Below are 131,005 nucleotides of genomic sequence, written 5' to 3'. Positions count from 1 at the left end.
ATCCTTGTTTTGCAGAGATCATGTCGATGGGAGACTTCGATTATAAGGCATGGCATGTTGCGCACAAGTAAGTCAGCTAGGGTAGCTTCCACGATGGTCTCTTCGACTACCAACAAGTAGAGGATTAGCACGACTTGTAAGCCCTAAGAAAAATAAAATATTTAGAAAAGTGGTGGACATGGATGTCATAAATTAAAATTAGAAAAGATAAGCTATGCAAAAGTGAAGTGTAGCATAGATGGTTATAACTCTTTGTTATGGGTTAAAGGTAATGTGTTTGATGCTTGTGCACATAATAAATTATTTATTTATTTTTTAATTTGTTTTATGTGAACTTATGGTGTAAGTTATTATTTGTAATATTTGTTGTGTGTGTCTATGATAAGCTAATTGTGATGGTTTGTTTAATTTGGTGCGTTTGTTTAGAACTTGGGAGTTATGTGTTTGAGTCTTGGCTAGAGAAAAAAAGTATTCTTTTTTTCCTCTTGGTAGAAGGGATCAGAATATATTCATTATATCTAGTCACACAAAAGGAATAAAAGAAAATTAAGGCAAAAAAGGAAAGATTAAAATGAAATATTTAATTAGGGATCAATCATAATTAGAATATATTTTATTTTGATTTAATAGAATTTTACATAGGCATGGGGATATATTAGGAATTCAAGTGTGAGTCTAAGTTCCACATTAGATACAAATGAGAAAGTATAGCTCTATATAAAGATGAAAGACTCATTAACTCATTGTCTTAAGGTTTTGGGTAGAGAGTGGTGTCAATCCCTTATATGGTTGGGCTCAGATCTCATTGGTGTTTGTATTTCTCTGGTTAACCTCCTCCTCGATAGACCCAACAGTGGTATCAGAGCTGATGGTTTGTCTTGGTGACCGACTCAGACAAGTATAATGATCCATATACCGAAAGGTTACTCGTGGTTGTGGTTGGTTGAGAATGCAGTTCCACTTAAGGGAAGTGTACCTATGTGGAAGAGACTCACTCTTGAGGGAGAGATTGTTGGGAATCTAAGTGTTAGTTTAAGTCTCATAACACTCTAAAATTAGGTTAAACATGTCTCCTATTTAATATAGGTTTTTGTGCTGCTTGCTCTTTGAGTCTCACACTGGCCGAATCGGCTTTCACAAGAACCATGTCGAAATTACGGATTGTGCTCTACTCAAGAGTTGCACGAGCCTTCCTCCTATTGGTTTTCTTGGGGTGTTGGAGCCCTGCTCCTTCCTTTATGCTTACAGTGATTTGACCATGAAAGAGTAATACAATTAGACATAACCTCATATGGTGACCATGAAAGTGTAAAGATAGGAAAAGCTTTTCTGAGTCCCACGTTGGACACTAAATGTTCTTATTGAGATCCAGAGCGTAATCCTTTGGACATGTGGTAAGATTTGAAAAACTTTGATCCATACTCTTGAGTACTAGAATATCGGATAAAATCAATCTACAAAAGACTCTTTAACGCTCAACTCAAGTTTGAATCTTATGAGTAAGAGTATAAATAAGTGTGTATTTCTTAGAGCTGTCAAAATGGGTCATAACCCGTGGGCCAACCCGGCTCACCACGAGTTTGAGCCGGGTTGAGTTTGAAAAAATTGTATTTTTTTTATGCGGGTCAGATTTCAACCCGACTCATTTAAACTCGACTCATGCAGGTTGAACCCGTGGTGGGTCGGGTTGGCCCACCAACCCACCTACCTAATTTTATTTTATTAAAATTTAATTTTAATTTTATAAAAAATATTTATTATTTTGTGTTTGCTTGAAAAAATTATTTAAGTTCTTTATTTTCAAAATTAATTAAACACTGATGTTGGGAGTGAAATTTGTTTAGATTTAAATTATAAAAAGTTTGTAATTTTTTATTTAAAAAATTTGTAATTAAATGAGCTAGTGAGCCAACCCGTTTACCCACCCACACATGGTGGGTCAGACTGAGTTCAAATTTTTCTGGCTCGCTAATAAATGAGTCGGGTTGGGTTGACTCACTAAGTGACCAACCCGTGGTGGACAGGGTTGGGTGGCCCGTTTTGATAGCTCTAGTATTTCTTTAAAAATATCTCACACACACATATATATATATATATATATATATATATATATATATATATGCATATATATATATATATTTATAAAATTTCTGGATTTTAGAGTTTATATAATAAAACTAGTAATGTAATAATATCTAAAAATATAATAATAATAATGTAGCACTTTTTAGTAAATAATAGCAAAAATATGATAATATAATAATAATCAAATGTCATAATTATAATTAATATTTGTACCGTATAAACCGCTCAATCAACGTATGTCCAAAGTATTTCCAAAGTGAGCAATCAGTTAATCCTATGAAACCTCCACGATAACTAGATTGATCGGTTACCAACCTCATAGGTGATGAAACAATCACTTTACGTATTAAGGATACCACAACCTAACATAATTAACAAAGTAAAACATACTTATGGCACATTGAACCGTAATTTGGTCAACCTTAACCAAAAGCTCACTCCAAAATCTATAGATATAGAGATAAGGTAAAAAAGTAAGTAATTACATTTATTAAACATTTAAGATTTAATTGTGATAACCTATCAGAATTGAAAATGAACTTGAATATCGAAATACCTTTAGTAGGTACCTACCGCTCGACTTGGACTTTAAAAGAGCACAAAAGAGTTAAAACGCAATAAGAAAACGACATTAAAAAAAGTAAAATAATAAAATGTGAAGAAATAACTTTCGACCTCACTACTTAAAACAATAATTCAACTCCATTATCTGAAACAATATGTAAATAATTCTTTAAAATATTTTAAATTATTTCAATAAATTTTCTTGTAATTCACTAGTGCAAAAAAGACCTTTAACGTCACCCTTTAGACGTCTGACCCTCGAATATCCAACGTAAAAAATGACCAGTGACATTTTTCCTAAACAACACAACTATTTAGACGTCGGCTACGGAGGGGCCTGACGTCTAAATACTGATATACGTCGGCTCCCCCAAATGGACGCCAAAACTAAACGAAAAAGTTAAACAAAAATAATTTTTTATTCTATTTAGACGTCTGTTATGGGGGAACCGACTTCTAAAGCACTTTAGACGTCTGTTATTGGGGGAACCAACGTCTAAATACACAACCCAGAAATTTAAAAAGTCACTTTTTGACTCCATTTAGACGTCTGATCCCGCCACTCCGACTTCTAAAGCACTTTAGACATCTGTTGTTGGGAGGACCATTTAAATGCGGAGCCAAGAATTTAAAAAGTCAATTTTTGACTCCATTTAGACATTTGTTATGGGGAAACCGACTTCTAAAGCCCTTTAGACGTCTGTTATGGGGGAACCGACTTCTAAATGTCAGCATTAAAACATTGCGAACGCGAGACATCCGTTACGCGCACTCATTGTTCATCATCTTCGTCGCGTTTTCTCTCTACGGGTTACGCTTTTCAGGTTATTTTCTCACTTTTGTACCGTTTAAAATTAATTTTACTCCGATTACATCACTCTTTGATGTCTTATCTTTCATTTAAACCGATTAAAATGCATTTTCGTTGGGTTTTGGTGTAGTTATTCTCATGTCCTTGAGCGGCGTTCTTCGAAGGAGATTTCTTGCATTCTGCACTCCTCAAATTCCCTTGACTACGTTTTTAAAACCATCCAATAAAAAGAATGTACAATACATTCTCTTCAACTAAAATATAAAAAACTCGAATCACCATGAGTCATGAGCAACCTCAAAGACGTCTGACCTGTATGGATCAAACGTCTATATAGACGTCTAACCTATATATGTCCGACGTCTATAGAGACGCCTGACTTAAAGGGTCTGACATCTCATTAACGTCACTCATATAGACGTCAGACAGAGATCAGACGTTAAAAGTCCAAAACAACAGACATCTAAAGTTCTTTCTGCATTATTGATTGCTCCCAAAAGTAGTATCGGGGTTCAAGGAATAAACTGAGAACTGGACTTCTAAGACAAATGAACTCAAATTACTTTATCATAGTGTATAGTTTTATGTCATTCTTAATATAATAGTCACCGAAACGCATTTAAACTTAATTTCGTAAATTGGAAGAAAAAATTATTACAAAAACTTATTGCCAGGTATTTTAGATTTTGGAGCAGGAAGTCATAGTGGGATTTTTGTCAAACATATGATGTTATAGTAGAAAAACGTCTTTCAAAACTAAGGTTGTGTTCACTTGAGCAGAAAGAACTGTTCATGCGTGTTTAAGGGCGATGAAATGCGAAGAAATGCATGTTCACTTTAGCCGAAATGCGAGGAACGAAATGCGCGGATTTGCGGGATTGGGGAATTTTTCATCACCCGCTAAAGTACAGAGATTTGAAGGGATTTACCATCTAATGTCTAATTTACCCTTGCACATTGTATAATTCCAACCCTTAAAGCTGACATAATAATCAATTTTAAGATGATGGTTGAAGATGAAGACAACTTCAAAGCTAAAGAAGAGGAAGAACAGTGGAGGTGTATTCGGTTACCTTCCACCCATATTTGGTACCAGGAGTGTGAATAATTTTTGAAGACCTGTATTCGGTTCCAGTGGGTGATATTCGGTTCACATACTTCTCAACGAGCTTCGTATTCGGTTGCATGCGCGATCTGGAGCAAAGACGAAGGAGAAAAGTGGTTCCCCTACAAGTAGTCCAAAACAGAAAGAGAAAAGAGAAGGGTATCTCGCTTTCTGCCCCGCGACCTCCTTGGAACGGAGAAGGAGAGAAATAGCTCATTGGCGGCGCGACAAAAAGACCCCAACGGTGGGTTTGTCCATGAGAAAAAAGAGATTGCACGAACCAAAGAGAAAGGGAAAAAATTTTCCTCGTGCGCGCTGCAAGACTCCTAATGTTGGAGTTCTTAGTTGGAGAAGAAGAAAGGTGCTACCCTAACTGCCTTTTCGTGTGAGACAAAGAGAAAAGGAGTGAAGAAGCTTCACCAAGCAGCCCAAAGTTCGGCCTGCGAGAGGATAAAGGCCTAAACAAAAATTCGAAAAATATTGACTCAGGATAAAGGCCTAAACACACCATTTTCCTTTATGAGTTAAACAAAAACTCAACAAAACAGTCTGTTTTTCGAAAGGTCATGTGGAAGAAAGGAGAAGCTTTCTTATGCAGTATTATTCTTCTTCTATTGTAATGGATTATTATAATGATATATTAAATTGTCTCTTAAATTTAAATTCTAATATATAAAAATTTAACATCATTTAATATCATCTTAAAAACTAATTAAGATTTTGTCTTCTAATTTAATCTTTAAATAAATAAAAACCAATTTGATAATATTAAATAGACTCTTAAATTTAAATTTTAATTATTAAATAATTAATGTTAATTTTTTATTCTTTATAAATATTTTTACAATTAAATATAACATTAACAATTATCATTTTATATTACTTTAATAATTAGGGATATTTTGGTAATCTTCAATTTTTAGCTATTTAACAATTTTTTTTATCTATTACATCAATCAAATTCTCCACTAATTTTCACAAACTTTATCTCTAAATACACTCTCAGTTTTCTCCAAATTCATTCAAGTAAACACAAAAAAATTTATCCTCAAATCTCCTTAAATCCCCTTAAATCCATTCAATCACTCTTTCTCAAATCATCTCTCCCAATCACCCTCAAGTGAAACACAGCATAAATGATTGGTGAATCAATGGCAACCTGGGCAATGTGGCTTATGTTGTTTGGTTTGATTCCGACCCAGTTACTGTCCCTACTTATCCTCGATGACAAGCTTGGATTGCATCATTGGAACTCCTGTAAAGCGAAACGCTTCTCCTTATCATATACTAGTTATCTCAAAAAAATATTCAATTTTATGATTATAATAATTAAATTACATGAATCATACATATTTAAACAAATATCTCAGTGACTGGCACTTATTCATTTATATTCACCGAAGAAAAAGAAATAAGTAAATGAAGTTACAGTTATGTCTTAGATGGAAAATAATTGTTTGGAATTAAAAGGGGAAGAATTTTAAGAGGAGGGGGTGAGGGTTCTATCCTTCAACAGGGATTCTGATGCCCTTCTCCCAGAGACCAAAGCACCATCAAACGTCGCAGAGGTCAAATAATCACCACAAACATACAAACCCGACTCAACTCTCGGGTTTTTCTTCAGATCCGTGGGTGGGCACTGATTGGGCTGGGCAAACCCGATTCGATAGGTCCTTAAATGTTTCCACTCCCTAACCAATTTGCCCCCAAACCAACCCGAAAGCTCCTCAATAACCTTACCCACAAGTTCATCGTCGGACACACCCTCAAACAACCCAATCAGTGACACTGATACCAGGGCCTTGTCGGGTGGCCCGTAAGATGGAGCCACATTCGTTGCAAAGAACATGTTGTTTACAATGCCCTTACCTGACCCGTTAAGAAATAGGACCGGGTCTTGAACCGGTATCTGATCCCGGTTCGCGGTGAAATACAAGCATACCGTGCTTCGAACCGGTTTCTTAGGAACCTGACTAACCCTTCCCGCTAATAGCTCAACTGCCGCGGGTTCTTCGACTGCGACGATGACTCCCAGCTCGCTCTTCAAAACGTCGCCATTTTGCAGTCTCACGAGAGGCGTTTTGGAGCCGACGAGGTCGACGGAAACGGCCCTGGAGTTGAGCATGATCGAACCAGTTGGCAACCTCGCTGCCAGCTGTTCCGGAATAGCTGCTATGCCTCTCGCCGGCAGGGTGTTGTCTCCGAGAGCGAGGCACTTGAAGATGAAATCGAACAGGCGCGACGTGGTTTCCAGGTTTGGATCAAAGAAGATTCCGCCGAAGAAGGGGCGGAAGAACCTTCCGATGATGGAATCGGAAAACCCTAGCTTCTTGAGTAAAGCAATTGTAGGGACTTCCTCTGCGGCGAAGATTTCTTCGTTGGATTTGGAGAGGACGCCAATTCTGGTGGATCCGATTAGTAGCTTGTCGATGGGTGATCCAATCGGATTGGTGAGGGATTTTGCGGAGTCCCAGAAGTGACGGAGAGGGTCGGCGACGGTGTGAAATCGACCATCGTAGAAAATTCGAGCTCCGGAGTAGAACTTCTGGAGATTCAGGGACTGGTAATCGAGGAGCTTTTGGGCTTCTGGATAAGCGGTGATGAAGATTTGGAAGCCGCGGTCCAGGAGGAAGCCGTCGACAATGTCGGTGCGGACGCGGCCGCCGACCGCGTCTGAAGCTTCGAGGAGGACGAAGGGGATGTTGTTGGAGTTCAGGTGAGTGGCGGCAGCAAGGCCGGCAAGGCCAGCGCCGATGACAATGACTCCGGTTTTGGGTAGTGAGGGGTTTTGCAAAGGTGAGGAAGAGGTGGGGGAAAGTTGTGCGGAGGATTGGGGATTGAATCTGAATCGTTTTGGAGGAGAAGAGAAGGAGAGGTTTGTGCAAGGGGCGGAAAATAGTGTGATAGTAGTCATTGGAGTTTGGATAAGGTTTTCGGTCAGTGATAAAAAACCTTCTTTTTTTTTTCACTAGAAGGGTTTGATTCTGGTGGATGTGGCTCTTGGATTGGTTTTGGTGGAGACGCTGATGTTGATGCCATTTCTTTACGTGGATTAATGCAATCTCTCATTAGATATTAATATTATCTGTTGAGAATTTTGAATATTATAAGAATATCAGAAGCAAGACATGTCACAATATTCTCCCCCTTGAGCTCCCTTCTCCTTCACACGAGGCAGTGTATGATTGGATGAAATCATTTTCTTGTGCACTGCTAGTAATGTGAATAAGGCGAATCCACCCTACAATGTCACTAATAGTTCAGTTGTGAACTCGTGACATTCCTCAAATTTTGACTAAATTTAGGGCTGGAAGATTATTGCAGCACCAAAGTACAAGTTAGACTGTCGCTGCTCCTATCATATACCTCATTGAAGAATAATCAAATTCCCTGTGCATATAATTCCCTATAAATATGGTAGAAGAAAGGCATTCAATCAAAAACAAAAACGTAGCGATAATGTTTTTTTTCTTCTTATCATGTCGTTATTCCGAAATGTATGCACAACTACACAGGTATTCTGGTCACCACGGTTATAGTTTCCAGTACGCCCCCACAACCATGATTTTATTTATTTAAAAAGTGGGGGAAATTATTCGAATGAAAAAGGAAGAAAAAACAGCATGGTTGAGTTAGAATAGTAAGTTCCATCAGTGAAGAGGCGTTGTTTTATGAATGGTGGGAATCAAGTCCCTTTGGTAATTGCTTCAAATACCGGCAGTCTCCTTTTAGCAGTCCGGCCATGTTTAAGACTGGAAATATAGGCATGAATTTCTTCTCTTGATGGAGCTTCATCTGAACCTGGGAGTACAACCTCAATACCATCATCCAGGGGTGACCAGTTATTGGCAGATTCGGGTGAAGTTGGTTGGGAAGTTGCGCCTTGCTGATCAGACTCCGCTCCTGCATCCTGCTGTTCAACAATGTCGGTGCTTGGGCCATGCGTGCTTGATCCTGCTCTCACAGATGATGATGTGCTTGTCTCTGCCTACATAACTCGATAAGAAACACTCAATTCCTGAATACTTGCCTTTTTGTATCTAAGCATATTGGTGTATTGCTTACCCTGGATTTGCTTTTCGGGGAGGGACGACCAGACTGAGCCTCTTCTTTTAAGTGTAACTACAACATGTTGACACCGTTAAGCTATCAAATACCAGAAGACAGGGCAATTTATTTCCTATTGACATTGAATACAAAATCATTTTACCATAGATTACATAGTACCATTTTCAATAAAATGCAATAACATAGATATATTTGCTACCCTTTGTCGTTAAACCTTTCAGAACCCCAGACCAATAGACTAATTTAGCAGATTCCTCTGACGGAAACTTAATTCCATGTCAAGTAGCATTATCCAGGTCCAAATCGTGATCCCATGTTGAAGTGTGGGTAGTTATATTTTAGTCAGAAGCTCATTCTCACCCTAATTTAGAATGGGTAACATGACCTGTTTACAATTGATAATCACCTAATTAATCATTCTCTTTTCATGTTGTCCCTGCAATTTATATTATAATTCTACACGTGGAAAACAGAGAAGGAAAGAAAGAAATCGGCGGGGAATGACAACATAATAGGAGTCAAAAATTTTAATTAAACCTTCTAGACACATTTAAAATCCCTAATATAACATCTGCCAATATGACTTAACAAAGACGTAACCAGAAGTGACAACAAAGTGGAATTCAACAGAGTTCGCCACAGCAAGACATTCCTCATCCTAGAAAGGGAACCAAAAGGGAAAGAAACCACGGGTTGCATTGAGGTTATGGTAAAGAAAACCAAGAAAAGAAAGAATAATAATACTCTTTTTGTTGAAAAAAATTCCTCTATACATGAATGTTTACAATTTCATTAAAAATAGTTGCCCAACTTTGCAAGAAATTTGCAAGGACAAAACTACGTTCTTTAAAACAAAAAATTGGTTTGGAGTTTCTTTGAATAAGCACACCTGAAATTAGAATTACTCTTCCAGTGGGCAAAGCTTTTGTCTTAATCAAGCATATAATTAGAGAATTTAAATACCCGAGAACGATAAAGAATCATATCTATATAACAGATAAATTCACAAGAACGATAGATAATTTTCTAGAGAAAGAAGAGAACAAGAAAAAAAAAAAAAAAAACCCTGCTACTAACCACAGTTTACCTTACCCTGAGTACGTCCACGTAGAGCAGACTCTTCGTCACCCTCAAACAACCCATGAAAAAAGATTTATAAAAGGTTGGAAATTAAAATTATTCCTCCTCTATTCCACTGAGACCAGCCAGAATAGTGAAAGTTTTCCCACTCGTGTTCAATAAATTACCACCAATAAATTACCACCGGACTAATGAATAATTCTAACTCTTTACTAATCTTCTTATATATAAAGAAAGTATTAAATATACATTATATTTCTAAAATATTTACTTTTTTATTTAATACAATATTAAAATGATACAATAATGAATCATGAAAAAAATTAACACACTCCCATTATTACTACATGATTTTAAGATTAAATATTTCTAAATGTTAAAGTAAATTTTACTTTTATCCTTTAAATTTAAAATTGATATTTGTATTTCATATAATTTTTAAAAATATATATTAATTAGTCCTTCAACTAAAACACTTCTATCTGTCAATAAATATAGAATAAACTTGTGATAGAATTTTGAAAATAAAAATGTAAAATCAAAATAAAGTATTCTATAATCTACGTATGGGTTAAATAATCTCTTAACAATATTTGTATAAAGCCTAAATCATACTTGTTTAAATTACAATGACTAATTTTAAATTTACGGGTGGGAAAAAGAAACATCATTCAAATTTGTGGAAGTAAAAAATAAACGTCTTACAGACATATCTTATAATCAAAATAAGTGATGAAGAAAATATACTAATCTTGCAATTCATCACTGTACAGTAATGATGCGGCCTAACCTGGCATTTGGAGGTGTAGCGGCAGCTAGCGGACTCTTCCCACGCTCTGCAAATATCTGTCTTGAACACGCTCTTGGACGCCGACGACGAAGAGGACGAACCGCGGCCGGAGGAGGATGAAGACCTTCCACTCTTTCCCCCGGACATTGGTCTCACTAGAATGTCATCCATCACGAGAACGTCGTCATCCCCAGTCGCCGCCGTTCGGTACATTGGCGGCGACATGAATGACGCGACCTCCATGTTCTCGATCGACGAAAGCGGTGACGGCGACAACCTACCGCGAGAGCCGAAGCTGCTGCTCCGCCCCGAACTATTGCCGCAATACGGAAGACCTTTCGTGGACCATGCGCTGAACGAGGGAGGGCTGAATGCCTCGCTGGCGGAAGCGACCTTCCCAGACAACGGCGATCCGGCGAACAGGTAACGCGAGAGAGGCGAACCGGCGTCGATGTTTTCGGCGTACGGTTGAAACCGTGGACTCATCGCTGACGGTTGGATATAGCGTCCTCTTCTCTCATCCGAGTCTATCTGCATCGGTGGAATGTTCTCGTTCGAAGTCCTCGGCTTCAGGACCTTCATCTTGCCGTTGCTCCATGCGCTTTCCATTGCCTACTCCTGTATTTCGATGATGAAAAACAGGAAGCTGTTACGTCGAAAATTTCTCGTTCGAGTCAGGACGTGAACAGATTTTCAAACGCGATTCTGCGTTCTTAATTCGAACGCTAGTTTCGCCTCTTACAACATTAAAACAATTGATTCCATGTTTAGTAAACATCAAAACTATCTGAAGAGTAAAATGCTTCAATCATTCGAAGAAGCGGTAGAAAAGAAAAATTTCCAGCAAAATCATTATAGAAAGATAATTAGAAATGTTGAAACTGATGGAAGAAAAGAAACGGAGAGATATTACACGCACAAATGGCGATTCAGCGCGGTTCCAGCGTCGGTTGCATAAGAGCAGAGGAAGAAGCCGACGACGACAGTGCTATTGGAGTATGTGATATATTCTCAGATAAACCTCTTATTTATACTGTGCGAAACACGATAGCAAAGAAGATGTTTATTAGCGATAGTGGCCTTCAGTTTCACTCCTTTATTTTGAAACAGACTAAAACTAGAAGTTTAAGAATACAATGATTCGATTGGAGCAAACCCACGCCAGAGCATGATGCTGTTTGTGTAGTGGACTTGGTTTAACGTCGCCACCTTACATTGAATAATGAAAGCCGTCGCACTGACGAAGCACTACAAACAATAAGAGACTAATGGCTAATAATGGCTAATAACACCCAACTATACACAAGTTATTGAACAAGCAGCAACAAAGCTTTATGCACAATTCCATCATGGAAATGGTCCCTAATCACTAAACTGAATCTACAACTTGCAGATACAACAGTTTCCCTCCCGTTTCAGATGCTGTCAAGGGCATTTTTGAGATTCCCTCCAAAATACAACATGAGATCACCGCCGTGGACCCTGCCCTCCGGCAGATTAAAGTCTAGGCCTTTCTGAGCAGTGCTGCAACCTGCGGCGGAGCTGTGACAGTTTCTGTCGTGGTCTGGCTTCTTAGCAGTCAAGAAGTTGGAATAAGATGGTGATTTCATTGAAAGCGGAACTAACACCTCCTTCGGTATGAGGTGTCTTTGTGCTGGAGTTTCCATAGAATCATTGGAGTCAGACACAACACTGACGCCTGAGGAAGAATTGTTCTCAAAACTGCTACAGGCAGTGGAAGCAGCAGCTACAAGACCGCGGAAAAGTCCAGGAGCAATCATGCCCTTGTTCATTTCCCGCTCTTGCACCAAGCTGCTGTGAGCAGCACAGAGGCCACTCTTTCCCCTTGCAAATTTCTCACACTTTCCATCTCCCCAGCTACATCGCTTTCCTCCGCCATGGGCCTTGCAAAAGTCTGTGCTCCCTTGAGCACTTTTCCCACAACCTTCAAACCTGCATCGCTTACCCCCACCATGCCTAACGCAACAGTCGGTACGGCCACGTGCACTCTTGGTGCAACCTGCAACAGCACACCTCTTCCCCACCACCATGAGCAACACAAAAGTTTGTGCCTCCATGTACACTTTTGGGGCAAATGCCACCTCCATTGAAAAGGCAGCGCTTTCCCCCACCATGTGCCTTGCACAGTGGGGTACTTCCTTCCGCACCTTTGGTACACCCTGCAAATGAGCATCGTTTCCCACCACCATGTGCCTTGCAATACATAGTGCTCCCTTGTGCACCCTTTGTACATCCTTGCAACTGACAACGGCGCCCACCCCATGAGATATGCATAACCCAGCCTGTCCTTCAGCACTCCGAGTGCAACCATCTATTCTACACCTCTTACCCCCTCCATGTCTAATGCAAAGTCCGGACTTACCTCGCGCAGCTTTTGTGCACCCACCTGGATAACCACATCGCCTACCACCACCATGCGCAATGCAATAATCTGTCTTTCCCTCGGCACTTTTAGTACATCCTAAGTGTTGGCACCTCTTCCCTCCACCATGGGCCTTACAATAAGCAGTTCGGCTCTCAGCACCTTTGTTGCATCCTGGTTTTTGACATCTCTGTCCACCACCGTGTCCAATGCAAAGTCCAGAAGCACCTCGAGCTCCCTTTGTACATCCAAAAAATCTACATCTCTTAGGATTGCTTGTTCGGGTCTCTGATGTTATCCCTGTAGCCTGTGGCCCAGATGCAGGATCAGTTGAGTAATTTACAACACTGGATGGTTCTGGGCACAATTGAGGTTTAGTTCCATTTGTTAATTGTTGCACCTGCACCGAACTTTTAGCAATATCCATTCTTGGAGCTAAAAGAAGTGACGGCATATAGCCACCTGATTTCTTTGCTGATGTAGAGCCCTCATCAACAATAGGAATCCTAGAAAAATAATTATCTGCAGACGTTTGGCTTGAGAAACATGACATGTTCACATCAGTCTCAGTTGAGCCTGAGCAGTCAAGTACACTTGATGCCTCGTTTGTTACACCAGAAAGGCCAAGTTGAAGAACTGATTCACATTCAGATGGCACGTGCAGAGGAAAAAGTTTGGCTGACCTTTTTCTTGCATTAAACTCCAAATTGCTGTAGCCATCGTCATATGCCATTGGGGTTGGGCCCAATCCCAAAACCAATCTGCAGCCATCATCAGAAGCAGTGGAAAACTTCATCCCAGTATTGCTCTCACTAGATCTATAAGTAGCCTTATTTGTTTCCCCAAAACCAATGCCACTCAAGCATAATGTAGTATCACCGAAGTTGTCATCTTTCCTGAGTTCAGCGTCATGAGGAGACAGTAAAGCGTTCATGTTCAAATCCATTATCAGATGTTGTATACTACAGCTACAGAAGGTTGAAGCAGCAGAACAGTTCACCACATACTACTACAATACTCAGTTACCTACCAGAACTTTAAGGCTAGAACAACAAATTCCAATATACAGCTTCCACCACTTACAAAACCGGATGTATCTGACCTGTCCATTTTCACTATATCCCAGACAAGTTTAATCTTTCAATAAACTCAATTTAACCATTGATATCTTATAACATCTCTTGGAAAGAAACCTTTGATAAGACAGCTTAATAGTGAAGTAAGGAGTTCTCTGGAGCTTTTCGTGCTCCCAGCGAATAAATCATTAAGCTTCATTAACCCTGACAGAAACAAAGAAATAAGTTATTAATGAATTAATTAATACTTAAAGAACAACTTATTTTTAACCACTGTGCACCCATATAAATCACCCTTCAGCGCCATGATTGAGATGGTTCATGTGATTAAAAAAAGGAAATGTCAAGTTTTCAGGTCTCGCCTTAACGTGAGCAGAACATTTATCCACAAAATACTGCAATAAAATTACGGGAAGACTACAATATATATAGGCTTATTTTACCAAGCTGACCAAAATATGTGAACCAGACATACATTACGTAACAAGTTCAAAGATTATTTATGCAGTCTTCCAAATCAACCTTGTAAAGGCAGGAAAGCCCGTCTAAGCGACACACCTGAAGTTGATTGTGAGAGGTTTTACGTAACTAACACACCAAATATACAAAACCAAGAAGATAATCGAAAATCACAAGACTTTCATCCTTCAAAAGGTATTCATCCTTGACACGTGATGTACATTAGGAATTCGAGTTGTTAGATATGATTAAAATATTGGAATTTCAGATGCATTGCTCTAGGAGTATGCATGAACCTAGAAGGTCTGAGAGTATATAGATGAATGGGACGCGTCTTGAGTTTCACTAACCTATGAACAGACGCACATTAAGAGATATGAAATTGTAATAAGCATTCTCAGCCAAAAAGATTGAAATTTTTACAGGCAAGAATAAATGAAAAAAAAAAACAGCAGTACGTACAGCAAAAAAACAGAAATCTTTGAAGAGAAAAGCAAAGGGAAGATCCGGATATAGAAGACCAAATTCATTAATTACATATAGAAAGAACCTCAAATCTATATCAAATATATATTTGCATAAAACAGAACCGAAGAGCAAAAATAAAAATAACAACCATATTGGAAGAACGAAACAATAAAGGAAACAAAGAAAGATCATAAGGAGTTCACGGACCTTCGCCAACTCTATAAGGGTAGGATCCATGCTCATTTTGTTATGTAACTCCATAGTCATAAAATCATTTCAGTAAATGAATTTGTTCACAAGTCCAGCAGAGGCCAACTTTCCAAATATACACGAGAAGGCTAAAGATGATTACTGCTGCTCCTGCATAAAATTTGAACATAACAAACAATTCAAGCGACAAGATTTGAAAGGAAAATAAGAAACTACGAATTATGTTCTAGCACAGAACTCCAACATACCAGACAATGCTACATCAATTCTAGGATTCAACTGTTCAACCAGTAAAACTTCATAATAAGATAGATATACAACCAGTTCATATCTTTGTAATATATCGCGCTCATAAAAAATATAAGCAACCAATAAGCACACGTGATGACTTCAAGAGTTGAGAGAATCGGCTACAGGAGCATATGCAGAGAAGTAGATCTACGTTAAAAAAAAAACACACCAAACTCACATTGTGTTGAATCTTAAATTAAACATAATAAAAAGAATAAGATAAATCATTAAAATTGACAAGGGGATGTGAAGAGAAAAATCAAATAACTAGAAGAATAACTAGCTACCAGCAGCATAGTCACATCTTAAAACAAGACAAAGCAAATATTAACCCGAATAGATCGAAGATTATAATATTTTCCCGAAAGTTAAGCATCAGAAATTAGAAGCAAAATACAAACAAGCACAGGGTGCGACCCCTACAACCAAATCTGGCAAATTCTGCAACCAAAAACAGGAAAGAGTGTCATCTCACATACAACGAAATCCCCCAACTCAAAAAGCATACCATAAAAAAATGAAAAACAGCAATTAAATACAGCAGCAGCAGCGGACACCAACAAGCAGAGGCAGAGATAAAAATACAAAAACCACCGAATAACTGAGCAATTCAATTACAGAAACTCGGTACTATTGAGACAGAGAAACGAAAACTGAAAACATACAGAGATGATAGAAAATTCTAGACCGAACGTAAATAAAGTTTCCAGATCTGAGAACCAGTGAAAACCCTGGAGACTCGAAAACTACCGAAGAAGAGAAGACGAAGAAAAGACAAGGAAATACCGAAACATTGACGAAAGAAAGAAGAGCAACTCAACACAAGCCAAGCCAGACAGAGAAATAGAAACTCGTTACGTAATAAAGCCCCGCTAATAAATAAAGTAGAGGCGGCTCTTTTTTTTATTATTATTAATATTATTTATTTACTATTTATTTTTTTATAAATAAAAATTTACTTGGGCGAGTAGTAGCAACAACGCAAAGCTAATAAATATCGAAGGTTATAATGACAAAATTATCCTTCTTGACAAGTGGGGGAGAACAAGCGTCACATGCTGGCGGGGCATGCATACTTTTGGTCGAAAGGGATGCAGATTAAATTCCTTTACTACCCCAGAGTCAGCGTTTTATGCGGTCCAAAGGAATGGTGGTTTCGTCTTTTCCCCTTCCACCCTAGGTTTTGTGTTTTGTCTTGGGTTAGTGGAAGCAGAAGCTGTCGTGGCACGCTCGTGTCTTCCAAAGTCGAACAAATTTTGGAGAAATAATCTCCTGCGCTAACCAGCCTTCACCACCGTATCAGTCACCGTTGATGCATCTGATGTGAAAACAAGTCAACATATGGGAGAAAAAAAAAATCATCGTTTGGGTGCGTCGCGAAGCTAGGTTAGCACCTGCTTCAGGTTAGGCAGCTAAGTAAGTTCATTGTGGAAGCATATCAAATATATTTATTTCTTATTTAATAAATTTTATAAAAAATATAGTGAATAATATGATCGTTGAGTCAATTACAAGTCGGAAAGTCAATTATCAAATTGGAAACAATTGCCAATCAGATGGTCAATTAACAAATTAGATGACAAACAATCAGTGCTGACGGTCGACTACCAAGCTAACGATAATTACCAACTCGGACGGTCAATTAATAAATCAAACGACAAACAATCAATCCAGACAATCACTACTAAGCTAACGACAATTACTAACTCAGACACTCAATTAACAAATGAGACAACAAGTCATCAATTTGGATAGTCAATTAACAAGTCGACAACAAATCAACAAATTGGATGGTTTGACTCCAGATCGGACAGTCAATCACCAAACTGGATCGTCTAAACAAGACCGAAGTAGATTAACTATAAAACCGTTTTATTAGAATCTACATGAGTTCACAAGGTGTGGTATATGTTATTGTATGGTTGTTAAATTTGTGATGTCCTATATTTTCAATGTGATGTGTTGACTTATTGATAGAGATATGTGTTTAGGATTGAATGGACGTGAGTTCAGATCTATAAGGAAATAGGTTTGATGTGAAACCTATGTTTGATTTATTTATATTTTTTATTAAGGGCAATAATGTCTTTTTCATTTTTGTAATTAAGGTGCACAAAATTAAAAATAGGGGTGTAGGAAGTAAAGGCTTGCAATTGAAATTAAATAACCTTGAAAAAATAAAAGTTTAGAATATATAGTTATGTTTTTAAAAACTGATTGAAATTTTATAGGAAGCACCATCTAAACACAGTTACTTTTAAGTTATAGGATATTTTAATTTAAAAATAAAATACGGACTTATCGAACTAGAAATAAAAGAAAGGAAGCGTAAAAGAGATGTACGTAAAAATTGAGAGAAAGGGAAAGAGAGCACCATAAGATAGAAATTTTCTTTTAGGTCTTGTTCACTTGAATGGATTTGGAAAAGAGTAATTGAAGGGATTTGAGGGGATTTGAGGGGATTTGAGAGGATTTAAAGATAAATTTTTTTGTTGTTTATTTGAGTGAATTTGAAGGTAAATGAGAGTGGATTTGGAAGTAAATTTTTTTAATCTGTCACGTCAATCAAATCTTACACTAATTCTTACAAACTTTATTTCGGTATTATATAATTGGATTTTCGCAATGATATTATAATTTTAATTTCACCCGTAATCAGGACATCCCAAAAGTCGGGATGTTACAAATTACAACATTCATTGTTTTTTGTCTAACTTGACTTGATTTTGGCATTGGAGTATCTTCTACAAGTATCATCCAAGTAGTTTGGATGCACTGAAGGTTCCTCAGATCGAATAGAACTTGAACTTGTGAGTGAACGTTTGGAAACCGAGTAGTTGGATCTAAAGACTTGATCCTACATTCGAAACATTTTGGCGCCCATTATAGGACCAAGTAATCATCCTGATAACCCTATGGTGACCATGAGGAACATGACAAACAACGTAGTTGTGGAGGAAGCGAATAACCAACCCAACCCGATTTAGATGATGAGGAATATGAAACGACAAATAGAGAAGATGCAGCACAAGTATGAGGAAGAGTTGGGGACCCGGACCTTTCGCACTGAAAACACATCTATGAGTTAGGAGCAAAGTGTTAGGAATTTTGTGCCTCCTACACCAACTAACCCGTGCAGACTAAGCAACGCAATAAGCCTTGTCAAACCACCCATGAAGGTAGCTCAAGAGCTAGCAAGGATAACTTGTCCATGGCAATTGTGAACACGGTCGAGATGCTTCCTTTCACATCGGTGATAATGAAGACGCCCTTGCCAGACATATGCATCGTGCTTATTTTTTATAAGTATGACGACTCCACTAATCCCGACAAACATCTAAGAGGTTTCATGAACCAGATAGCACTCTACACCTTGAATGACCCCATTTGGTGTAGAGCCTTCTCCATCTTGCTAAAGGAAGAAGCATTGACATAGTTTCATGAACCAGATGACACTCTACACCTCGAATGACCCCGTTTGGTATAGAGCCTTCTCCATCTTGTTAAAGGAAGCATTGTCTTGGTTCAATTCCTTACCACCCAAATTCATAAACAATTTTGTCACCATTCATTCTAAGTTTGGGGCATAGTTTGCGACTGGCTAGCCACATCACTAAAGGAAGAAGTGACTCCTAAGTTGTCTCTCAAGGATCGATTTTGGTTCCATCAAAGTATCAAACACGCAGTGGGGGTGGGGGGTGTTTAGAGCAGATTTACGAATTGAAATTAATAGAGCAAATAACGTAGATTAAAGACAGGTTGGTCACTAGTTCGATTACAATGCCATAAATCCTTTATTGACAATAATACATTCGCTCCTCTCACCTTTAATCCAACTACAATTAATCAACTAAGCGAAGATTAATCTGGTTTTAATAACAATGAATTAAGTAAATGCAATGCACATATATGATCACTTATGCGTCACCATAGATTAAGCAATTGCGGCTTTAATCAACTAATCGGAGATTAAATGAATGCAAATTAAACACTAAGCGTGAACCAATTTCAAACATTCAGAACATATTACATATGACGAAAGGGGCACTAGTACAAAAATACCATATAACGTCGTTGTTTTTTGGCCTTTCACGTCGAATTCAAGGTCGACGTCATATCAGGAGACATTAAATTGATGTCGAATTTAAAAAATTTGACGTTAATCAAATTGACATTGAATTTTGTTAATATTTGATGTTAAGCAATTTTTTTGTTTTTTTAATTAATTGTAATTCTCTTTTACAACTCTACGAGACTTGAAAGCAGAAAAACAACAAATTTCAGTTTTTGGTATTTTATAAAGCATGAACTATGAACGTGTAGTATAGTATCAACAACAAACAACAACAACAAACAACAAACAACAAACAAGTTCAATCAAACAACAACAACAACAACAACAAAAAAGTTCAACCAAATAACAACAACAAACAAGTTCAACAAAAAACAACAACAAACAAGTTCAACAAATAAGTTCTTTTAAAACGAAAACAAAAACAAAAACAAAAACAAAAACTAACCTTCAAAAGGTAGGTTCGTCAAAATAAAGTGTTTTCACCAGTGAAAGAGAAAACAGAATGCGCCTATGAAGGACAAGAACACAAAAATAATCGTTTAAAACAAACGAAAATTATACATAAAGTAGTTAATTAACATGCATTTGTATCAAATGAAAGAAAGATTACATGTTATGGTCGTCAAAATTCGTTCGAGAAAAGTTTGAGAAGAGAAGAGGGTCTCGCGCGCTAAAATAAAGTTAATTAATTTTCAATCTCCCGCTGAAATTATAAAGGGGAAACTTTTGGCTGATAAATAATATGTCGAAGCTCCTACAAAATTCGACGTATTATATCTGGTTTGAAAGAAAAAAGAAAAAAAGAATTAAAAAGGGGTTACTTTTTGGCTTCTGGTTGACAAATAATACGTCGAAACCCTTACAACGTATTACTTGTTGTTTAAAAGAAAAAAGAAAGAAGAATTAAAAAGGGTGACTCTTTTGGCTTCTGACTAACAAATATTACGTCGAACCCCTACATGATTCGACGTACTATTGGTGGTTTAAAAGAAAGAAGAAAAAGAATGACGCGCTGGTTTAAATAATTACTATCATAGAACGTCGAATTGAATAGGGTTTTGACGTTCTACAATTGCATATATTTACAAAAATGCTACCAGTCATTTTTAACGTTGGCTATTCAGCGGTTGGACGTTGAATGCGTGACGTTATACGCTGTTTTTGCACTAGTGTCACAATGATGGAGCAATAATCTCAAGGAAACAATACAATCTCCCTAGTTACCAACCTAGTAGATTCAAGCTTTCATTAAAACGAATTGAAAACAACAAAACAAATTTGAATACATCAAAGGCAAGGAAGAACGAAAATTGAACGAACTAGAAAACGAAATGCTTAAGTAAAAGAAGAGACGAGCAAGATAGTAAACGAAATTTGAATTAAACTGGAAAATGAATTCAGAAACAAATGAATGAACAAAAAGAAAGAAAAACGAAAAACCTACACCCAACAGATGTTCTTCAAAACGAGAGAGAGCCCTCTATTTCACGTCCCAGAGGTTACAAAAATGAATGTGTGGCTGCATGGGTTAAAAACCCTAGGCAGCAAGTCTGATCTAAAAATAGGCCTTTCTAAAAATTGGGCCTCAGTCTAAAATTTGGTCAAAAACTACAAAATAAAAGTCCAAAAAGTACTGATGGACAATGACATGACAAATGGTGTGGCAACTTCTCCTGAAGTCCAGAATAAAAGTCCAAAAAGTACCCTGAAAATAATAATGGAAATAATTAAGCTCAGACAATTCAAATTAATTAAAATATGAATTACTAGTTGAATTAAGCCCAAATAGAAAAACTGAGAAAATAGTGGACAATTAAGCACAATTCACTAATTAAATATGGTATAGAAAGCTAAGTGAATAGGAGAAAATAATGATTCATCAACTACCAAGTCGATGACAATTATAAACTAAGATGGTAAACTAATAGACCAGATGACAAGTCATCAACCTAAACGATTAACAAACAAGCCGACAAAAAATCAACAAACTAGACAACCAAACTACAAATTAGACAAGCAATCACCAAATTAAATGGTCTAAACAGGACCAAAGTATATTAACTCCAAAATCGTTTTACTTAATGCTAAAACACGATTAGTCATGTTTGAGTCATAATTAGGTCAACCTTAATCAAAATCTCATCACAAAATCTATAAAAAATTATTTGAGGTAATAAAGTAGGTTACACATTAATTATAACATTCATTGTTTTCTCTTTAAGTTGATTTGACTTTGACATTAAAATTTACATATATCATCCCGGATGACGCAAGACTCCTCAAACTAACCAATTGAATAATATTTGGAAATTGATTAATTGAATATGAATCTTTGACCCACCTCCAAAAACAAGTAGCATGTATTTAAAATAATAGATGAGAAGAAAAAAATTGGGGTTGATGTTTCTTTGATTTGAAAAGGTATTAACAAAGTAATAGTAAAATGTGATGGTGAGTGTTGGACGATGCTTTCTAGAAAAAATAAGTTAGTCCTTAAGATGACATCATAAAAAAGAATGAGTTTTACTAATTGGTTCCTCCACATGATTCAAATCCAAACTACCCAATTGGTTGGAGTCTGATTTTTATCTATTATCCTACAAAAATTCTTATCCCTGACCATCTTTAATAACCATATATTCAAATTTAAATTCATTACAAATATTATGATATTTTATTAATTATTTATTATACTCTATTATCTAATACATATATACCTCTTTTATTTAAAGAAGTAAAACTATTTTATTAATCTTCTCTTATATATTTACCTTACTCCTTGATGTACATTGGTATTAAATTTATATTATTCTAAAACTATATATAATAAATAGTACATTTTATTATAATTAATTAAACATAAATATTATTGAATAATAAATAATAATATGTTATTGTTTCGGTTATTGGGGCTAAGTTACCAAATTCCTTCACAACTTGTCTTCTTGTCATCCGGTCACGCTCCAAGCTCCGCTCTCTTGCTCCTTCGTCCGGGAGGAAACCTGTCAAAGATCCTCCGATGCCAAAGTCAGTATTCAAACCGTTCGGCAATTCAACAGAGCAGTAATAAATGTGCAATGAATGCAACCTATCTACCACTTACCTCTTACCTGTATTTATAGTTTTGGCCATGGGTTTGGGATTAGTGAAAAGTTAATCACGGCCCAGTTCTAGCCCAATGGCTCTAATCACTATTTACCTTAATCCTAGTCTTAATGACCCAGTTCACCTATAGATCGATCCTGTGCAACCATCCGGTTAGGTGGGTGTCGACGCTACTCTCTAGGCCGTCCAATCCGTACGGTACATAGTTGTTACTCACCCGAGTGGAAGGATGAATGGTCGAGTCGAGTAGCGAGCAGTGAGTGTTTATGCAAGCTGTCCGACAATGTTGTCAGAGGAGTAAAAAGATAGGAGAAACGCTGGTGGTTGGGTCGATACCGGCACGCTCTCTAGACCGTCTGGCTCGTATGGTACAGTTATTATTGCATAGTCTCTACTCTTTGTACACAATATTTAAAGTGAGCAAGGACTTTAACATAAAATATTTATGACTAGATTGTTACTTTAGTTTTTAATTTTTCATTAGGCTTAGTTTATTTTCTTACATCTTTTAAACTTTGCTTTACTTTAAAATTATTTTTCTATCACGTTATATATAACTCCATTAATGATTTAGATGTATTAATTATTCAAAATTAGGGTTAAATATGTTTTTAGTCTCTAAACTATCAAGCGAATTTGTTTTTAGTCCCTTTTCAAAGTAAGGTACATTTTAGTCCTCCTCCTTAAGGAAACCTTAATTTTTTGTCTTCCAAAACTAACTGTGTTAAAAACCCGCTGATATGGTTAACGTCTGGCCACGTGTGTTCACAGCTTTCCTTCCTAACTCTTGGCACGTTGGTATTTTTTAATGCAAAGTGAGAATATTGGTTTATTAGGTTGATTGGCTTTAAAGTGTGACCCTTTCTTCTTCGAAAAGTTGATTGGTAAAATGTACCTCTTTCATCCTGCAACGCACCATTCTTGTGGCTGGATTTCCACCACTGCCATCACCGGCGAGGATTTTCATCAGCACTGTTGCTCACAACCGAAATCGCCACAACGCCACTACTCCCTCGCTACATCACTGTTGGAATTATCCTCCGTCGTCATCTCACAACCTGCAATCAGGAAACAGCGAACCCCATGGTAGCCATTGACGCTGCCCAAGCACCTCTGCAAAATCGCATCTCTTACGGTTCAGATCCAGCGCGCCTTCGAAGCATAGAAAACCCCTAAATCAGGTTCATCCATAAACCTTCGACGCGCCACCAGGTGCCGCTGTCATTGGAGCACCATGAGTTTTTCTCCTTCGCCTCCATCCTCGCGTCTCAAACCCTACGAAGCAAAAACCATAACAGCACCAGGTGAAACTAGTTCACGCTGCCGTCAATATACTCACATAAGCAAATCGAAATCATGAATTCGAATTGTGAAGCAATATACTAGGAAGCCCACCATCATCGTCAAAGTCGAGGGCTAATGAAACACCCCCTCCGTGGTCGCTTAACCAAGAAGGGCGATAGACTCGTCAACCAAATCGCCAAGCGTCGTCAATCTGCTCCCATAATCTTCAAAGTTTGCTTCAAGTTTGATTGGTTTATTAGATAAACCAAAACTAAATAATTACCTTCTTCATTAAACATGCAATCACACGTTCCAAGAGTTAGGAAGGAAAGCTGTGAACACACGTGGCCAAACGTTAGCCACATCAGCTGGTTTTTAACGCTGTTAGTTTTGGAGGACCAAAAAATAAGGTTTCCTTAAGGAGGAGAACTAAAATGTACCTATTTTAAAAGAGAGACTAAAAACAAATTTGCTTGATAGTTTAGGAACTAAAAACATATATATACCTCTTTTATTTAAAGAAGTAAAACTATTTTATTAATCTTCTCTTATATATTTACCTTACTCCTTGATGTACATTGGTATTAAATTTATATTATTCTAAAACTATATATAATAAATAGTACATTTTATTATAATTAATTAAACATAAATATTATTGAATGATAAATAGTAATATGGTATTATTGCATAGTCTCTACTCTTTACTCTTTGTACATGATATTCAAAGTGAGCAAGGACTTTAACGTAAAATATTTATGACTAGATTGTTACTTTTGTTTTTAATTTTTCATTAGGCTTAGTTTATTTTCTTACATCGGTTTAAACTTTGCTTTACTTTAAAATTATTTTTCTATCACGTTATATATAACTCCATTAATGATTTAGATGTATTAATTATTCAAAATTATTACAAATAAAAAATTTCGTTTCAAAAATAATTTTAGTAGTTAGTGCTAACTTTTTACCATTATATTTTAAAAAAATCCTCCCTCCGTTTTCTCACTATCTTTTACTAGTTTTTTCAGTTATTGTTGTCCGAACCGCTAAAATATGTTAAGATTGATGTTTCGCCCCATATAAAAAGTCAAAATAGAAACAATAATAATAATAATTTAAATTAACATAGGTCAATTTTAATTCAACTACTTTGCTCCAAAGTTTAAATAAACTTACATCAAATAGATCAATAATTTTTTACATTAAATCGTTTCTCATTTAATCTAGTTATATCAGTACGATATTAATACGTATACAGATATGGTAAGTACTCTTAATTGTATAATTAATGTATAAACCACTGCAACTTGAAAGGTTCCAAAACTAGCTATATAAACATAGGTACATATTACCAAACTACTATGAAAATTACAATATCTCTCTGACTTTCAATAATTTATTCACGGTTACGTGCATCATTGTTTATTAGCGTCGTACAAACTAAAATTATAAGAATTTACAGATATTAAAATACATAAAGAGTGAATTAATTATTTTAAAAAAACACACACACACACACACACACACACATATATATATATATATATATATATATATATATATATATATATATATATATATATATATATATATATATATATATATATATATATATATAACATAAACGTATGCATATATTATTTAAATCACATTCTTAATATAAAACATATTAAAAAAGATATTGAATCTAATCACCTCAATCAAAAGTTATTAATTAAACTTCACTTGTATTTCAACACATAAATTTCGGACATATGCTTCGTCACAATATTATTATTAAAGATACACTCATCATTAATTTGAACGTGTTCATCTCGATCGAGTAACTTTATTTATTTTTAATTGAAATAAAAAATTTCACTTAAGCAACTTTATATCGTTTGAGTGATAAAATTCTATACATAAGAATTAATTTTCTTTCTTTTTTGCTCACATACTCGTCCAACACTTAAATGACTATCGCATCGCATGAGTGTTATTCAAAATGTGAGATACTATTTGCAATATCACTCAACAATTTCAAAAATTACTAATTTAATCGCTTCATACCTGTTTGAGTGACACATTATATTGCTTGAGCATTCATCATATAAATTACACATATAAATTACACTTTTTAGTATTTGATAGTGCAAAAAATTGGATTTTATAACGACTTATAGTTATAATCCATCATCATAATAAGTAAAGCAATGATACAATTGTAAATACACTAAGGCTTTCTATGTCAGTTAACTAGAATTGTCACAGTAAGAGGGTGCAATGGCCATTTTATAATAAAGAACAAGATTTTCTATGTCAGTTATAACTCAAACTGCCAAAGTTAAAGTGATAACCATTTTGTAATAAAGTACAAGATTTTCTATTCGGTTACTACAAGAATTGTCATAATAAGTGGGAGTGATGACAATTTTGTAATAAAATTCAAATTTATTATATTATTTTAAATTTAAAATGAAAATACTATGTCAGTTCTTCACTAACCGATATAATATCTTTAATTTCCTTATTCTCTCCCAGTCTTTTCCTGTTGCACTTCACACTCTTAACTCTCCTACTCTCTACACCCTTGTCTCCTCCTCGCCTCCTTATTACACTGCATTACACCTTCATCTCCTTATCACTTTAATGGTTATTGATCTTGCTCTCACTTTGACTTGGTTGCTCTCGCTCTCTCTAGGCCGCTCTCATTGGGTCGTTATTGCTCTCGTAAATCTCTCGTTTGGTAAATGGGTGATTTTTTCTTATTTAGGATTTTTTTTCATTCCTTTTATCTCTCTCTTAATCAATATTTTGTTTCCAGAATTTGCTGCCACAAATCCACCGTCATTCGCTCCAACATGTCATTAAAGCCCTTCATCTACTCCAACTCACGTGTCATTATATTGCTCGACAACGCCTCCTTCTTCATACTCTTTGACAACAATAAGGTCTAGAATCTCAACGTCCTTTATGACACCTTTATGTCCTCCTCCAAGTTCACCAAATTCCTTCACATCTATGCCTACCTTGACATGGCGGAGTCCAACCACAAATTCATCAAGGGCTTCTTCCTCCAAGCCCTCACTCAGAGAAAATACGCCTTTCTCGCACTCTTCCAAAACTACCCTCATGAGTCCTTCGTAGAGATCAAATAACATTTGAGTAAGAATAAAAAAGATGGAAATTACACTTTCTATGTCGGACATTACATAACAAACATAAAATATAGACTTTCTATGTCAGGTTTGGAACTAGCATAGAAAGTGAAAACTTTGTATATTGATTGTACTATGTTGGTTCCAAAGTTGATATAGAAATCATTTTCTAACTAACATAGAAAGTCTTAGTTGCACTAATGACACCACTGTCACTTCAACGCTTACATGTCTTACTTCACTTGTTTGTCACTCATTCTTGAGGAGAAAACTTGTCCTAGTCCCTCTCTCATTTAAGCCTCAAGTCATTGTTTAGTCATTGTTTGAGTTATAACATTCTTACTTGATCATTCATGCTAACACTTGGACAATGTTAAGTAGTGCACACAATAATGAATCACTAGTTGAGTGTAACTTGAATAATGCTTTGCTATTTAAGTGATATCAACTCTAAAAGTAATTTTTTTAAAAAAGAACACATAACCTAGCAAACATCAATACAAAACTCGTTTCTTCGTACACTTATTCTCATAAACTTACTAGTAATTACCATATTAACGTACTCAATTTATTAACAATGTGCTACAATTTTATACAATTTAACTTTATCGTAAATATAACATACTTATATATAATTATTATGTTCTCCACACATCTATACTTTAATCCACTTCTCTTATCTATATACTTCTTTATATACTTCTAAAATCCAACAAAGTTTATAGTATTATTTCAAATCCGACAAACTAATAAATGATTATTTGATGTTATAAGTATAATAGGAATCTTAAACAAAAGTAAGGAAAAAAACACTTGTAATTCATTTAAAATTTTGTTAAATGACATGAGTCCTCTATTTTTAAAATAAATATTTACCTACTTTATGTTTTTTCAATAAAATAATATCTATATATTCTTTCTTACTTTTAAATAAATATTGACATTTATGTTTTTAACAAATGAGATACTCATCTCCTTATATTATTCATCAAGTGGCATTCATTTTCTTTATTTTATTTAAATATATTAAATAAAATATATTCTTTCTTTAAAATAAATGACATGAGTCCTCTATTTTTATTATAAATATTTACCTACTTTATGTTTTTTCAATAAAATAATATCTATATATTCTTTCTTACTTTTAAATAAATATTGACATTTATGTTTTTAACAAATGAGATACTCATCTCCTTATATTATTCATCAAGTGGCATTCATTTTCTTTATTTTATTTAAATATATTATATTGACTAAAATTAAACAAAAATTCAAAATTGAGATTGGTGCTCAATTTGAGGTGTTTACAATAAAGAAGAATGATATTGATTCAGTCATGGGGTCGAGGTTATTTATTCACTAAGTCTTGAATGTTTAGTGTTCGTCTATGTTATGGTTTGTTTTGAATCTTATTCGGTTAAGTTAGGAATTTAGCCGCAGAAAATACTCTGATGTCAAAATTAGTAAAGATCCAGCAATTATAACAATTAATGTATATTAAATGTCATCACTTATCTCTTTATCTCAAAATTGTATTTACAGATTTTGGAATAAACTTTAGGCCCTGTTCTCTTGAGTGGATTTGAGGGTATTTGAGAGGATTTGAAAATAATTTTTTTTATCGTTTTTTTGAGCGAATTTGGAGGTAAATGAGAGTGAATTTGAAAATAAAATTTGTGAGAATTAGTATAGAATTGTATTGACATGACATATTAAAAAAAACTATTTTTAAATTCACTCTCATTTACCTCTCAAAAAAACGATAAAAAAAATTATCTTCAAATCCTCTCAAATCCCCTCAAATCCATTTCCTCAAATCCACTCAAAGCCTAATTATGATCCAATTAATGTTAATCATGTTTTATTGTAAGTTAATCATCATCAAGTCTATTTGTTATTAAAAATGACCTATCCAAATGTTTAGTCTCAAATATGATCATCATAATTATTCTAGTGCTATTAATGACCACATAAACCATGAATTCATAATTGACCATACAAACATATAATACAGAAATAATAGATAAAACTACAAGAAATTTCTAGATTAGGATTTAAAAAGCTAAGAAGAGTAGGGGATATGATAAAATATGGATTAATTCGGATATCCATAAATTTTCAATTTAAAATACGAATCTGATCATTATAATATGCTTTTATCCGTATTTTTTAACTATGATAACCCGAATATGATTAAAATCGACCGTGGACTGGCTTTACTTCTCGGTTTTTGGGTGCAAATATTTTACTCAGCCATGTACAAATATGAGGAAATGAAGTAAATACCTATTTTGAAACGAAATAGGATGTAGGCATCCTTTTAATAGGATTTCACGAAAATTAAGTGTAATTTTTAAAATTAAAATAATACTTGATTTTATTTATATTTATTTAACTTTAGGTAAGTCACGTTACTTATTGTATCAAGTCATGACATGGAATATTTGTACGAGTTGATTGTTTCTTGATTTCGTAAAAAAGTAAATCACATTGAACTAAAGTAACCTAATTTTGTCTTTATATTCATTTCATTTTTTTTAAGTTGAACTAACTTGAGATAACTTCCATCTCTAACTACAGAAATGTACCAAATTTCTACTTTAACAAGAATTATGTTTAGTTAAACTCGTTACATGTAAATTAAATTAAGCCCATTAAATACTAAGGTTAAAACAATGCGTTATGCAATTAATCCTAATTAAAACAACCCTTAGCAATATATATACTCAATTGCTTCGCATCAACAAACGCGCATAATGCTTGATGAAATATAAATGCTAAATTTTGATTTATAAACATTAAAAACGTTAAATTAAAAATAATTGATAATTTGAAAATGTTATACATTAGCAAATATAGGAAGATGCCAGTAGTAGATTCCTATATGTTAATATATTGTTTTATATTAATATCTATAAATTTTATATTGTCGTGGTTACATAGTTTAGGTTTCTTTTATCATTTTAAATATAATTTAATCAATTTAAATATTTATTTATTGTTTTGTATTATTCTCGTGAAGCTAAGCCAACGAGAAACCGAGCCGAGACACGCCACGTCAATAACTACGACAAATATACTAACTAAGCTTCATCGCCGGTTCGCTGCATCCAACAAGAACAGCGCCGCTACAATCATATCCATCCAACCAAAAATTGTTTGCAAAGACTCGCCACGTGGCGCTACAACGATCCTTCGAAGGGGGTTTCCTCTGAATCAACGGCCACAGCGCCTCCTAATGGAACCCTCAAATGTTTCAACGCGTTGCGGTGCACGCTGAGTCTCGAGCGTGTGGGATGCGTGTGCTTGTGCGTCTCGTAAATGCTCGGAGGCTCCACTCTCTCTGCTACGCGCCAAACCAGGGCCGCCATCGAACGGTGCAGGTGGGTCCGGTTCCGGTGTCAAAATCTAAGGCTTTGGACACGTGGCATCCATGGAGAGGCTGATGCAGGTATCAATAATTGAATGCGACACACATGGGGGCAGTCTCTAAGGAGATCATTGGTGACGCCAGAACCTCACCCGCAGACCCCACCATGAATTATTATTTATTCTTATAATAATAGATTATCGTAATTTGCACGCGATGATCCGTTGAGAGAAACGACATGAAAGTATGGTATGACGTCATGATGATGAAATATAGAGTACTTTGGTATTTGCTCGTACTTTGTCTTTGCGGGCATATCCATGTGTAACTCTGATGCGCGCGCAACAATCTATCTATCTAGATCCTCACAATAATATTCTTTAATTATATATATATATATATATATATATATATATATATATATATATATATATATATATATATATATATATATATATATATATATCACATCTTAATTTGACAAGCTATTTATCAATTTTATGCCTCTTGTAACTTCTTAATAACTGTTTGTTTGAGTTAATTATTTTATTTTATTTTTGTAAAATGTAAGCAGAAACATTTATTTTAACTATTAAATTAATAGAAAACTTTCATAAAATTATTGAAAAATGTAATTTCGTTTCGAATTCAATCAATCTTCCGTGCAAATTAGTATTCAATGTAAATTCAATTTTATTTTCTTTATTCATATTTTTCTTTAAATTTCAATATTTGTACGTGCTAGCTATTTAAATTATTTTTAAAAAATTAAGATATAACTAAATTAAACATTAAAATTAGTTTAATGGTTGTATTATCAGTATGAAAATAGGATAAATTTTCAGGTATAAATCGTGAAATTATTTAGTAATTTTTTAAATGTTTTTGTGATTTACAAAGTGTATATACATCACTCAATCAATAGGCTTCAACCAATAGGCTAAGTTATATTATGTTAATTTAGTTTTGTTAATCTAAAATGATTCGAAAACGAGATATATTTATTGGTGTAAATATTTATATATTACTAGTATATATAATCAAATTTTGATAATTTAATTATATCATAATATTTTTCAATATTATATATTTATATAATATTTGGTAAATTAGGTAAGATGTCATATTATTACTATTATTTTTGTAATTATCATATATACAGTAAATCATTATATTTTTCGATATTATTTGATATTTTCTTGATATTACTAATTTTATTGTAAGAGTCATGTGGTCAAGAAACCTTATAAATATACATAGTATTTCACAAAAAAAAAAAAACACATTCACTCATACTCATTTTCTCATACTCATTCTCTCTTACTTAAAAGATCTAAACTCTCTTGTTGTCTTGAGCACCAAAGCGTCTTTTGTAAATGAATCCTCTCTTGTGTTCCAACCCTTCAAGAGTACACATCAAGGTTCTTAAATCCACTCGGATCTTGCCACCTGTCTGAAAGTCCATGCATAGGTTTTTGGTACGAACATTTGGTGTCCTTCCTGAGTCAAACTTTGTCTCGTCCTCACTCTCCTATGGTCACCACCCTACAATCAACCCTAACTATCTCACGAAATGGAGTCCAACCTGGTGGCGACCATTCAGAATCAAATGCAAATGCTAATCCAATAAAACGAGGAGCAACGTAAATGCTACAACTCCAAGCTTGAAGCCTTGTGTGCCAACATCAAGTTGACCTCCTGACATTAAACTAGAAGATGAGGGAGAATGATAAGTCTCATCCTCGTCCTCGACAAAGGACCCCTTCACCAGTACTATAGACATACACTCATCGACCTGTAGGAAGTCCTAAAATGAGGCATCACAAAAATGATTGGACCTCTACACGTTAGGAAAACCTTTAGGAAGGAGGTCCATGTAACTCCTGGTAGAGCGCAACCCGCCATCTCAACAAGATTCCCATAAGATTTGTGACTGATCAGATTGACATAAACCCCAAGGAAATCAGAGCAAGTTAACCCGACACAAAGTTAGGGAGACTTGTGGCCAATCCTGCCACTCAAAGCGAGATCACGATAAGTGAAAAGATCACAACCCCTGCCAGGATGAAGAGTCAGCAAAGTCTCAAAATTCTGCTGGACATCCTGATAGGCAAGTAAATCGTTAGAAGGACGAGGTAAATCGGGAAGAACGTTAAGCTTCCTAGGTACACCCTCATAATTTCTGAGAGAGGACCAACTTCTCATGTCCATCTAACATTGAGAACTTCCATCCTTTCACAACGGAAGCATCTCGGGCCAACATCTCAAAGAGGATTCTCATAAACATCCACAAGTACAACAAAACAATTGACCCGATTGCTTATCTGATTTATGTCAGTATTCACACCTAGAATACAATAATTTTTTGTAGGTTGTTTTCTACCATCGTAGACAGATTGTCTATGGACTAGTACTATATGTTGCCCTCGTACCCGGTGGACTATATTGACGTATTAAGCGCCATGTTCAAAGTTCGTTTTGTAGATTGCAAAATGGATAAGCATCCAATTTAAGTGAAATTTAAGATAATTTTGGCACTTATCTTGTTTTTATTTTGTTTAGGCTTTGCTTAGTTTGTTTTGTAGTTCTTTATATTAACAGAAAGTCATAATGGAAAAATAAAAAAAGGATGAAATTCAAGCAATTTTGGACAAAACTGACATTGATGCCGCTGAGCAATAAAGTTGAGGCCTAAACCACACAAGCAAACTCATTGCAACGGGAAACCTCAAGCACTAAAGCTAAGACTAAGACTTGAAGACTCCTTTTGAAAAAATTTATCTCAAGGGTTGAAGCATCAAAACATGAGGCTTAGGCCACAAGAGCAAATCCTTATGAGGAGGAAAGCTTTGGAAGTATTTGGAATGTAACTTTTATGGCTTGAGCCCAAAATGTTGAGCTTAAGTCTTAAGAAAGACGATTTGGAAAGATCTGGAATAAAACTTCGACAACTCAAGTTCCAATGTTTGAGTTGAGTACCACCCTGGATAGTTTATAAATACATACCTCATGTCCTCTTTTTAGGTATTGAGTGAAGGATGAAATATGTAGTAGTATAGTAGGAATGAGTTTGTGAGGCTCGAGAGAGATGCTTTTATTTTAAATCTTATGTCTAGGGGTGGGCAAATAGAACTGAACTGCACTGTACTACTAAAATTTGTACTGAACTAAAAACTAATTTGTATAAACTGAGCTGTAAAACAGTTCAGACAACTGAACTGAACTGTTTTTTGTTTTATCAAACTGGACTGAACTGAACTATACTAAATTGTATTAAACTACAATATAAACTAAACTGAACTACTAACTATACTAATTTTAAACTGAATTGTACTAATTTTAAACTGAATTGTACTAGTTTTTAAACTGAATAGTATAACAATACATGTTCTTTTTAATTGAAATTTATTTTAATATTTATTTTATTTTATTCATAAGTGTCTTACAAATTAACTTTTTAATTATTTGATATTATTATTTTCTATTTTATTTATATTTCTTTTATTATTATATGTGTATGGAAATTATTTTATTATTTATTTATTTTTTTTATTTTTTTATTTTTTTATTTTTTATTTTTTTATTTATATTTATTTTGTCATGAATATTATTTTACTTTTATATTTATTTTTTAAATTTTTTATTTATATTTTTTTGTTTTATAAGTGTATATAATTTATTTTATCTTTTTATCTACTTATTTTATTTTAAAATAATTTTTTATTTATCTTTATTTTGTTCCTCGTAAAATTGTTTTATTAATCAATTATTTATTATTTATATTTTATTATGTAAAAATTAAACAAATATTTATTAATTATTATAATATAATAAAAGATGATGCTAGAAAAATTACTCTTTGATAAACGTTTGTTAATTTTTTTGTCATTTGATATTTCTATAATATTAATTATTTTTGCTACATTACTATTTTTTTATGATATTTCATTATATATTCATTTAATAAAATTTAACGTTAAAAAATATATTTTATTTTTAGTATGTAAAATACTATCATTTAAAAATAATAATATTGATATTTATTTTAAAGTAAGTTGATTTTTAAAATAAATAGTTATTTTAGTGTGTGTGCTTACACACATTTTAATATCATTAAAAGTTTTTTTAACATATTTTTACATATTTAATAATATGTTAAAGAATATAATATATTTAAAGTATCATTTTTTTATATAGTCTTTTTTTTATGATTTATATTACTTAATCATTTAATAAAATTAAATTTAAAAAAATATATTTTACTTTTATTACTTAAAATAATATTATTTAAAAAGTAATATATATTTATTGATGAAAAAATATAAAAATTTGTGATAAAAAATTGTCTTAAAAAATTCATTATTAATTTTTTATTTGAACGGTTTCTTTTATTAATATTTTATTATTAAATAATGTTTTCTTAGCAAGACGGAGCAATTGAATGGGAACTAGAGAAAGAAAAGAGTAGATACAGTTTTCACAGTTAACTGAACCGAAACTGTTATAAGTTCAGTTTTTAAAAACTAAACCATAAAATAGTATACTGAACTTTTAGTAAAAGTGGATCAGTTTTTTTAAGTATAATATAGTATAGTTAACTATAGTACAATACAGATCAGTTATTTTTGCCCAGCCCTACTTATGTCTAAATGTTATTGGGATTGTATTGAAATATTCTAACTCTCTATTGGCCCTATTTTTGGAGGCTTTGTGGTGGATATTAATTATGTTTATGACTTTGATTGTTATTAGTGGAGGTGAAATTATTGTTGTGGGCATCTATGTTGATGGTGTTTGCGGGATTTAAAGGAGAAGTTATTTTTGTGGTAAGGCTAGTGTGCGCATTGATGTATGAATTTAGTAAGGGGTATCTTGATACTCTAATAACCATTCACACTCATATAGAGTAGAATGAGTTATATGGTGATAGTTATAGGAGATCTTTGTCTATGGGCTTGTTTGGTTTAAGACGTGGAAGGGATTAACCTTGTGTGTTATTGAGTGATAATCCCTTGGCTATGGATCTATAAAGTAGTAGAGATCACCACAAGGGCACACTTCCAATGAATTATGATGTCAAGGACATGTACCCAAATAATTGAGTTTAGTGTAAAATATTTTGTATAAAATATTTTATGTGCATATATACTCATTATATTTTATCAATTCTTAGTTTGTATTTGATATGATTTATTTGGTTTAAGATACTCATTATATACTCATTATTTTGGACTTAGCCTATATTTCTTCTATTTATAATAGAAGAAATATGGGTTAAGCCCAAAATACAAATAAGAAATAATAACAAACTAACTAAAGATAAAAGATAAAGAAAAGATAAAGATAATATATCTAACACTTCTCCTCAAGCTAGTGCATATGTACCAAGTTTGTTACTAATATAATCCATAAAGACTTAGTGAAAATATCTGCTTCTACACTCGAGTGACACCAAATTGTTAATGATTTGCTAAGACAACATAGAAGACGAAATATCAACCCATAAGACTCTCCTGAGCAACAAATCTGGGAGGTTGGTCAATATAAATCTCTTCTTGCAAATCATACATTGTTAAAATCCAGTAGATAAAGATGTCATTGTTGAAGAGTCAGCATGGCTATAAATAAACTAGAAAAAGTCATCTTTGGCACAGGAGAAAAAACATATATGGACATATTAAATGCAATTGTGAGAAAAGAGAAGTCAAAAGAAACAATAACGGAAGAAGTCAAATATGAACATGAGAGAAACCTTAAAAATCCAAGATTCTCCAATCAAGGCACCTGAAAAAGGAAAAAAGAAATCTCGATGCTTCGAATAACTACCTAAGAGGAGACGAGACATACGACCATGCACGACAAACTTGAAAGAGAAAAAAGAGCGACATCAATGCTCTGAACCGTTGCTTGAAAGAAGTCTGGACACGTCACCACACATAGTAGAAAAGGGAGCACATCCACAACCTCGAAAGGCGTTGAGAGTGCGTAGGAGCTTGGATGAAAGTGTCGTTGACGGCACAGTGGTGTCGTCAACAACGGTAGATGGCAACGCCGCTGATAGTGATAGATGGCGTCGTCGCCGATAATCGTGGGTGTAGTGGCACAAGCAAAAACATATTTTTCTTCAAAAGAACCTTAGGCTTTGATACCATGTTGAATATAGTGAAAATTATGTATAAGATTAATCTCCATTGTGTTGAATATAAACATAAGATTTTGTATTTATAATAGAAGAAATATGGACTAAGCCCAAAATACAAATAGGAAATAATAACAAACGAACTAATGATAAAATATAAAGAGATAAAGATAATATATCTAATAATTTTCATTAAGTCCCCGTGAACGTCTTATTGAAACTCATCTGACTAGGTGCTTTAACTTAAACTATCTATTTTTTTTTTGTGCAAAATTCTTTATATGCTAGAATTATGAGAGCTATTCTTGATATTGAACATTCTTATGAGGCTGATTTTACATGTGTTTGTTTGGAAAGATATTATGTATTATTATGTAATTTTTTTTTGGTTTTCAAATTGTTTCTTGCTATCTTAAATGTAGATGGAAAAAATGTTTAAAGATATGTAAAAGAATGAAGTTTAAATGTTTTCATATTTGTAAAGAGAAAAAACATTATATTGTATGTTTAAGTTGACTTAAAATTTATTATAAATGGTATACCATCTGGAATTATTGCTTTTGATTATTTTTTTATGATAAATATAAATTTCTTATATTTATAATTGTTTAACTTCTTTTAAGAAAGTTTACTATGTATCTTTTGTGCATATATTTATGTTTATTTTATTATTATTATTCCTTTCTAATAATATTTTTATGTGATGATAAGTTAAATAATGTTTGAGTCTAAGTGAAATGTCATATAGAAAAAACAAATTAAATAGTGTGATTAATTGGTGTAATGTAGTGATGCTAAATAAAGTAATAGAAAATTGGAAAAGAATCATGTTAGGTTAACTGTCAGCAAATGATCTGAATACGTTAGTTTGCCTTTTGGCGTCAACCAAAAGCAAGCCTTTGTTCTTATATTATTTACCCAACTTTTTGGGTTCTACTAAAACTAGACAACACTAAATTTATTTTTAAAAGTCTCATTGTCCCTTCGAATATCAAACGAGCCATTATTTTTCACAAATTCATTCCAGGAAAACTTTGTCACATTATTAGATCACAAAATTTAGAAAAATATATTTTGATACACAATACTATTTTCTTTTTTACTTTCTTCTTTCTTAAGAAATATAAAAATTCATTCTTTTATTATTATTTTCCTGTCAAATAAATGTTAAAATATGTCATATTATAGTTACTCTTAAATTTAATCACAACCAAACAAATCATTTTCTTATACTACATTTATCAAATTATACACCTTCTCTTCGTTATCATTTTATTACAAATAAATCAAAAAAGTTAATACTTTCTTTAACATTTTTAATTTTAATATTTATTTTCAACCTGTCTAATTATTTTATTTGTTTCCGTCTCATTAAAAAGAAGCGTGAAATAGTTGGATAACAAAAAAATATCAAGTTTTTGAATAGTTTAATCAAACTTTATTTAGTTAAAACATTTTAATTGTCATATTCTTATTTTCTTTGTATTATTTTTAACAACAAATATTTCAAAAGGAAAGTAATTTTCTTGCCAATAAATAATAGCAAAGTAGAAGTAGTTTAATGAATGATTGCACGCAATGATATCATTGCCACCAAAATTTGATTGAAAAATTTATTTTTAATACACATATTAGACAAAAACAAGTTGGTGATATTAGACTATGATTGATTGTAATTAAAGAAGGTGAAGTAGCTAGGTTTGATGTTATTATTTTATTAGCATTACTATAGGAAGCTCCACCTTGTGGTGGAGGTTTGTGCAATTTCTAGGTCTTCCAACTAACAACATTGATTAATCATATTTTACTAATATTAACAAGGAAATCCAATAACTAATTATTAGTGTGAAACATATTTTATATAACTACACTTATTTGTCACTATCTTCGAAAAAAAAAGGAAGTTCTAGGATTGATTTTAATTGTTTTCTTTTTCTTCATTAACAAGCTTTTTTTTTCTCCTATAATTTTTTTTAAAAGTTGAAGTGTTTCATTACATCACCAAAGTATCGTGAAATTTATTAATAAGTTTAAGCTTAATTTAATCATGGATAACAATTTTTTTAAGTATGTACTTAAGATTTGTGACCATGTATATGTAAAAGATTTTGATAAAAATGCACACCACTTCATTAATTTCTACTTTTTGAACAAAAATTCTGATCAAGATTGGTCCTCATGATAAAATAATACTTATATTATGTTAATATATATATATATATATATATATATATATATATATATATATATTCCTATTTATTATTTTATTATAACCCAAAAAAATCTTGATTAAAATATCTTATTAAATGCAAATAAAAGGCTTGATCCATTTTAAAATTAGGCTTAATAAGCTCTAATTTTTTGTCAACTTTGTTCGAAATGATTCTAATTTTTTTAAAATGTTCAATGTAGTTTTAAAGATCGTAATTTCTATTTAATTTAGTCCTTTCTGCAAACATCGTTTAAATCGTTAACGGTCAAATATCTAGTTGTGCAATCAGTGAATGACATGTCATTTAATTGCCGGCATGGACACTTTAAGGCATAGTGAAATAAATTTTTTTTATTTTTGGAAGTGATTTTCAGAAGAGCCCATGTGTCTCCACCACCTCCTTCTGAACCTAGATTCTACAACGCAACACTGCTGCAGCAGATCTCGCTGCCCACTGAACACCCTTTCATCCCAAAAAATGGTCCGATTGAGATAAAGGACTCTTCCAAGACCATCATCTTCTCTTATTCTAATTCCTTCATCTCCTCCCTCACCGGCGACACCAACACCAAACTGCCCTCTTCCTCGTCGCCTGTGACTGCAACACCTTTTCAGATCACGAATCTCTCTCAGGTCTCCTTCTCTGGAAAGCTTCCTATTTCTTCGTCTTCGTTGAAGAGGAAGTGCAACTTTGATAATTTGGGTTCTGCCAAGTGTGGCAGTTCATCTAGCTGATGCCATTGCTCAAAGAAGAGGTAGATATATGTACACTCTGACTTATTTTTATCCTAAAAATTAGTTTGAAAAAAGAAATTGTTTGGGAAGAAGATTGCTTAACATCCAACGCCACTATGACCTTCACAGAAGAAAAGTAAAAACCCTATAATTTGAGAATCCACTCTCATAAAAGTATGAGTTTCATTAAATAAATGACATGTCATTCAGAATCCACCTCGTATCCACGTCACCAGTTAAATGATATGTCATTCACTGATTACACAGCTGAATATTTGGTCATTAACGATTTAAACAGTGTTTGCAAAAAGAATTAAATTGAACAAAAATTACAATCTTTAGGACTACATTGAACATTTAAAAAAATTAGAATTATTTCGAACAAAACTGACAAAAATGGGACCTAGTATTAAGCCTTAAAATTACTACTCAAAAATTGGTTAGTCAAACTTTATAAATAAGAAACAACTCGCTAATATATCCCAATAATACCATTTTCTTAATTTCACTTAAATAAGGATATTGCAATATAATTAAAATATAATATTGGACAAAAAGTAATATAACTTATTAATTTCAATAAAATTTAATTTTCTATGCATAACAAATTTATACTAACATACTATAAATGTACGAATTTCGGGTGAAAAAATAAAATCTTTTTCTGTAAATATGTTTATAATTTCACCATATTGTCTTGGAATTTTTTTAAAAAAAAATTTCAGTTTTTTTTTTGGTTTCCTGCGAATTTTCTTACAATTAAAATATTTAAAATATATATGAAATAAAAACATTAAAAATCGTGGAAATTATGTATAATTAAAATTTATACTTTATAATTTACAATTTTTTTGTCATTCTTTAATGGGAAGCAGACTCAAGATTAATCCCGTTTAAAACATTAAGCGATATATTACATAGAAATAAATCTAGATATAATTCATCCAAACGTATGAGTTTAAATTAAAAAAAGTGAGATTTTTATGTAAAAAATGAAATCAATTTTGATTCTTGCAAGAAGAAAACAAAGAAGCTTTATATATATATATATATATATATATATATATATATATATATATATATATATATATATATATATATATATATATATATATTATTCTAAGTGTTAGGAATGTGTTAAGGAGGGTCCATGGCAATAAAGGAATTGTGGTGGGTTAGGTCATAATTAGGTAGTTTATCCGGCGTTTTCTCCCTGCACCCCATATTAACATAAAAAAAAATTTATAATATCCTCTTCGTCATATTATGATACTTCTGTCACTCCTGTAAAATAAATGTTCTGAAACATATTTAATTTGTTCCAGTTTCATAAATTTTGTTCTAAAAATCATGTTTCAGAAAAAAGTTTACTCTAAAAATTCGTTTCGAAAAATTCATTTTAGAAAATATCATACGCATTTTGAAAAGTTTATTCCAAAAACTTCATTTTATAAAACTCGTTCTAAAATATAAAACTTATTCCAAAAATCCTATTTCAGAAACAATATTCTAAAACATTCAGAAAATTTATTCCAAAACAGAACAAGTAATCTGAGATAACCTTTAGGAAGGATAAAATTGCTATTTTAAAAATAAGGAAGATATTGGAAGATATTTCATAAAATAAAATCTGCTTAATCTATCATAAAATAATATTGTACCTAAATAAACGGAAAATCATAACTACTTATCCCTATTTTATCTCTATCAAATCAAACTAAATATTACTATATCCAGAAACTAATAAAATAATATTTAAACAAAATTATTAATAAAACCCTAAAATTTAAGTTTATCCGAACAAACTCTCCCATAAACTTAAATTCTTTCTTCCTTAGTTCGACTTTCCATGTGCATCATCCTACTCCGGGTTTGTTTCTTTCAATCAAATTTGAGTTCTTCTTTTTCCTTATTGCCCTCCTATCTTTTACCTTGGTTGACCTCTTTAATGCTTTGACTGACTTTGTTATGTTTAACTTCTCAATAACCTTAACCAACTCATTCCTGACCTTAGGCGATTTCTCAACCATCTCTGCCGACTTCTTCATCGGTTCTTCTCAACATCTTCATCTTCCTCTTCGTCTGGTTTAAGAACACTAGATACTTCAAGAGTCACCTTCTTCAGCTCCTCAAGCTCAACCCTCTATTTATTCATAATTTCATTAGCTTCCTCTAGAAGTCTCCCTATCTGCTTAATCTCTTCATCCTTTTGTTTAAGTTCTTTCTCCAGGTTTTTCTTCTCCACAATTGTTGCATCCTTTACTAAGATCACTTCATCCATTGTTGGGATTGGGCTCTCCATTTCCATTGCATCCGAGCTCTTTGCCATCAACATGATTCCACATTCTTCTTCAACATCTTCAGTAACGAGATTCATCTCCCCCTTTATCTCGGTCTTGCAATACTTTGCAATATGACCAAACTTGCGACAGTTGTAGCATTTTGTTGACCTACACTCGTTTGCATAGTGGCCGTACTTAAAACACTTCACTCTTGACTGATCTCCTCGACCTTTTCCTTGTCCTCGGTCATGCCAATTCTGCTGACCGGTTTAATCTTCATTATCATTACCTCGGCCACGTCCACCTCGTCCTCTGTCACCAGGACCTCGGCTTTGAGTAATTCGAGATTTATTCTAGTCAAACTGTACCTGTAGTAATTGATTGTTGGGTTCCCTCTTTTTCTTTTTCTTCCTCAATTCGTGGGCTTTTAATGACCCAGCTAACTCCTCCACAGTAAGAGTTGACAAATCCTTTGTCTGTTCAATAGTGACTACGATACTTTCAAAATCATCCGTCAAATTTCTCAAGATCTTTTCCGCAACCCGATTAGGAGGAACCTCTTCTCCATTCATTTTGAGTTGGTTGGTCATCTTCTGCACTCGAGCTATAAAATCGGCAACTCCCTCATTTTCATCCATCTCCATATGTTCAAACTCTCTTTTAAGAGCTTGTACTCGAACTTGCATCACGCGAGTATCTCCTTTGTATGCCACCTTCAGAATTTCCCATGCTTCTTTTGTTGACTTTGCATTAGCTATTTTCTCGAATCCAGATTCATCCACTACATTATACAGAAAGTACAAAGCCGATCTGTCTTTCACTCGTGTCTTTTTCAATGCAGTAATCTGGTTCACTGTCTGATGCTCATCATCCGCGGGTTCAATGTACCCGTCCTCCACTATGTCCCATACATCTTGGGATCCAAGAAGAACCTTCATCTGCAAAAACCAATTGTCGTAATTGGTATTTTCCGACAATTGTGGCACACTCATCCCATTGAATACCTTTGTCATCTCTCACAAAAAAAAATCAAGCACTCACTTTTTCTCTCACGATGTTTGAATCTCTCCTCTCTCTTTTTCTCTCTCGGTACTCAAAGCATAAAGCTCTGATACCACTGTTGTGAAAATCTCACGATACACACACTCAAATAGTTTACTGAAATTGAGTCTTATTATTTATTATAATTGAAGGGCTTTAAATAGCCATAATACTTACAATATTACGAGGAATAAAAATAAAATATTAACTATCTTAAAAATAAAATCTGCTTAATCTATCATAAAATAATATTGTACCTAGATAAACCGAAAATCATAACTACTTATCCCTATTTTATCTCTATCAAATCAAACTAAATATTACTATACCCAGAAACTAATAAAATAATATTTAAACAAAATTATTAATAAAACCCTAAAATTTAAGTTTATCCCAACAATACTTAGAAGAGATACTGAATCTCATAACACTACTTAATACACTAGTCCTTCAAAAGTCGGGTTTGTAGTTATTAATTAATGTATGTTTGTGCTTGATGAACCTTGGTATGCTGTTTGATATAATTGTATGGTATGTAATTATATTCAAGTTTTTAAAATATTATCTTTTTATTTGTTCGTATGTTGGTTTTATAATTGAATGAGCTTTATTAGATATGTGTATGTATAATTGTTTTTGTTTGAAATTTAGGGATAATTGGGTTATTTGGTATCAAGATTTTACTTTGAATAGAAGTAAGAGTATCAATTAAAGCCAAATTGAATAAGCTAAAATACTTATTGTTTTGGTTTTTCATGTGGTGGTGTTGAGCGAAGACACTAGTATATAAAATCAAAATCAAAGAGCTCTAGAAACTAGGGTGCCTGGCGCTATGTTTGAACCATTAGGGGCTCACTTCATAGTGAGCTTCAAAGGTCCTTAGTGTCGGGTGCTACTTAGTTTATACTAAACACTTATCTTCCATTGAGCTCCAAGGGTCTTTGGCACCATTGAGTTCCTTCATGTTTCATCATAAGCTCCTTTCTACAGTGTGTTTTCTTTTATGTTTTGTTGTTTTCATGTGATTTTACTACCTGTCTTGGTATACTTATTTAAAATGAAGATGTATATGATCGAAATGATAAGGTAGTTATTCATAAAGAAGGAATTCTATCATGTTTTGTTTCATTGTGGGGGTGTATTGATGATGAATGTAGAGGTGAGATTATCTTGATTCTAGTAGTAATTTGAGTCAAATAGATGGCAATGACAAGTTGTGAGAGTCGAAGAAGGTTTGTATCTAGAGTGTTGCAATAGTAACACTTAGAAGAGATACTGAATTTATTCTATCATGCTTAGTGGATTGGGAAAGCTGCGCGTACACATTATAGTTATAGCTCTTGTGATGTAGAAGTGCTAGAACATATGCATGTGTCAAATCTCATAACACTACTCAATACATTAGTCCTTTAAAAGTTGGGTTTGTAGTTATTAATTATGTATGTGCTTGATAAACCTTGGTGGTATGTTTGATGGCATGATTGTATGGTATCTATTATATTCAAATTTTAGAATATTATATTTTTATTTAAAACTTATAATTTTTAAATCATCTCTAACTTATCCTTTTTATTTTTGTGTGTTGGTGTTATTTACTTGTAATGACTGTAAATTTCATGAGAATAAATTATAACGTAGGATATCAAAAGGAGTAGCGTTGAGTCTTTAAAGGTTGTTAAAGCTTTAAAGGTTGTTAAAGCTCGAAACAAGTTTAAGATTTTCATATCTATACTAAATGATATTAAGTACGAGTCATTTATATTAGTTTTTTTTAATGTTTAAGTTTTTGTTACTAAAAGAAGATTGTATTTAATATTATGATTTATACTCTGTGAATTATAATTTAATATAATCATGTAAATTTCACTAATTGTATAATTTGGAATGTTATTTTTAGATGTTACACTTTATATCACTAATAATATTTAGTAACAAATTTTACATATTAATTTTAGTAATATTCTTTTATTAGAAACACAACATTTTTAAAATGTTCCTGAATCTTTACAATAACATGTTTCAATAAATAAATAACATTATAAGAATGCTGTTAACTAATTTTTTCAATAGAAAACAACATTTTATAAGTGTTACTAAATTTTCTTAATATTATTTTAATGTTATAAAAATATTACTAATATAAATATTTTGTAATATTTACCAAATATTACTACCTTATGTACTTTAAAATAAAATATTTTGTAATAAATTACATAAATATCATTTTGTTTAATGGACCATAATTGTGTCTAATAATTTTGATTTCCACCATAACCTAAACTAAAAATATAGAAAATAAAACTTTTCAAAGAATATGCATACATTTTGACAAGATAGTTGTTTAATATGTATAAGAAAACTAATAAGTAAAAGTAAAAGACTATCTTATAAACTAATGAAAAGCTTCCTACCAAGGAAGATATGTATGTGAAACTTCTTTAGTATTGATTTCAAGCATAAAGTATGTAAACTTTGAAAGTTATTGCATAAGTTGAATCTTGGTTTTTAAAATTGGATAATGCTTTGAAACATTCTGGATTTATACAATCTCCTCCCATCATTCATTCTATACCATACAACGTAAAAACTTGCATCTTGTGTGTTTGAATGCATCGTTGATCTTGTGATTTTGGAGAACCACAGTGCTGCCATAAAAGCTTTCAAGATATATTTGAATGCAGGTTTTCATATGTAAATCTAGGAGAGCTAAAATATTTTGTTGTGTTAAAGCTGATATATGTTGTATATCATACTTGAACAGTGGAATCGAGGTGATCCATGAGGCTGGCAAATTAAGGAGGAGAAACTCATTTTATGTGATTTACAAGAACATCAAGAAATGGAATCCATGTTTCTTCCTAGTGATTGAAGATCTTCTGAAAGATGGTTTAACTTAAATAGTGTAAAGATATTGTCATACTGACAAACATCACAGTGCCTTAAAAGCATTTCAAATTTTTATATTTGAACGAGAAGAAATAAGAGAATTTGCTACAATTACCTCAACTTATTTCTTGTCCCCTTTAATTTTTTTTCCAAAAATCAGGGAGGAAAAAAAGAAAGGATTGAGTGCTGAATATTTGAAGGTTTGTTTCAAATCATCACACTCAAAGGATGCTTCAAATTTCCCACATGAAGCATATGCTGTCCTAAGGCAACTTTTCTGTTGCCAAGTTCATCAACTATACTCAAATCTTTACAAACATCTACTTTGAACCTAATCAGTGCTTCTGATTTTCCCATCAAGTGAACTTTCTCAAAACCCAGCAAGTGTTTCTGAGGTGCATTGTGCACTGCAGGGGGAGTAGAGAACAAAAACACTGTATGACCACTGCTCAGATTCCCCTTGTTCTTCACCCTAAGGTTAATATCAATGAACAAGTCCTGACAAAATTCACCATCAACATCAAGTGACTTGCATTCTGAGGAACGGCACACATGATCCTCAGCTAGGGGAACAGACACCATCTGAGGGACTTTAACTAACTTATGCACAATACTGGAGTAGCTTAATCCATCTCCAAATGAGAAAACAGTTTCCCCTTTATAGAATCTGTATGTTCTACCAGGGTAACCTGTGGCAGGATCTGGCCTCATGTTCATGTTGGTCATTGGCACTTTCTCTACATATGATTGTGGATACCATGTCATAGGTAGTCTACCACCTGAATCAGACAACCATAAGCATCCATGAGTTTCAAACTTCTGCCATCATTGAAATGAAAAGTGTGTGCTATGAGAAGAGATTGTAGGGATGAAACACTACAACTCTTTTGGATAAATTTGTCTAGCCAACTTAAAAGGAAAAATACATAAGAAAATGAAGTGTATTAAGCATCTCTAATAGCTAAAGAGTGTAACCAAGGGATAAGTTTATCCAAAGTGGCCTTTTTGAGTGACTTACTTGGATTATGAAACCCAAAGATCACATCAGCTATGGCAGCTCCACCAGCTTCTCCAGGGTAGCCAACCCACATGATGCTTGTGATTTTGTCATTGGTTTTGGCAAAGGACACATCCATGCCTCCTCCAGACATTATGACAAGAATCACAGGTCCCTTGGATGCCTTTGCCACTTCAGTAACCAGAAGTTGCTGCTGTCCTGGAAGAAGAATGCTGGTTCTGTCTAAACTTTCTGCCTCTATTTGTAAACTTGCACCAGCTACAATTACTGTGGCATCTGCAGAGGCTGCAATCTTTTTGGCATCATCTAGTACTGGATTCGGGCACCGCGCATCAAGACACCCAGCAGCATAGCTTGTAGGAACTAAAGCTGTTAGGCCTTGCAAGGGTGATGTATACTTGCATGGGATGCCTGCAAAATTTTAGGCACTTGTTAACTGTGATCTTAAGCTGAAAGGGAAGATAGCAAGTCTTCAACTTCTGACATCAAACAATGTGAAGAGAGTAAAGTTTAGTCTGAAAAAGTATTATGGAACACCAATCATTTAATAACATCAATTTAGTTTCAATAAACTTTAACTTAGACTATTTTCAACTAAAAAACTGTTATTCAAGAACCAAAGTGATGTAATAACAATCTTTCCAAAACCAAAGTGCGTTTCAACTAATTTAAGTCAGTGAGGTGGATGAGCATTTGTTCTTTTCCAAAACTCTTCCAGCTTACTTTTTTTCCATCTATGAGACTTGAATGTGGATAAGTATAATACTTGATAAATGACTAAATTTGGCCTGTTTCCCATGTTTATATGATCATGGGTGAGTGGCATGCATGTTGCACAAGCAAATTATAAGAGGTAGAAATTTTGATACCTTCATAGTTTCCAATCATGACCCGAGTAGCATTAGCATTGGGTCCAATAACTGCCAATGATTTAATGGCTTTGGCATTGAGAGGCAATGATCCTGGATTGTTTTTAAGCAACACAATCCCTTGCCTTGCAGCTTCACGGGCAAGTTCCCGGTTTGCTGGAGTGCAGACATCTTTTGGACCTAGATTTCCATAAGGTTGCTTGCTTGGATTACCATCAAAGAATCCAAGACGCATCAATGTGGCAAAGTTGTTGGAGACAGCGTTATTAATGGATGCTTCATCTATAAGCCCTTGCTTTACAGCACCTTCTGTATATTGGCCAAGATATCTTCCACAGTTCAAGTCCAACCCTGTTAATCAAAATTTGTATATAGCAGAGATAAGTAAAAGTATTTCTTATGTAAATTGAAAGAAGACACTCAAGAATTTCAACGTCTAGTAAAAAACAATGACATGATATTTCAAAGATATGTGATTATGTAGCCTTTTTACCAGCCAGAATGGATTTGGCTGCTGCTTCTTCAGGTGTCTTGGTGTAATGCTGATCTTTGTAAAGCACTTCTACCGAGTCACAGTCAGAAACTATATATCTGCATGGGCCATTATATTCGTATCATTCTCAACACAACAACAACGATGGTAAATAAACATCATTATACACTCCCTCTGGCTCATTTTTGTTGGTGGTTTAAGGTGAAGTACACATCACAAGAAAGCAAAATGATTATACCATTTCCATGATAAAGTAAAATGATCAAACCAAAATATGTTAAAGAATCACACTCATTTACAATGATACATCTACTGTACATTTATCTCTTTGGGTACTATTGGAAAATTTAATAAATACTCTGTCAATGTTCAAAGTGAGAAATAATTTGAGAATATAAGTATTTCAGAAATGAAAACAAAATGGAAGGAAGAGGGTAAGATACTAAGATTTAGAAAGACTGAAAAGTACCCATTTAGTTTCCATTCGCCCCGGATAACACCCTTAAGGAGGTCAGGGTCTGCACAAGTTGGCTTTCCATTAACCTTATTGTAGGAACACATCACACTGGCCACATTGCCATCAATCACACAGCTCTTGAATGGTGGTTGGAATGTGTCCTCCAAATCTTGCTTTGTCACCTAAAAAATCAACAAGCAAGACACAAAAAAGCATGAAAATGATTCTGTGCATTCCCACCAATCCACCCTTAAGAACTTGTGCATGAGTTTTAGATCAATGGTAGATTATCATTACCACAGCATTGAAGGTGTAACGCTGAATTCCTTTCCAGTTATCAACATCATAGGCTGTATAATGTTTGCAACAAGCAGCAACCTTGAGCCTGTTGGGGTCCCCACCATCAGTTTGTTGAAGACCTTTGACATACCCTGCTGCATATTTGCTTGTGAGCACAGGGTCTTCCCCTGGTGTTTCCAGGCCTCTTCCCCATCTTGGATCTCTGAATATGTTTATGTTTGGTGACCAATATGTCAAACCAGCCAACCCTACATTGTTCATTGCTCTGGCTTCGGTTGAAACCACCTGCAATCAAATAGCCATTTACTTCATACTTGAGAGCCTTTTTTGTACTACAGTGCTTCATATTTTCAAACATCATCAACTCTACATTTTTAGTTCAACTTTAAAGTACCATCTGAAATTGAGTGCGTGTTTCATTTTAAAACTTTGTCACCGATAATCACTTTAAATAAAGAACTCTCTTTTATATAAATTCGTTTCAGAACCTCATAATTCTGCAGATTCCCTCTAAGAACTCACCTGCATTTTGGTTTGATTTTATTATTATTCAGTCACAAAAACTTGTATCCTAATTATTTCCAGCCAGAAGCATTAAACAACAACGCCCTCAACTATCCCACCTTCTGTTCTTAGCCAAAAATCAATAGTTTCAACCTCATTGTGTAAGAGAATAAAAGGGTTACTACAAGGCTAATTTTGTTTTTTCTGTTGAGAGAAAGATGTAATTCTTTAAAGTGCTTTTGGTAAAATCCAATTTAATAGGAGAATACAACAAAAAATTTAATGAAAATCACATGACTTTTGTCCTTATTTGTTTTCTAAAATGATTTTGGACATTGAAAATGCTGTTTGACACTTAGTGAAAAAGATAAAAATAAGTAAACATGGTAAGTGGTACGATGTAAGCAGAAAACAGAGATAAAGAGAAGTGAAGGTTGTGCTAATTAAGTGTTTGAAAACATTGGATGTTACTTTTCTATTGTGCCTTCATTGAATCAATATCAAACTGCATTGTGAATGCAATGGCGAAATATTCAAATAGAATCAACAAGCATCGATGTACACGTTTACTAGAATCATCAAACCTGTAATATAAAAATTCCAACCAAACACTCTGAGAGAGAAAGAAAGAACTACTGACTCAAACCTCAAACAAACAGCATTTGCGAAACAGTGAAGAAGGGAAAGCTACAAGAGAAAAAAGTAGCAAGAGAAGCCTCACCCTTCCGATGGTTTCAAACAAGGAAGTGTTGAAAGAAGCTGCTGTGAGAATAGGCATGGGAAAACTGGTTGCACCAGGAATCACGTTGGAGAAGCGCGTCCCTGGACCAACGTTGGACACTCCATGAAGTGCTTCTGACCACCATTCATACTTGGGAATCCCAAGCCTACTCACATCCACTGCAGCATTCACCAGGTTCCCTATTTTCTCTTGCAATGTCAACCTCCCCACAAGGTCTGCCACCCTCTCTTTCACCCCCACAGACTTGTCACAGAACGCATAAGCCCCCAAAGCAGGGTTCTTCTCAACATCACAAGCAAAGATAGCAGATGTCTGCCCCCAAACACCACCGCAACTCAACAACAACAACAACGTTTTCACAAAGAAACACAGCAAAACAAATACTTTGTTTCCAGCACAGGCCATTGTTGTGGTCTTGAAGAAAGAGGGTGTCTTACTTTAACAATCTTTGTTGCTATGAATGAATGTGGTTGGATATAGTATTGTGTTGTGTCTAGTATACTAGCATATCATATACATGAATCATTCATGCATGCTATTATAAAAATGTTGTTGTATTTTAGTGGCCCGTGATGTGGAAGAAGGAGTGACCTATTAAATGGGGTTGCTTTTTGGCAGAGACAAAAACAATGAACCAAGGAATCTCCTCAGCAAGACATGGAGCTGAAACCAGTCCGTGAAAAACCTTTTTCTACCTTTCAGAGGTAGCGGGTGTTCTTTGTTTGGAAGCTCCACTTGCATCCTACATATAACATGGGAAATCCCACCGAATCTCCACACAGTATTCCTCAGTTTAATCTTAACAAAACCAAACACAGATAAGGGATTAGAGCAAATAACTCTTTGTAAAAGTTAAGGATGAAAAGTTAACACACTTTTTGTGGCAAGAAACTGTCATTTATTTATGGCTGTCCATCTTCTTTGAATATACAAAATTATTATGAACAATAAATTTCTCCATTTCATTGTTTAATGTAACAGAGTACTTTATAGTTCAAATGAAAATGATTGGTTAAATTAAATCACTGATCTGGAGTGATCTTATACCAGTTGATCCTGATGGAGATAGTAGCACCTTACTTTATAGTATGTTTGGATAAAAAAGGAATTTTGAGAGTTTTTGAATTGATTAAAGAACTCTATACTCTTGTATCTCTATCACTTGATGGCTGTCATTCATGTAATTGATACAAACAAGTATAATAATAATAATAAATAACTTGTATTTTAGACTTTAGCATATTAAAATTATGTTTTCATTTCATATTTATATTTTAAGTGGCACTCATATAGGGCTTGTTTGCTTCAAGTTGAGGTAATCAGGTCAACTTTTTTATTACTTATCATAATGTTTTAATATAATTAATTATTTTTATATAATTATTATATTATTAAAATTTTATTAATATTTATATTTCTATTGCAATACAATAAATAAGTAAAAAGAAATAAAGAAAAGTAACTAATTTAAATTTTCTATAGCGGGATTACTTATTTTAATTTATTTGATTCTGCATATTAAATTATTTTAGTTTGTCATTCTCAAATATACTCTTTTTCTACTAAATTTTATAATACTTTTTATTGCAAATTGAAATTCATTTTTGCTCTTTTTAAAAATTATCTTCTTATACCAAATTATTTTACAAAATTATAAAACTAACGGAAATCAAATAATGGTCAAAATTACTTCAGCACAGACTTATACTTACTGGAACTATATTGTTTAATGAAAAACTGGTAACATATATTTTAATATTTTGAAAAATCAATTATATTTTATGTTTAATATAAGCTTATTTACTATTGTTTTAAATATACTAATTTAAAAAAAAAATTATTTAATCCTCAAAACATAAACCTTAATTTTGAAGAAGAAGAAAAAAACATCAAAGGAAAAAAGATCATATGTTCACATGTTGATGTTTTGTGGGAATGTAATTTGCTTTCCTTTTATCGAAACTTGGAACAGTACGTGAGCAGTGTTAGTTGAAATGGTGTTTCACGTGAGGAACTATGACGACTAATAAAATAATGTTATGATTTAAATTTGATCTCAGCAACATTAACATATTTCTTTTTTGAAAATCTGTATATAATTAGTCAAAATCTCTATTATATTCTCTCAGAAACTCAATCTGTGACATAATACATGAAAGGCTGAGCCAAGTTGGCAAAAGTGTCTATTGGAAACAGCTTCTCTCTGTGTCACCCAACTGTGATGAAAAAAAATGAATCTTGTGATTTTCTGCAGCTCATGAGCTATCACACATCCCAATTCCAACCACCCATAATTCTTTACCTTTTTATTCAAATTACAGGATTTAAGGTTGTCATTCTCGACTATTCAAATTGCACAAAATAGAAAAAAAAAACTATAATAATAAGTCAAAATGATATCATTTTTAATATGAAAAATAATTATTAAAATTATGATGAAATATAGGAGTTTTATTTTATTTTATATTTTCTTTGTGGTGGGGAATGGAAGATTGATAACTATCTCTCTCCAAGACAAAGGAACATTGATAGATACACTGAAATTATAAGTTTTATTTATTTTTCTCTCTTACAAATGATTTTAGAACGAACAACACTTCCTATGCATTGATGATTATAACTTAACTTTTTATTAGTACATGACTTTCCTTACTATTCTTTTCTCACTTTATGCTGTGTGTCACTAATGGATCTATTACATAAAAAAAATATAGAAGAAAATATGAAGCAATAATAAATAACATTATCTCAAGGGACAATGGACAAACCTCAAAAAGCATATATATAAAGTACTTGTATTATATGACCTATAATGTATGAGCATAAATAAACTTCACACGTGACACTTTTGTTTTTTTCCTTTTATTTCTTTGGTAACAGGCTGTCTTCAATTTTTTGTTCAACAATGTCTACTTCTCAAAGTGTACATTAATCTCATTTTGATTTGGATTCAACTCTAAAACATCTTCAACTTCAAAAGAGTTATTGAATTAAGAGTGACTAAAGTGTTTCTTTTTAATTTAGTTCTTCTTCGGCTATACTTCACAGTATTATAATTAAAAGTACTCACACTATGATTGAAAAAAAGACAACCCTTTTGACAAGGTTACAAAATTGTTCACACGTGGATTAATTTCCATTTGAATGTGAACTTCAAAAAGAGACACATTTTATCCTAATTTTATTTACATTTTTTTGGTTTCTAAACTTTGATTTATGTCATTCTAGTTTTACTTTTTTTAAATTTTAATTACTAATAGTGTTTATAACTTTTAATCATTCAAACTTAGAGTTTTCCTACAAAAATTTCATATTAGGTATGATAAGTTGAATTATACAAACCAACAAATGACATGTATACAATATAAAATATTCAAATACAAATTGTAAAATGTAACACTTTTACTTTATTTTATTTTATTTTTATATTTTTGCTTTAGATTTATAGGAAGAAATTATATATAAATATGGGGAGTAAAGACCAAATATAAATAATTAAATTAGAACTAAATTGTCTATAAATTAGAGTAAGTATAGTAGACACTCAATTAAACAATATCTATTTAGTGGTGTGAGCATATTGAATAATCCCGCTATTGTCTCAAATTGGTTCTTTTTTTCACAAAACATAAGGCTAATCATTTGATATTTTATTTTAGAAAATGAAAAATAAGAAAAATGAGAAGAGGAATAGAGTGAAAAGGTAGTTGTTTGGAATATGACATAAATTGAAGGAGAGAAATAAATAAAAAAAATATTAGAGAAAATAAAAAATTATATGTAACTTTTTAATTCAATGAAAAAAAATATCTTTAGTTTTTACATGGTCTAGTACACCTTCTAAAAACTCTTCAAATTTTTTTAACAAAAACTTCTTATTCTTCAAATCAAGATATTCAAGAACCACGTCTTTTCAAGATTAAGAGGAGATGTGCTTATAAAAGACATTCTCACAAGTTACTCGGGTGTGTCAGATATCAGTTAATAGTGTAATAATGAACTTAAACTACTATTTAGAGAGTAATTATGTGTTTGTGGGCCCTGACCTATATGGGCATGGGTGAGCCCAGTGGCTCATTTACCACGCCATTTGTTTAATCCATATTCTGTTAAGTTACAAAGTAATATGTCATTAGCTTTGCTAGTCCAAAAGGTAGTCAAATAGAGTGACTTATGGCTGGGTAGTGGTGGTCATACAGGCCAACTTATGGCTGAGTAGAAGTAGTCAAACATTGTCTTTACAGGGCTAGCTTGTGATCGGGTAGAAGCAGCCAAACAAACCGACTTGTGATTGGGTAGAAGAAGTTAGACATTGTTCTTATAGGGTTGGCTTCTGGTCGGGTAGAAATAGTTAAACAAGTCGGCTTATAGCCGAGTAGAAGCAGTCATACATTATTCTTTCAAGGTCGGCTTGTGTCCAAGTAGATAACCATTAGCTTCGACAAGCGACACATGATACTAGTATGAGGCACGCAGTCCTTGACAACCGACACCTAGTTATTAGCAGACAACATTCAGTCTTGGTTGGCAACACATTGCCTTAGCAAGTAAAACATGACACTCTTAATAAGTAGACCAACTTGTGGCTGGGTAGAAGAAGTCAGACATTGTTATTATAAGGTTGGCTTATGATCGGGTAGAAGCAGTTAGACAAGTCAGCTTATAGCCGAATAGAAGCAGACATACATTGTTCTTTCAAGGTCGGCTTGTGCTCAGGTAGATCACCATTAGTTTCGACAAGGACACATGATACTAGTAGGAGTCATGTAGTCCTCGACAATCGACACCTAGCTATCAATAGAAGATATCCAGTCTTGGTTGTCAACACATTGTCCTTAGCAAGTAGAACATGACACTCAATGGGCAACACATAACCTTTGGCAGGTAGTACTTGGCCTTCGACATGCGGCACTTGACCCTTAGTAGGCAACACTTAACCTTTGACAGGTAACACTCGACCCTCAGCAGACAATCCTTAATATCGACAAGTAGCACTTGATCCTCGACATGCGACACATAAGATATGCTTTGCGTTAAGTTATCTTAAAAAGAGATCAATGTTGATAAGATCGAAGGATACCGACACCTGTACAATATATTTTTTATAATATTTTATATTTAATTTTTGTGAAACTAATGTTCTTACGTAAATAAGTGTATAATCGATTATATATATCACAATTGATTATTCTTATGGAAAACAAAAAGTGAAAGAATATATAAATAAAAATGACATATTTGAGAAATCATCTTCTCTGGTAAAATTTCTCACCATTTTTCTATTTAAGTGAAAAGGATAATTTAAAGGGTTGAATTTTTCACAAATTTTTCTTTTGTCGTAGGAGAGACAATGTACCCTTCCCTTTCTTAACAATTTAGTGGAAATATAAAATTATTTTTCTTCCTCTCCAAAGTGATCAAACGAGGAAAGTTAAACAATTATTTGGATTTATATTGTTTGATGACTTTAATTTTTATACATGGAAAACATCAATTATTACACTACCAATCAAATTAATCATAAATTAATGACATAATTTTTTAAAGATAAATTTTTTCAAAATAAACTTTTCATCATTGTTAATTTTAATTAACTAAAAATATATAAAAAAAATTTTGATCATATTTTAACATAGAGAAAAACTTAGGTATTATATATATATATATAGGTTTGCTAACTTTTAATTGATATATTTTAGCAATGTGTACAGTTTTAGTAGACAAAAATACCCTCCTATATTATGGGGGTATTTGAATAATTTTCATTCTCAAAACTAAAAAAAAGAAACAAATAAGAAACCCACAAACCCTTACTGACTTCTGTCATTCCTCTCAACCCTCTCTTTCATCTCTCTCACTGTAACATTTTCTCTGTTATCCCTATTGTAGCTCCAACTGAAAAAAATAAGAAACATTCGCCTAATCTTAATCCACCTTCCTCACTTATTCAATTTGTTTTTCTATCAACTCCATACTCTCTCTCACCCACACAATTCCAATTGAAGTGAAATCTTTCGGATAAATCAATGCAATTAGGAGGATTCCATGAAAGGACATCAATTCAAATCCTGGATTTTCGAATTAAGAGAGATATTGAGAGAAATCAAGAATTATCGCTATTTCTTAGATTCATGAATAAGTTTGGGCAACAATATCATAAAAAATACTTAAAAAAAACTAAAATAGTAGCAATTTGAAACGAAATATAGTTCCAGATCGATGTATTCTTTTTGTACTATCTTTTCTGTACTGTATTCCATTAAATAGGAACGAAATCTTTCATCATTTTTTGAATTCTTCTTTTTTTACCTTAGTTGTTTTTATCTTTTTCTTAGATTCGAATCCGAAAAAAGTTATAAGTTAATTAAAAGCAACTCACGCCACCATAATTTGTTGTTCTTGCTATATTCGTTCATTTGTTTTCCACTTTAATAATAAAATAATTTTGATTATTTTGTTATTAAAGTGGAAACAAATGAACAAACATAGTAAAAGTAAAAAATTGCGGTGTCGCGAGTTGTTTTGTGTGGGTAAGAGAGAGTATGGAGATGAGAGAGAAACAAATTGGATAAGGGAGGAAGGTGAATTAGGGTTAGGCAAATATTTAAGATTTTTTTTAGTTTTGGCTATAGGGATAACAGAGAAAAGGTTGGAGTGAGAGAGATGAAAGAAAAAAGATTGAGAGGAATGAGGGAGGTGAGTAAGGATTTGAGGGTTTCTTTTTTATTTTTTTTTTAGTTTTGAGAATGAAAATTATTCAAATACCCTTGACCTTAAAACTTAGAATCGATAATATATAAGGGTATTTTTGTCTACTAAAACCTGATACACATTACTAAAATGTACTAACTAAAAAAAGAACATACGCAAGTTAACAAATCCCATATATATATATATATATATATATATATATATATATATATATATATTATTTTCCTTTAATTAAGCTAATTAGAAATTATTTTTTTATGATTAAGCTAATTATTTTTCTAGAATTAGGTAATTGAGTTTCTAATTTCTTGTGTAATGATGTTGTGCATAATTAGATTCTTATTTTAGGTCATATGGTTTGTGTATTTATATATTTTTAATGAATAAGAAGATGTACATTCAAACTATTATATGTTTTTACGGATGACAAATAAATCTGTTTTGGTGGGTAGTGCAAGAACCTGTCTTTGTTTTTGATAGAGAATCAATCTATTGACTAAGTACAAGTATGAGTATATGAGGATGAGATGTGTATATACATATCTGTCTTGTTCATGTCCCTATACTTATATATATATATATATATATATATATATATATATATATATATATATATATATATATATATATATATATATATATAAAAGTATAACATAGTTTCTATTTTTTTTCTTGTTATTGTTTAGTTTGTCATGAAATTAATTCATATCTCCAAGATACTTTTCTTCTTAAGACAATCTTTATGTAATTATGTTCAAATACTGCATGTATATTAAATATTTGTTCTATTTCATATTTGAATATTTCTGCTTTTTTAAATACTTTTTTATTGTGTATTTTTTTTCACATGAGAATGTTTAACTCTCAATTTAAGTGTTCAAGAAAATAAAATTTTCATTTACAAAGTAATATAAAAAACTTATTTTCTTTATTTTCTTATTATTAATTTTTGTTTCATTAGAAGAACTTTTTGTTTAGGTAAAACAACTTTTTTTATCTCTTAAGGACTAGGTTGATATTTGAAAAGTTTTATTAGATCTCTAATGTAGTTTTTATCTTACCATATCATTAATTATTGGTTTGTTTTTCTTTATGCGATTTTCTTCAATGGTCTATCAAATTGTTTCTAAGACACATTTGATATTTTTATTTGTTGTTTATTTTTATGATGTAAAATACTATTTTGATATTTTTTATATAATTATTTTTATTTTCTAACTCGTTATGTAATTTTATCACTATAATTATATAAATAAATTTTATTAATATAATATAATAATTTAATGTAATTGTCATAACTCGTTTTTATCACTATTCAAAACATAATGAAGTTTGAAGTATCTATGTTAGAATTCAATAATTATTATTTTAATTTTTTTTGTGCAATTTTGATTAAGTAATGTATTATAATTTTTAGTGCATAAGAAATAGATTTCATAAGAATTTAAAATTAAAGTAAAGAGACATTTAAAATGTTTTTTAATTTGAATATTTGTTTACGTTTTATATTTTTAAAAGATATTTTTAAATTATATCAGCTAGGTTTCATTTACGTTTTCAAATTTAATAAACATTTTTATTCTTATAAAATTTTATTTGGTACTCTAATGTGAAATTATACCAGTATAATTGTTTTCTAAACGTTTGATATTAAAGAAACATGAATACTTTATTTTTTATATTAAATATTTGATAATATTACTTTTCATTTGCCGTTTTTTATTATTTTATAAAAATTAATTAATTGATATTGAAATAGTAAGAAAACATATATGAGTACGAGTATATACCCATTATCCGGTGTGATAGGGATGACACAAAAATTTGATACTTCTTGGGTTTGAGTATGGGGAATTGGATAATATTTTTCTTTAGGGATGAGTGTGAGATAGTGAAACTCGTCTCATCTTGTATTCTTCCCTATGTGTTCTTACATGGCATCAAGAGTCTCTCTTTGATCCAAACCTCACATCTTTGCGTTTGATGTCATATTCTTCCTCCCAATCATCATCGTGCCTTTCATCTCTACCAACAACCTACTTTTGCATCCCCACTTCCCTTTCTTCTTCAACTTGCATGTTGCCCTTCCTTTTTTAATAATTGTGAGTCACCATTGACGTTGCCCCTTTGTTCCAACATGCACCTATGCCCCATCATTGAAGCCATGAATTAAACCAACTCTAACCTTGACTCCTCACTAGTCACCATGGTTCATCCTCCAAAATCCTCCAAAGGTAAACCTAAATTTTACCCAACATTCATGGTCACTAATATACAAAATAACGTCTCTTTTATGTTGGACATAGAGAAGGACCAATATGCTATATGGGCTGAACTTTTTGAAACTCATGCTCGGGTTACCAGAGTTCTTCATCATCCCTTAACTTGGGAAGGAATGTCCAACTCCAATCAATGCTGATTGATAGCCCTTTGGCAAGTGTACCAAAATCGTCTCAAGTAATAAAGTGAATAAGTAAAAATATTGTCTTCCAAGGAAATTTGAGTCACGTTATCTAATCAGATTTGTTTATCAAGATCAATTTAGTGATAAAAGTTGATTTGATATTTGGAAAATTACATGAAAATAACGAACGTAAAATTTAAGATTGTAAATTTAAATGAAAGTTTAATTGGAATTGGATTCATAACTCACATTACAGTAACAATCTGAACCATATATATATATATATATATATATATATATATATATTCTATATTCAAGCATTCACATCAATGTATCTTGATTTAATTTCTTAAATCAACAAGTTCTAAAGATATCTATTAAATAATTAATTCCTTAAGTAATTCAACATATACTTTGCATTAAAATCTGATGTTAAGAATGACCATAAGATCATAAACTATTCCTAGCATCGTTACTTTTGGTTGCTTTTCTTACATCAAGTTCAAATATACTTCCCAGTACAAAAGAACGTTTAAATCAAATCATACTTCAGTATAACCATGAGTAAGTCAAGAAAAGCACATAAATACAGATATATATTGAACATGAGAATTACATTAATGAAGAGTCATTACAACAAATTCCAATGACTAAGAAATCTAGTCACTCCTAGTCATCTAGAACATACTCTCTTGCGTAAAATGATGTCTGGAAGCCTTGAAGTCGTCTCCTAATGTTTCTTCAGTATTTTTTTGTGTTGTGTTCTATTAGAAGATGACTCTTTCTTTCTGTCTCGACTTTAAACACCAACTTCATTTAATTCATTCGCTCAGCGCATAGTGATGGTGCATTGAGCGAGAAGTCTTCTTTTGGCTGAGCGATTGATGACACGCGCTTAGCGAAATAGGACTGACAACACTCCAAATAATGGAGATTTTCCTGTACAATTGTTTACACAACTTTCTACTTCCTATTACAACGTTTCGATGAGGAAGCACATGAATAATTACAACTTTGAGCTCATTTATAAGTATGAAAACAAATATTTTTCACACTTATCACTAATCACGAAAATGGATGACTCTTGATTCCATTATCCTTTTATGAATCTACTTTACCCTTTCTTTTGATCTCTTTGCCACTGTCATGGAGAAAATCTCCATGATTATGGATACTTGGAATTGTTTAACTGCCATTGTTTAGGACAACCAAAATTCTCATGTTGTTAATCTTAAGCAAGATTTTCCTTTCACTCACATGGATGACTTTTCGAATGTTTTTGCATACCGTTAACGAGTCAAACAAACATCTTATCTGTTGGCGAATGTTGGTGCTTCTTTCAATAGGCATCATTTGGTACTACAAGTAGTCTAGTTTTTCTGAGCTAGGAATTGCAAAAAGGGCCAAGTCCAACGGTTTAGCGCACCAACCTAGCCACAAAAGGCATACTAAGACAACATTTTCAATCTAGGAGTCCAAACCAACCCAACTTGCCAAGCTTGACAGGGCAATCTCGCGAGTCAAGGGCAATCCCACTAACCTGGCTTCATTAAAAAAAATGAATCAACGCCACTACACTTTATATTAACACAATTTGACAACCTGACTATGGGCTGATATAGCTCGACCAAGGTTTGATGCAGCTTGACCAAGGTCTGATGTAGCTTAACCAAGGTTTGATACAACTCGCCTAAGGTCTAATATAGTTCGATCAAGATTTAAGACTGCTTGAACGACAAACCTTTTTAACCCATAATTAGCCCAACAACACGTTATAGCCTGTTTCATGTAGACAACAACAAATGTCTATATGTTTCCCTATTATATTAGACTTTTGATGACAAAATAAAAAACAAGTAGTCTAGCCCACCAAACCTATATCTTACTACATTGATTAAACTTATTTTTTCTTATTTTTTTAATCTTGAGTTAGTTAATTGTATTTTATTGTGGTCTGCTTTAGGATCATGAAACTTTTAGAACTCCGTAATCCTAATTGAGGTTTTAACCCCTTTCATATTTCTTCTTAAACAACAAAACATATTTAAAATGCTCAAACGTTTCAGGAAAAAAAATATAGCTTTATCTTCATTTTCAAGTTTTGTTTTAACATTCTGAATATCATTTGAAATTGAATAAAGTGTCTTAGTTTCTCCATCATCATTCTTGAATTTGGAAGATTGGAGAAAATATAGAATCCGTTTGTAAGATAATGATAGTGCATTGTGTTTGTAGTATACATTAAAGGAAATAGTTGATCACGGGCGCAATTCATGTGTATAATTGTGAAGGCTTGTGAATATGGTGTCAGTCATAGTTGGCATTCAACAATAGAAAGGTTTCTTGAGTTCATTCAATTTCAAGTTTCTTCCTCTTTCTTCACTTCAATCATTAATTGCTTCTTCCTTTTTACTCAAAATCACTTATTTACAATTTATTGCAATATTTGATCTGATGTGAACGTTGTCATTCTTACTCGTTGTCCTCCTTACTTATATCTACATTATATTTAAATATTACTATAACTATCAAATAACTTTTTTTAAAAGTGTAATTTTTAATCATGTATATGAAAAATATGTTATTATACATGATACACTTTATGTTAATGATTTCCACGTCTAACATAACTTTTTCTTTTGTGTTTACTAAATTTGCCAATAGCTCAATTTCTGATTATATGTGAATATTTGATGGGAAATTTCACCGTTTCTCAAACTTCCGTTGCGTTCGCAAGTTGTCGTTGCCCCACATCGATTATGAAGCTGGCTGATACCGTGCACATGTCAAAAAGCGAAAATCATTTCCCTTTTTCTTTTTTGGCTATATAAGACAAGGAGGTATGGAAAATAAACAAGAAATTTTGCTATGTGGTGAAGATACATTCCAAATAAAAAGATAGACAAGATAGGTAATTAATCGTAATAATAATTTAATTTTTTATAAAATAAATGAATAAAAATCACTGGATCCATACCTAAGTAAATTTTAAGTTAAGTTGGTGCAAAATCAAATTTAGTTGAAAATAGCAAAGTCCACACACATTATGGTTAAACAAACGAACCCATTGGATTTCAAGAGTCCTATTTTTATGTCATTTGCTTCCTGCACCCCATAATTACTACATGCATCTTAATGTTAATAACGTTAATAGCTAAAAGGACTTATATACTCTCTTTTGTTGCACCACGTCATGTTGCTATTATAGCTAAAGGAGATTAATCAGCAATGACAAATAATGATATTTCAATTAAGCCCCTTGAGAAAAAGTGAGGAAAAATGTAAAAGAGGATGCACTATAAAAAGTTAAAGTTGTTGGGTTACAATTGATGAAGACAGCTAAGTCCCACCATCATTTCATTAATCAAAAACTAATATTTCCTATGATTTTTGGGATGTTAATGCTACATAACCCAATCAATCAAATAATTGAAAGAGATAAAGTAGGCTGGTAGGCCAAAATCAAAATAAAGTGAATAACTTTTGTAAAATAAATGAATTAAAAGAAAAATGATTTTATTTATTTATTGATTTTTTTTTTGTTTTTAATATAATTTTTTAATTATTTCTTCTTCTTCTTCTTATAATAATAAAATAAAAATGTTCCATAATGAATTATAATCACAAAAAGAAAATTTTAATAGTTTTATTTTAGTGATATATAGATTATAAAACTTTTATAATTAATCCTAGGATTGTTTCCAAATACTTTCATTTTATTAAAGAATTAAAATAATCGATTGTGTTAATAGTCCACCATTCTCCCACATTTCTTCTTTGTTTTGTAACCAAGTTTTCTACATTTTCGTTTTCCTTTCATATTAAAATTCTTTAATTTTTCACATTTTCTTCCCTTTCATACTAAACAACCCTTTAAAAGCAAGTAATAACAACAAATGACTTCCTTGAAAGATTCAAATCATTGTAGTTAATCTTCCCATGCATCATGTTTCACGCAATATTCGGAATGAAAGCACATAAAATGAGAAGTTCAAAGAGGAATTATGTAGGTTTAGGGTGAATACATAAAATTGTAATAAATCACAATAGGGACGGAAAATAAAATAAGCTATGCCTCCTAAAACAATTTATAGTTCTACTTGCCTCAATAAAATTCTTCGAAAATATTTAAAAAAGAAAAATAAATAGTCTTTTTTTAAATTAGTATACTTGCAAATAAAAAAATTAATATAAAACAATTTCTTAATATTAGTTAATTTTAATTAATAAGAAACTTTTTTTATTATTTATAAATGTTTATTAAAAAAAAAGGCTATTTGAGATGTAAGTTTAAAGATAACAAAAATTAAGATAATAAGGAAATAGATTTTATAGTACTTCAATCTTTATTTAAGTAGTAAAAACTATCCCTAACTTAACTATAATTGTCATCTTCTATTTATTTAGTTAAGTGTGAAAGAGTAATATTAATAATTTGACTTGTTCTTTTGGAAAAGGAGAATGAGTTGTAAATATCCATGAAATGATGAATAACCAAGGGATAACAATAACATGTAACTCCTTGAGAGCAAGGCTCTAAAGCATACCAAATTTCTAGGACTGGTGACATATTTCATCAAAGAGTTGTCAATCTTTTCAAAGGATTGATCAATAGTATGTAGCTCAAAGCGCTTAAGAGACCATGCTTCTTACTCCAAAATGCATTCTATAAGTTCCTCAATGTAGCTAGGCTAGGATGTATTTTCCTTGTTATCATAAACAGATTTTAGTAGAAGAGAAAAAAGTTCTATTTCTGAAGAGTTCTACGTTGAACATAGTCTAATAAATTGAATGGAAATTACTGATTTAAATTTAGATCCATTTTAATTATTACGCAAACCTTTGTTTTTAAATCTATCAAATCTTATCATTGCAAACTCAAATAGGTCACCAGTCACTTGTTTATCCAACCAAATTCTTGTAAATACGACGATCTTGTTGTATTACCATTAAACCAATGCACTTCTTGAAAAGGTTAGATCCGTACTGGATTGTGGACATATGTGTACGAATCCGAACATACTCTAAATTTGGGTATATCAGAGGAGGGTAGGTAAAATTTCTTCCTCTCTCTATTTTTTTTTTTTAAATTTTGTTACTGTTAATGTAGTTAGCAAACTTATATTATGGAACAATCCCGAAAAGTGATCCCCAAACAAGAAGAAATAAGGAAAATAAAACAACATAATTAGTCAAGAGATTAAACAATTATTAAGCCAAAGAAAAGCAAAAAGCTAAACTTGGAAAAATGAAAAAGCAAGACTTGGGGCTGAGTACGTGTATGAATGATAAGAAGTTAAAGTATGCAGATGGTGGTGGGGACAATCGTCGGTTAATTATTATTGTTTCTATGTTGTGATAGGTACTGCTCTAAGTTGACTGGTAATGCAATGAAGATCTTATGGTCAATGAGATCTATCTGCTTATGAACTTGAAGAGGAATATTCATATTCATGCGCATGTGCATGTGCATGTACATGATTGAAGAGGATGAGTAACAAGGAGCGAGTTCCATCTTTAATATGCTTCTATATTCTGTTTTGGACATTTTTGGTTCATCACATGGTGCTCAGGGTTTCTGGAAATGCAGAAGGTGACGTTTTGTACTTACTTGGTGCTTCAATTGATTGTTTTTGTTTGTTTTCTTGTTTCTGTTCTTTTATGAGTTGTTGACTTTTCAGCTCTGTTGGTTTGGCTCATATGTTTGAATGAGTTAAAACTAGACATGGAGTTAGTATTAGGCTTTTGTTCATTACTCGGCATAACAGAGTATGCAATATAATAACACAAACTATGAAATTAAATAGAACTCAAAATTTAGAGGATAAATTGAAACCTACTTAGAGGACAAAAAATACTGACTTTTTCCTTTTAAATTTTGCATGGTGTGTTGGTGCATAGCTCGGGCTTTTTGAAGGTTGTAAACTGAAAATGTTTCGGTGTTATGCTTGGGGAGTTATTGATGAACATGGGCTTCATTTTTTTACTTTCTGTATTTCGCACAATTTCATTGAAAGCAGCACAATACCTGTTTGATTTTTTACTCCTGTCAATTTAATATATTCAGTACATTTGTAATGGCACTCAAATATTACTTCTATGACAGGTGATGCCCTTACAGTATTCAAGAACAAAGTGATAGATCCTACTGGTGCTCTTAGTAATTGGAATCCTAATATTTTAACTCCTTGCACATGGTTTCATGTTGTTTGCAACGGTGAAAATAGCGTAATCCGTTTGTAAGATATCTGCTATTTTTACTTGTGCCTTTATGAAAGATTTTGCATAAAGTGAAAAATGTTGTTTGGCCAGGGATCTTGGAAATGCAGAACTTTCCGGTCAACTTGTTCCAGAGCTTGGCCAGCTCCCAAATTTGGCATATCTGTAAGTTATGCCTCCTTTGCTGAACAGATTTTGCATGACACTACTTTTTTTATTGACATTTCATCAGCTATTTCTTGTAATTCTTGAATGTTGGTTGAAACTAGTATTATTAGGCAAGGTTATTCTAAAAGTAAATGCTGTAACTGTCTCTCAGAAAACTACCTGTAGTGCCATTTTCTGTTATTCACTGAACTCGTTACTCTGCCAAAATCTAATTATTTTCCTTTTACATGACAGGGAACTTCATAACAATAATATAACTGGGGAGATCCCAAATGTGCTTGGAAATTTGACAAACTTGCTGAGTTTGGATCTTTACTCGAACAACATTACTGGCCAAATTCCAGAAGAATTAGGCAATCTTAAAAAACTACAATCCCTGTATGACCTGTTTTCCTTTTCTCATATCTTAATCAGCAAAACTTATTCAATTGAATTTCATTTTTGTTTCTTCTTTTTTAGCATTCATAAAATGGTGGCACATTATGCATCCACAATACCATTTCAGTTCCACATATCTTGTATTATGCTTTGAGCTATTGCCCCAAGAGAAGTATCATCCTACTTAATCACATGAAATACATGCTTGTATAACATTATGGCACACGCCCACTGCACTTGCTACTTAATCATTGTTTTTGTTCAATAGTTTATTATCTGCTAACCAAATGGCTCTACTCCCTGAACTAGGCGCCTCAACAAAAACAGCTTGTCAGGAAAGATTCCTATGGGTTTGACCAATATTAGTACACTGATGGTTCTGTGAGTTTAACTATATGTCTGGATACATTGCTATGTTAGTGTTGTGTTATTTTGTCTAAAACCTGACACCATGATCATTGTTGAATCTAGTGACTTATCGTACAACAACTTAACAGGGACTGTCCCAGCCAATGGTTCATTTTCACGTTTTACTCCCATCAGGTTGGTACAAATAAGAATTTTGTTCTGATGAGCTCATTGGGAGAACCAAGCACCAACACTTGCCAATAGCCATATGTTATAAAATCAGAAAAACATAAAAGGTTGTAAAACTAGAGAGAAAAAACAAAAAACAGAAAAGAGAGTTTTTCTTGTGATGATATAGTATGGAAGAAGGTAGACAGAGAGTCTTCTACAATATTTTGAGTGTAATAGCTTATATGTTACAAAAGGTTCTCTCTAATTAATAAGAGAAATGTAAATCTGCATAAAATTAAATATTACCACTCATTCTTACCTAACCACTAATTATACAATCAGCTTTCCCACAAAACAATATTTATAAGTAATATCAACCTGTGAGATAAGTTAACAAACAGGAAAAAATAAGATGTTAGAGTATCTAGGAAAGTATCATTTTCTTCGTCATAATACTGTTCGAGTGGCATTATAAATCTTACATCACAATTTATTAACCCGTCAGTCCGTTTTTACAGTTTTAGCAATAATACTTACTTGGTGCAAGCCATTCCAATTTCACCACCCGCCACACAGAAACAAAATCCTTCAGGTTTGTTATTATTTACTTTATTGTTGGTAATGAATTTAAATTTTCAAAGAATATAGCTCTTAAAGTACTAGGCTTTAGATTATTGTCTTACAAGTAAAAAGTTAAAAGCAAATAAACTTTGCTTTAAAATTGTAATACTGGAGCAGCAATCAAACTCTACACGACTTGGCCAACTAGAATTTGGTCCATGTAATTTAAACCACTAATATAATCAAAAACTCATAAAAGGTGTCATCCAACTGCAAATTAATTCTGTCTGAAAGGTTCAGTTTTGGCGGCATTTACATTTGTTTCTTTTACAAGCTGGATTCACTCCGTTATATATTCCATATACTAGCAACATTTCCTTCGCCCTTAGAAATGGAGGTATTGATAATAATGGATGGGTTGCACGGTTTTTTTCCAAATGCTTGTTATGCAATTTTGCATGATTTCCGTGACTGAACTTTTTTATACAAATTTTAAATTTACAGAAAAGGACAGGTTGATTGCTATGAACAATGATCTTTGGCGATGTGGATACCTAAATAAGAACATCTTCTGCATGCTTAAATGTATAGTTTCTTAAGGTGAATGTGTGACCTAATTCTGAGTCAACAAGGGAGAAGACTACAGTTTTTAGGGACGTATATCCTAGAAAAAAGAAAAGAGGGGGAAGGGGAATAGTTTCTTTGACTTGGTGATGCATGTTGTTAGCATTCTGTTGGGAGAAAAGGGAAATACTTAGTGATAGAGGAGGGTGGAATGAGAGGAGAGGATGAGAGAGGAGTTTCCAATTTTGTACTTAGTTCCTTTTGTTTGAAGAACACCACTATATTTTTCAGTCATTTGGGATTCTACTTATGCTTTTCTGTCTGGTATCTTAACATTATGTGACCCTTTGTCAAATACAAGGGAGTAAATAATAATGTAAAGCTTTTTTTTTTTTTTTTTTCTATTCCATTAATGCAAAGCAAAGTTTTGGAATTGAAATAAAGTTTTCCGTTTAATTCTGTTAATCCTTGTAGGTAATAGTTTCAGATCTATTGGAGTCATTGCTGGAGGAGTTGCTGTAGGCGCTGCACTGTTGTTTGCAGCTCCAGTAATTGCATTTGTTTACTGCAAAAGAAGGAAGCCACCAGATTATTTCTTTGACGTTGCAGGTTGGTGGATTAGCACGAAAAGATGGTATACACACTGATTTATTTATGATAATCACATCTAATTTTTGTGTCTTCCACCGGCAGCTGAGGAGGACCCTGAAGTTAACTTTGGTCAACTTAAAAGGTTTTCACTGCATGAACTGCTAGTTGCAACAGATGGTTTTAATAACAAAAACATTATTGGTAAAGGTGGATTTGGCAAGGTTTATAAAGGACGCTTAACAAGTGGTGATCTAGTTGCAGTAAAAAGACTTAACCAAGAACGTATCCGGAGTGAGGAGAAACAATTTCAAACAGAAGTGGAAATGATCAGCTTGGCTGTGCATCGAAATTTGCTTCGCCTGATTGGTTTTTGTATGACAACTACTGAAAGATTGCTTGTGTATCCTTTCATGGTTAATGGAAGTGTAGATTCATGTTTACGAGGTACCTCTATTAGGCTACTCTGTCGAGGAAGATTAATGTGATATGCTGCTTTTATTGCTAATTTACCTCAACTTGTTTCTCTAGTAAAACACCTTTCATCTTACATGTCCTTTTCGGGTAGTTATGCAAGCCTTAATTTGTTTCTGTTACTTTTTGTAAAATAAAAATTGTGTATGTCAGACATGTGTTATATCTAGCAGGAGCACATTCACACAACAGTTTAGATGAGTTTTTTAAATTTGATCCTTTGTCAGTACCTTTTTTTCTTTTCACAAAATTATCCAATTTTGTTTGACCACATCATTTGATGCGGTTGAAAGAGAATACAAATAAACTCTGCAGCTAAATAGTGCAAAAGCAATTGAAATTTCTTGTAGTTAAATTTCAGTAGGCTTTTTTTTTTCCTTCAAATAGTAATGTTTTATGTATGTTGATTTTATTTTGTAGATCGACCAGAATCACAACCACCACTTCAATGGCCAGTTCGGAAGCGTATTGCTCTGGGAGCAGCTAAGGGGCTTGCATATCTGCATGATCATTGTGACCCGAAGATTATTCATCGTGATATCAAAGCTGCTAATATATTATTGGATGAGGACTTTGAAGCGGTTGTTGGAGATTTTGGTTTAGCAAAGCTTATGGATTACAGAAATACTCATGTTACTACTGCTGTACGTGGGACACTTGGCCATATACCACCAGAGTATCTTTCAACTGGAAAGTCTTCAGAGAAGACTGATGTTTTTGGATATGGCGTGATGCTTCTTGAGATAATAACTGGACAGAGGGCTTTCAATTTAGCCCGACTTGCCATTAGTGATGAGGTTATGTTGCTCGAATGGGTAGGTATTATTATGTTCACTTAAGACATGCTATTAGTACTAGATCAATTAGCAGCCACATGTATTTTTCTAAGTGTTGAAGATTTCACATCCATCAGATAAGACAGATATATAATATAGAAGTGCAAACTTACAAACCGATTTCGTAAGATTTAGTTAACCTTAAAAGTCATATTGTTGAAGGAAATATTTTGGCACTAAACAGTTAATTCCTAGTTGTTGTTTTAATTGTTGCCATACATTTCTACTTGAAGTTTAGAAACCTCTTTTGTTCCCTATTCTATTTTTGTGTTTTCATATAACTAACTACCCTTTGGAAATACCATACAAAATTGAGTTGGTTGTTATTTCTGTCCTAGATTCTAGAATCTCATCTTTCTGGTTATTGTGTAGTTTATTGTTGTTGCATGAAGTATGTGCTGATGTTAGCACCAATGACCAATGGATTCTATTGGCAAATACATGACATTATTTTAATCCCAGGTGAAAGCACTTCTGAAGGAGCAGAAGTTAGAGACACTGGTGGATGAAGATTTACAGGGAGATTATGATGGGGGGGAACTAGAGAAGTTAATTCAAATAGCTTTGCTGTGCACACAAAGTTCCCCTTTGGATAGACCAAAGATGTCTGAGGTGGTGAGAATGCTAGAAGGGCAAGGTTTGGAAGAAAAGTGGGACCAATGGGGGAAGAAAGAGGATATGATCCAAAAAAATTACAACCCCTTCAATCTCTACGTTGGTTACGACTCAATTTCAAATATTCCACCAGATGAACTGTCTGGTCCTAGATGATCTTTGAAGAAACAAATAGTTACTCAAAGCTCCAAAATGCTGGCTTAGTGCACCGTATATAATTATTGTGCAATGCAGTGGTGAATTGTAGTTCGTGTCTAAATATTCCTTAGCTTTGATCATTGTTACTTCACTGCATGTTCACTGAGCGTTCCTCCTACATTTTGAAAAGGTTCTTCACCTGACATTAGTCATTGTGGGTTGTAGAATATAGTCATGCTTGTTGTTTACTCCGAGCAAGTTAGTGCAAATAGTTTGTTTGTAAGTATTGTGGAGGGAGAATAATCACTATAGAAGAAGGAAGACAAAGAGTCTACTACAATATTCTAAGTACAGTAGCTTAAATGTTATAAAAGGTTTCTTTCTAATAATATGAGATGTAAACTTACATAAAGTTAAATGCTACCACTAATTCTCATCTAATCACTAATCATACACCTAACTTTCCCCCAAAACAATATTTATAATTTATCATACAGCTAACATTCGTAGATAACATCCTATTACCCTTACTACAAATAGAGTTACCAGATAAAATCCTTCAAAAATCACTCCTACTTAATGGTGCCAACATTTCCTATAAATATAATTCCTAGGTAATTAATTTTTTCTACCGTACTATCCACTTACATACAAATATACATTTGTAGTTAATATTTGTACATAAAATTGATTTTCCCTATACATTTTAATCGTACGTAATTAAATCAACATTAGCAGTCTCTTTTAGTTACATTATTGTTACTTATATTTTTTAAAATCATTAATTATTATTTAATATTTAAAATTTAATTACTAAATATTATTTAAAAATTTAAAGTTGACTAATATTTTTTTTTAAATTTAATTTTAGAATTCTATCCATTCAAATAAATAATTTTAAATAAAATTTTGCATTACATTATTTAAACAAGAAATTCAAATTTAAGATACTTCAATTACTCTATACAAATATGTTATTAAAAAATAAAAAAAATAATTATAAGTAATTCAAATATACCTATTTCAAATTTTTAGAATTATTGAATTAGGGAGAGTGTCTTCTAATTTAAAATTAAAATTCATCAAAAAATATATTTTTACTCTCCACTCTTGGGCCATATAGGTTGCATTGAAAGGATAATTTCACCTCATCAACCTAAAAAGTAGAAGTCAAAATAATAATAATAATAATAATAATAATAATTATAATGCTAATTAATAATAATAATAATAATAATAATAATAATAATTATAATAATAATAATAATTATAATAATAATAATACAGTAAGAGACTGAAAGTCAAAGTAAATTAGCTTATAAGTGTATAAGCAATAGCTTACATTGACTCCATGTATGACAACAGATAAGTAAACCCAGACAAACAAAATGTCGCAATTAATTATGCAGAAACATCTTCGTATGCACAGGGCATTGTCGTCGTGGGGACCGTCCTAAGTCTCCAAGGGCGCGTTTTTGACCCTTTCCTCATACTTCTCTATTCAAACTTCTAACACATGCAAATTCTTCTAAAGGTTGGATTTTTATAATTATTATAATATACAAGTAAGATTTAAAACTTGCCTTTGAAATCAATGACCAATAAACCTACTTCCTAATACTATATGAAACTTACTTTCTCATCACAATTTTCTTGAAATCAAGAATAGAAACAAGTGACAGAAGAATAACAAAATGAAGAAATATCTGGGCCAGAAAATGCAACATTCATAGACTTGCCTCTCCTGTCTTTTCTCCATATCCCAATTTAGTGTTGGTGTAACTGAGTTGACTGAGATTTCTTTTGGTCAATTTGCTTATGGGCTTGAAGGGTATAACGGATATCACCTAGTCCTTGAGAGGGGCTCTGTATGAGGGATATTCAAGTGCATGTGCATGAGTGAAGAGAAGGGGCAACATGAAGCAAGTGATTTCATCTTTCAGGTGTTTGTTTCTTCTTTGTGCATTTTTAGTGCTTGACTTCATGGTCAAGGTTTCTGGCAACCAAGAAGGTGGGTTTTTACTTTTTTCTTTTTTACTGTTTCTGTTCTTGTTGTTGCCTTTCAGCTTTATTGTTTCTGGCTCATATATTAGATTGAGTAATAGAAATGGAGGAGTTAGCATGCAATGTGAAAACAACAATTAGGGGAATAAACTGAAACATAGTTAAGGACGAAATAGAAAGCAATCTTTATTTTGGAGGAGAAATTTCGGTCTTAAATATTTGTATAGTGTGTTGGTGCTCTATATGACTAAAATGTTCTTGAGGAACTTGGACTTATCTCTTTACTTCCTGTATTTCTCAAAATTTCTTTAGAAACACCTGTTTGATTTTTCTACTCCTGTTTATTTAATATATGAAGTGTGTTTAATTGAACTTGAATATTACTTCTATGACAGGTGATGCCCTGTCTGCATTGAGGGGCAATATGAATGATCCCAATAATGTTCTTCAAAGTTGGGATTCTACCCTTGTCAATCCTTGCACATGGTTTCATGTTACATGCAATAATGACAATAGCGTGATCCGTGTGTAAGATATTTATGTTATTTTTACTTGTAGTTTTGTGAAATTTATCATAGGTCCTAAAATTATTTGGTTCGTAACAGAGTGCTCATACAGTGAAAAACCACTTTTCTTTTGTTGGGTAGTGATCTTGGAAATGCAAATCTTTCGGGTGAGCTTGTTGCACAGCTTGGTCAACTCCCAAATTTGCAATACTTGTAAGTTAAGAAAGGGATACGATATTGATGGCTGAATCAGATGTGATTAAGCAAGATTATTCTAAAAGTCAATATGATAACTATCATTCAGAAAATTCCTGACGATCTTTATATACTTGTTACATTATGTTAATGATATGTTTTGAAATGAAAGAAGTGGGTGCAACTATGAAAATTTTTGGTTTTAAGACTCACAGAGGCAGTCAAGCATGAAGATTATTCTTATCACAAAAGTAATATGCTGAAAATTTTCTTGAAAGTTGAAATGTTTCTACACTTTTTCCTGCACATTTTTAGCTTCAGACCTTTCCCACAAATGACGGAAGTGAATTATGTATGATATTCCTTATACTAGAGTAGTCGACAACCTTAAGTATGTTATAGAATTTACTAAACCTAATTTAGCTTCTGTTACATGGAGTAAACATACATAAGATTAGAGATAGAGCTAATAATAAAAACTTGGTGTGCACTGATTCAGATTATGGTGTTCATCTTGATTAAAGGTCTCTTTCTTGGATATCTTTATTGTTTGTAGCTGTGCTATCAGTTAGAAAGCAATACATCAATCAATTGCTGTATTATCTATAGCTAAAGTAGAACATCTTTCATCTATAGATGATGTAAAAGGTTACTATTTGACTTCAAGATTTGGTTAGTCAACTTGGACTAACACAAGATGTTCTTGTTATTTGCGGTAGTCAAAATGCCTATTCACTTAACTTAGAATACTCATTATCCCAAGACCAAATACATTGACGTAAAAGATCTATTTGAGATTTAGTTGTTGTTGGTAATGTTGTGGTGCAAACATTTGTTCGATAATGCAGCGGATATATTTACTAAGCATGTCTTGAATGCCAATTTTCAATGTTTATTGGAGTTGGTTAGTCTTTACTTCACTTGACATGGTAATGAGCAAGTAGACAAATTGGAGTGAGGGTGGGAGTTCAAATTCTTCTACTCTTTAATGCCATTGATATTAACGGTTATGATTTGATTTCCATTTAAACCATAATGTATATGAATATCTTTTAGTTATTCACAGGATCTTTCTCTGCCCAAATCTGAATATCTTTCTTTTGACAGGGAACTTTATAGTAATAATATAACTGGGAAAATCCCAATTGAGCTTGGGGGTTTGACAAACTTGGTGAGCTTGGATCTTTACTCGAACAAAATTACTGGTCAAATTCCAGTCGAATTAGCCAACCTTAAAAAACTACGTTTCCTGTATGAAATTCTTTCCTTGATCTCATATCTTTAATCTGCAGAGCTTATGTAGATCAGTTTCAATGCTGTTTCTTCTTTTTTAGCATTCATAAGATTTATATTCCTACATATTCCTCAATCACATTTGAGTTCCAACAAATCTTCTTGCTACAGAGAAGAATGACTCTGCACAATCACATGACATAGATGCTTATACAAGTTACAAACAAGCTATTACGTGACATAAGCACACACTCACTACACTTTCTACTTAATGATTGTTTTTGTTGTCTTGTTTTGTTACTCTTCTGTTATTAGTTTATTATCTTGAAAACTAAATGGCTCTGCTCCCTGAATCAGGCGTCTCAACAATAACAGCTTGTCAGGAAAAATTCCTATGCCTCTGACCAATGTCGATAAACTGCAAGTGCTGTGAGTTTTACTCCTATGTCTTGATACATTGCAATCCTATTTTGTGTAACCTGACACATGATTATTGAATCTAGTGATTTATCGAACAACAACTTAACAGGAGATGTCCCAACCAATGGTTCTTTTTCATATTTTACTCCCATCAGGTTGGTACAATTTAACTTTGTTTCCATAAGCACACTGAAAGAATCACACTACAACGGTTAGCCAACAGCCAGTTTGGTTCAGTAGAATCCTATCATTTTTTATGCAACACATTACTATTACTATTACCATTAGTTTACTATATTTATATATACTAATAATATTATCTGGGATGAGATATCAAAATTTTATTCACCTATTTCTTTGTCATTACAGTTTTAGGAGTAACCCCCTATTGAATAATATAGACACTCAATCTCCACCAGCTGCTGCACCACCAGCAAATTCTTCAGGTTTGTTTGTATCTGTTTTCTGCTTGGTAATGAATTTAATTTTTTAAAGAATAACCTGACATAAAAATATAAGGTGAAAAAATATAACTCTTAAAAATGCCCTCTGAATTATTTTGGTGGTATTCACTTACGTTTCTTTAACATGATGCATCCATTCCATTCCAACTTCAAATATTTCCATCACCCTTTTTACAATTGAAAGGTAGGTCCGTGGTATTTTCACAAATGCTTATTCTGTAAATGATTTTTGGCTTCGAATCTTTTTAATCTGACAAGTTCTAAGCCAACTATATAAGGGATGGACATCACTCTTTACCCAAAACCTTAAGACAATGGGTTAATGGGTTTTTTACCTTTATATACTGCTCTCCTTTCTCATATCTATCCAATATGGAACTTGGACTCACACTTGGATTCCCAACACTTTGATGGTGTAAATACCGTAAACATAACCTCTGCATGCTTAAGGTACATGTGCTGATGATCTTATCGCTGAATCAGAAGAGGCAGAAGCCTGAAGTGCGGAGGGTGTACTCTAGATAGAAGAAAAGTTGGGTTAATAATAATGTTGAACTTTTTCCTGTGCTATTGAACGGGAAGAAAAGTTTTTGAACTGAGTAGTAGTTTCCCATTTAATCCTGTTAATCCATGTAGGTAAGAATAACCGTGTTATTGGAATCATTGCTGGAGCAGTTGCTGTGGGTGCTGCACTGTTGTTTGCAGCTCCTGTGATTACATTTGTTTATTGTAAAAGAAGGAAACCACATGACTTTTTCTCTGATGTTGCAGGTTCGTTGATTAAAAGTTACTTAGTGATCAAAGCTGCATGTGATAGCCATAAATGACTGATTTTTTTTTTTTGTCCTTCACTGGCAGCTGAGGAGGATCCTGAAGTTCATCTTGGTCAGCTTAGAAGGTTTTCATTGCGCGAACTGCAAGTTGCAACAGATAGCTTTAACAACAAAAACATTCTTGGTAGAGGTGGATTTGGCAAGGTTTATAAAGGACGCTTAACAAATGGAGATCTTGTAGCAGTAAAAAGACTTAAAGAGGAACGAACCCAGGGTGGGGAGATGCAATTTCAAACGGAAGTGGAAATGATCAGCATGGCTGTGCATCGAAATCTGCTTCGCCTGCATGGTTTTTGCATGACAACTACTGAACGTTTGCTTGTGTACCCTTTCATGGTTAATGGAAGTGTAGCTTCATGTTTACGAGGTATCCTTACCAGTCTACTTTATCAGAGAGGATTAATGTGATATGAAAAGAACCTTTTCATTTACCCAAATCTGTTTCTCAAGTTCAAAAAGAAAAAACCCAGTATTTTTTGGTTGCTATGCAAACTTTTTCACTTCAAATCTTTTGCAATATTTCTTACTTATTCTTTGTGAAATAAAAATTATGTATGTCTGATATGTTATATCAGAAGCTTACGTTTGATCCTAACTGAATTTTGTTCACACATTCATCCAATTTTGCTTGACTACATCATTTAATCTTGGTCAAAATAGAGAATCCAAATCATCTCTTTTGCTAAATAGCAGAAAATCTGCTAGAATTTCTTGTTAAATTTCTATATGCTTTCAAATTAAAAATGCTTTTATGCATATATATTGTATTTATGTAGATCGTCCGGAAGCACAACCACCACTTGAATGGTCAAAACGGAAGGGTATTGCTCTAGGAGCTGCAAGGGGCCTTGCTTATTTGCATGATCATTGTGATCCAAAGATTATTCATCGTGATGTGAAAGCTGCAAATATATTGTTGGATGAGGACTTTGAAGCAGTTGTTGGAGATTTTGGTTTAGCAAAGCTAATGAATTACAAAGATACTCATGTTACTACTGCGGTACGTGGTACTATTGGCCACATTGCTCCTGAGTACCTCTCAACTGGAAAGTCTTCAGAGAAGACTGATGTTTTTGGATATGGTGTGATGCTTCTTGAACTAATAACTGGACAGAGGGCTTTTGATTTAGCACGTCTTGCCAATGATGATGATGTCATGTTGCTCGATTGGGTAGGTATTATGTTTGCAAAAAACTATGGTATTAGTACTTCTTGTTCCACTGTCAGTCATGTGTTTTTTTTTTCCAAAAAATTTATTAGTTGAAGGTGAACTAATAGAAGGAAATATATCTGCACTAAATATTCTTGTTTCAGCACAGGATGAGGAGTTCTCGTTTATTCTTCTATATATTGGTTGAAATTTTGAAACCTCTCTTTGTGCTTCTTCTGGTTTTTGTGTTGTTGTAAAACTACCTTTGCTTTGAAACAAAATAAAGAATTGTTATGTATTCCTTTTTCTGTTTCAATTTCTAGAACCTCATCTTCCTCGTTGCTGTTTAGTTTGTGGTTGTTGCATTAGCTATGCACTGGAGTTAACACCAATCGTTAATGGTTTTTGTTGGAAAATGACATTATTTTTTTATCTCAGGTAAAAGGACTATTGAAAGAAAAGAGGTTGAAGACACTGGTGGATGCAGATTTGGATGGAAAATATGAGGAGGAGGAAGTAGAAGAGTTGATCCAAGTGGCCTTGCTATGCACACAAAGCTCCTCTTTCGAAAGACCAAAGATGTCTGAGGTGGTGAGAATGCTAGAGGGTGAAGGTTTGGCAGAAAAATGGGAAAAATGGTGGCAAAAAGAGGATATAATCCAACAAAATTTTGACCCCTCCAGTCTCCACCATGCTTACTGGCCATTATTAAACTCATCCTCAAATATTCCCCCAGATGAACTGTCAGGACCTAGATGATTCTTGGATACAGAGAAACTTGTAAACAATGAAAGAAGCTTACATCAAAGGAAGAGACAAAGCAGCAAAATGTTGGCTAAATGCACCAAATAATTATTGTATCATCCAGTGGTGAAGAGTGCATAAGAAGCCCTTTGATGGTATTAGAATAAACTAAAAATAAGCTTAGAATAGACTTTATTAAAAGGTTGCTTTTTTAGTTATACCTATTTGTAGCAGGGTCTAGGTTGTTTTCTACTATTCTCTCTCTCATTGTGTCTCACTTTATTCTACAGATTTTTTAACAAGCTCTCTAAATATACTTTTTTCATGAGTAAATAAGTCATTTAATATAATAATTCAAATGCTTCTTATTATAAATACCAATTTATTTTTTTCCCTTTTTTTTCCTTAAAATTCCTCATCTTATAACCTTAATGGATATAAAGTTGTTTCTAACTGGTGAAATTTCTCTCTCCTTCGATAAACTTCAAATTGGTTTTCGTTCTTGCTTTTCCCTTCAATTGTATTTACAGAGTTATTAAATTACTCGGTAACGTGTATTTGTTTTCGTTAAAAAAGGTGAATAGTAAAAACCTAGTCCAATAGATAACAATAAATGAAACTATCAACCACATTAACCGCTAGCATAAGGGGTGTGTTCATTTTGTAGTGTTTGTTTGAATGATGTTCTTGCTCCGTGTAGTTCTAAGTTTTTGTTTTATTGGTTACACATCTTATGAATCATCTGTAAAGGAAATCATTTACAACTTTGAAATTTCACCCAACCTACTGGCTTGTAAGCAATCATGCCAACAGAGATACACTCAGAAATTATAACCACAAGAGGACTGTAAACTACACCTACCCAAAAAAAGATTCAAATTTTAAGGGATTGACAGTTGACTAGTTCAGCAGATCTACCACTCCTAGTTGCAAGAACCTTCCAAAATTCTCCTTGACTTTGTGCAGAAGATTCAGCATCTTCAGTGATTGAGTTATCTGGTGAAGAGATTATTGATTGGGAGAAAGCTGACTCAGCATGTTCATGTTGCATGTCAGCCTGCAACACTGTAATATTGTGATTAGCATCTTTAGTAATTATATGAAGTTTTCCAAGTAAACCAGCCAAGAGATAAGGAGATTCTGAATCGGTGAAATCATGAATAGGAACATCTACTGCTGCAACTTTCCAAGTATCATCTTCATAATCATATACCTTGATCTTTGCACTGTCAAGAGAATTTGAAGGATCGAGTGCGTATAGATCATCATTGACAGTAACACTCAATTTTGTTCCAGCTTGCCTTGCAGGCCAGCCTTCACCCATGCCGATTGGCATTTCAAGCCATGAATTTATATTTGGATCATATACTTCACCCCCAACATCAACAAAAAATGGCCAGCAATACAAACTCTGAGGCACAAATAACCTTCCCCTGTATGAAGCCATTCCTGTGGCAATAGGCTTGAGTAAGTCAGCCAAAAATGCAGTTGGCAACACTTGAGCTCTAGCAAAAGGCATGCTAGGTAATTGGGACCACATGCCTGTATGAGGGTCATACATTTCTGCAGATTGTAGAGGGCTTAGTCCACCACGACCCCTTGTAACCCCACCAACGACATAGAGCTTATTATTTAATATACCTGTCTTGGAATAGGCTCTACCAACTGACATTGAACTAGCCTCGGCCCAGGAGTTTTTAATGGGATCATACTGCCAAACAGATTTCATTGCTGAAGCTCTTGAAAATCCTCCTAATGCATAGATGCAACCATCAACGGCTCCTATTGAGCAACCACAAAATGGCATCCAGTCCAGGGCATCTCTCCTCCCCAGCCAGCTCATAATGACATCAACAATTCTAATACTTGAACCCATCATGCTCCACATCCGAAGGGGAAAGGAAATTAAACCTTTCTTTGTTTCATCTTCAAACCCTACTTTAGGCATTGGTGGCAACCTTTGCCATCTTCTAGAAAGAGGGTCCAAGGCATACCATAAAAGCTTATCATCCTTCACTTTTGTCAAAATGTAGAGCCACTCCTCCATAGTTCCAAGGCCTTTTCTCACACTAAATAGCTCAGAGCTCACAAGGGTTGCCTTCCAAGCACGGCAAACTAACTTCAGATTCAAATAATAAATTCGAGGAACTCTAGCTAGTATCTGTATTGTTATCTCATCAGGAAGGAGAGGAATCAGTCTTTCATTATCCTCACAAGAGTTTGATGACAACCTCCGTCTCTTGCACGATTCACCTTGCAAAACCTCATAGGAGTAATTCCATCTAGTCTTGGAATTGTTCAGATTCAGTATATTTCCCATTAAAACCACTTCAAATTCAAACCAAAACCAAGCAAGCAAACCAAACTTGCAAGATTAATCTGTTTCACACAATCATCATCATAAATAATCTGTCAGTACATGCCAAGAAAATGCGTTGATGAATTGAAATAATTGCTTTATCTCAATGAGCATAAGCATTTTACCCAAGCACTTCCATAGGTAATCAATCAAAAGGCAAAGAGAACACTAGAAGATGCATGCATAAGTTCTGAATATATAAGAAATTATAGAGAATGTCTAAACTATATTATTTGTCTATCCTTTATAAGTTCTAAATATATAAGATGCATGCCAAAGTTCGGAATAAATAAGAGATTATAGAGTTACACAAATAAAGATGAGTATTAACATGCTTTTAAACTTAACAAGCCGTCGTGTTTGTTGTGTGCAGGATATAAAAGACTAAGATTTTCGGAAAGAAAAGGAACTATATTGGCTGTTTGTATTTACTCAAGAAAATCAAGGACTAAAGTCTCCATACTTAATCCAATGAAGACAACTGGCAAGGGCTTCAGAGAAAGTGTAAACAGGGGTCCGTTTGAACATACTTTCCCATAACACTTCTAGAAGAGAAAAATAAGAAAAAATAAATGATTTTCTGCATGAGCTAAAATTAACTTCTGTACAAATTAATCTATAGAAATTTCCTCATAAAACTTCTCTAAATTTTTATTTTTAACTTATGCATAAGCTAATTGTAACTAATGAAGAAGCTCATCTTTTTCTTCTCATTTTTCATTGGAAGACGAGCTCATTACAAAAGTTGTCCAAACGGACACTAAATCCAATAATATAAATAAAGAGGAACCATTGTATTATTCACTTGGGGCCAACATGATATCAATATCAATTGGACAGAAACTATATCTATTGCCTTGAATCCCCCACTACAAGAGAACTTCACTGAAGAAGTGGAACTAAAACACGTAGAGAAAGACACCTCCTCTTCTTCATGCCACAAGCCAACCCTCACAACACCCAAGTGATTGCTCACCCCCCATCTCCTCACTTATATTCATTTCCCTGTCAATGAAGACCCTTTGTGCTTGAAGGCTTTCCATGGCTGTTTTCTACTGCTTGAAGGTCCTTTGTGCCTCCCCTACCAACTTAAAAACTGTTCTTTGAGAGTTGGATTAGATGCTTGGCAATTGCCCCAAAATTCTTGAATAAAAGCATTGTAGTAACCAAATTAATCCAGAAGTCTCCTTAAATTTCTGATATCATAACTACTCCACCAAGCATCGATACCACTCTGTCTGGGACTTACCTTATAATACCTATGTCCCTTCTATAGCACCACCCATAAGAGTTGACATTTCAGCGACTTTCACTCTGACACTTCACTCAACTTCCTCTTTGGTCAGACCCTCCCCAAAGGTAGCCCTTTTCAGGACACCAACATCCAAAATCTGATACCAATTGATAACCACCCAAACATTTGGGAAGCTCATCATCAAAAGCTAGCTATTACTGGAGGAGAACCAAACATATAAATACTCCACCGAGCATCCCACACTACTAGATGTAGGACTTGAGCACCTCATAATACGCAAGTACCAATCAAACTTGTTCTGTTAATTCTTATGGCACTAATCTCATGCGGGTATGACTGGTTACTCTCAAAGCAGTTGGTTCCCCCTTTTGATATTGTTCTCAGTATATGTCCTAGAATTTTGTTCACCTCCCACTTAACATGGATTTGTTGAGAAAAAGCCCAATTTTCTATGTCAAACTCCATGTCGTATGACCCAAGTTTTGTGATCTTCCACCTTCCACACTAACACCATGAATGCAATCAACACTCTTGCACCCATCATTTTAACTTCCTCTTTCTACCCATTAATAAACACCCTTCTCGCGTTTGACATCTTGCTCACAAGGATTCTTTGATGAATATAACAAATTTTTCAAACAAAACTTGTCAAATAGTCAACCAATTCATCACGGCCACCATTGGTTCCTCCATTGTAACCGATTTAAAGCCCCCCTTTCAAACATGCCACCGTTGTGTCAACCTTCCTCCATTGTAACCAAATTTAAAGCCCTCCCTTCCAAACATGCCCCCATTATGTCAACCTTCATTGCATCTAACAAGTAAATTATTTCAAATTAACACCCTATTCATACCTCAACTCACTTCACTTGATCCTACCTTCTTTGTTTTCCTCGATCACCAAGCCCTAGCCCCATGTTTTAACTATCCTCAATGTTCTCTTCTCCTTCCATTTCCCCTCTTCAACTTCTAAGCATAGTTTCTACTCAATTTGTCATTTTCCTCATCGTCCCCTCCATTTGCCAACCAATAGCTTCTCGAACTAATTGGTTGCATCCCATCTAGTCAACACTGATGTTCAACACTCTTGAGTCTCTCTCCATTTGTGTCTGTTAAGAAGTGGACATTAAGTCTAACCCAACCCCACAAAACCAGCTTGTAAGATTAGGTTTGCACCCACTTATATATTATAAATTGACCTTATCTCTAGTCGATGTGGGACTTCCAACACCCCCCCTTATGCCGAGGTATAGACATCATCTCGAGCATGAGACTAGACATTAATGGGTGGTCCGACAACAACCTGATAGCGGGCGGAACAACATGCCCAACAAACAACAAATATCGCTAGGATAGGCTCTAACCATAACTCTAATACCATGTTAAGAAGTGGACTTTAAATCTAACTCAATCCCACAAAACCAACTTGTAAGGTGAGGTTTGCACTCACTTATATATTATAAATTGACCTTATCTCTAGTCGATGTGGGACTTTCAACAGTGTCATCAACATAAAGAGACCCTTGAGATAAGTGTTGTTAAACTTGAGATTCTACCTAGAATTGAGAGGGTGGTGAAAACTTCTAACTTGGAGTTTGTGATTTGTACAGTAAGACCATTCCCAAAATGAATATATATATATATATATATGTGTGTGTGTGTGTGTGTGTGTGTGTGAATAAAACATACCAGAGAAAAGAAAACAACCTCTAAAGAAACTTAAACTGAAAAAACTACAAGTCCTAAGATCTAAATGACAAAACAAAAAGCTCAATAAGTTCATAAGTCAGATACAAAGTAGGGTGCAGAGATGCAGGGTGAGAGGAGGCAGGAGTTATTCACAGTTTGCGCTTTGTAGAGCCAAAGAAGGGGAGGTAGCGGCAGCGCAGGTTACAGCACAGAACGGAAGCTATGCAGGGTAGAGGTGGGGTGGTCAAGGTTGGAAGCAGCAAAAAGAACTGAGGGTTGCAGAGCTGAGACACAGAGGAGATGGAGTCGTATAGGAGAAAAGGGAATTAGCGTTTTTTAAAACCAAGTCAAAGAAGATTACCCGAAAGTACGAGAGACTCGTCAGCAAAGGGACAACTTAACTTGTAAGAGCTTACAATCCAGCAATTTAATTCATGATATAAACAACAATGTCCTGAATCAGGAGCTAGAATACCGAGCGTATAGGAACGGTTTTTTAAAGAATTGATGAAGAAAACTCAGGATAAGCTCTGGTTACAAGAGAATTCCACTACTGATGTGTAACTGAGAAACAAAAGAAATGTAATCATAGGAGGAAACCTTCTATACTCTATGGCGTGAGCCACCCCACACTACCCCAGTGATTATCAACCTTCCCTGGCAAGAAAGCTCAAGAACATCCCGCCCAAAGAAAGAAAACGATGAAGATAGAAACACATAATTTACAATAACAAGAAAGTGAAGTGAATATATTCCTAGCAAGTTATCAGCAATGCCATTCTATTTCAAAAACAAAAACCGCCAAACAGCGTGTAATTTTAAAATCAAAGGCTCAAATTAAAAACATACATTCAGACAAATTCAACATACAAAGAACACCAACATTGTACCAGAAATAGGAACTCCATTAAGTCCACAGCAGAAATTGATGTTACAGATTAAATCATAGACATAAAAGGGAAAATTAAGAAAGAGAAAAGGAAAGAAGCACTCACATCACACCACACAGAAACCACAGAAAAACAACCATTTTTGTGCACAAGAATTTACACACCAAGACACAAGACATTCACCCTCCATAAGAGAAATAAGAACTGAAACAACTCACGGACATGAATGCAATGCCCACATTTATACCCTTAAAAACAAAATGCATATATTTTAAAAACGGACCCAGAAGTCAATTGAATAACCCACATGGAACCACTTAAACTGATGATAAAATTCTTAATTTTATTAAGCCCAAGTTCGGGGTTGCAGAATGTACACACCTTCCAAACTACCAGGCATAGCTCTGACACGTACTGGCTCACAGAGACAGATACTTGTTTAATCAAGCAATCATTCATTGTTACATTAAAATAAAGGGGCCCAAACTGTACGGTTATAATCTAAATTCAGCACTCCAGAGGTAAATAATTGAAGAAAGTAAAACAAGTAAAGTTAAAGGATAGCAAACGCAGTATCATTGGATAAACATAACCACAAAATTTCCCCAACCCCAAAAAAAGGAAACCCAAGCCCTGATGCAATAATACCAGAAATTGATCCCCACAAGCAATCGCAGCAATAATACCCACTGTTGATGCATCATCAACACCAGAAATCGGTTCCACGAAATTTCCTAACTGATTCTGCAAAAGATTAACGAAGCAAAAGAAGAAGAAAACGAAGAGTTAGCTATGAAAGTAACACGCCAAAAACCAAGGGCAAAAATTACTATATAAAATAATAATCACAACATAAGAAAAGGATGCTGATTAAACTTCAATGGATTACACCACTTCATAAATTATTATGGCTATTTAATAATTAATTAACTAGCGAAAACATATTGTATGTCCTCGTTTTTATATGTAAAAATATATATTATAACTTAAAAAATATATAAATAATTATATAGAGATACGAAATATAAGAGTTATAGAGTTATTTTAAATTGGAGAATTATATAGTTATTTTTTATTAAAGAAATGAAATGGTTATGTATTTTATTAAATAGTAAAATTATTTTAAATTAACAAAAAATGTGTAGGTTTCTTATTAAAATAATAATTTTATTTATGAATAACTTTTATAAGTAATTTCTATGGAAAATAATTTAAAGATTCGTAGTCATTAAATTTATTGTTATTATTATTATTATTAAAATAATAAAAAAGTAAAATAAAATTTGATTATGAAATGTGAATAGAGTGTGTCAACGTGAAAATAAATAAAAAATTTAAATGAGTTAGATTAGAGTCTTAGACTCGTGTGTGTGTATATATATATATATATTTTTGTCCAGAATTTTAAATAGGTTTATTTTTATTTTTCGGCGTCTCAATTGAATTCTTGTTTTTGTAAAATTGAAGCAATTAGAGAATTGCTGTCAAATTGGACAAACGACTGTTTAGGTTTGGGTTACGTGGCATAGTTAGTGTATTGTTTTAAATGACGTGGGTTTATAAATGATTGTGACGTGTATTTTGTAATTTCTAAATTAAAAATTGAGAGCAAATTGGGAAAAAGAAATTAAAGCCTTTCTCTACAATTGAGGAATGTGAAATTAGGGTTATTGAGAGGAAAAAAACCAGTGATTTTGTTGAATTGTGAAATTAGGGTTCATGGTTGAAAAACACTGGATTTCAAAAGGAATCACCAAACACTATGTAAAATAGATTTCTTTGCCCTCTGTCAATAGTATCTTCCCATTTCTCTCAATTTCTCTCTTCAAATTTTCATCTGTAAATCGCAGCTTTTAATTGGTAATGGTTTTTACTTTGTTCTCTTTGGTTTTTGAAATTTTCTTTTCACTTTCCCATTAATTTCTCACTTTGCCCTTTTTTATGTTTGCTTCTGTGAATAGATTTTTTCTGTAAAGAGATTTCTTCTTATACGTTGTGTCGTGGGTTTAGTGCTTCACTTGTTCGTAGTTGTATCGTAGATTTCAATGTCGGCTTTCACGGTGTCCACAAACCCAGGGGCGTGTCAGAGGTTGGTGCTCGCTGTCGAGAGAAAAACCACCACCAACATAGAGCTCCTTGCCAACGACATCGCCGCCTCCTCCGCAGTCGCGACTTCCCACGAAGGTGCCATGGGCGCTGGGCACGACCTTAGCCACCACGAACCCTAATACGAAGCTCCATGGGCGTCGGGCACTCGTTTTTGTTCAATTTGATATTGGTGTTTGTTGTTTGATGTGGTTGGATGTGCAGCCACTATGATTGGAACTCGATTCTTGAAAGTGTGGTGAGTGGTGTGCCCTTGGTGGCTTGGCCACTCTTCACTGAGCAGAAGATGAATGTCGTTTTTGTCAGTGAAGGCATGAAAGTGGCAGTGAGAGTGGCAATTGGTGAGAATGGGTGTGGAAAGAGGAGAAATTGCGAGGGTTGTGAAGATGGTGATGGAAGGTGATGAAGGGAAGGAGTTACTTCACCGAATGAAGCATCTGAAGGCAGTCGCTGCCACAGCTCTGAGGGACGGTGGCTCTTCATCAACCCAAAATTCTGAATTGGCACTTCTTTTTCAATTGCAGGACTGCACTAAATTTTATTTGTATTGTCCACTTTGCCCTTAATTAAATTTGATTTCCCCTCTTTACACTCTAATTTTTAATATAAAATACACTTTACACAAGTTTTTGTTTTTAATGACACGTCATTTAAAACAATATCCTCAGCATGTCACGTAATGCCATTTTAAACGTCGTTTATCTAATTTGAGGGAAGACCTCTAATGACTTAAATTTTACAAAAACAAGAATCCAATTGAGAAGCTGACAAAAAAGAAGACCTATTTGAGATTCTAAACAAAAATAGAGACCTACCAAAACATTAAACCTATATATTATGATTTGAAGAACCGAATCAGCTTGAATTTTTAAAATCAAAGTCTAGAATTCAAATTAAATCGATCAGATTTTCATTTTTTAATCTAGACTAAATCAAGTGGTAAAAAAAATATTATAAATCAATTATGCGAACCAATTCAAAATTTTCCTTTTAAATTCGTCAAGTTATTAGACTAATTTGGACTCCCACACCTTTGTAAGAAAACAAGTATATTTTGTATAATTTACTTTGTAAAAAATTGAAATTATGTTGTTGTATGTAAAATAATAGTCTAAGTTGAAGTAAAGATAAAATATTTACAAGATACAAAGGTTTGGGGTAAAATATAAAGTTTATTCTTTATTTTCCATAATCATAATATAATTCTTAGAATGGTATAGTTCATGCGTTTATACACAGAAAAAGCAAGGTATCGTGCCATTTCACAACATGGTCTCAAGCACCGTGAAAGCCATCTTCATTTAAACGGTTAACTTTCATGACTTTTCTTTATCTCTTAAACTTAAAAGTTAGGTTGATTTTATATGTAATAAAGATTCAATTTTTTTCAATTTATTTTTTATTTAATATAGTCTTTTATCTTATACCAACGTTAATATTCTCTTTAAGCATTCAATAGTCTCATCGATCATGAGTCTTTTAAGATAGTTTAAATATTTCTTTATTATTTCATCTGAGATGCTTTTTAAGAACAAAATAGTAAGAAGTCATATCTTTCCAAGAAAATAATATCTAAGATGTATGATGATATGTAGGGATGGAAAAAATCCACGGTCCCGCGGATAAAATCTGACACGGATAATTGGTACCTACAAATATTTATTATCTTCGGGTTATGAGTAGCGGATATTTTAATACAAGCTTATAAATGAGTCGGGTACGGGTATTATACTATCAATCTATGGATATTCGTTACTCGAAAAAATAAAAAGAATAATTTAATTTAATTTTTTAAAAAAATAATTTATATTTTATTAGATTAAATTTAATTAAAATTAAAATTAAATTTATATTTTATTTTATTTATATTAAATTTTATATATTATTTTGTAATTTTATTTAAAAATGTATAAAATATATATTTTTTAATATTTGCGGGCTTTAAAATATCCCGGATTTTTTTGATATGGATACTCGCACGGGTAGCGGGTAGGTTGCGGGTGGAATTTTCATTTACAGATAGGAATTATCCATACCCGACCCAACCCGTTGTCATCCCTAGTGATAGTGTTGTCAAAATGAATTGTAACCTGCGAGCCAACCCGGCTCACCGTGGGTTTGAGCCGGGTTGGGTTTGAAAAAAAATGTAATTTTTTATGTGGGCTAGTTTTCAACCTAGCTCACTTAGAACCTGGCTCACCGGGTTGAACCCGTGGTGAGCTGATAACAGTTGAAAAGCTGTTATTTTATACTTAAAATTGACTTCAATTACAACCTTTGTGACTTAGAAATTAGCTTGAACTCATGATTTTGTTGAATTATTGGAAATAACAAAGTTGGACAGGTTTTATGCTTGATTTCCTTGTTTTTACAGGTTTTTAGATGAAATTGATGAAAGAAGTGAAAAGGGATAAAGATGGAATCAAAAAAGGACACAAAAAGTCCAAAAGAAGAGAAACCGCAAATTACCGATGAGCGACACTCGCAAATTACCGCTGAGCGGCACCCACAAAGAACCGTTGGCACCGCTGAGGGGAAAAATGGCGCTGAGGGGAAGAATTGACACACGCTACCACAGCTGAGCGACACTTTTATGGGCTTAGGCCTAATTTTCTGTATTTTTTAGAATAGTATATAAGCTTTAGGACGTCCTAGGGTTTGTATCTTTGGCTGTGACGAAGCAGAAACACACTTTCCACCCCTTGGGGGTAGAATTGGAGATGGTGACGGCTCTCCTCTTCTCTTTCTCGGGTTTTTCTATCTCTTCCATTCTTTCATTCCATTGTTCATCTAGTTCTTCCATGATTATGGAAAACTAAACTTATTTTGTTGTTGGGAAATTAATGTAAATCCTTAGAAACTCTTTTGTATGGAATTTGTTCTTCAAGATCATTTTTATGATACATGCTTTCTTTCATTAATAGTTAGGGTTTTTCCTCTTTGCTCAAAGCATGCATTGTTTAACTCATTCGATGTCATGATTATTGGTTTTGTCGATATGGACACATACGAGGAAATCTACACCTGAGGAATCTCTCGCAAAAGTATATTACCAACCTAGACATAGGAGTACGATAGTTGGTTGCCTTTAAGCTTCTGTGCTTCATAATTAATTATTATGAATGCTATATGAACTCATAATTAAGGATAGACTTTCTTCGCCGAGACATCGAGTTTAAAGTAATTTAGAAAGTGGCATTAACATTAATGAAAAGAATGATGAATTCCTAAATACAAGAGAGTGGATATGATGAAATTGATAAACCCCAACAACATATTCATCCATATATTTCAATTCACGTGTTTTGTTTCTTCTTGCCCATTGATCATCACATGCATACGTATTTACTTTTCAGTCTTTTGCATTTGAAACTTACAACAATTTGTTCACAAGTCTTAATTAATCAATAAATCACATAATTGTCTAGGCCATGAGTCTTTTGGGAGAATGATACTTGGTCTTACCAGGTTTATTACTTGATAAGATTAGGTTACACTTGCCAAGGGTCAACAAGTTTGACTCCGTTTTCGGGGATTGAAGATTTGTTGATCAAGTTTTTGGCGCCGTTGCCGGGGACTCGTGGTTTAACTAGTGTATTTGTGTGATTTTTGATTATTTTTGACTTGTTGTGAATTTTGTTTTCTATTCTTATTGTGTTTTTATTTTCGGTTTTTTATTGTGTTTTTATTTTGTTTTATTTTTTTTTTTTTTTTTTTATTTTTTTTTGTGCTTTTATTTTTCGGTTATTATTTTATTTTATTTTCTGTTTTTATTTTTCGGTTTTTATTTTCTATCTTCTTATCTTTTCAATCATATCTTTTGATTATTTCTTTTTCTATTTTTATTTTCTGTTTTTATTTTTCAGTTTTTATTTCCTATCTTCTTATCTTTACAATTATATCTTTTGATTATTTCTTCTCTTTGCTATCCTTTTGTGCTAACAAAATTTTTCTAGGGTTTTGTTTCCTTGTGTATGCAGGGTAATATTCAGACTAGAAGAAAAAAGATTTCTGAACCTCTTCTTGAAGGCCTGGACGAAAATAGAAGGAGGAGGAGAATTCGAAATTCACGAGAACCTTCTCCTGAGACACTCTTACAACCTTCACCACCAAGGTCTTACCATAGCATTGAAAATATGACAGAGGAGAATAATGGTAGACGAACTCTTGCAAATTACACCACTTTTGTTGGCCCTCAACATTTTAACAGTACAGCAAGGCCGATGGTCAACGCTACAAACATGGAGGTGAAACCAACATTAATACAATTGGCAAAAAACAATCAGTTTAATGGGCTATCACATGAAAGCCCGTATGAACATCTCACCACCTTCAATGAAATCTGTAACACCGTGAAGATAAATGGAGTGCCAGATGAAGCAATCAAGCTTAGTTTGTTTCCTTTCTCATTGGGAGACAATGCTAAGCTATGATTAAATTCTTTTCCAGAAGGTAGTTTTACAGAATGGGAAGTTATGGTTGCAAAGTTTTTGAACAAATACTTCCCACAATCTAAAGTTAACAAAGGGAAGCAAGAGATCTCTTCTTTCAGACAAGGCATGGAGGAGACATTAGGTCAAGCATGAGACAGGTACAAAAGCTTTTTGAGAAAGACTCTCATGCACAGTTTTGATGAAGCAACAGTAGTTCTACTTTTCCTTGGAGGTCTTGGTCACAAACCAAGTTGATGTTAGATGCCTCAGCTGGAGGTAATATTAAATGTAAGACTCCAGAGGAAGCAACAGAATTGATAGAGAACATGGTTGCTAATGACAATGAAATGCATAGTGAAAGATGAGCCTCTGTTCAACCGAAAGGGGTTCTACAATTACAGTCAAATGATGCCTTGCTTACTCAAAATAAGATTATAACTCAACAGTTGGAGAATCTAACAAAGACACTTGCTCAATTACCGAAGGAATTAAAAACTGTTGCTCAAGTTCAACAACAGATGTGTGAACTATGTGGTGGTGACCATATTAATGGTCAATGTGCTTTTCCAGGGGAGGCCCAAGAAGATGTAAATTTCATGAACAATCAATTTCCATACCGCCAAGGTAATTTCAACCAAGGATGAAAATCTCACCCAAGCATGGGTCAAGGTCAGGGACAATCTGGACAAGCTGGGCAATCAGGACAATTTAATAAGCCATAACAACAACCGTCATTATGGCAACATATGTCTACACTCACTGAAAAACATACAAAGTTGGAAGAAGCTCTTAACCAGTTTATGCAGGTAACCATCTCCAATCATAACAGCACTCAAGCAACCCTTAGAAGCTTGGAGATGCAAATCGGACAGTTAACTAAGAAGTTGGAAGAAAGGCCTGATCAGAGTTTTGGGGATAATACTGAGGTTAACCCTAGAGAAGAGTGTAAAGTTTTAGTGAGTGTAGATGTTGAAAAAGTTGAGTTAGAGAGAGTAAAGGAAAAAGAAGAGAGAGTGGAGAAAAAAGAGGTGGTTGAGAGAGAAGAGAGAAACAAAATTTGTGTGAAGATTGAGAAAGTGAGTAGAAAAAGAAAAAAAAAAAGAGTAAGAGAAAAGAAAATTTGTGTGAATCTTAAGAAAGTTAGAGAAAAGAAAAAGAGGATGAGAGAAAAAAAGAAAGAATCATATGAAAAATCCCGTCCTCATTCAAAGAAGTATCATAGGAAAGAGAAGAAATTTAAGTGCTTCATGGAAATCTTCAAGAAATTGGAGAATAAAGTTCCTATGATTGAGACATTGCAACAGGTTCCTGGTTTGATCAAATTTCTGAAGAAGTTTAGTAGAAAGAAGATGGAACTTGAGCTTTATTGGGTCAAGCTAATGACATTAAAAGAGCGCTTTTCTGGGAGGCACCCCAGTAATTTAAGAACATTATTTTAATTTTTGATATTGGTTGTAATTTTTGGACATTACTTTTATGATTGAAACTTTTTGGGTTAGCATCTTCTGATAGATGCTAGGTGGTTAAGTATCTACTGAAGGATACAAGGTTTATTACAGGCTGATGAGGAGTTGAGATAACATTTACTGATGGATGATATCCAGTGTTTTAAATTTGTGAACTTATTTACTTTTGTTTTTAGAATAGGATTGATGTACTCAATTTGAAACTTTCTCTATTGTGATGGTTTGCTTGTGACTATTGTGTGATAAGTAATGCTTGATGTGTTTTGATCTTGATTGATGTTGAGAATGTGCACATTATATGCTTATACAGAGGTTTGCTACGATTGAATCATTTGCTTGTTTGCATCATATGATCAAGGCCATTTATTGGAAACCCTTTTTGTTAGCCAAATGCATGAATTTAGCCCAATTAAAGAGAACACAATGTGTTCTATCCTTTGAACCCTTAGCCATGAACATAACTTTTGAGTGAAACACTTTATCTAGTGAGGATAGATTCCATGAACACATTAAGGACTGCCCCCACAGATCACCACCAGCTCCATCCCAGAATTACTCCAGGCTAAGCACGCTTAACCATGGAGTTCTTATGAGTTAGGCTACCGGAAAGCAAATGCATTTGGTGATATGAGTAGTCAAATCAATTCCTTTAAGCTATCCTTCAACTGTATAGTCCCATACCTACACAGTCTCCAGATTCCTCTCATTCCGGTGTATGTTCAATTCATCCATGTGTCCCTTCCACTCGAAGCCTGCCAGGAGCCGCTCCTTGTCTGTGCCCCCTGCACCATGCCTCTTGCACCGGCGTCACTCCCCGCCCTCGTCTCAGTGCCCGGGTGTCACACTTGGGCCTAATTTTCTGTATTTTTTAGAATAGTATATAAGCTTTATGACGTCCTAGGGTTTGTATCTTTGGCTGGGACGAAGCAGAAACACACTTTTCACCCCTTGGGGTTAGAATTGGAGATGGTGACGACTCTCTTCTTCTCTTTCTCGGGTTTTTCTATCTCTTCCATTCTTTCATTTCATTGTTCATCTAGTTCTTCCATGATGATGGAGAACTAAACTTATTTTGTTGTTGGGGAATCAATGTAAATCCTTAGAAACTCTCTTGCATGGAATTTGTTCTTCAAGATCATTTTTATGATACATGCTTTCTTTCATTAATAGTTAAGGTTTTTCCTCTTTGCTCAAAGCATGCATTGTTTAACTCATTCGATGTAATGATTATTGGTTTTGTCGGTATAGACACATACGGGGAAATCTAGATCTGGGGAAGCTCTCCCAAAAGTATATTACCAACCTAGACATAGGAGTATGATAGTTGGTTGCCTTTAAGTTTCTATGCTTCAGAATTAATTATTAGGGATGCTAGGAATTGTATGAACTCATAATTAAGGATAAGCTTTCTTTGTCGAGACATCGGGTTTAAAGTAATTTAGAAAGTGGCATTAACATTAATGAAAATAATGATTAATTCCTAAATACAAGATAGTGGATAGGATGAAATTGATAAACCCCAACAACATATTCATCCATATATTTCAATTCACGTCTTTTGTTTCTTCTTGCCCATTGATTATCACATGCATATATATTTACTTTTAAGTCTTTTGCATTTGAAACTTACAACAATTTGTTCACAAGTCTTAATTAATCAATAAATCACATAATTGTCTAGGCCGTGAGTTCTTTGGGAGAACGATACTTGGTCTTAGCAGATTTATTACTTGATACGATTCGTTACACTTGTTAAGGGTTAACAAGTTTTTGACTCCGTTTTCGGGGATTGAAGATTTGTTCATCATGAGCCAGGTTGGCTCACCAACCCACCTAATTTAATTTAATTATGGCTTAATAGGTTATTTCGTCCCTAAGTTAAGAGCTGAATTTCTGTTTAGTACCCAGTTTTAAAAATGCATCTATTGAGTGCCAAAGTTGTAAAAATTGTATAAATGAAGTCCCCTCCGTTAAATTGGCTTAAACGGAGTTAACTCCGCGCTGACGTGGCTGTATTTTTTTTCTCTGTCCTATGCTTTTTCTGCCATATTTTTCTCTCTCTTCCTCCCATCTTTTAATAATCGTAAGGCATCTTTTAATGTTTTGAGTGTGTCAGTTTCTTATTCCACTCAGGTTTTATTAGTGATGTGTTTCCTTCTGTATTACTGATGTATTTCCTTCTATTTTAGTGTTGACACATCAAATATATCATAATTTGAACTAAATTTTGCAAAGTGAATTTACAACAACAGGGGAATCCTTAATAGTTTTGAATGTTTATACATTCAATAGTGATGCTAAAACTAAACCAAGCAAATTACAGTTCCAATGAACATGGACATGGCCTTCTTAAAAAAAATCAATTATTTCGCTTACAATGTCATCCGTGATTGAATCTCCTATCTCCATGCATATCTCCAAATTTAAGATTTGGAAGCTTTTCCACTCTTCTGATATCACACAGAACTCTGCATGCAGCAGGTGCGTGGTCTTTTTAGCTTCTCTGTATTGTTTGTCCAACACGTTAAAATGCTCATGTATGATACTCTGAAACCCCTCAGCTTCTACAACTGCTTTGCTTGACACACTTTTACCTTCATTGTCCGAAACACACCAAGCATTGTCCGAATTTTCAGTCAACTTCACCAAATCCAGAACCAAAAGAGAAATTACCCCCTTTGTAAGAATCAAAACCAGCAACCAAAGAAACCACCTTAACAGTCTCCTCCTGTAAGAAACAAATCGTGGCATTCCATCGCGGTGGCCGCCACCACCACCAACCCTGAAAGCGACGGGCTCTCCCCGGAGTCGCAGTTCTCGGTGGCAACTAAACCTCTGTGAAGCTCCTCCAGCTTGTTACGAATGAGCTCTCATTTTCCCGCGAAGACAAGAATCGAGTGTGACAGAGAAAGCACGGCAAGGATGTGCTCCGCCGCTCGCCGTAGACCAGAAGCTCCGGCGAATTCCTCTTCATCACCCATCTTTGTTAATCCTCAGTGGCTATTAAGAAACCTCATTTCCAGGAGGAATATTCCGATGAAACACGTTACAAGTTCGGACTCCAAGTAACCAACGATCTTGTGATATCAAACCAAAGAGAAAGAAAGAAAGAGAATTTCACTGTGACATTGTGACACTAGGAGAAAGAGGGTTTATCGAGAAGAAGAAGAATACGAGAAGAATGAGAGTGGTGATTAGGATTATTGAAAGTGAAGAAGCTTTTGGTTTTGGTTTCAATCTCAACCAAAAGGAAAACCCTTAGCGAGCAGTGGTTGGTACCTGTGTCTGGGGTTTCTGAAATAAAGCACTAGAAGGAGAAGAAGTGAGACAAGAAAAGGCAGCAGCAGCAGGAAGAGAGAGAAAAATATGGCAGAAAAAGCATAAGAGAAAGAAAAAAAATACAGCCACGTCAGCGCGGAGTTAACTCCGTTTAAGCCAATTTAACGGAGGGGACTTCATTTATACAATTTTTACAACTTTAACACTCAATAGATGCATTTTTAAAACTGGGTACTAAGCGGAAATTCAGTTGTTAACTTAGGGACAAAATAACCTATTAAGCCTTTAATTATTTATTATTTTGTGTTTCAATATCATTAGTTAGCATTTTTTTTATTATATTGTAGATGGTGATAAAGAAGAAAATGTTTCAAAAAAGAAAAATATTATAGATTTATCTATTCAAGACTCTAATATTATAAATGGACAAGTGATACAAAAGTTATCAATATTAAAAACATATTTTTTCGCTTTTTATACATGTTTTGGGATTATGCTTGGATTGTATGATACTTTTATTTTTTTATTTTGAATTGTCTTTAGAGTTTAACCAAGGTTGTCAAACTCGAGAGTTTACGTAAACTCGTGAGAATTCAGTAAACTCGACTCGTAAACTCGTAAGAGTTTACTTTGCATGAAAAAAAATATAAATAACATCTTAATTCAAATAAAATAACAAAATTATATAAATTCAAACACATAAGTTCATAGAAATATTGTAAAACATAAATTGAAATATCTAATCCTCTAATAATGGCATCATCATCTCCATCATCATCCTCATCTAACTCTTCCTCTGATGAATGTTGTGCATCCTCATTATCCCCAAATGTTATGTTATCCAGATCAAGAGCATCTGGAGCAGGATCTGTTGTTGCTCCATCAACTGGACATTTTCACCATCATTTTCACCTTCAACTTGCTCAATCTCAACAACATCATTTGTCTCTTCAGTTATCCATTCATCATCTGATTCAATGTCATCAAATGGAAGAGCTACAATTTTTCGAATTTGTCTACTTTTCAACTTGGAGTTATACATCACAAATTAAATCATTCATCTTTTTTTGATGCAAACGATTCCTTCTCTTTGTATGAACCTAAAATGAAATATAATATTTTTAGTGAAGATATAAACACAAGAAAGAAATTTATAAATTAAAAATAATTTAAATTACCATTTCAAATGAGCTCCAATTACGCTCACATCTAGAAGAACTACAAGTCAAGCTTATAATTCGAATAACAAATCTCTTCAACTCTAGAGTTCCATCACCAAACATTTCCCATCATTCCCTAGTATTTAACTCTTTCCTACACTTATTTGCATCTTCCATTCCAGAAAGTCCTCTAGCATAATGAAATTCAACAATTTGTAAATTAATTTTTTTTCTTTCTGCCATATCTGGTATCAATCTTCTCATTCAAACATACAATCCTTCTTTCACCTCTCCACCATCTTCACATCTAAAGTTAGGTTCATAGTGGAAATGAGGTTCAAATAATAGGCAGCTGCATGCAAAGGCCTATGAAGTTGATTATCCCGTCGAGCATCAATTATTCTCCAAACCTCTTCATAACTACATCAATTATGCTATATCAGAAATAATTTCACACATAAGTAATTAAACATTGAATGAGTAAAAGTTTAAAAATTTACCTCTTTTTGATATTGTTAAAGTTAGACCTAATCTTCTCCTTTGCACAATCCATTTCTTCATAAATGAAACCCATTGCAGGTTTTACATCTAAGTCCATTAATCTTAAGACATCCATAAGAGGGGCAACAACTTTCAAGCATGTGGAGACATTCTTCCAAAACCGGCTATTTAATACCACATGTTCTACTTTGCTCCCCTCTTATGAAGTTCCAAACTTGTTTATCTTCCATTCCTCAGAGCTAGACATGGTCAACAGTGATGTCTTCAATTGATGAAGACAAGCAAGAGTTAAATAAGTTGTGGCAAATCTAGTCACACCCGGTCTTATCAAGTCTCTACCTTTAGTGAACTTTTTCAACAAGGAAATCAACATTAATCTCCCATAAATGTAAGTTGTATTCTTTCTTCCCTTCTTTATGGTCAATTCATGGACCTTCAAATTCTTTTCAAAATCTTCAAATACCAAATCAATGCAATGGGCTGCACATGGAGTCCAATACAATTTTTCCCTTTTTTGCATCAACAACTCTCCGGCTACCTTGAAATTTGCAGCATTATCAGTGACAACTTGAACAACATTTTCTTGTCCAACAAACTCGACAACATCATCCAACATTTTGAAAACTTTATCAGTTGTTTTTTAAATGTCTGAAGTGTCAAGTGAATAAAGAAAAATCGTCCCTTTAGGACTTTTCACCAAGAAGTTGCAAATAGAACGTCTTTTTCTATCTGACCAACCATCAGACATAATTGTACATCCAGTTCTCTTCCACTCCTCCTTATATTCCTCAAGATTTGCATCTGTTTTCTTCACAGCTTGTTTCAAGAGCTTCTATCTAATATCATGATAAAATGGTGGTTTGTATCCAACTCCATACTTACCAATCATTTCACACATCTTTGCAAATGCTGGATTTCTAATTACATTAAAAGGAATGACACTGGTGTAAAAGAATTCAGCCACTTGAGTATCAACTTCTTCTTTGTATCCTTTTTTCATCTTTTGATTTATAGTTGCTTGGACTCCCCCCTTGCTAGTAGTAGTAACTTTTTCTTTTCCTTTAAAACCGAATACCTTGTGTCCTTCTTCAAGACTATCACTGTCTTCCTCATCTTCACCAATATTTATCTTTCTCTTCTTTGATGAAGCCTTCTTAGCTTCTACAAATATTTTTATCATCAAATTTTTTATTTTATCTGAAACAGAAGCTCAAGGTTCAGAATCTTTCCTAGTTCCATCAAGATGATGCTTAAATCTAAATATGCCTCCACTTACAATCTTTTAGCAATAGTTGCATTTTACTTTTCTTCCATTACCATTAACATCAAATCCATGTTTCCATCCAATATCAGATCGATTTCCTGGAGCATTTTTACTTCTACTTTTAACGGATAAAGATGCACTTGGATTAGTTTCCATTGAATTTGATGTATTTCCAACCATGGTGCTTTAAATTTTTTCACTAAAAGAATATGACAGAAACAGACTCAGAAAGACATGACATGATACTTTAAATTTTTTCATTAAAAAATATGGCAGAAATATTGCAATCCAAAAGAAGTACAACGCATTTTGAAGTCTACCAAGCTCCCTTTGCTATTACATCTCTTAATTCCATCACCTATTTTGTTATGATCATTTATCTCTTTCCTTACATTTTCTTATTCTTAGTTCTCCATTCTCTAATATCTTCTTTTAATCTTTTGAACTTTTTGTTAGAATAACTTTCAAGATTTAAAATTGTTCTTGTTAGGCCAAGATGTACCCAAAAGCACACATGTCCACCTTGTCCTTTCACTTTTCAAGTCTAGATGTCCTCTTCTGATATGCATGGATGTCCTCAGTGGGGGAGTCTATAGAAATACTCTAACATTCAAGTCAATAGTTTAAAATTAAGAAGAATATAGTAATAAATTATTCTAGTAACATACCTCGTGATTAGTGACTATATAGTCCTGCATGAATCTTGTTTGTTGGGCCTAGGGTTCAAAGGCTTACCAATTTGTAGGCTTTCCTAATTTTCTTAATCATCCTTAATCTATATTTACTTAGTTATGATCTACCTTGTGTTACCAAAAGAAGAAGATGGATATTTTTCTTCAATATAGAGTTTTGATGATGATGATTCATAGAGAAGTGTTGAAGATTTAAAGAATAATTGGATTTAAAAGATACAATGAAGACTTAAGAATTTAGTTGTTGAAGTCTTGTAATTTATGTATTATATTTAAATTAGTAGATCAAGAGTCAATAGGCAGATTCCAAGCAGCAGAGCCCTTAAGGAAAGTTCTTTTTCATATAAACCTCTAAAATAATCGATTATAAATATTAATAATCGATTATCATAATTAATTTTAGATTTTCAAAAAAGTCTCTAGAATAATTAATTATCATTTTGATAATAGATTATCATTGAAAGAAAATAATTGTTGAAATAATTTTTGGAATAATCGATTATCACTTATGATAATCGATTATAAGTGGCAACTACAAATAGACTCTTCAATTTTATGACCAGAAAACGGTTGAAAAACCGTTATTTTTATACTTAATTTTGATATTAAAGACAACCTTTATGACTTAGAAACTAGCTTGAAATCATGTTTTTGCTTAAGTTTTGGAAATAAGAGAGTTGGATGGGTTTTATGCTTGGTTTTCCTTGTTTTGGCAGGAATTAAGATGAATTAGATGAAAGAAGTTGAAGTAGTAAGGAGCTGGACTCAGGAAAGGAAGTAAAAGTGCATAAAAGAAGAGTCGCATTCACCGCTGAGCGCCACTTTTACCGCTGAGCGGCAGTCTGAAGTTTCGTAGTCACCGCTGAGGGCTAAAACTGCAGCTGAGCGTCAATTTGAAGAGCCACACTTACCGCTGAGCGCCAAAAGTGCCGCTGAGCGCCATTTAATTGGGCTTGGGCCTATTTTCTGTAATTTTTAATAAACTATATAAGGGTTTATTGACCTAGGGTTGGTTTCTTTGGACATAAAGAGGCGAAATTCCACTCTTTTCACCCTTTGGAGGCGGATTTTGGATGCTAAAGCTCCGATCTTCAACTTTTAGAGTTCTATCTTTCATTCTTTCATTGTTTTTTATCTAGTTTCACCATGTCTATGGTGAACTAAACCTCCATTGTTGTTGGGGAACCGATGTAATCCTTTGAAACTCTCATGTATTGAATTGATTCTTGATTTTATATGCTTTACTTCATTAATTGTTAGGGTTTTTCCTCTTTACTCTATGTATGCTTTGTGTAACTCATTCAATTGCATGATCATTGATGTTATCTATATAGACACATATAGGTAAATCTAGAACTGGGAAATTCTCCCGGAAGCAATATTACCTAAACATAGGAATAAGAGGATCGATTGCCTTTAAGCTTATGTGTGAATGTAATGCATGAATAATTGCTAGGGAGACAAGACATTGTAAACTAGTGATTAGGAGTAGGCTTTCTTCACCGAGAGATCGGGTTTAAGGTAAATTAGAAAGTGGCATTAGTATTAATGAAGAAAGATGAATTCATGAATACATGAGAGTGGATAGGATAAATCGGAAACCCCAACAACATAATCATTCATATTTTACATCAATCACTTTTGCATCTTTCAATCTAATTGATCAAAACTTACATTCATGTTTATTTTCCGTAATTCAAACACAATGATTTTGTTTACAAGTCTAATTTAATCAAGAAATCACATAACTGTTTAGGCCGTGAGTCCTTTGGGAAACGATACTTGGTCTTACCATTTTATTATTACTTGATACGATTTGGTACACTAGCCGATTGTTAACATGACCTAATTTTCAAATTAATGGTCTATATATAGTTTACCTAAACTTAATTTTAAAAGAACTTTTCACTCACAAATTTAAAAGTTGTGTGCTTGAGAAACTCTCAGTGTTTGTGAAAGGAGGCTTTGGAAAACCTAGTGTGGGTAGAGCGAGAACTTTCACTAACTGTGTCTATGTGATTGAGTGTTGCTGTTGTTGCTAGGAAAGTTGTTCATCCTTTGAGTCAAAGGAAGTGTTGTTCATCTCTGTCTTCGAGAGAGGTGCTTTCTAACCTTAACTCAATTATCTCTTATTGTAACTTGTGGTTATTTCTTAGTGATTAGTTAATTTCTCTTCCTTTTGTTCATTGTGCTTCTTTGTTTCTTTGTTTCCTACGCGCAATAACCTTTCTCATTTTCTAGCATGTAATTATATTGTTGTTAGTCCCAACTCTCCTTTTAGTCATCGTAGTGCGTTTTTGTTCTAGTATATAGGCAATGACTTCCTTCCAAGGGTCGTTGACATTTAATTTCCTTTTTGTTACATGAGTTGTAAGCAATGGTTAATGAATCATAAATCACATTATTTATTTCCTTCTTATAATTTTTTATTATATATATATATATATATATATTTTATGAGATTTTAGCTTTATTTAATGAAAAATAAGATAATTGAAAATATAATTTATTTTAGACACTTACACATGTGGAATAGTGGGAATCACTTTTCATTGTTCGTTAGTTCCTTTTTTCTTTATTCATGTCCGTACGATTATTTTCACGTGTTTGATCAAACGACCATCACTTGACCAATCGAACGGTCAACATCTCATCATATTAACACCAACATTAATTATTTTAGAATAAGAGTAAAACAGAACTACCAGCAATTATGCTATAACTAGGTCATTGTTGATCCATCGAGTTAAGAGATTACCAACCGAAGGTACTCCGATGTCAAATCAATAAAGATTCGACTACTCAAGTATTAATGGTGTATTAAATGCAATCAACTATCTCCTTACCTCTTACCTATATTTATAGATTTTAGAATAAGTTTTTGATTAGTCATGACCTAATCACAGTCCAATTAGTAATAATCACATTTTTTCTTAAGTTAATCAAAATTAATGCTAATTTTTCTTTAAGTTGACCATTTGGTTTATTTTCTTATTGGTCATGAAGATAACTCGTGTATGGAATAGAAAACGCAGTTCATGATCAAACCATCATACGATACATTATTAAAATTAAAATGAAAAACTAATTTGTGTCTACTAAAAAAAATCAAGGGTTAAATATGTTTTTTGTCCCTAAACTATCAAGGGAATTTGTTTTTAGTCCCTCTTTCAAACTAAGCTACATTTTGATGTTTCTCCTTAAGCAAACCATAATTTTTCGTCCTCCAAAACTAACGGCGTTAAAAATAAGCTAAGGTGGCTAACGGTGGTGTGCCACGTCATTTCTTTTTTCTGACACCAGTTAATCTTTCTCATCTTCTCTCCCTCCCTCTCCCTCTCCCTCTGACTCTACCACAGCCACCTCAAACACCTTCGGCCCCACCTCCGACCGAAGGTGTTCGAGGTGGCGTCGGAGGTAGCTGTGGTAGAGTCGAAGGGAGAGGGAGGGAGAGGAGCTGAGAAACATTAACTGGTGTCAGAAAAAAAAATGACGTGACACACCACTGTTAGCCACCTCGGCTTATTTTTAACACTGTTAGTTTCAGAGGATGAAAAATTATGATTTCCTTGAAGAGAATGATCAAAAAGTAGCTTAATTTGAAAGAGGGACTAAAAATAAATTCGTTTGATAGTTTAGGGACTAAAAACATATTTAACCCAAAAATCAACATTATATATTATTATAATGGCAAATATATTGTTATAATGAAATAATATATGCTTGTACCATAATAATCTATTTACCGATTAAAAAATAGTATATATAATGTATCATAAGTCAATTCTGAATTGTTGGTAAGAAATACTTTTTATTGGATAGAATTTCTTTACATAATATATGTATAATGTTTAATAAAGATGATGGACACTCCACAAATTAGTTCCTCTACACTTTAGTCGTGTTTCTCTTGAATTAAAATAATTATATGCCTCTCTTGGCAAGGTAATATATAATAGTACTAGATAATATTAGAAATCAATTTCTCTAATTTATAAATTAAATATAATTTTTATATATAGCAGAGAATATTTTAGATACTATAATTTTTAGTTTATAAAATGATATCTAATTTAGTGGTTAATTATTTTGGCTTCTAAAATGAATTGATATTTAATAATTTTATTGTAGTTATGAGAAAATCTAGTTTCACAACCAAAATTATTATCTATAAAATGTTAAAATTAGTCAATAATTTAATTAGAGAGTAAATTAGAGTCTAATAGTTATAACTAGTTAAGACTTTGGTAGTTAATATTAGATACTAATTTAGTTTCTAATTTATAAACCAATTTAGTCACTAAATATATAGAAACTAATTTTGCAACCAATTACATATAAACTAATTTAGCAATCAATCATATTAAAACCAATATAGAAACCAATTTAGTGACTAAATATATAGAAATTAGAGTTGTCAATTTGATTGATGACCTACGGGTCAATCCTAACCTACCCTTGAAAAAGTCTCTTTTTTGGAGAACCGCAATTGAGGGGACCACAAAGAAGCCCTAACTCCTGAAGTCCACTCTCAAATGGGTTAGGGTCAGGGCTAAAATAGACTTGGTCAAATACTTTGATTAATTCTTAAAAACAATAAATTTATCCTAGGTCATATATTGAGTTGGGTCGAAAGTCAAGACGAGCTCGCATAAGCCACAAGTAGTGACAAGCCGTTTCAAATGAAAATTTGAGATGGGCTCTCTCGAACTAAATGTCAAGAATGGTCAATTTAGATCAAGGTTGAGATAAGTTGGTCATTCTCAAAGGTCAAAACCAGGTCGAAGACGGGCCAACCTCTCATGATGGTTGAGACGTCTATGCTTGGGTCGAAGGTCAAGATAAGTCTATTCGAGCCAAAGGTCAAGACAGGTCGACTTGAGTTGACAGTTGAAACGAGTTGGCCCAAAACAAAGGTTGAGACGAACTGCCAAAATTCGGTCGAATTCAACCAAATTCTTACCAGGGTGGACTCAGTTGAATTTTAGTAGGGGCTACTCATTTGAATTTGGCCTGGGCGGACTCGGCAAAGTTCGACTTGGATCGGCTTGGCGAAAATTTGGCTAGGGCTGTCTCAACCAAATTTGGCTTAGGCCGACTCGGCCAAATCTGACTGATTTTCGGCTAAGGCCATCTTGGTCGAATTTAATTGAATTTGGATTAGGACTGACTCGACTAAAATTCATTTAGGGTGGACTTGGCCGAAATTTGTTCACAGCTGACTCGACCTAAATTTGTTTGGTGTAGACTCTATTAGGTTAGCCTCGATCAAAATTCAATTGAATTCGGCATATTTTGCCCCGAACGATTTAGGTTGGATTAGCCTTGGCCAAAATTAGGCTAAGTTGGCCAACCGAATTTCGACAAAGTTAGCCTTGGCCGAAATTTGGTCGAATTCGGCAAAGCCTTCTCTAGCCTAAATTTGGTTGAGTTGACTCAATCAAAGTTCTGCTGAATGTCGAGACCAGCTGAATCGGGTCAATGGTCGAAATGGTTCTAGTCTAGATTAAAGATTGAAACGGGTGACTTAGATTGAAAATTGACTCGAGTTAACATAAACTAAAATTTGAGATAAGTGAACCTAAACAGAAAGTTTAATAATATGTTTAAAAGAATATTTTTTTTCAAAGTTTAAAATGAAAGTCCATATGTTTATTATAATCCAAGAGACTTTTGTGAGCATTTTCACCTTTTTGTGAGTTCTTTTAATATAAAAGTTTCTCACTTTATGAATTGTTTTGTTTTGACTTCCATCCATCAGGGGTAAGTTATGTGAGTAGAACTTGACAACTCTAATAAAGATAAAAGAAAATTAGTATATTGCTCTCTTAATTATAATAATTTGTTTTAAAATATTTTATATATTATCTTTTATATTTTATATTTGCTTTTCAATTTAACTTCAATAATTTAAAAAAAATTATGAATGAATAAAATTTACTCTTTACTATAATTTAAATTATTTATTACAAATTTAAAATATAAAGATTGATTTCGCCTTTAGTTCTTCCATAACCTAACCATTAAATCTTTTATCAAGAGTAGCGCAAGCTCAACGAACCTAGTTCCTACCCCTCAGGAATAAAAAAGAAGAAAACGAATCAACTACTAAGTAACTCATGAAAAAGATCACAATATAGACAAGAAAATTTGTGCAAAAAGCCATTGATGAGAGGAGTCCGCGTATAATGTCAAAGTTCAAAATTGAATTATTATATACTAATGGATTCAACTTAGAACACTACACTATCATTCAAGTACAACTATCACAAACACTCTCTTACTTATGTCATTTTACCTATAAGCAAACTTTTTATTTCCCATCATAATTTCTCTCAAAACGCCTTCAACATTTGCTTTAAACACAATTATTATCAAGCTGTCAACAAACATTAAAAAAATATTAGAGATTCAAATTTAAAGTTAGAAATGTAATTTTCATTATCCAGTTGTATAAAATATCAATTTAATTCAAATCATGTGAATATTTTAAACTTACTAAGTATCTGTTAATGTCTTCAACTATTATTCTAAATGTCTTGTAGGTCAATAATAACTTCAAAAAGGAGATGAGACTTGGTTTTGGATTATATCGAGGAAGAAGAAATCGGGTAGTGATATGTGAAGAAAAAGAATTTGTGAAATTTCTATTGCAACCCAACACCTTCTTACTTCACCCCCTCTTTTATTTAGTTTTCTGCTACAGTGTAAAATAAAAGCCCAAACCTAAAAGCTCAAATGTGGTCTCAGTAATGTATTCTACAAGGCTTTTTCTTGCTGTACTCCACTATTACTAACCGCACCCTCAAATTAATAAAAAACAAAAACTAAAATATCTTTTCTTACTTCCATTTTCCACTGTAATGTTTGAGAGGAAGAAGAAAAAGAGAAAGAATGTGTTCTGATTTTTTCTTTGAATACTTCATTATAATTCACGTTAAAGGGTTAGTTGGGGTGGTGAAGATGATGATAGGGAAAGAGGAATGAAGTTAAATGATTCAGTAACGTGGATATATGTGTTAACGTGTAGCCACAGGTAGAACACTATTTGTCAGGTAACTATATATAATAGATAATTATATATAATAAATTTCATGACAATTATAACATATATTACTCTTACAAGTATTCAAAGACAAAATATATAAAGAATTTGATTGAACTAGTGGATATAAATTAATAATCAAATAAGCGAAATACGTAAGATGACAATAATTGATGTAATAATAAAATATAATTAATTTATTTTATACACTTATTATTCATAATATATTTATCAACTTTGATTAATTTGTCTAATATTTCTCTTAAGACGTTTTAACCATTAATAATTATCATTATCGCTATGTCTTGATATCATGCTGTCCGAACGAATACAGGCTGAGATCATTTCAAGTCGGGATGACCTATATGATTTCGGATATATATAATACAAATTTGGTGTTATTTTTTTACTAAATACGGTTGATTGTTTGGAAATGTATATTTGTTTCTTCAAGTTAATTAGCATTTGAATGTTAATAAATATATAAAAAGTTTCAAAAGGAATTTTATTGATTTATATTTGTTCGTTTAAAATAGTTTCACACGTAGTCATTAATGCAATTTAATGCTTATATTGATTAAATTATAATTTGATGAAAATACATATAGGATTTAAATTATATTTTAGTAATAGCAATATATCTGAAATAAATAAAAAATGTAAAAAATGAAAGTTACTTTTAAGAACTTTAAGTTAATTAAAATCTAGAACTAAATTGAAACTTTCATACACTTTAAATAACTAAATTTTTTACCTTATTCTCATTTGTGCAAGTAGATTTATTTTTTTAACCAAAAAATATCAATATTTTATACAATCCAATATATATATATATATATATATATATATATATATATATATATATAACGTTTCAAATTAAAAATAATAAATGACTGAGATAAAAGTTTTAATTAAAATTAAATTATTTGTCTTTATAATCGTTGTCTGTTACTCTTCAAAACATCGGCAGACTTGTTTTTATTCTTAGGTGACGACAGCTGAACAAAATTAATAATATTACCGTTAAACCATTACTATAAAGTTAATATTTTTCAATTATGCAACAATTCATAATCGAATCCCTTTACACAGTTAGTTCATTCCAACTGGTAAAATTCAATTTTGAATTTCTTCATCTCTTTGAAGGTTATCTGTGGTCTTTCCACCAAAACTATATTTCTCTAGAGACAAATTTTCATCAAAATAAAGGGTATAATATATTTGTAGTTTTCTCAAGCTAATCAAGTTCTTAAGTGAAGAAATAGTTAGTGCAGGTGAGTAACTGAAGAAATAGTTAAACGTTGAAATCAATATCCATTATTATAACTTTTGAAAAGCAGTTTGATAATGTAGTCAAAGTGTTGTTTTTTCTGGCAAAGTAAACACAAAAGCCCATGTTCATTATGTTTTTGTCTAGTTTTTACCATAGTGAATCAACTTGCATCTGTTTGATGTCTTTTTTCTTCATAGCAAAAGAAGGTTATTGTCAATTTCTTGGCATTAATCAATGACAAGGACATGTTTTTGGACCCTTGTACGTCCTATGTATATGCATAATAGATAAATTGCCAAAATTGTTTCTACACACACAGTAACCTATTGTTAGCTAATGACAGCATGTGTGTCACTGTCTTTCTTCTGTTCTTTCCAACTCACAAAGCCAGCATTAGCATTGCAATAGTATAATAGTTGCACACCACACCCCATTTTTCTGTTGCCTTCAAAGCTTTCACAGATTCTTCTACTCTTCATATCACTGTTGTAGTAAACTTGTGATGAGCCTGAAAAGCAGTGACTGGAAAATGAGAAGAGGTTTCATGTGCCACTCTCAAGCTTCAACAGCTGTGTGCATGAGCACTCGTGACCCTCGATCTGTGGTTCTGCCAAAGAGGCTTGAAAGAACTGTGTTTCTTGATGATACAAGGCTGATCAACTATGCCAAGTACTCCAAACTCGTTGAGCCTCCAAGGTCTAATCCAGTTCCAAAGATCAAGCTTAGAGTGCAAGATCAAGATCAAGCCAAAAATCAACCAAAGGACCTTCTGAAAACACAGACAGATAATAACGTCTTTCAGGTTAGCTACTTTTCTCCTCAACTTGGTGAGATACAAATGTCATTTTCTCATATGTTGCACTGCTTCATGTTTTCTGTCTTCACAAAACCATTTTATCAGGGAAATGCAGTAAATATCATATAGTAGTTCAAGGTTTTAAATTTAAGTTAATATTGAAGCAATCAAAGAATACCTTCTTTGTGGGACAAAACTACATATCTGATGATGAACAAAGCAATCAAAATTATATATGTCAAAAGTATAAAACAAGGACCACAAAGAAGCTATATATGAATAGAGGGTAAAGTTTGGATTGTAGAGTGATGTGATTCATAAATGTTGGTGTCGATGGCTTTTCAGCTACAGTGGCTATGGGGTCAACACAATTCACTGGAGTCTGATCCATTTTTTTTTCCTTGAATTGATTATTTGTTATATTAAGTGAAATGTAGGAATACAGCAACCAATAGTGTAAGGTGGATTCAGCAAGGAAACAAATTATCTCCATCATTTGTCCTCCTTATATTTGTCATTTGCAGAGGTTTCAAGATGTCTCACATGCATATTACTTGACCGAGTCCCATGCATGTTCCAAAGACAAAGCAGAATGATTATGTCCTTTTTATGCAAATGGGAATTTTATTACGCAACAATACACATGAATATTGATGGTATTATCAGAGGCCACGTCGTTATGTTTTGTCCCTTCTACATAAAATAACACTCGTATATAAAAAGTATATATTTTTCCTTTCTAGTTTTCCAACGAGGAAGGTTTGTGTCCTAGACCCATATGGTCACACTCACCAATAAATTTTGAACGGAATAATGGAATCTCATATTCAAATCTCTTTATGATTGTATGTGACATACGTTAACACAATGTTATACACTTCACGTGTACTCAATCATATTTGAAATTTTATCATCGAGGTGTTAAATGCAGGTGGTTGTGATGCGGGTTGCAATTCATTGTCAAGGATGTGCTGTAAAGGTGAAAAAACATCTGTCTAAGATGGAAGGTATTCACCTGTACTAGTTATATTATAAACCCTTGTTCATAGGGTAAAAAGAAGGAAAGAAACTCTAGTAAACGATACATTCAACATCAAATATATAGGAATGTATCACATAAGCACTAAGAACACTAGATGTTGTAACATTTTTTTAAAGGGTACTAATGTTTTTCAACCTTCAATTTCAGGAGTTACATCATTCAGTATAGATTTAGAGTCGAAGAGGGTGACAGTGATGGGGCACATTTCACCGGTGGCAGTTCTTGAGAGTATTTCAAAGGTGAAAAGGGCAGAGTTATGGACTGCTTGTTGAAGCATTTCATAGTACCTTAAAGGGAAGCATAGAACATGCAGAGCTTGGGTCAAAAAGCTAGAAAATTTCCTTAGTGATCTCATTTGTTAACAACTTTTTATGGTGGTGGACCTGGTGGTCCTCAACACAATAAAATTAGGGAATGTGGGGTGGGTAGAACTCTGCTCAAGTGACTTGGTTCTGGTGGTGATGTTCAATGACCATTTAATGGTATCTACCCATTCCACCTTGCAGTTTCTTTTTCTTTTATGGCATTCTAATTATAGTGGCAATGCTTAAAAACCATTGTGGGAAAAAGCTGTTTCACTTCTTCTCTTTGAACTTTCTTTCTGTCAAATTAGACTACTATATTTTACAATTTCCAATTTCCATAAAAGAATACCAGAGTAAGATGACAAAATAAAGGTGTCAGTCTCATTATGCAATGTCTCGGTTGTTTAAATTGTCTTATGTCGAATACAATAATCACTTCTGCTCATACGGTTAAATAGACTTGTCATAATAATTCATCCGGTTACGCAGACTTGTCATAGTTATTCACCAAGGACAACTTTGTTAAATTTTAGTATTAAATATATAGTCACTGGCATGCAGCAAAGGTTTATGCAGCATGGCAATTGATCTGCACATACCTTTTATTAATTTAGTTTTTGACAGAGACCCTTTTTGGATCTTGTGAAGTAGTGTTTTCCTAGTACCAAGGATGCCACCAATGGGCCCATATGATACATGAAGTCTAGTGTTATACTCAAAAAGTCACTAATGAGTTTCCTCTTAGTTTTTTGGACTTGTCAACAAACTAAGAGTGTAGATTATTAACTTGGTTGAATTGAGCCTGTTGAATAATCCATTTGATATGTTCGGTGAATTTAGTTTTGAAAGTCTGTCAACAAGCATCTCTATAAATATTTCGGCACAAATAATAAGAAAGAGCTTCTTATCTTTTTCTCTTAAAAGTGCTCAGCAGTAATTTCTCAAAAACAGGCCAATTGTGGCTTACACCATGCTGCATCAACCATTTGTTATGGCTTTATTATATGAAAACACGTTGCAGGGGTTATAATAGGCCTCAATTTCTCCTAAGTTAACATCCTCTAGGGTCTTCGGTATTAGAGTGATTAGACTTTCATTCAGCTCAACAATGATAGATGGTTCTTGAATGCCTCTTTTATATCACTCTCCACATGGAAGGCTCCACAATACTCCACTGGCTCTGCTAAAAATAGCAGTATTTTTTTTAAGAATATTCCCCTGACTTTGTACCAAAGTGATTAGCATTAAGCTTGAGTTGGGTTAAAAGCATGGAATGCAAAGGAAATAGTTTAGTGGATATGCAGAGCAATTTGTGAATAAACCCATTTAAATATGAAATTATTCTGGTGATTAAATATAAACTAATGCAAAAAAAGGGTTAATAGAAGTTTATGCTTTTCACCTGGTTTAAGCAAACTGCAATGATACCATGACACATTTTTACATTCATTTAACACAAAGTATAAGGATAAAATAGTCATGTAAATTTTTTTATTTTTTCGAGAAAGAAAAAAAGAAGAAAATAAGTAGGGACACTGTCAAATAAATGTAAAAAATATAGGAGTATCAAATAATCATTTTTCTTAAGCAAAATCAACTAGAACTATGGCAATTTGCATTGCTCTCCTTATTTATCTAAGTGAACTTTACTTTATACGTACCCGTCTATATCAGTATATATCAGAGTTAAGAGGAAATCGATCAATGTTGATCGGAATCAACTACTGATTTAGTTAATCTAAACAGGCAAATCATCTGATTTAACAAAATTGAACTGTGATTAGATCCATTCTGATTAGAAACTCATGAATACATTTAAAAGAATAGTGGTTAGGACTTTTAGACATATTTATTATAATATTAGTTGCTTGACCCATTAAATCCGAACTAATTTAAGCATTGAAATATCTAATCAGAGTTGGAATATCAGTTGGAATATCCGAACAAAAAGAAAGAAAGCTGAAGAGAGAAAAATTGTTTTAAGTGTACACTCAGCCCGTACACCCCGAAACATGAACTAAATGAATTTTGTACTTCTTACATGCCTTATTACAGAACATTACAAGAAATTGAACTTATATCAGATAGAAGTGATTGGCTTCGTAGAGAATAGAGAATTATAGAAAAATTGAACAAGTTTTTCTCTTTTTGTTTGCATACTATATAGTAAAGTATTTTTTGTAATCATCTAATATGATGTTGAAGTCTTATAAAGTTAATTCAGCTACCAACAGCATAAAATTTAACCAATTAACGTAAGCACTTGGTAAGTGTATCAAAAGGAATTCATCATATTATCTATTATATGTATCAGAATGATTACATGAAAGAATCAATGCCTAAAACTAGAATAACTACATATGACTCAGGAAAATCAATGTCTGTCTTTCATGTTTTGTGTTCTCATTCTGGTAGCTGATGATCCTCCCTTTTGTCCCATTCGTCTACGAGACCTTGTCTTCACCTCAATCACTTCCTCCTGAAACTTACTTCCCCATCTCTCAAAATCACTACAAACACTCACACTTCCCCATCTTTCATGATCGCTACCAACACTCATGACTTGGCTTCTCAGACCCAATTCACTGTCGTACTGTTCTCGAAGCCTTGGATTGGACAAGGTCTTGTAAGCTGCATTCGCCTGCACAAACAGCCTCGTAGACTCCTCTTTCATGGTGGGATCGTGGCACACATCAGGGTGGTACCTTAGAGCCATAGATCTATAAGCCCTCTTAATCTCATCCATTGTTGCTCTTTCCGGACTCACAGACAGTACCTTGTACAAGTTTTCTTGGGTTGTGGCTCTGCATGAAACAGTACCAAACTTCACAGTGGAAACTCTTTGCTGTGGAAGGCCATGAGATTGAAAGGGCTTGTACATGTTTAGGCTTGAACTTGAACTTAAAGATAAAGCATCCATTGCTCTAGTTAATTTTATGTGCCAAGCTATTTTGATCTGTGAAGATGAATGTGGAAAATGGATACGGAACTCACTTGTATTTATATTTGTGATGGTTGAGAAGGAGCTTAGGTGATGCTATGAAGAAGCCTAGGTGCTGCTTTGAACACACGTGATAATAGCTACTTCATTATTTTATGTTGATTATTTGCGAACGTACGTTGAATATTCAAAGGAAAATAAAGTATTAGGTTACAAACATGACTTTTCTAAGGGAAGATAGGTATGATTGGTGTATAAAATATGAATAGAAAAAATGTGAAGAAACTGTAGCTAGCAACCATGTTTGACTGATGCAACCAATGTGCATGTTTATTTTTGAATCTGGCACAGTCGGCTGGTAGGGTCAAAATTGTGTTTTTTTATATATAAATTAAGGTAGGTTTAAACCCTTGTTTGGTTCTCATATTTATTGGTCAATCTTAAGTGGGTCTTTATATTTTTTTGTCTCAATTGAGTTCATAAACTTGTAAATTATCTCAATTAGGTCCAAATATTCGAAAAATTGAGTCAATTAAGCTCTGTCCGTTAAGTTTTCACAAACGGCGTTAAAATTGGCTGACGTGGTGTACGCGGTGGAATTTTTTAACTTAATTAGCCGTGTTTGACGAGGCACAAAATGAATTAGTAATGTTAAGATTTTTTAGAATTATAAATTTTTTAATAAAATAGGGCTAGAGAAAGGGAATTAGGGATTTTATCCGTAAGTTCAGTAGAAGAACACATGAGAGAGAGAAGACGAAGCAGTAACCTCACTCAGCCATCGTTCTCTGCCATCATGCAAGCCCTAAACTTGCTTACCCTCCGCGTTTCTCCCTTGGACCCGCTTCGCGCTCCCAACAATGCCGCCAACAAAAGGGTCGCCGCTGCCAAACACATCTTCTTCGTCTCTGCCATGGTGGAGCCCAAGGTCTCTGCCCTGCAGCGCCAGAAGGACCCCAATCACGTCTTCTTCGTCTCCGCTTCGCATCCGTGTTCGGCAACGACGTCGAGGGTTATTACGAGAAGCTTTTATGCCCTTATTGTTGTCGCGGATTCTTCAAATTTCTGCTTTCGGAGGGGGTTGGTTCACCGGATTCGGATTCGTCTGATTCGCAGTCTCAATTGTTTGATAACGATCTTGTTGCTCTGGTTCCGAACCTTTGGACGAAATTTTGATTCTCTGGATTCGTTTATGGCGTCAGAGGGTACCCTTCTCTCAAGTTAAAGTCTCAGATTTGCAGATCTTGGTCCTCTTCTGAGTTTCAAGGTAAAAAGCTTCACTTTCATGTAAATAGAGGAATACCCAACAGGGTCAGTTCGCGGTTGAGAGCTTCAACTGGTGCTCAAATGACCCTTAGAATAAGGAATGTTCAGAAATGGTGGGAAAAGGGGGCTTTAACCCAACATGAAAGAGGTGACTTCTGCCCAAGACCTTGTAGAGTCACTGTTAAACGCGGGGGACAAGCTAGTGGTGGTTGATTTCTTCTCTCCTGGCTGTGGTGGCTGCAAAGCTCTTAATCCTAAGATATGTCAACTGACAGAGATGAATCCTGATGTTCAAATCCTTCAAGTGAATTATGAGGAGCACAAGCCCATGTGTTATAGCCTCAATGTCCATGTTCTCCCTTTTTTTGCGGTCGATTTTTGTGTGAAGATTTTCCATTCGGTTGCTCGTGAAGAATTCTTGAAGTGAAAGTGAAATCTCCTTGTTGTGGTGGTTCGATTTGTTCGATTTTAACCTTAGTAATCTCCTTGTTATTATTGATTATCGTCCTTGCCGGAAAGAGTGTCATCATCGCCATTAATCGCTTCGATGCGTCCAAGTTTCCCACCCGCTTCGGCGGCCAGATACATGGCTTCAACAATCATCAATGTCACTGTTGGCGGAGGGCTCTTTCCGGTCGCGACGACCCTCTAATCCTATTTCATTAAAAATATCCTAATCCGAAGAAATTCTTAATTTGGACAATTAAATAATATAACATAACACGTCATATAACACTTAGAAATACTTAATAACAAATTAAATAACAAATTCCACGTAATATAAGACATATACATCAGCAGATTAAGTGTGCACCATGTCAGCCAATTTTAACGCCGTTTATGAAAACTTAACGGACAAGACTTAATTGACTCAATTTTCAAATATTTGGACCCAATTGAGATAATTTACAAGTTTATGGACTCAATTGAGACCGAAAAAAAAATGAAGACTCACTTGAAATTGACCAATAAATATGAGGACCAAACGAGAGTTTAGTATTATATCTTCATAGAGTGTACATTGTCAAGCTGGAATTTTCGTAGTAAACAACTTTACAGAGACAAATGTGTCGTATATGGGTGCAATCAGGGTCGAGTTTGAGTTTAATATTAGTTAATGTGATCGAATAAGTTAAAAATTTCTTACATCTTGTATGCAAAATTATTTATCTAATGGTGTCGTCAAATATTAGTTCAATTGATGTCACTAACATTACCCAATATTTTATCGAGAGAACCTGAAATATTTCCTCATAATTCATGCAATTTTGTAATTTTCGTCCTATTAGAAAACTATTTTCACTAATTTTATTTAAATTGTTTAATATCCAAAATAATAGTTAAATACTAGTATCAAAATAACTTTTTATATTATAAAAATTACACCAGTTAAATGAAATTGATGTGACAATATTAGAGTTTTATAAATTTGGAAACACTTAATTAGTGAATATATAATATTGATTAGAGAAGGAACTAATGAAGTATACCTATGTTATATTAATTATACTTTTCATTCAATATGTAAGATATTACATTACAAAGTGAAATATAATTATTGTGATTATGACAACACAAAAGGGGTGTTTTTTGAAAAATTGTTGTGGTGTCTATTTATGTCAAAATCTGAGTGTTTGTTTGCTAATGTTAATAATAGAATTAACCTTAAACGAGATGAGTATGAAAGGGAATGTGATAATTGTTACATCTTACAGAAAAATTAAAATTAATATAGTAAGAAAATAATTAAATAATAATACTAACACAAAAAATACATACAATATTACTTATATAACGTCAGTCAAAAATAGAAAATGGTATTGAATATAATAATTTGTATTGATCATGTATTATTTAAATAGTAATATACAATCAAGATCTTATAATTATGATAATACAAACAAATATCTTCTTAAATAGGATGTTGATCAATAGTACTTACTGTAATATTACACCATAAAAGAAAATTAATATTGTGAATACCAAAATCAAGAGTCATAAATGATAAGATATTTGACAAAATATTTGATTTGTCTAACTTTCCCTCTCAAAATTGAATTGACATAGCTAATCACACCACAAAATTGGTTTTTTGAGCATTTGTAGTTTTAGTTCTGTTAGTAGATATTTAATCCAAGCTACTTCAACAACAAGATCAGTCAAGGCTTTGTATTCTGATTTTGTGCTTGATCGTGACACTACCTTTTGTTTTCTTGAATACTAGGAAACAAGAGTTTCTCCAAGAAACACACTGTCATACCATGGATTTTCTGTCATCAGTACTAGTTGCTCAATCTGCATCAGAATACCTCATTATGTTAAGATCATTTGAAGGTTTTATGTGCAAACATAGGTTCATTGTGCCTTGAGGATATCTTAGCATTCTTTTTATTTCTTGCTAGTGATCCATGGTAGGTGGCTCATGTATTGACTGAGTTTATTAACAATAAAAGTAATGTATGGCCTTGTGTTGGTCAAATATTTCAATGCACTTATGGCTTGCCTGTACAAAGTAGCATTGGTCATTGGTTCCCCTTCTATAGTGAATTGTCTACCAGTCACCATTGTGTTGGACAGGCAGAAACTGTCTCCATGTTGAACTTCTTCATAATATCTTTTATGTATTTAGTTTGTCGTAAGTACATTCCACTGTCATTCTTTTGTACTTTAATGCCAAGAAAGTAGTGTATATGTCCTAAGTCTTTCAATAAGAAAACAACATTAAGTTGATTGATGAATGTTTCTAAATATTGGCAGTTGCTTCCTGTTACAATAATATCATTAGCATAAATGAGAAGGAACGTGGTACGATTTGTACCTCTAAGAATAAATAGAGAAGACTCACTTTTGGTGTTTTGAAAACCCTAATTGAGAAGTGTGTCTCTTAGTTTATCAAACCAAAACCTTAGGTACACTTACACCAAACTTCTCAAAAGGAAAAAAAGTTGAAATTAAAGTAGAAACACACTAAACTACCACAATTAAGGAAAACAATAAATCTACATTATGCGGCCTAATGATAAATTAGAAGGAACTTTGGTTCCCCCTTACCCACCAACTATAAATTTTGCTTAATTAATTAAATGTCCAATGTTCTTGTTAGGACAAACCCCTAACAAGCCGAAAATACAAGTCCAAAGGAAAGCAACTAAAATTTACAATTTAAAGAAAATACACACAAATTTCTCTTTCTCATCAAGTGTATACTTTCTTGTCTTGTGTTTTAGACCAAGACTTCGAGCTTCCCTTCAAGGCCTCCTTCACCTTTGGATGTTCCTCACTGTTTTGGGTTGTCCTCCCAATGATCCTCAATTTTTTTTTAACCATCCAAAGACCTACACCACAAGTTAACACCACTAAAGCCAAAAGGAGTTCAAGGAAAAAGAAAGAAAAGTTTTAAAATGAACAAAGGCTCTTCAAAAAGAGTTTTAATTTGACAAAACCATGAATGTTTAGAAGACAATCAAGCAATTAAGCAGTAAGAAAGAAATTTTAGCACAACAAAAGGAGTTACCTAAAGAAAGACACTAGAATAGATCACAAAAACAAAAAACTCCTAGAAAATCACAAGGTGCTTTTATCCTTTTGCAAGCTAGACCAAATGGTGCACTAAGGCAACCTTTTAAGATCATCATGGCTGCTAGAACAACAGCTAGGGATGTGAATTTCAGCTCTGAAATCAGCATCAAAGTGCTCACACAAAAGTTGGTTACATATAGTACATGCATGTGCTTTTACTTTTACTTTTTGCTTTTGCTTTTTGTACTTTTTGTCTACTTTTCTTTTGTACCTTTTGTCTATCTTTTTTTTTAATTTTTAGCACAAACACACACCAAATCAGACCTCAAATCTAGAATGTTTCAACAAGTTTGATGATCATACAAGTTTATTGCACCAAAATAAAGACAACCTACTAGAATCAAGTATAGCATAAAACACAAAAAAGTGACATAATGAAAACCTAACTCTATGAACTTGTTCATGATCTAACAACAAGTATGAACTCAAATACATAACATAAAAGCACTTAAACGCACAAATATTGATCAGTTTTTGGAAATGACTTAAACATATATTTTTTATGATTTTTAAAGTTTCAACTAGAAAGTAGAGACATCAAAAGCACTAAACATGACTCTAGACAACGTGGAATGATTTGAAACTTAAAATGACTCAAACAAATATATATCGACCAAACAAAATAGTGGAGAAAGACTCAAAAACATAAAAATGCACACAAGAACACAAGAACATGAAAAACTAAGCCAAAAGACCGAATGACTCAAAGAACAACACAATGAGAGCCATGATGAACATGAAATATGAAATGGACAACAAGGCAAGACAAGCAAGGATAATATATAAACAACACGAAAACACAAAAATATAGATAGGGACCAAGAATCTTAGCTCTTGAAGAACCAAAGCTCTTGATACCAAATGATGGCAACCTCCTTGAGCTAGGTTGGGTCAAAGCTTAGGAGGAAGCAAGGAGATGGTCCCTATGATGGATATGGTTTCGGAAATGGGTGGGAAAAGGGTGATATGATGCGCAAATGATGGTGGTGTGGTGATAGGTTCACGAATTTTAGTGATATGATGAAGATGATGTGTATTTTGAAGGTTCAAGGAGTGGTTAGGCCAATTCCATGAGGTAGGTGTTAACACATTGACAAGTGTACCAAATCTTATCAAGTAATATAAAATGATAAGACCAAGTATCATGTTCTAGAAGACTCACGACACTAGATAGTCATGTAATACCTTAACTAATTAAGACTTAAGAACAATTTCATTGATTTAGAATGCAAAATGCAGAAAAAGTAAATATGAATGCAATTTGATCAATTGAGGCAAAATACAAAAGTGAATGGATGATTTTGATAATATCATATGAGTATGTTGTTGGGGTTTAGATTTCACCATCCTTACTCTCATCCATATAAGAATTCATCTTCTTCATTCAATTGTTAACGTCACTATCTAAATTACTTAAAACACGATCCATCGGCGAAGAAAGTATATCCTTAATTATTAGACCACAATCCCTTGCATCCCTAATAATTAATTATGCATTACGAATAGAAGCTTAAGATAACCAAACCTCCTATCCCCATCCCTGGGCAATATTGCTTTTGGGAGAAATTCTCCAAATCGTGGTTTCTATGTATTTCCCAATAACAAAGAATACCATAAAATCATGCCATGAATGATCAAAACATAACAAGCATAGAACAAAGGAGAAAATCCCTAACAATTAATGAAAGAAGCATATAATAATTCAGAACAAATTCAAATACATGAGAGTTTTGAGGTTACATCTTCCCCAACAACAAATGAGTTTAGTTCTCCATAATCATGGAGAAACTAGGTGTACAATGGAATGAAAGTGATAGAAAACCCTAGAAACTGAAGAGGAGAGCTCCCACATCCAATTCTGCCTCCAGAGAGTGGAAAAAAAAGTGTGTTTTTGTGTCTTTGCTGCCCAAAGATACTCCCTCTAGGTTACATGAGAGTTTAGAGGTTACACCTTCCCCAACAACAAATGAGTTTAGTTCTCCATAATCATGGAGAAACTAAGTGTACAATGGAATGAAAGTGATAGAAAAATCCTAGAAATTGAAGATGAGAGCTCCCGCATCCAATTATGCCTCTAGAGAGTGGAAAAAAATGTGTTTATGTGTCTCTGCTACCTAAAGACACTCCCTCTAGGACGTCCAAGTCCTTATATACAGTTGAATTGGATCATGGGCCAACGTCACCAGCGCTCAGCGCCTCTACTTAGGGCGTCCAAGCGAGCTTTCGAGAGAAATGGAGCTCAGCGCCCTAGGAAGGGCGCCCAGGCATGACATGGTTCTCGAGAACTGGCGCTCAGCATCCCTAAAAGGGCGCTCAAGCGTGATTGAGAGACTCCTGCGCTGAGGACTCCATAAAAGGGCGCCCAAGTGTGTTGCGAGCTTTTGTAGCCTTCTCTTCTGGTGCTCTTTCTGTCCTTTCTGAGTTCCAACTCCTTGACATTTTAATCATCTTCAAATTCATTCCACTTTCCTACAAAATCAAGAGAATTGAGTGATAAAATCCTCAAGTATAACCTAAACTCTCTTATTCACACAAATAAGCTGAAATCATGAGTTTAAGCAAGCTTCTAAGTAAAAAAAAAGGTTGATTTAGTATAAAAATTGAATCACAGATAATGGTATTTTCAACCGTTATCAGTAGGTGACTAGAAGGGCATCTATGGTTGTTCTAGTCTTGGTGAAGAAAGAATAAAGCTACAATTTGGCAGCATAACATTACTAATTTCCAAGATGAAATACAAGGGTGGAGACACCTTTCTTTATAGGCCAAGGGTGTCTCTTTCTAACCCTAAAAGCGTGATCTCCAACATTTTCTCTCATTAGCCAAAAATGAGGCCTTCTAACCTCTTCAATGATGGGAGGACATGTGGCCACTTCCAAAATACAATTATCTCCATTCCTAGAGTGTCATGTGGTCACTACTAAAAGCAAATCTTCTCCAATGGTGGAGGGACATGTGGTCACTACCAAAAAGAAATCATCTCCACTCCTAGGATGTCATGTGGCTGCCTTTTTAAAAGCAACATCTGCAATGAAAGCATGACACATTTCACACACTTTCACTTGGTTTGGATATCTATCTTAGAGAAAATTCTATGCTACTTAGACCTTAATACAAGCCTTAATCAAACTTACACTACATGATCGAATACAAGGCCTAAATAAAACTACATTACTCTTCAACGTTCATGATGACCTATGAGAAAGAGTTTGATTCACCTTGCATAGATGATTCTAGGTTATTCTTGAAAGTGCTCTGGTCATGGCTAGGGGTATTCCATCAGTAGCAATTGGTGATGATGTTGAATCGTGATAACTATATTCATTAGAGTAGATGTATCGACGAATCTGAGGTTTTAAGTGACCTCTTTTGAACACATCCTAATGTAGTGAAATTGTTGAACACATTTAATATTGCTTTGTTGATGGATTCAACATACAAAACAAACAAATATTAACTTCCCTTGTTTGAAATTGATAGTATGACGTCTACAGAGTTGACCTTTTCAGCATCATTTTCATTCTCGTACATGGTCAAAATTTAGTTAATTGTTTACCGTGGGTGATCAACTTGATCTCTCCTTGATCCTACACAATAACATTTAATATAAAATTTATTGAAACTAAACAATAGCCATTAAAATTCAAGTTTTACACTTATCTAGCCTTGTCATAAGGCATAAGAACCATGCTCAACATAATGAGTCAATAATGAAGTATCATATGGACCTCCTCAAAATCCACCAACTTCTTCTTCTATTTGAGGAACATCCTCATGCACCTCCTCAACGTCATGTTGTCAACTAGATGCTTCTCAAATTGAATATATGGATGCTCCTCAAACTGAATATCAGCTTTAGCTTCTCCACACCTTCTACAAGCTAAAATAAGAAGTCTCATCCTCGCATCACCCCACGAGGAACTTTCTCCCTAATACGAAGATGCACTCCTGGTACGGGCTATATTTGTCCAAATTTTTTTCATCTAATAATAAGAATACATGACAAAAATTAATAAATTAAAATAATATAAAATTATAAAATCTTATTAAATTATTAAAAAAGCAAACAAAAATAATGTTCAAAATAAAAAAAGTACACAATTAAATCCGTTAAAGTCCAAAACGGATTTCAAAGTCTGTTTTTACCTTCAATGAATTTTGAAATTTGTTGAAACTCGAAACAAATTTTAAAATTTGTTGAAACTCAAAACAAACTTTGAAATTTGTTGAAGTTCGAAACGAATTTTAAAATCCATTTTGGCTTTCAGATTTCGAAATCTGTAAAAGCGCAAGACAATTCCAAGTTTTGTTTAACGTTTTCAACTCTTACGAACCTCCGATTAACTTATTCCCTCACAGATCTCAGTTCAAACAGAAAAGTCAATACTCTACGTTCATATATACACATACAACATATTCAATATGGATCAAAATACGGAAGAACCAAATGTGTGAAAACAATGGAGGATGAACCTTGGAGGACGAGCGACAAGTGCTATGGTGAAAGGATGATGAAAAACAATCACGAAGCTGAAGATTAAACGGAACAAATTGAAGAATGAATGAAGAAGAAGATTTGTGCAGGTCGCGGAAGATGAAGGATGAACAAAGAAAAAGAAAGAGGTTTAACGACTTATTGATGCATGAAGAAAGATTTAGAGATACACGAAGAAGCACCCTTTGTGTTAAATTGAACTTAAACCAATCCACCACCTCAATTATAAGCGAGTTGGACTAAATTAGATCAAGATGTCGAACAAATTATTATTGAAAGTTATAACTTTTAAATATCAATCCAAATAAAAGAAATATATAATCTTTATAAAACAAATAATCGAATGCTTCAATTTGTCCAAAAATAAAGTTAATAACAAATCTCATACTACTCATACTAAACTTATCCCTCAACATATAAAAATGAGTTAATTTAGACTAAGTCAAATTTAACTTAATCATAAATCAAATTCAACATTAGATTGGATTGGATCAAGTAATTAGGAAACCCAATCCGATACAGATCCCTGCATAAAACAAAAATAATTTTGAATAAAAGTAAATTTAGTAAGGATATAATATATTATTTTTATATTTTTTTTCGATATTATTGTATATCAACTTTCTGTTTTCGGTGCAACTTAATTTTAACTATATAATATTAGATATTTAATTTATGCGTTAAAATTTTTTTAGCTTCGAAATTGTAGCTCAATCTCTGAAACTGTCCAAAGGAACTTTCCAACAACAAAATTGGGCCATATGTTAATAGGTGGGGGAAGAAATGGGCCACAAAATCTTAAGCTTGTCATAGCACTTTAGATTCCAATAAAAAAAAATACCTTCTTAAATATGTTTAAGCATGATTTAACTTAATATCGGTCGTAGTTGAAATAAATTCAAAATTTTTATGTCCTAAAAAATGATCACAGCTTGCTTATTTTTGTTTTAAAAGACCCTTATCACAAAAATTCTGAAAAAGGGTATTATTTACTGATTTGACTCTCCTCACTACAGAGAAAAAAAAATTTAATGTTTAAAAGATAGAATGAAATAATAACTATCAATTGAAAATATATATTCAAATCATAATGACTTTCAAACATATTTATTCAAATCATAATTAACATTATATTTATTAGCATATATTTAATTTTATCATAAATTAAATTTATTCATTTCTAATTAATAATTGTGAATACATTTTATTTTGTAAAGTTAATAATTAACTCTGAAAAGTGATAATTCTAGTCATCATTAATTTTAAATTACAAATTTGGTTTGTTGACTGTCTAATTAGTAATTATAAGTTCATTTAACTTTCTTTAATTTTTGTAATTGATAATTTAAAGTACGTTTTTTCTTCCAAAGTCAATAATTCAGTTTAACTTTTGAATTAAAATTATAAGAACAATAATTGACTTTAAATGGGTGAAATTTTTTGAACTTTTAAAAAATTGTTAGCACTTTTTTAATTTGATGTAAAAATAAATTTAGTTTATGCGGTGGTTGATTGAATGGACCACAACATTGCTGCCTCCATAATGTTGTTTGCATTGCATTCACTTTGTTTTGCGAAGCACGCGCCGAAAAGCAAACAACAGATCAATGTAACAATGCCTTTCCGCCCATGCCAGCAATCATTTGCAAAACTTCTAAACCTCATTTCCACACTACAAAAATGTTTTTTTTTATATAAAGTGTCTTCCAAAAACAATATCATTAATTTAAATAATATTTAGAATGAAAGTAAAAAATTTGTGTCTCAAAATATTATTTTTGTTAAAATATATTGTTAGAATGACATATATTTATATTTATTTCAGTTAGTAAATCAAGAATAATAATTTCACTAAAACAATTACGTGAATATACCAACAAATCTTTTTCCTATCGCAAAACTACATCTTTTACACACTCTAATATACTAACAAGAAAACTACAATATTTAAAGTCTTCTTTAAAAAGAAAAAAATAGACTTCAAAACCTCACATTCATTACCTCACTTGTTAAAAAAAAAAAGAGTATTAAACGCACTTAAAAATTTATGAGTAGATGAGAATTTCAACTAAAAGAGATTCATTTTTCATGGTATTGACTCATCTCATCACACTCAAATTTTCTCAATTACATTTTTCCAATAGGGCTTCTCTAAGAAACCAACTTTAAAGATCTAAAATTTACATTTGATAAAGCAAATCTGAAAAACAACATCAGTTCATATTTGAAAAACGTCAATGTTTTGAGTCAATATAACGTCATACTGATCTAATCCAAACGAAAACATGCATTTATAACAGTACAAACAAGAACACTAAAAACCATTGTTTATTTACATTTGTATTTTTAATAGGTTCTCCTTTCAACAACCTTACAATCGACCAAACAAGGAACAAGAATCCATTTTGCGCTTATACTTAATAATTTTGCAGAAGCGATTGTTTTGACTAAGAAAACCATATTTGAAAAGAAGTCCACTCGAGCTAAGTGGTAGTGCTCATACACCACCCCATGTCAAATGGCACAAATAAAATACTATAGGAATATAACATGATAAATCTCAAACTGTTATATAAATAAATAGACTTGTATATAAAAGAAAAGAGGGTACAGTCTCAACTCAGGGAATGAATTTTATCTACTATTAAGTCAAACATAGAATGAGATGAAAAACCAAAAGAAAACATCAAAATAATAATCCCTCATGTCATCTCTCTACTCTTAAAATGGAACCAAACTATTCTCAGAAGCCTGAGAGTGTGGCTACCAATATGCCAACAAGCAAGGTTCCAGCAGAAATTGGGAATGATGCTGCGTTTCCTTTAGCTGGTGCTGGTGCAGGAGATACCTCATTTGCTGGACCATGTACACCAGAAGATGAAGCACCAGATGCTTGAGGAGATGGAGAAGCTTTTGGAGAAACCCCTCCAGCTACAAATAAACCATGATTCAATTACAAACACCAACAATGTTCAAGTCTAACACAGTTATCAAAATGGTCAAGATTTTTCATACAATTAAAAAAAACATCGAGGTATGAACAGTACAGGAGAAAAATGCTGCTATGAAAAAGTCTCACACGCAGATTTTTGTCAGTAGAAATGGGGAAATAAACAGATAGAGGGATGTAGAGTTCACAACTATAATATAATTATTGTTTACTTTAAATCATCATTCACAACAACACAACAACACAACAGAAGAAGAAACAAAACTTCAAAATCAGATATTGCTGTTGTTTATTTAAAATTAAGAGGCTGGAAAAAACAAAGCACGTGATCCCTTTGTAATTTGAAAGAAAAATCGGCTTCAAAAACCACACATCAAGGTTATAAAGGGCATAAAGTACGGGAGAAAAAGTACAGTAACTAGGTGACATACCAGGAGCAGCAACAGGGGATTCGGACACTGCAAAAAAAACAATAGAAGACACAGTTACTGACAAGAATCAAGAAAGAGACAAAACTGCAAAAACGGGTGATATGTATGGAAAATGAGATCCATGTTCATCATCGAGGGAACACACAGAAAAAAAAACACTAAGGGTATCCCTGGTATCACCACCATCATCTGATGTAGCATGCGGTGATGTTAAAAAAATCGGAAAAAAAAGTACAAAAATTGTGCCTCTCAATGTGTTTCTCGCTGGTAACACAAGTGGCGTGACAATGAAAGGCACCATGGGACCGATCCATCTCGAGCATGCATAAAAATGAAACCTTTAACCAACCCAGAAGTGGAAAGCACTGATCTCTATGAAGAAATCTACCATAAAGAAAATGAAAAGACAAAAGCAAAGAGAAAGCAGAGACCCCAAATGGGAAAAGAAAAAAAGTAGCAGAATTTACTCACATCCACAGTTGGCGGCAGAAGGGGCAGAGACTTTGCATGCGGCAGGGAGACTGGTGGCCTTGGTGACGTTCAAAATCACACCAAACTGAGCACTGCTTTTGAAAGCCTCGCAAAGGCAAACAGGGGCACTTTTGAGCACAGACTTGAGGCCAGAACAGCAGGTACCCTCTGGCTTGGTGACGGTGCTGCCATTGGTGACAAAGGACAAGCAATCGGCCATGGTGAGAACAAGGGTTGAGCAGTCCACGGACGGTGCTGGCGCTTGATGGGATGATGCGCTTTGTGCTAGATCAATGGCGCATAGAGCCATGAAACACACCATGAACGAGAGTTTTGATGCCATTTCTGGAGAGAGAGAAATGAAGAGAGTGAGGGGAAAGAAGAAGTGAGAGAATGGAAGAGTGAAGAGAAATTAAGGTGGAACACTGAAATGGACTTGGGGTGTGTGGAGATACTTAAATAAGGTCACAAACAACTGAATTCTGTTTTTTTCTTTTAAAAAAAAAAGTTTCAATTTAAGAATTATTAGGAAAGTTGAATATTTTAAGGATGTGGTCTTCCCTGTTGTTTTATTTCTTTTGTTCTTCAAAATTGTTTAATTTTTTTCTCTATTAAACTCTTAAATACTACTTCATACTTCCATTTAGAAATTATTGGGTAGGCTAAATAATTTAAAAATATTTATTTGATTTCTTTTCAAAAATGACTATTAGTTTATTTAGAAAAGTTAAACTTTTAAAAGAACATTTAACAAAAAAATAAAAATAAAATTATAAACAATAATTTAAATATCATGTTAATTGTTTTATATGATAAAAATAACTTTTTTATTATGTTAAAGCTAGTGAATTAGTAAAAATATTATTAATAAATTAGGAAAACATAAAATTAATCATACCTATATACAAAGAAATTTTCTTTTATACATTTTTTTCAATTTATCTATTAAATAATTTTTTTAATATTAATATAATTATTTTATTAATTTTACTCTTTAAGTAATTATTTTCTAAAATTTAATGTTTTTTCTATTTGATAATTTTTTAATTTAACATACATCCAATAATCCAGTACAATCATAAAAACATTAATAACACTAACACAATCATCTTATTTACAATTAAATTAACATAACATGATATCAATCACCAGTCATACTTGTACATTAAATTATAGAAAACACTATATTCCCTTACCTTTTTAGAAGACCAAACTATTCTAGAAGTTCTTATACCACTTTCAAGCTCAAAGAGCTCTATCTGCACCTACAGACAACATAATCATGCTTAGGTATGTTGTTTTTACCACTGATCAGTAAAGAACCTAAAAGAATACTCAAACCATACATGTGACAGAGTTAAACATCACATGCATTGGAAAAACATAAAACTAGAGAAAAAAGTGGTGTTGGTAACACTGATTTAGTATGTCGTTATTACCACTGATTAGATAGACTTGAAGATCTCACCGCGAGAATCACACAAGCGGCCTCCGATCTTCAAACAGATGAACATGGTACAAGAACCCTTAAAGACTAGGCAAAGGACTCTAGAAAAGTGGTTTCTAGATATATGGTATGACGAATTAACTGATGTCCTATAATAATACAAACACTACAAGGCATCACCATGGGATCTCTCCACGAGAATCATGGAATTACGTCCATCTACCATGCACATGATCAAGACATACTCATTATCATCATACTCAACAACCATAAACATACACGTAAACATGTTCATAAACCATAAATATATATATATATACATACACACACATATCAATTAATCACCTCATAACAATCATCATTATCATCATATACTCAAAGTATTTCAAATAAAAAATTATTTCTAATATTCTGGAAATAACAATCACACAATAACACAATTTTATTCATAGTAGCACGATACACACACTGTAACACCCCTTATAGGATATATTAATAATAATAATAATAATCTTGAAGCATGAATCTTATGAAAGTGTTTTTTTTTTTTTTTAAAACAATACATCACATAAACAAACCATACACACATCATAACTTCATACATTACAACAAACCAAATCTTAATTGTTTCCTTAAAATAACAAAATCAAACGAGCATAAATAAGAAAACATTATAAAAATCCCAACAAGTTTTATTTCCCGTCTCTCTCGAAGAGCTATTCCAATCCAGCTTTATCTACAATACCATCTACTCCCGTACAAGTACGATCACCGCAGGTGGAAACCATAACCACAACATGCAAGGGTGAGTAACCAGAAGTATCACATCATAAACCCAATACATATAAACTATAACAATTTCCATGATTTAATATAAATCGACACACATGACATTGCAGACTAGTCTTTCATAAACTAATGTTGTTTCCTTGTAATTCGTCGTCATAACATGTTCTCAATAACAGGCGACTCGAGTCGTCCTCCATCGCGACTTCAGACCTATCTCCCCTACTCCTCAAGGACTAACGAGTAAAAACATCGATACTACACGTAAGGATGCACTATACTCAACACGAGCCGAAGTCATTGGGCGAGACATTCACCTCCTCGTGCAGAAGAATGTGACACTCGAATCTCAGTCTCACGCGAGACTCGCATTTATTATAATATTAAAATGCTCATAAGACAGACGAAGTTACAAGTAAATAACATAGTGTATGTACCAACATCAAACAAAAATAAACGTGCTCAATCACGGATTCATACATATTCTCAACAACATGTATAAATAAACCAATATTAGATCCAGAAAATAACCAACAATTCTCAATAATTGTTTTAAAATACTACCAAAGAAATTACGGATTCATACATACTCGCCGAACGCTATTTGGACGGGAACTATTCACCAAACGCTATTTGGACGAACACTATTCAACGAACGCTATTTGGTCGAACACTATTCACCGAATGCTACTTGGACGGACGCTATAAGATCAAGCGTAATCAGGCCGAACGCTACACACCGAGCACCATAATAGATTGAGCACTATTTGGCCGAGCGCTATTTGAACGGACGCTAAGATTGAGCACTTCGACTTAACTGTTTGTACGAACGTTCAAAGATCAACAATACACAAAATCGAATTCAATATTTAAACCTAAGAATTTAAATTAAGACCGAACGCTAAAATCCACAATTCACCAAAAACGAACGTTCATGATTTAAACATAAGAACATCAGATTTTCCCTTGAAATTGCTAAGTTCACACCCTGTCTTCAAAGCAGACACACCCCCTATAATTACGAAGTTCACATCTCTATCCACTAAGACTGAATTACTGAAGTACCCCCCTTTAATCTGAAATGGTCGTTCATTCTTTCATACGGCTGAACGCTCACAATCACAAATATCCAAGAACGAACGCTTATGATCCAAACTTAAGAATCCAAATTAAGACCGAACGTTCACAAGCGAGAATACCTCATCAAAATCGAACGCTCAATTACTAATACAGAAACAAGACCGAACGCTAAAGATCACTGCAAATATCAATTTAAGGACAGACGCCTACAACCATTATTACATCAAAACCGAACGGTCGAGGTTGAAACCTAAAATACCAAATTGAGAATGAACGCTCACAATCACAATTAAACCAAGGCCGAACATTCAAGATGGAAACCTAAGAATACTAACTTAAGGCCGAACGTTTACAAGTTAAACCTGAGAATACCTATTTAAGGACGAACGTCTAAGATCACTATTTCACGAAGACCGAACGCTTAAGAATCCATCCTAAGAATATTAAAGTTATGGTCGAACGCTACAATCCATAATACACCCAACACCGAACGTTCCAGATTCAAACCTAAGAATATCAAATATAGATCGAACGCTTAATTCACTAAAACATCAAAACCGAACGCTCAGGACTCAAGCCTGATAATACTAAATTCAGCCGAACACTACAGTCACCCATACACGAAGACCGATCACCGAACGCTCACCAAAACAGAACGAACGATAACGCTCGTTACTGGAGGATACAAGACCGAACGGTTATTTGGCCGACCACTATTGTCGAGCACTGTTGGGACAAACGTCTAATATGTTACTACTTTCACCCAAGGACGAACGCTAACGCTGGGTACATTAGAAAATAAAACCGAACGCTCATAGTATTTTGGCCGAACACTAATTGGTCGAGCCATTTGGCCGAACGCGCATTCTGCAGAATTCTGCAGAATCGCACCAGATTTTCCAAAAACCCAGAAACCCCATTTTTTTCATCCCTTTATCTCAGATCTTCTTCAACAACACAATTTTACAACCACTCATACAGATTCATACACAACAAAGTCATTCTAAATACGAAATTTGTTCATCAACGACAGTATATTATAGATTTCAGTACACACATACATGGTTCATACAATCCAGAGAAAAGGATCTAGCTCCCCTTACCTTCTACCCATCATACAATATGTTATATCACAAGTTAAACCCCTTACCTCTAGTTCCAGTGAGTTTCCAAAATCCTTTGAGTTTCAAAGCAAAGACCAACAAGATGCCTTCCTTCCCTTGCGTAGTAACAATGTTCCCCGCCCGTCTAAAACTATCCTCCAAGCCTACTATTTAGTAGATTTTTCCCACTCTCTCACACATAATATGGTTTATATAAGATGGTAGGGTTCTCATTAAGTCCTCGCTCATGTTTTATATGCACCATGCAACTTAACTATATGTTTCTTTACTTAACTCTATAATCTATCCAAAACCCTACAAAACAAAAGAAGCCAAGCTATGGAAAATATTTCAACACCTACTGCCGACATGGTCACCTTCAGAAACTCAAATCATGCAAAAAGAGGAAACACAAATGTTAAATACATCCAAAACTAAGTACTAAACTATGTTTTCTTTCTTATCATAAACATGAAAAGCCAAAAAGCATAAAAGCTTTAGAAAATTAAAATAAAATTAGTACTCATTAAATTTTTTTTTATTCACTTTCTTAATATTTTCATTGCACAAATACATATCATAATTAATTATTTAGTAACATAAAATATAGTAAAATAAAAATATATTTTTAGTTTACTCAGGTCTTACACACACTAGGCAAGGAAAATAGCTTGGGATCTCTCACCAACAACTCTAAAAGGGTCAAAAACCCTAAAACAACCTAAAGAACATTCAAAACTGATATCTAGAACCCAAAATTCGAGATCCCAAACCACATAATCTTTCTTAGACGACTCGTACAACCAGAAACTTACCACCAGACAACTCCTTACCAAACGATTTGTCTGACGCTTACCACCAGACAACTCCTTACCAGATGATCTACCATATTCTTACCACTAGACAATCTACCAGATGATTGTCTTTAGCCAGACGATTATCACTAGCTTGACGATTATCACTAGTCCGATGATTATCACTATATTTTTGTACAATAAGAGGCCAACTAAGTCCTAAATGGCCCCAAGACAGTTCCCAAAACTGCAGACTTTCACCAAAACCATGATTTTAGAAATGTATCTGTCAAAACCCCCATTTTATGCTCAAAACTCACCTCCATTCTAATTTATTTCAAACC

The 131,005-nt window shown here is 33.4% G+C and overlaps 9 protein-coding genes, 1 long non-coding RNA gene and 4 pseudogenes across 21 annotated transcripts; 5 read left to right on the top strand and 9 right to left on the bottom strand.

Annotated features, from left to right (window-relative positions):
* Nucleotides 1-5,917: 5,917 nt before the first annotated feature.
* On the bottom strand, nucleotides 5,918-7,872 carry LOC148205824 (15-cis-phytoene desaturase, chloroplastic/chromoplastic-like). The gene has a single exon (XM_088103863.1). The coding sequence runs from the start codon at nucleotides 7,477-7,479 to the stop codon at nucleotides 6,046-6,048; it is 1,434 nt and encodes a 477-aa protein (XP_087959989.1). The 5' UTR covers nucleotides 7,480-7,872; the 3' UTR covers nucleotides 5,918-6,045.
* Nucleotides 7,873-8,016: 144 nt separating this feature from the next.
* Nucleotides 8,017-11,902, bottom strand: LOC148205823 (uncharacterized). Of its 2 annotated transcripts, none has more exons than XM_088103864.1 (4): nucleotides 11,419-11,902; nucleotides 10,504-11,121; nucleotides 8,631-8,687; nucleotides 8,017-8,553 (listed from the first exon to the last, which is right to left on the bottom strand). In XM_088103864.1, the coding sequence occupies exons 2-4, from the start codon at nucleotides 11,110-11,112 to the stop codon at nucleotides 8,251-8,253; spliced, it is 969 nt and encodes a 322-aa protein (XP_087959990.1). In that variant the 5' UTR covers nucleotides 11,113-11,121; nucleotides 11,419-11,902; the 3' UTR covers nucleotides 8,017-8,250. The 2 variants fall into 2 exon arrangements, with proteins under 2 accessions (XP_087959990.1, XP_087959991.1); XM_088103865.1 differs by having other exon boundaries at nucleotides 11,423-11,902.
* Nucleotides 11,903-11,909: 7 nt separating this feature from the next.
* Nucleotides 11,910-16,329, bottom strand: LOC148205822 (uncharacterized; annotated as a pseudogene). Its single transcript, XR_015783372.1, has 3 exons — nucleotides 16,177-16,329; nucleotides 15,097-15,249; nucleotides 11,910-14,166 (listed from the first exon to the last, which is right to left on the bottom strand). The product of XR_015783372.1 is annotated as an uncharacterized LOC148205822 (transcript).
* Nucleotides 16,330-39,028: 22,699 nt separating this feature from the next.
* On the top strand, nucleotides 39,029-39,447 carry LOC124821479 (uncharacterized). The gene is made up of 2 exons (XM_047293363.2): nucleotides 39,029-39,042; nucleotides 39,087-39,447. Exons 1-2 carry the CDS (start codon nucleotides 39,029-39,031, stop codon nucleotides 39,445-39,447), a joined length of 375 nt encoding a protein of 124 aa, XP_047149319.2.
* Nucleotides 39,448-41,590: 2,143 nt separating this feature from the next.
* Nucleotides 41,591-42,742, bottom strand: LOC148205821 (uncharacterized). The gene is made up of 2 exons (XM_088105438.1): nucleotides 42,098-42,742; nucleotides 41,591-41,986 (listed from the first exon to the last, which is right to left on the bottom strand). Exons 1-2 carry the CDS (start codon nucleotides 42,740-42,742, stop codon nucleotides 41,591-41,593), a joined length of 1,041 nt encoding a protein of 346 aa, XP_087961564.1.
* Nucleotides 42,743-45,768: 3,026 nt separating this feature from the next.
* Nucleotides 45,769-50,499, bottom strand: LOC148205820 (beta-xylosidase/alpha-L-arabinofuranosidase 2-like). Its single transcript, XM_088103862.1, has 7 exons — nucleotides 50,019-50,499; nucleotides 48,791-49,078; nucleotides 48,506-48,675; nucleotides 48,037-48,134; nucleotides 47,544-47,894; nucleotides 46,675-47,085; nucleotides 45,769-46,435 (listed from the first exon to the last, which is right to left on the bottom strand). The coding sequence occupies exons 1-7, from the start codon at nucleotides 50,442-50,444 to the stop codon at nucleotides 45,864-45,866; spliced, it is 2,316 nt and encodes a 771-aa protein (XP_087959988.1). The 5' UTR covers nucleotides 50,445-50,499; the 3' UTR covers nucleotides 45,769-45,863.
* A 14,002-nt stretch (nucleotides 50,500-64,501) lies between these two features.
* LOC148205819 (somatic embryogenesis receptor kinase 1-like) lies at nucleotides 64,502-70,637 on the top strand. Of its 5 annotated transcripts, none has more exons than XM_088103857.1 (11): nucleotides 64,502-64,747; nucleotides 65,261-65,393; nucleotides 65,467-65,538; nucleotides 65,776-65,919; nucleotides 66,229-66,300; nucleotides 66,391-66,462; nucleotides 66,957-67,030; nucleotides 68,038-68,172; nucleotides 68,257-68,598; nucleotides 69,046-69,440; nucleotides 69,924-70,637. In XM_088103857.1, the coding sequence occupies exons 1-11, from the start codon at nucleotides 64,645-64,647 to the stop codon at nucleotides 70,230-70,232; spliced, it is 1,851 nt and encodes a 616-aa protein (XP_087959983.1). In that variant the 5' UTR covers nucleotides 64,502-64,644; the 3' UTR covers nucleotides 70,233-70,637. The 5 variants fall into 5 exon arrangements, with proteins under 5 accessions (XP_087959983.1, XP_087959984.1, XP_087959986.1 ...); XM_088103860.1 differs by having other exon boundaries at nucleotides 64,590-64,747; nucleotides 65,261-65,371; XM_088103859.1 differs by having other exon boundaries at nucleotides 64,590-64,747; nucleotides 65,261-65,382.
* Nucleotides 70,638-71,803: 1,166 nt separating this feature from the next.
* LOC124834631 (BRASSINOSTEROID INSENSITIVE 1-associated receptor kinase 1-like) lies at nucleotides 71,804-78,028 on the top strand. Of its 2 annotated transcripts, none has more exons than XM_047309365.2 (11): nucleotides 71,804-72,225; nucleotides 72,614-72,746; nucleotides 72,866-72,937; nucleotides 74,027-74,170; nucleotides 74,510-74,581; nucleotides 74,656-74,727; nucleotides 74,942-75,018; nucleotides 75,673-75,807; nucleotides 75,895-76,236; nucleotides 76,646-77,040; nucleotides 77,458-78,028. In XM_047309365.2, the coding sequence occupies exons 1-11, from the start codon at nucleotides 72,132-72,134 to the stop codon at nucleotides 77,776-77,778; spliced, it is 1,857 nt and encodes a 618-aa protein (XP_047165321.2). In that variant the 5' UTR covers nucleotides 71,804-72,131; the 3' UTR covers nucleotides 77,779-78,028. The 2 variants fall into 2 exon arrangements, with proteins under 2 accessions (XP_047165321.2, XP_087959982.1); XM_088103856.1 differs by having other exon boundaries at nucleotides 71,805-72,157.
* A 339-nt stretch (nucleotides 78,029-78,367) lies between these two features.
* Nucleotides 78,368-84,780, bottom strand: LOC124834633 (F-box/kelch-repeat protein At1g22040 pseudogene; annotated as a pseudogene). 3 transcript variants are annotated; one of them, XR_015783369.1, is made up of 2 exons: nucleotides 84,605-84,780; nucleotides 78,368-80,142 (listed from the first exon to the last, which is right to left on the bottom strand). The product of XR_015783369.1 is annotated as an F-box/kelch-repeat protein At1g22040 pseudogene, transcript variant X1 (transcript). The 3 variants fall into 3 exon arrangements; XR_015783371.1 differs by lacking the exon at nucleotides 84,605-84,780 and adding an exon at nucleotides 84,338-84,559; XR_015783370.1 differs by lacking the exon at nucleotides 84,605-84,780 and adding an exon at nucleotides 84,062-84,304.
* Nucleotides 84,781-85,612: 832 nt separating this feature from the next.
* On the top strand, nucleotides 85,613-86,659 carry LOC148205818 (uncharacterized). Its single transcript, XR_015785784.1, has 2 exons — nucleotides 85,613-85,816; nucleotides 85,918-86,659. It is a non-coding gene; the product is annotated as an uncharacterized LOC148205818 (long non-coding RNA).
* A 7,651-nt stretch (nucleotides 86,660-94,310) lies between these two features.
* Nucleotides 94,311-98,345, bottom strand: LOC148205817 (uncharacterized; annotated as a pseudogene).
* Nucleotides 98,346-107,474: 9,129 nt separating this feature from the next.
* On the top strand, nucleotides 107,475-109,710 carry LOC124819677 (uncharacterized). Its single transcript, XM_047291234.2, has 3 exons — nucleotides 107,475-107,977; nucleotides 108,903-108,978; nucleotides 109,161-109,710. Exons 1-3 carry the CDS (start codon nucleotides 107,678-107,680, stop codon nucleotides 109,283-109,285), a joined length of 501 nt encoding a protein of 166 aa, XP_047147190.1. The 5' UTR covers nucleotides 107,475-107,677; the 3' UTR covers nucleotides 109,286-109,710.
* A 1,677-nt stretch (nucleotides 109,711-111,387) lies between these two features.
* Nucleotides 111,388-112,365, bottom strand: LOC124819675 (uncharacterized). Its single transcript, XM_047291232.2, has one exon. It carries the CDS (start codon nucleotides 112,236-112,238, stop codon nucleotides 111,693-111,695), a length of 546 nt encoding a protein of 181 aa, XP_047147188.2. The 5' UTR covers nucleotides 112,239-112,365; the 3' UTR covers nucleotides 111,388-111,692.
* An 11,780-nt stretch (nucleotides 112,366-124,145) lies between these two features.
* Nucleotides 124,146-125,872, bottom strand: LOC148205816 (non-specific lipid transfer protein GPI-anchored 31-like; annotated as a pseudogene). The gene is made up of 3 exons (XR_015783368.1): nucleotides 125,452-125,872; nucleotides 124,981-125,007; nucleotides 124,146-124,530 (listed from the first exon to the last, which is right to left on the bottom strand). The product of XR_015783368.1 is annotated as a non-specific lipid transfer protein GPI-anchored 31-like (transcript).
* Between the last annotated feature and the right edge of the window lie 5,133 nt (nucleotides 125,873-131,005).

Source organism: Vigna umbellata, chromosome 1 (genome assembly GCF_029865625.1).
Source record: "Vigna umbellata cultivar VRB3 chromosome 1, Vumbellata_1.0, whole genome shotgun sequence".
In the NCBI taxonomy this organism is placed as follows: domain Eukaryota; kingdom Viridiplantae; phylum Streptophyta; class Magnoliopsida; order Fabales; family Fabaceae; genus Vigna; species Vigna umbellata.
This window is presented reverse-complemented; position numbering and strand designations above follow the sequence as displayed.

What these genes read in the sequence shown, in the direction of transcription:
- LOC148205824 (XM_088103863.1), bottom strand. Translation starts at nt 7,479, where the DNA reads ATGACTACTATCACACTATTTTCCGCCCCTTGCACAAACCTCTCCTTC.
- LOC148205819 (XM_088103857.1), top strand. Translation starts at nt 64,645, where the DNA reads ATGAGTAACAAGGAGCGAGTTCCATCTTTAATATGCTTCTATATTCTG. An exon ending in GGTTTCTGGAAATGCAGAAG is followed by an intron (nt 64,748 to 65,260) that starts GTGACGTTTTGT and finishes CTTCTATGACAG; the next exon opens with GTGATGCCCTTACAGTATTC. An exon ending in AGGTTATGTTGCTCGAATGG is followed by an intron (nt 69,441 to 69,923) that starts GTAGGTATTATT and finishes TTTTAATCCCAG; the next exon opens with GTGAAAGCACTTCTGAAGGA.
- LOC148205823 (XM_088103864.1), bottom strand. Translation starts at nt 11,112, where the DNA reads ATGGAAAGCGCATGGAGCAACGGCAAGATGAAGGTCCTGAAGCCGAGG. An exon ending in GCTACACCTCCAAATGCCAG is followed by an intron (nt 8,688 to 10,503) that starts GTTAGGCCGCAT and finishes AACATGTTGTAG; the next exon opens with TTACACTTAAAAGAAGAGGC. An exon ending in CCCCGAAAAGCAAATCCAGG is followed by an intron (nt 8,554 to 8,630) that starts GTAAGCAATACA and finishes CGAGTTATGTAG; the next exon opens with GCAGAGACAAGCACATCATC.
- LOC124834631 (XM_047309365.2), top strand. Translation starts at nt 72,132, where the DNA reads ATGAAGCAAGTGATTTCATCTTTCAGGTGTTTGTTTCTTCTTTGTGCA. An exon ending in TCATATTTTACTCCCATCAG is followed by an intron (nt 74,728 to 74,941) that starts GTTGGTACAATT and finishes TTGTCATTACAG; the next exon opens with TTTTAGGAGTAACCCCCTAT. An exon ending in ATGTCATGTTGCTCGATTGG is followed by an intron (nt 77,041 to 77,457) that starts GTAGGTATTATG and finishes TTTTTATCTCAG; the next exon opens with GTAAAAGGACTATTGAAAGA.
- LOC124819675 (XM_047291232.2), bottom strand. Translation starts at nt 112,238, where the DNA reads ATGGATGCTTTATCTTTAAGTTCAAGTTCAAGCCTAAACATGTACAAG.
- LOC148205821 (XM_088105438.1), bottom strand. Translation starts at nt 42,742, where the DNA reads ATGACAAAGGTATTCAATGGGATGAGTGTGCCACAATTGTCGGAAAAT. An exon ending in CCAACAATCAATTACTACAG is followed by an intron (nt 41,987 to 42,097) that starts GTACAGTTTGAC and finishes ACCGGTCAGCAG; the next exon opens with AATTGGCATGACCGAGGACA.
- LOC148205820 (XM_088103862.1), bottom strand. Translation starts at nt 50,444, where the DNA reads ATGGCCTGTGCTGGAAACAAAGTATTTGTTTTGCTGTGTTTCTTTGTG. An exon ending in GTTACACCTTCAATGCTGTG is followed by an intron (nt 48,676 to 48,790) that starts GTAATGATAATC and finishes TTGATTTTTTAG; the next exon opens with GTGACAAAGCAAGATTTGGA. An exon ending in CTTTGGGTTTCATAATCCAA is followed by an intron (nt 46,436 to 46,674) that starts GTAAGTCACTCA and finishes TGTCTGATTCAG; the next exon opens with GTGGTAGACTACCTATGACA.
- LOC124819677 (XM_047291234.2), top strand. Translation starts at nt 107,678, where the DNA reads ATGAGCCTGAAAAGCAGTGACTGGAAAATGAGAAGAGGTTTCATGTGC. An exon ending in CAGATAATAACGTCTTTCAG is followed by an intron (nt 107,978 to 108,902) that starts GTTAGCTACTTT and finishes TGTTAAATGCAG; the next exon opens with GTGGTTGTGATGCGGGTTGC. An exon ending in ACATCTGTCTAAGATGGAAG is followed by an intron (nt 108,979 to 109,160) that starts GTATTCACCTGT and finishes CTTCAATTTCAG; the next exon opens with GAGTTACATCATTCAGTATA.